Below are 144,179 nucleotides of genomic sequence, written 5' to 3'. Positions count from 1 at the left end.
CTTTGGTTTTACCATTCTCCACCTAGCCTTTTCTTTTCCCTTGGGAGTCGTGCTCCTGAGGGTCATCATTATTTTACCCCCCCCCCCCCGGGCCAGTGCTCCTCTGAGTGTTGGTCCAACCTGTCAGCTGCCGGTGGCCACCAGGGGAAACTCTGGGCTGGCCTACCCGTACCTTGGACAATCTGAGTGTGCCCTGAGAAAGAGATATGTGCAGCTCCTATCGGGATTTGTCGGCACATTCGGGCGGTGTTGCTGGTTTAGTTTTACCTTGTCAAAATGTCTTGTAGCCGGGATTCCGAGTCTGATCGGGTCTTCCCGCTAGAAGGAATATCCTTCGTTGACCGTGAGAGCTTGTGATGGGCTAAGTTGGGACACCCCTGCAGGGATTTGAACTTTCGAAAGCCGTGCCCGCGGTTATGGGCAGATGGGAATTTGCTAACGTCCGGTTGTAGAAAACCTGAAGTTGACCTTATTTAAAATACATCAACCGCGTGTGTAACCGTGATGGTCTCTTCTCGGCGGAGTCCGGCAAGTGAACATGGTGTTGGAGTTATGCTTGACGTAGGTTGTTATAGGATCACTTCTTGATCATAGTTCTTCGTTCGTGCTTTGCCTTCTCTTCTCACGCTCTTTTGCAAACAGGTTAGCCACCATATATGCTAGTCGCTTGCTGCAACTCCACCTCATACCTTTACCTTATCCATAAGCTTAAATAGTTTTGATCGCGAGGGTGCGAGATTGCTGAGTCCCTGTGACTCACAGATACTTCCAAATCCAGCTTGCAGGTGCCGATGAGTCCGTGCAGATGACGCAACCAAGCTCAGGAGGAGCTCGATGAAGATCTTGTCCTTTATCTTGTTTCGTTTCTAGTTGATCAGTAGTGGAGCCCAGTTGGGGTCGATCGGGGGACCTTGTCGCATTTGGGGTTACTCTTTATTTTGGTTCCGTAGTCGGACCTTGATTATATTTGGATGTTGTAATGCTTTATTCATGTAATTGTGTGAAGTGGCGATTGTAAGCCAACTATGTATCTTTTTCCCTTATGTATTACATGGGTTGTGAGAAGATTACCTCACTTGCGACATTGCTTTCTATGCGGTTATGCCTCTAAGTCATGCTTCGACACGTGGGAGATATAGCCGCATCGAGGGCGTTACAGAGTGCAACGTGTTTCTTTGAGCCAAGACAAACTTCTGGTGTTGCTGCTACTACTGTTGATGCTTCTATAGCTCCTGCTACTACTGTAGAGGTGGAGGACTATTACGAGGATGAGGTTGATCAAAATCAGAACTACCACTGGTATAGAGAGCTCCTACACAAACCGTTTTTAACCCCTTTCTGCGACGACATTTTAAGCAGTCGCCTAGGGAGTGTGGGTGACAAGGGGGTCCTTCCCACACCACCCAGAAAACATCAGGGATAGGCCCTCCGGTCACACATGCTACGCAAAATGAACTCGTGTGTGACCGGTCTAGCCATCACATATAATTATACATGCCCAATATTTTCCGTTCGTAGGTACATCCCACACAATGATTCCCAGAGAAACTTTTCCCTTCGTCTGCACAACCCACACACTCAATCCATGATAAACATTTTCATTCGTCTGCATATCCCACACAGTGAATCCCAGAGAAACATTTTCATTTGTCTGCACATCCCACACAGTGAATCCCAAACGAACCTTTCCGTTCATATATACATCCCACACAGTTTTATGTATAGCCTCGTGTGTGATAGGTGTAACGATCACACACGCTCTGCCTCCGTTAACCGTTTGCTTTATTCAACCATACCACACAAAATTTGATGAAGAAGATTGTATGGCTTTGGGCTATCCATCACCAACGCTTTTACTACTAGAACCGTTTGGAAAGTTCCATGACAGATTTAGCAGGTTTATTAGTTTACTATTAATAATTCTAGTATTACACAAATTCACATTTCATATCAAACAACTATTTGCCAATTTCATAGCAGTCACATAAATATATTTTAACATCATAGTACGATAGCGACCTGAAAACAACACACTACATCATATAACTAATTCACCTTCATGACAATAACATTAGAACAATATATCCATTTCCCTAATCGACTGGTGCATGATCAGCCAGGTTCATCTTCTCCACCTCTTCTTTCAGTTCAGTAAGAGCCTGTTTTGCACTCACCAACAGGGAAAGTGCCTCCTCCTTTGCCAAGACCATCTTAGCAAAGTCTAATTTATAAAATATGCTCTCATTCTCCATCTTCTTCTTTTTCCCGCATCTTCAAATATTCTTCAGCGTTGATAACACTTTCTCCAAGCCTATCTCTGTTCTCTTCCTCATACACGCTCCAAAGCTTTGCTAGCACATCTTCAAAGACTGTGGCCACTCTTGATCAACCCACTCCAGGTAAGAACACTTCCATTCATCCTACAATATCTAAAACTAAATCAGTACAAATTGTAGGGAAAATGGGTTTCTAGCAACATGGAAAATCACCAAGTACATATTTTGAAAAACTGAAGAAACATGTTAATTATGACATATCTTCTGAAAAACATCAATGCGCAAATGAATTAATTGCTATTGAGACAACAACCAAATTCAAAAAAATCAGAAGCAATAATTAACTTCAACAATGCTACAAGTTCTTAGTCATGTACTATAAATAAAAACATGAACATTTTGTGAGGAAGCTAAATGTAACTGTAGCAGCATAGCAACAATGTTTGGATGACATCAAATTGATACTAACAGGTGTGTACAAGCACAAACTTAGTAACATAGATCTGATAGCACTAAGGCCGTGCACTCTGTATGCCAGAACCGGTGTCAAGAAAACTATTGCTACGTTTCACACCACTGCCCTACATTGGCGAGCTGATGTAGAGGAAAAAAATGAGGGAACCAGACTCCGGAGCACCTAGTTGCTCCGATGCCCTGTTCCTTCGTGCCATAAAGTTTTTAGTATTTTACTGCTTGGCTGGTCGGATTTATGGAACAAAGTTGGCTGCACAAACTGCTGAAGTGGTGCCAAATAATTTTCTAATGTCACTGCTGATGAGATGGCAACATTTTTATATACTAGTTTGAAACGGTGACACTATCTTAATCACATACAGAATAACATAGAAGAGTGACAGTGTCTGAATTACATCTAACAAATGATTTGAAACAACGAAAGTGGGGCTAACCTTCTCTTCACATGCCAGAGACTTCCTCCCACTGTCCACATATTCGAACGAAACTAACTTCATGCATGGAGATTGATGGTGACAATCACCAGGCAGATCTTCAACCACCCCGCCCCATTCGTTGCAACTGATGGTCCTAGGGAGCTACAAGATGAAAAAATGACTCAAATCAACGGCCGAGTTAAAATCCTTCATTCCAAATGATAACCCAAGAGAGAGAAGACATGCATACTCGGGTGGTGAAAGAGTCGGAGGAGGAGGAACCACTTGAGAGGTCATTGAAGGAGACTATGGTGACCGCGGTGGTCGGATGCGAGACAACGATAGCGAGGAAGCAAGCGAGGAAGTGGCTATAGCTTGGTAAGGAAGGAAGGAGGAAATAGGGGAATTGTGACTTGTGGCCGGTGGGAGGGGGTAGATACTTCGGTGTTAGGCCCAAAATTTCTATGGGTTGACGGAAACTTTGCACGTGATGCCACCGGACACCATTCACTTTGAATGAATGTGTGCATCGCAAACGGTTCTTCTGCTTTACGCGCATGCGATGAGTTTGATCATTCAAATATTGGTAGAAATTTCCCTGGGTATTGTCCTCATCCACGTTATTGGATAATCAACATCACTTGCTAATTTGGGCACACAAAAGAGCATACAGCACACAGACCAAAGTTAGTGAATCGAGCAATTTTAGTAATTAAACAGAGCCAGTTGACCTATACATTGCTCTAACAAAAGACCGGCATTATAAACAAAGTTTAAGTACGCATAATTTTAACAAAGCCACCACCAAGTCGCCCTATGGCTTGGCGGTGTAAGATGAGATGTCAATGACTTGTCCTGGCGACATGCCCCCATTGGTGGACTCTACGCCCCCCCCGGCTGAAGTCAAACGCAACATCGTCTTCATCCTCGGCCTCGGCGCCGCTATCATGGTTATAGTGGTACTCGTAGTAGTGGCTGCGCCAGAGCTCGCGCTGGAACTCGAACACTGATTCCTCGATGGACAGGCTCTTCTGAACCTCGTCCTAAGCCATGCGCAACTCCTCCTCCCAGTGCTCCTCGATGTTCGGCACCTCCTGCATCTCCAACTCCTACTCGGTGAGGTCATGAGGAAGCAGGTGCTCCATGGCCTCCGCCACCTTTTCGGACGCGGGTTGCATGCTGGATTCGGAGGTGGCCTGGAATATCTTGGCGTGTGAGTCCTCGATCTTGGCATGGATGGCCTCGACACGGGCCAAGGCGACATTGGCGGGGCAGACGCTAGCTCGAACGCTCTTGGCGTTTGCAGCCGCCATCGCAGCAGTTGCTATAGCCATCTCGGCTGTTGCAGCTGCCTTGTCGACTATCGCAGATGCCCTCTCGGCGGATGTGGCCACGCTTAATGCGGATGCGGCCGCGCTCTCGGCGCATGCAGTGGCGCTCGGGTAGGACGCGGCCACCATATGGGCCCTCATGAAGCGTTTCCACGGCGTCATTCATAGCAAGAAGGGGTTGCGGGAATGGAGATCTAGAATTAGGGGGTGACCGTCACTAGAGAAGACAAAGCTGCCGAAGCTTATGGAGGAAGAGTTAAGTAGACAAACGAATTTTCATCACAAATGGTCCCTACAACAAATAGTGTGTCATGTTGTTGATATTTTGTATTAGCTATGAAAGGCGAATTTGGGTAGAGTGGCAACGGATGGTGTTTTAAAAATACGAGAAAATTTGGAGTACCAATACAACTGTTATGCCAAAATTTGGAAACTTTCAGGGGTCATTTGACCTTTTTAGGACATTTAAGTGATTTTCTATCCATTTAATTGCCGTAATTCAAATTTGAACTACATGTACATGCAACAGCTAACCATAATGGTTTGAAAAGTCATATTTGAATACTTGTGTGCGAGTTAATTCCATGTGCAGTAAATTGGACGGAATTTTTAAACATATTGGTTTCATGACATGGACACAAAGCTTCGAGTGCCATGGGATTGAAATTCCAAAAAATTGAAAAATTATCAGAAACACATGAATCCTTGCTTGACTTAATGGCATGGCACCAAGATGGTGTGGTAGAAAAATTGGCCTGTTTCACGAAGTTTGGACACACACCCCTCACAAACTAGAGCAACTCACTAGAAGGCTCGTGGTTCCGAGAGGGCAGACTGCATGTTTGATGATGAATCGGCCATAGCTTCCTCTTATAGCCTTCCAAATATTTCTATAGTTAATGTGCACTAATACAAATGTCATGTCAAAATGTGGAAAATTCTAGGGGTCATTTGAACTTTTTAAGGTATTTATGTGATTTTCTAGCCATTTAATGACCATAATTCTAATTTTAACTACATGTACATGCAACAGGTAACCACAATGGCTTGAAAAATCATATTTGTGTACTTGTGTGCGAGTTAATTCCATGTGCAGTAAATTGGAAGGAATTTTCAAACATATTGGTGTCACGGCTTGGACACAAGCACGAAGTGCCATGGCATTTAAATTCCCAAAAAATAAAAAATGATCAGAAATACATGAAACCTTGCCTGACATAATGGCATGCCACCAGGATGTCGTGGTTAAAAAATTGGCCTATTTTTCATGAAACTTTGGACACACGCCCATCACAAACCGAAGCTACTCACTAGAAGGCTCATGGTTCTGAAAGGACACAATTCATCTTTGACGATGAACCAGCAATAGCTTCCTCTTATGGCCTTCAAAATTTTCCTATAGTTAACGTCCCTAATACAACTGTCATGTCAAAATTTGGAAATTTTCAGGGGTCATTTGACCTTTTTAAGATATTTAAGTGATTTTCTAGCATTTAATGACCTTAATTCAAATTTGAATTACATTTACATGCAATAGCTAACCATAACGGTTTGGAAAAAAAATCATATTTGTGTACTTGTGTGTGATTTAATTCCATGTGCAGTAATTTGGAAGAATCTCAAACATATTGGTGTCACGGCTTGGACACAAAAGCATCGAGTGCATGATGTGGCATTTAAATTCCAAAAAATACAAAAATGATCAGAAACATGTGAAACCTTGCTTGAAGTAATGGCATGGCACCAAGATGGTGTGGTAAAAAAACTTACTTTTGACAAAAGTTTGGACACACACCCCTCACAAACAAGAACTAACCACTAGAAGGCTCGTGCTTTTTAGAGGGGCACAATTTATGCTTGATGACGAACCGGCGATTGCTTCCTCTTATGGCTTTCCAAATTTTTCTATAGTTAACATGAACTAATACAACTATCATGGCAAAATTTGGAAAAATCCATTGGTCATTTGACCTTTTTAAGTCATTGAAGTGATTTTCAAGCCATTTAATGATTGTAATTCAAATTCGAACTACATGTACATGCAATAGCTAACCATAAAGGTTTTGAGAAATCATATTTGTGGACTAGTGTGCAAGTTAATTCCATGTCCAGTAAATTGGAAGGAATTTTCAAACATATTGGTGTGATGGCTTGGACACAAAGCATGGAGTGCCATGGCATTTAAATTCCAAAAAATTAAAAAATGATTAGAAATACATGAAACCTTGCTTGATGTAATGGCATGCCACCAAGATGTCATGGTAAAAAAATTGTCCTGGTGGACAAAAGTTTGGACACACACCCCTCACAAACTAGAGTAACTCACTAGAAGGCTCGTGGTTCCGAGAGGGAACAATGCATACTTGAGGATGAAACGACGAAAGCTTCCTCTTATGGCCTTAAAAAAAAATTCTACAGTTAATGTGCACTAATAAAACTGTTATGCCAAAATTTGGAAAAATTCAGAGGTCATTCGACCTTTTTAAGTCATTTAATTTATTTTCTAGCCATTTAATGACTGTAATTAAAATTTGAACTACATGTACATGCAACAGCTAACCATAACGGTTTGAAAAATCATATTTGTATACTTGTTGTGTGTGAGGTAATTCCATGTGCAGTAAATTGGAAGGGATTTTTAAACATATTGGTGTCACGTCTTGGACACATGCATGGACTGCCAAGGTAGCACAAAATAATCATTCGTCCCTTATATGAGGAAAGAAAATGTAAATATCTGGCAAGACAACCGGGCCCCACATGATTGGCACTCTATTTCGCGCCTTGAGGTTTGGTAGGTGAGTGGCACTGGTTATTAATCAGACGTGGTTCTGTATTGGAAATAGCCAGCTATGAAATTCACACATGGCTTTTTCTCCGTGAATCGTGTGCAATTCAAACTATAGTACCCATAAATTCTGGCAACCGGCGTGTCTAATATTCCCGTCAATCTAGATTCCAGTCACTAATAAATACTACCTTGCTCAATTCGGCCCATATGCATTCTAATCTACATCCTTCCCTCGCTCGCCCTCTCTCTCACACACAAAAATATCTGCCATGGTGTCGCCGATCTACCCGCGCGCCGACGAGGAGGTGCCGCCCCCTGAGGATGTTCAATCGAAGAGCATGGACGAGGAGGACACCTACATGCCGCCTGATGAGGTTGCACCAGACCCCCCAACTTGGGAGTAGTTTTGTGGCCAGTACAATCTTTGTCTGTGGAAATCGCTGCCACCGGCTGAGAAAGCCAGTCAAGTGGCGTTCAAGAAGGAGATGGCGGAGGAGGAAGCTAGGTGCCAGGAGGCCTGTGAAGCCCGTGAGGCCACCTGGAAAAAGGAGGCGGTGGAGCTTTGGGGGCATGGACGTCGTCGTGCGGAGGAGGTGTACAAAGATGGGTACTTTGCGAGCATGGTCAAAGGCGCTAGGCGACTCATCGCTGCGTGGAGGTGGGCTAATAAGCTCCAGCGTGCCACCGATGAGGAGCTCCGATGGGTGCCCAACGAAATGGGAAGATTGTTCGCGCTCATCCGCCAGCAAGAGGCTGATCGGTACATCAAGCGTTGTGAGGCGGAGGAGGCGGAGTATTGCCTCCACGCACACCAGGGAGCTACTGGTGAGGGGCTGCCTAAATACTTCCCCCAGGAGGGATTATTAGTTTTAGTATTGTTCGTTTTCAATTTTATGCATTTCTACACCGTAGTTAAGTATCATCACATACAAGTGATGATATTATATATATTGTGTGATGAACTAATGAACAATTAATATATATTATGGATTTCATTTTTCTATCTGTTTTCGTATACTAATTTGTATCTAGCTGTTACCATCCACATATCCAGAATGGAAACCATATACACATATTGAAACAGAACTTATAAGAACGGAAAACAAAGTACACACATCGAAACAGATCAATAAACAGAGCAATATTATGATTATTTTGAATACATATCGATCCACATCGAAATGAGTCGACAAAATAAAACGCGTCCATGACCAACTGCCCTTGCCAACGGTAGCACTTGGCTCTGCATGAACTTGTGCAGGCGTTCGTCCAAGCGGTCGACATGCTTGTGGTACATTTGGAGCGCGATCTCGAGCTCCAAGTTGGCTATTTCATCAGAGATCACTAGCTCGATGATGCAATGACCATGTTCCTCTACTGCGCCCAGGTGGAGACCTAGGCCAGCAAGGCGGTCGAGCCTAGCGACCAGCGTGTTGGCATCTAGCAGGTCGCGGACAAGTGAAAGTGCAACTAATCCGCGGGTGGTTTTGGCAATTCATAACAACATATAGCTCATTGAACTAATATCCATTCAAGTTTAATATTTCAGAAACTTCAATGAATGGCATGGCATGGACTAGAGATGTGGACCCCTCAAAATGCTAAGTACACATATTGGCAAAATCTCAAGACTCTCCATTTATATTTTAGTGAACCAAGATCACATTGACTCAATAAGAAAGACAATACTATTAAAAGGGGATGAGGTGTTGCTTAATGATCTACTTGCTCAAAATTCTTAGTGATATTGTTCCGAAGCCCTCAACCACTTTCTCAGTTCCAAATATATCCAAAACCCAAAGTCAAACTTAGCCCCACCGAAATCTTCTATCCGACGCCACCGAGTTCATTTGACCTAGCCACTGCCAGAAACCCTAACATCTCGGTCACACCGATATGGATCTCGGTCTCACCTAGATGGGCTTGCAAACTCTTAGTTGCCTATTGCAATTATTTTGGTCTCACAGAAATGTGCAATCGGCACCACTGAGTTTGCTTGACATTCTCTTTGTTGCTTCATTGCTTCACTTCGGTCTAACCGAGTTGATGCAATCGGTGCCACCGAGTTGATGTTTGCCTTAACCATAGTACATTGGTCCCACCGAGTTCTTCTAGTCGGTTCCACCGATATTCCTAACATTTATATTTTGAACTGAATCGGTCTCACTTAGTTCTTCTATTAGGTCTGACCGAGTTGTGTCAATTGTGTGTAATGGTTGGATTTTTTGTGGAGGCTATATATACCCCTCCACCCCCTTCTCCATAAGTGAGAGAGCCATCAGAACAGGCCTACACTCCCAGCCTACATTTTTTGAGAGAGAACCACCTACTCATGTGTTGAGATAAAGATATTCCAATCCAACCACAAGAATCTTGATTTCTAGCCTTCACCAAGTTGCTTTCCACTCAAATCATCTTTCCACCAAATCCAAATCTGTGTGAGAGAGTTGAGTGTTGGGGAGACTTTCAGTTGAAGCACAAGAGCAAGGAATTCATCAGCAACACAACATCACCTTTTGGAGAGTGGTGTCTCCTAGATTGGTTAGGTGTTGTTTGGGATCCTCAGACAAGATTGTAGAGTTGAACCAAGAAGTTTGTAAGGTAAGGATATCACCTACTTCATGAAGATCTACCAAAGTGAGGCAAGTCCTTCGTGGGTGATGGCCATGGTGGGATAGACAACGTTGCTTCTTTGTGGACCCTTTGTGGGTGGAGCCCTCTTTGGACTCGTGCAACCCTTACCCTTCATGGGTTGAAGTCTCTGTCAACGTGGACGTACGATAGTACCACCTATCGGAACCACGCAAAAAATCTCTATGTCATCATTATGTTTGCACTCTCCAAACCCTCCCCTTTACCTTTAGATGAAATGTTTTGCTTTCCGCTGCTACACTCTTAGAGTTTCATGTGTAGGTTGATTGCTTGACTAGTACTAGTTGCTAAAATCTGGCAACAACTAAAATTGGGAAAATGTTAGATTTTTATTTGGTTAAGTAGTCTAATTACCCCCCTCTAGGCCTACTTTTGATCCTACAAGTGGTATCAGAGCTTTTGTGTCCATTGCCTTGATTTTCCTAGGTTTGATGATCATAGCCTTGGTTTCACAACCTAGGAGAGTATGGCATCTAGCAAGGGACATTACCACTATAGAGGTCCTTACTTTGATGGTACTAATTTTCCTAGTTGGAAGCATAAGATGAAAATGGATATTCTTGGTCATAACCCCGCCGATTGGGCTATTGTGCGTATTGTCTTACAAGGTGATTTCTTAGAGGATGGAAAAGAACCGGATCATGAAACGTCTGCGGAAGAAATGAAGATGTTGCAATAGAATGCTCAATCTTGCGATATTTTCCTCAACGGATTGTGCCCTGAAGAATTCAATGTAACGCCGACAATGTGGCTATATCTCCGAGTGTCGAGGCACGACTTAGAGGCATAACCGCATGGTGGTGTTGTCGCAAGAGGGGTAATCTTCACACAATCCCATGTACTGAATAAGAAAGGGATGGAGAGTTGGCTTACAATTGCCACTTCACACAAATAACAAGTTAAACATACATCATCTAGAGTACAATCAAGGTCCGGCTATGGAACCAAAATAAAAAGAAGACAACCCCAAATGCTAGATCCCCGATCGTCCCAACTGGGCTCCAGTACTGATCATCAAGAAACGAAACATAGTAATGACCAAGGTCCTCGTCGAACTCCCACTTGAGTTTGGTAGCATCACCTGCACTGGTATCATCGGCACCTGCAACTATTTGGTAGTATCCGTGACTTACGAGGATTCAGCAATCTCACACTCGCGAGATCAAGACTATGGTGCTAACATACACAAGTAAGAGTAAGATGAGAAGCTACGCAACGTTCGCGAAGCTAGAAGTGATCAAGAAGTGATCCTAAAACTACTTATGCTCAAACATAACCCAACCGTGTTCACTTCCCGGACTCCACCGAAAAGAGACCATCACGGACTACTCACGCAGTTGATTCATTTTAATTAAGTCAAGTGTCAAGTTATCTACAACCGGATATTAACAAATTCCCATCTACCACATAACCGCGGGCGCGACTCTCGAATGTTTATACCCTGCATGGGTATTCCTTCTCCCGGAAAGACCCGATCAGTCTCGAAATCCCGGTTACAAGACATTTTAATAATGGTAAAACCAGACCAGCAAAGCCGCCCGATGTGCCGACAAATCCCGATAGGAGTCGCACATATCTCGTTCTCAGGGCACACCGGATGGGCCACACGTCGGGTTGGCATAGACCCTGGTTGCCCAGGGGGCGCTGGACATCGCCCAGGTTGGACCAACACTCAAAGGAGCACTGGCCTGGGGGTTTAAAATAAAGATGACCCTTGAGTCTGTAGAACCCAAGGGAAAAAGGCTTAGGTGGCAAATGTTAAAACCCAGGTTGGGCCTTGCTGGAGGAGTTTTATTCAAGGAGAACAGTCAAGGGGGTCCCATAACCCCAACCACGTAAGGAACGCAAAATCAAGGAATATAACACCGGTATGACGGAAACTAGGTCTGCAAGAGTGGAACAAAACACCAGGCATAGGGCCGAGCCTTCCATCCTTTACCAAGTATATAGATGCATTAAATTAAATAAGAGATATTATGATATCCCAACATAACCATGTTCCAACATGGAACAAACTTAAACTTCACCTGCAACTAACAACGCTATATGAGGGGCTGAGAAAAAATGGTAACATAGCCAAACAACGATGTGCTAGGAAGGTGGGTTAGACGCTTGACATGGCAATATGGGAGGCATGATATAACAAGTGGTAGGTAGCGCGACATAGCGATAGAACGACCAACTACCAAGCAAAGATAGACATTATATCGAGGGTATGGTCATCTTGCCTGCAATGTTCTCAGAGTTGACGAAAGCTTGATCCTCATTAGCGTACTCAACAGGTTCCTCGTTCACGTACTCATCTCCCGGCTCTACCCAAAGCAAGAACACAAGCAATGGAATAACAGTCAATCACGGAGCAATGTACAAGCAACATGATGCAAAACATGGCACAATATGCAAGATATGATATGCAATGCTTATGCGTGCTCCAGAAGGGAAAGAATGATTAAAGCATCAACTTGGCCAACCGAGTACGCCGCTGCAAATATGAGGTGATTTCGGTCAAAATTGATATAAGGATTACCGAAAACAGATGCACGGTTTGCAAATGGCAAGCAACACAAGAATGACGCAAATCTGCGATTAACAACATGATAGCACTTAGAATGCAACAAGAAACTAAGCTACTGCACTCCAACATAGAAACAAAGCACATGACAGTAAATTACAAGAGATGCTTGACAAAAGATGAACACTGAGCTATGGCTAAATCACACAAGAACAGGTTCAAACAAGCATGGAAAAAGTGCGAAAGATATCAGCTTCACAGACTTAGTGAAAATACTAACATATCAAAAATAACTTCAAGAAGCAATGTTTAGAGCTAGCTAACAACCTGATACATGAACTTAACATAGCAAACAATGGCATGGCATGCTTCTACTAAAAGCATAGAACAAACTCTCTTACTAAACATGAGACAAAAAGGCATTGAAGATATGATGGCACCCATGTAAAGATAGCATGTTTTATAAACAGATTCAGACTTGGTGGAATTTCAGGACATGGCAGGAACAGATTCGTGATAGCAACTTTGCATGCTTGTGGCACTCATCATGGTACACTCAATTACATGGAATAAATACTAGCATGGAGTAGGCATGAAAATGAACCTAACCATGTGCCAAACAACCTCATACAATGCGGCAAATAAATCACACAAAAATGACAAAACATGATCATGATGCAAAATGACATCTTCATGAACTTGTTCAGATGCAAAAACTAATTCCACCACTAGATTGGTGGGATTTTTCCACCCCAAAAACATATATAATATGTTGGGGTTGCTGTAGAAAAATCATCACAAGTGCAATAAGTCAAACATTGCCTAAAATGGAAAAAGACAGAAATGGGAAAAACCTAAAATGGAAATGTCCTGATCTGGACTTGCCAGATAAGGAAAGGCTCGATTTGGGGAAGGCCCAAAATGGAAAACTGCCCGATTTGGCTAGAGACAGAGGTGGTGTGGCTAACATATGGGTCCGCAGGTCCACGTGTCAAGTGAGTGTGTGTGAGTGTGCTTGAGAGGCTGGCAGGTGGGTCTGCGACACGTGAGACTGACAGGTGGAACCATGCGTGCGGCTGAAACAGAGCCAAAACAGGGGCGAGCGATGGCGGTGGCAGAACGTGGCGGAGGCCTCGCCGGAGTTGCTCCGGTGGCCTAGCAGAGTGGCGGAAAAGTGCAACGGGATCGCCAGGGGATCTCGCACACACGCAAGGCAAGCGCAGCGCCGAACGACGACAGAAACGACGCCGGTGATGAGGTGACTGGGACGACGATGGCGATTGCGAACACAGTGAAGGAAAGGCCTAAATGGGCTGCGGAGTGCGTGGATCAGACACACACGGCGCTAGGAACCTAGTGGACATGGCCAAAACGGCGAAAGGTGCTCGGAGCACTCGCCGGAGAGGGGTCCGACGACGGCGCAAGCGGGCGCGAGCAGCTAGTGACGAGGGAGCGTGCAAAAGAGGGGAAGAAGGGCACGGGGCGACGCGGGTGCTCATCACGAACAGGCGCGTGTGTTCGGAAAGAGGCGATGAGGTCGAGGATGCCGGAATCTTGCCGGAGAAGATGCGGAGGCCGATGGGGAAGAAGAGGAAGAAGGTGGCAAAGTCTTGGCATCCCTCGGGCCGTAGGGGAAGTAGTCGACGGAGTCGATGACGGCGGACTTGACGGACACGGTCGTCGGGGTGGAGGTCAACGGGGAGCGCGCCGGCGACGAGGCCGCGCTCTGAGATGCGTACGGGGACAATGGAGAACGGTGGATCTGGAGGGTTTGGTGGCCTGGCGGCGGTAGGGAGAGGGAGAGGGAACCCTAGAGGGTAGGTAGGGCAAGGAGGGAGGAGGCCCAGGGCAACGGGGAAAGCTCGCACGCTCTCGTGCTCGCGGTCCCCATGGCGTCGGCAAGAGGAGAGGGAAAAGGTGGGTGCGGAGAACAGTGAGGCGCTAACTAGCGGGGCCAGTCGGGCCACGTGGCGAGGGGCTAGCGGCGGTGCAAGCACGCGTAGGTGAGAAAAGACAGGAAGGAGAAGGCCGAGCGAGCTGGTGCGCGCACTGATGGGCTGCACTAGCTGGGCCGGCCTAGAGACCGAGGCCTAGGTGGGTGCTGCTGCTGGGATGCTCTGCTGCCGCTGCTGCATCCTTTTTCTATTTTCTTCGGACAGAAAAAAGCAAAAAGCACAGGGGAAGTGGGAAGGATTTTGAGAAATATGACAATATTCTCAACATCTTGATTTGGTGAAGTATTTAAAGGTAGAAAATATTTAAAGGTAAAATTGATTTCAGAATTTTCAAAGGTAGAAAATATTCCAAGTTTGAATTAGGTACAAACTTGAAGCATTTTTTATCCCAACCAAACAAACTCCAATTTAGGTGAAACTTGGCAGAGAGGTGAGTGGCATGATGCTTGAATTGTGAGGAAGAGATGAATAGTAAAGTAGGAGTGAAAAATGGCACTTGCTAAATAGAAGAAAGAGAAGGAAGGGAGGGGTGATGCAAGGGGTGATCATGCATGGAACCCACAATGCACATGATGAGCATGCTGAAATGCAACATTACAAGAAGCACAAATGCAACACTTGAAATGATCACAATGCACACATGGATGATAAAAGAAATACATAAAAGGAAATGGCATAGCAATGCAACAAGTAACAACACAAAGGCAACCAAAAGAAGCCAACATGATAGACCCAACGAATTGGATGAAGATGGAAATTGATACATTGACGAAAGGAAGGTTTTACATTTGGGATGTTACATTCAACAAAATCACCCTCCTTGAGAATGCAAAGGAAATCTGGGATACTTTGGTTGATATGCACGAAGGTACTGAGTCCGTTAAGGCATCCAAATTGGATGTGCTTCAAAGTCAACTTGACAAGTTCAAGATGTAGGATGGTGAAGGAATTGCTGAGATGTAGTCTAGGCTTGCTCTCATCACAAATGAGATTGCTGGCTTAGAAAGCGAAGAGATGACTGACAAATTCATCATCAAGAAGATCCTAAGAGCCTTGGATGAAAAATATGATACCGTGTGCACCTTAATCCAAATGATGCCCAATTACAAAGATCTCAAGCCCACGGAAGTCATTAGTAGTATTGTTTCTCATGAGATGTCACTCAAGGATAAGGAAGATCTCCCCAACTAGTCAAGTGGTGCCTACAAAGCTTCAAATGATGATCCTACAACATCAAGTGAGAAACAAGTCTTCAATGAAGAATTGAGCTTAATGGTGAAGAACTTCAGTAAATTGTACAAGAGTGGAAGCAAAGAGAGAAGCTCCAAGTCAAGGTCCTACAATGACAAAAGATCTTCTAGTCATGATCGTAATTGCTAAAATTGTGGAAGACCCGGACACTACTCCAATGAGTGTACCGCTCCCTACAAGAAAAGATAAGATGCACCTAATAAGAGAAGTAAAAGAGATGAATCACCACCAGGAGAGAGAAGGAGAAGAGATGATCATTGTGAATGAAGACCCTCTCGCAGAAGCAAAGATTCGGAAAGGAAGGACAAGTCATCAAAGAGCTACATAATACGAAAACATCAAGCTCAAGTTTTTGAATGGGTATCTGGTCTCGACTTCGACAACTACCCCGAGAGAGGCTATCAATCCGACTCCGAATATAGTCAACATGAAGGTGTTGCCGACTTGCACTTGTGTTATCAAACTCCTATGACATATTTGACTCACCAAATGAAGGAATTGGAAGATGCTTCATGGCTAAAGGCTCTAAGGTATCATACCCCAAGTATGTTGATTTCAATATTGATAAAGATGATTTGCTAGGTGATGATGATTTACTTGTTGACAACACTAGTGATGAAAACTATGATGAAATTGCTAATATTCATGCTAATCAAGATGAAACGAATGACAATGATAAGAAGCAAATTGAGCGTCCAACTAAAGAACTCAACACTCTTAAGTTAGCTCATAAAACAACTCTAGAGGATCATAGAGATCTCTTAAAGACTCATGAGAAGGTACACTTCGAGAAGCTAAATTTAGAGCAAGAGCATGAGTTCCTAAAAGCTATCAATTATGATCTTCGAAAGAAGAGTTCTTCTAATCATGCCAAAAGTCTCCTCTTGTCTACTTATATGCCAGAAGTAAAATCTAGCAATAAGAAAAAGAAAGATTCTTCCTCTATTAGTAACAATAATCATGTTAAATCAAATATTGGTGCTTATAGTAGTTCTCTTGATTCCACTTCTGATTCTCTTAGCCAAGTTACACTTGAGCAATAAAATGGCTTATTGAAGGGAATTATAGAGAAAGGTGTTTACAAGAGCCTTGCCGGAAGTAAGCAATTAGAGGAAATTGTACGTAATCAAGGAAGGCACTAGAAGAATCAAGGTGGTGGTTTTGAACGAAAGTGCAATGCCGACGGAGTTTAGTGGGAAGAAGATCAATGTCCCAACACGAAGTTTTTTCCTCAACAAGAGAAGTATGACCCAACTGCTTTCAATGGAACGCAAGCTCAAGATGATCTTCCACCACAAGACCACAAGCTAAAAGGCAAGGACAAGCTTCAAGAAGAGATTGATTCATTTGAAGAAGCTCCTAAGGCCATGGTCAAGTGGGTTCCCAAGACTACATCAAGCTCTACTTCATCAAGTATGACTACAACTCCAAGGATTCCCATCAAATTGATGTGGATCCCAAAGAAGAAGAACTAGAGAGTTCTTGAGGGTGACTCCAGCCGCCAACATACTTCAGTCATATTCATTTTGGCAAGGACAAGTGCAGTCAACTTTCACATCTTGCACTAGTTCATGGAGTCACAAACCCTCTTGTTGGTAAGACAAGGGACAAGGTAACCTAATGCTTTCGTGGACATGATCATAAGTGTGTTTCACTCTATCTCTATGGATATCCTTGTCGGTTCCTTGTGGGACTAATCCATGTAGGTATTGAAAGTGCAAAACACTCCAATGAATTGCTCCAAATGATCTACATCAACATTGAGCATCCACATCTTCAACATCTACATGAAGTCATCATCGACAAAACTCAAGGTTAGTTCATCCCTCTTAGGGGGGATATCACATCTAGGGGGGCTTTGCTATAAATATTGAGCTAAAGCAACTCCAATGATTTTAACACAACAATGCTTTATGTAAAAGTGGTAACCCCACTTGTGCTTAAACGATGAGTATGACCTACAATCAAATGTTCTCATTTGACTCCTCAGTCAATATTCTCATATATAGATGACCTAGCCATCGCCAATTGCTTGATAGATGATAGAGTGTATGTGCATGATTTGCCACATGTTTTATTTGCTATCTTATTGTCTGAGCATGTTGGTTGCATATTATTCTCCATTCGAGGACATCCATTTGTTGTTTTGATTGTTTGGTTTTTCTTTTGCCAAATGGATGGACAAGAATGCCTAAGTACTTCCTCTAGCTATCTATGCTTTTTCTCGTCTCAAACTCTATTCATGCTACATCACAAAGTTTGAACAAGTCACTCTCGGACCCTCCAGGTGAGGAGCACTCGGAGCCACCGATCCGTCAAGGGCTTAACTACCAAAACCTATTAATGATTTTCGGTCAGACCGAACTATCCAACTTGGTCTGATTGAGATCAGTAAGTTGATCTAGGTTTTCATCTTGCCACCACCGATTAGAATGATTCGGTCACACCGAGTTGCAGCAACTGCTAGCAATTTTGCATATCGTTGCCACCGAGACGTTCCACTCGGCGCCAACGACAGCGCCTGGGTACATATACCTCATGTACCCGTACGGTTTAAAATTACTTGAAACCGCACGAGCTTGCGCCCCAGCACAGCCGCCCCCTTGGTCTTTGGATCATCGCCGTCTTTGCCAGTGACCCTCCACCGCTGGTTTCCACCATCGTCAATTGGAATCTTCAATGCCACTGCCGCCGTAGCAATCCGTCACCAAGTTAGGGTACGGATTTGACCCCTTGTGCTTTCCGTTGTTCCATTCTTGCACGAAGTATAATGCCTTTCTTCTTCCCATGTATGAGATCAATCTATCTATCAAACAAATTCCTTAGAATAGATTCAATGCAAAAACTTAGGGTTAAGTTTTCGCCGAACCCATCTCGGACCGACCAATCTGAGGATTTTGGTCACACCGATTGGCCCTTGCCATTGCACAAGTACAACTCGGTATGACTGAAGTGTACTGATCGGGGAGACTGAAATCACTTTGTCTGTGAGACCCTAGCATCTCGGAGTCACTGAACTACATTTCGGTCTAACAAAAACTACATGTTTAGACTATGTTAGTGCTTCGATGTCACTGAGTTCGTCAAATCGGTAGCTCCGAAATGCTTTCTACAGAATACTAACTTTAAGTTTTTATCTCATTTTTTTGCAAAATAAGTTGTACTTTGTGATGCTTATCTACTCTACCCACACCCAATTATTCACAGGGTCAATTGCAGCTATATCAGAGGCTGGTGATAGTCAGAACAAGTCTGAAGAGCGGCTCAATCTTGGTGAGGGCTCTAGTCCCTCTGGTAGCTATGATGAGGGGTGTAGGAGCACTCCCAGCAATTTGCCTAAGGCAGCTATCGAGCAAAGGAGGAAAAGAACATCTAAATCTGAAGGTGAAAATTTTGTGCTTGGAGAGGAAGTAACCTCCAAGAAGAAAGTGCTCAAGAAAGAGTATGTTGCTGCCACAAAGCCAGGCCTTTCCAAGAAGGCACCTGCAAAGAGGAATCCAATGTCGAAGGTTAGAGCCTCAACTCAAGACACCATGGAGTTTACACTTGAGCCTGTCCGCGTTTTGGGAATGGTGGTACACAGACTTGACTGCCTGTGGCCCATGGTGTGGCTCCATCGACGGCCTCGTACGACCCAGCTTCAACATCAACTACTCATGACCCTCGTGAGAGGCAAAGCCTCACGAGGCGGACGACACCAAGACCTCCATGTGGGGCGGCCTCCCCAGGCTGGCTCCCGAGGAGCGGAGATTTCTATGCAAGGTTCACCTCGCGAGGTTCAGATGACGTGAGCCATGACAACCAAGGCTAGGCGGGCGCCAGCAGGCGTAGTGTACTAGTTTCCTATTTGAAGATAAGGAGGCAAGCGAAGGCGCAGAGTCCCGAGGAATCAAGCAAAGGTTTCCATTCCGGAGGAAAAACTCCAAGACCGCCAGGATGGCACGACCGAGGTCATGTAGCGACCAGACCTCAAACAGTCTGATCTCTGTGCTCCGGTGTCATCCCTGGATCAGTAATGCTGACACCACACAGTACTCGGAGGATTTATAACAGAGTAGCAATCACACACTTATTACATCGAGTGTCTCAAAAGAGAACTTATTACAATAAGTATGGCTTAAGGCCATCTAATAACGATAAAAGCGGAAGGCTTGGAAGATAAGTGAGTCCATCAACTCCAACGGCATCACTGAGTATATAACCACAACCTAAAAACTCCTTAATCGTCGTCTGAAAAGTCTGCAACATTAACGTTACAGCCCGAAAACGGGTCAGCACATGGAATATGCTGGCAAGGTAACACATAGAGTGTAATTGAATGAAACAGCTATACTATATGCATATTTGGCTGGTGGAAAGCTCTATGGTTACAGTTTTGCGTAAAGCCAATTTTTCCCTACTTCAAAGGAATAAAATTTAATTACTATCATGGTAGTTGTTAAACATTGAGAATGGTTGATAGCATTCTCAATCCCAATTAAGTATCATCATTAAACATAACCCAACAAAATTAATTTAGAGTAACATGTTGAGATTCACATGATAATCCAAGTACAAGATACTCAAGATGTCCATAACCGGGGAAACGGCTAACCATGATTAGTTTATTACACTCTGCAGAGGTTTGCGCACTTTTCCCCACAAGACTCGATCGCCTCCGTTTGGTTTCTCGCACTACACTGTGTTTGAGAAATGGATGACTGAGACATAGTCTTTCAGAAGCGCTAGCACCTTACGACCGGGTAGATCGTACCACCTACATCCCCTACATCTGCTAGTCTACCACTGTAAGAGTTCGCACGACTTAGTCAACTATGCTAGAGCCCATAATAGCTTGTGGCTGCACACGGATGTTTCTAGTATGAATAGTCTCATGATCCCTTTGAGCCTGGGTGGTGGTCCAAAAGAAAACAGGTAAGTCCTGGAATACCCAGGTGCCTCAATCCACCCAGATGTGTGTTTAAGTTGGCACCTTAGATAAACCATTAATTAACAATCTCACATCTGTCATGGATATCACTCACCCAATCCACGTCTACTAGCATAGCATGGCATAAATAGCAAACGTAGAAGTAACTCCCAAAGGTTTGATAATAACAGGTAATAGGTACTACCTCATCTACTTCCCATCCCATAATTTAATTAGATCCTAATCATGCAATGTGTGAGGATTGATCTAATGCAATAAAACTGGGTAGTAGAAAAGGTATGATCAAAGTGTTACTTGTCTTGCTGATGATCCGCGAAACCTAACGATTCGAAGTAACAGGTGGCGCACTCCGGGTATTCTATCGCAGACAAACAAACAAGCATACAATAAGTACTCATCTAATGCATAGGTAAAACTCAAATAAGAGATCTAACCAGAAGGTTCAACTTAAGAACTCCGGTTGGCAAAAAGAATCAAACCGAACGAAGCAACGAAAATCAAACTGCGAAAAAAACCAACTTCGTTCTAGTAATCTGGATCTAGGGCAAATTTTACAGTAGTAAAAACTTGTTTAAGTTGGTAAAACGGATAAAGGGTTTCGAGACGAATCCCTAAGCGCTTGAATCGCCTGATTTCGATAAACGAGCGAAAAGTTAAAACTAAAATGAAAATCGGATCAGGAATCGCGATCAGAAAAATCACGGATTTAATCCAAGAAAAAGAAAAACGATGAACACCGATTTTTTTTCTCGCTTTTTTTCGGCACGGAAAACGAGGCGCGACAAACCTCGGGCGGCGAGATCGGCGGCGGCGGCGGCTCCGGCGGTGCACGCGGATCAAGGCGAGGCTGATGGGCTGGGGCGGCTCGGGGCGGCGCTATTTAAAGGCTGCCCCCGAGCGGTGTCCCGCTCGGGTATGGCCCGAAGTCGGTTCGTTTTTTTAATTATTCCACTCGGAAGAAAAATAAAAAGAAATACTAAACAGACTCCAAAAATTCCGATATGAATTTTCACGGGCTTCTAAAATCAAGCCGCACAAGGTGAACATTTATTTGGGCCCTAAATGAAATTTTGAAAAACGCACATTTTTTCCTAAATTCAAATAAAACACCGAAAAACTCCGAAATAAAATATTATTTGATTTTTTTATTAAATCCTCAATATTTCTTTATTTTGGGAAAGTCATTTTATTCCCTCTCTCATATTTTTGTAGTAGAAATAATTGATGATAAAATAAATAAAATCAAATGATCCTATTCTCAAAATTTGAGAAACTCAAATATGAAAATAACGAAATCCCCAACTCTCTCCGTGGGTCATTGAGTTGCGTAGAATTTCTAGGATCAACCAAAATGCAAAATAAAATATGATATGCATGATGATCTAATGTATAACATTCCAAATTGAAAATTTGGGATGTTACAAACCTACCCCCCTTAAGATGAATCTCGCCCTCAAGATTCGGGTTGGCTAGAAAATAGGTGAGGGTGGTCCTTGAGCAAATCTTCCTCTCGCTCCCAGGTGGCTTCATCCTCCGTGTGGTGGCTCCACTGAACTTTGCAAAATTTGATAACCTTGCTGCGAGTAACTCGGTTGGCAAACTCGAGAATCTTGACTGGTTTCTCCTCGTAGGTCAAATCGTTATCCAACTGAATAGTTTCCAAAGGCACTGTATCTCTCAACGGTATGTCAGCCATCTCCACGTGACATTTCTTTAACTGAGAAACGTGGAACACATCATGTACTCCTGACAATCCTTCGGGCAATTCCAACTTGTAGGCCACTTCTCCCGTATGCTCCAAAACTCGATATGGTCCTACAAATCGTGGTGCTAACTTCCCTTTAACTCCAAAACGCTTTGTTCCCCGAAGTGGAGATACTCGAAGATAAGCTCTGTCTCTGACTTCGTAAACTGTCTCCTTGCATTTAGAATCTGCATAACTTTTCTGTCTGGACTAGGCTACCTTGAGCCTATCGCGAATCAGCTTCACCTTATGTTCAGACTCCTTAATCAAGTCAGGTCCAAACAACTAGCGGTCTCCAACTTCGTCCCATGACAACGGTGTCCTGCACCTCCTTTCGTACAAAGCTTCGAAAGGGGCCATCTTTAAACTGGTTTGATAACTGTTGTTGTAAGAGAACTCTGCATATGGCAAATTATCGTCCCAACTAGATCCGTAATCTAGCGCACAAGCTCTCAGCATATCCTCCAAAATCTGATTGACTCTCTCGGTCTGTCCATCTGTCTGTGGATGAAAAGTTGTACTAAATTCTAGCATGGTTCCCAAGGTTTCATGCAACTGCTTCCAGAACTTTGAGGTAAACTGGGTTCCTCTATCTGATACGATACTCCTTGGAACTCCATGCAAACATACGATCCTGGTCATGTATATCTTTGCCAACTTAGCACTGGTGTAAGTGGTCTTTACTGGGATGAAATGAGCTACTTTCGTCAATCGATCAACTACAACCCAAATCAAGTCATAGCCTGAATGAGTCCTGGGCAATCCCGTGATAAAATCCATGCCTAACTTATCCCACTTCCATTCGGGTATCGACAATGGTTGTAACAATCCTGCTGGCTTCTGAAGCTCTGCCTTTACTCTCTGACATACATCACAAACTGCTACATACTCCGCAATATCCTTCTTCATTCCGGTCCACCAGAAAATATCCTTCAAATCCAGATACATCTTGGTATTTCTTGGGTGAATTGAATACGGTGAGTCGTGTGCCTCTTGCAAAATCAACTTCCTGATCTCCGGGTCATTGGGCACATAAACGCGGTCTTCAAACCATAAGGTGTCGTGCTCATCCTCACGAAATCCTTTAGCTTTTCCTTTGCTCAGTTTCTCCTTTATAGCGGCAATCTCTTTGTCAGCTTTCTGAGCTTCCCTGATTTTATCCATCAAGGTTGACTGAATCTCCATTGCTGCTACATAACCTCTCGAAACTATTTCCAAACATAGTTCACGAAGATTTTCGGCTAACTCCCTTGGTATTCCTCCCGTCATTAATGTATTGACATGGCTCTTGCGGCTTAATGCGTCAGCTACTACATTAGCCTTTCTGGGGTGATAATGCAATTTCATATCATAATCCTTGATAAGCTCCAACCATCTCCTTTGTCTGAGATTTAACTCCTTCTGTGTGAAAATGTACTTCAAACTCTTATGATCCATGTACACCTCACAATGATTTCCAATGAGGAAATGTCTCCATGTCTTCAAAGCATGCACTACGGCTGCTAACTCCAAATCATGCTTGGCATAATTCAACTCATGAGGCTTCAGTTGTCTTGAGACATATGAAACAACTCTCCCTTCCTGCATAAGCACTGCTCCAAGTCCTCGACGTGAAGCGTCACAATACACCTCATAATCTTTGGTCTGGTCTGGCAAAATCAACACTGGTGAGGTAACCAAACGTTTCTTCAACTCCTGGAAACTAGCCTCACACTCCTCTGTCCATATGAACTTGGTATCTTTCTTCAACAACTCAGTCATAGGCTTCGCAATCTTTGAGAAATTCTCAATAAATCTCCGGTAGTATCCTGCGAGTCCAAGAAAACTCCGGATCTCTCCAACTGTTGTTGGGACTTCCCACTTGGTCACGGTTTCAACTTTAGCGGGATCTACTGCTATACCTTCTCCAGATATAACATGTCCGAGGAATCCTACTTCCTTCAACCAAAACTCACATTTGCTGAACTTGGCATATAATTGATGTTCTCTGAGCTTTCCAAGTACCAAACGCAAATGCTCCTTATGCTCCTCTTCATTCTTCGAATAAACCAGGATATCATCAATGAACACTACGACGAACTTATCCAAAAACTCCATAAACACTTTGTTCATCATGTTCATAAAATAGGCAGGTGCGTTAGTCAGACCAAATGACATAACGGTATACTCATACAGCCCATACCTGGTGGTAAAAGCTGTCTTCGGAATATCCTGTTCTCGAATCTTCAACTGGTGGTATCCTGATCGCAGATCGATCTTGGAAAATACCTTAGCTCCTTGCAATCGATCAAACAGATCATTGATCATTGGTAGTGGGTACTTGTTCTTGATCGTTACTTCATTCAATCCTCGATAATCAACAACCATCCTTAACGATCCATCCTTCTTCTCCACTAGAAGTACTGGCGATCCCCAAGGCGAAGAACTTGGGCGAATATATCCCTTATCCAGTAACTCCTTAATCTGCTTCTTAATTTCCACCAAATCCTTTGCTGGCATCCTATATGGTCTCTTTGATATTGGACCTGTGCCTGGCAATAGCTCAATCAAAAACTCAATATCTCTATCCGGTGGCATGCCTGGCAACTCCTTCTGGAAATACATCAGGGAAATCCCTTACCACTGGTACTTCCTCCTGCACAACTCCTGTTAGGCAATTTACTTGAGTCCTCTTTGGCACATGCCGGGATACATACTTGATCCTTCTCCCTTCTGGGGTGGTAAGCAAAATTGACTTACTAGCACATTCAATATTCCCTTCATACTTTGATAACCAATCCATGCCTAATATCACATCCAATCCTTGAGATTCCAATACTATTAGGTCTGAGGGAAAAACATAGTTACCAATCCTTAATGGTAACCGATCACACCATAGACTAGCCACATACTCTGCTCCGGGCGAGGTTACTAACATGGGTGACCTAAGGGCTTGGGTTGGTAGGTTATACTTATCCACAAATCCCCTTGAGATGTATGAATGCGATGCACCAGTATCAAAAAGAACGAGTGCAGTAAATGACTTAACCAAAAACTTACCTATTACTGCATCGGGCTGAGCTTCAACCTCCTCCATGCTAACGTGGTTCACCTGTCCCCTGTTGAAAGGGTTCGGCTTCTTCCCAGAACTTCCATTGCTATTTCCATTTTGTAATTCAGGACATTCATTGGCATAATATCCTGTCTTTGAACACTTAAAGCAAGTGACTTGGCTTAGGTCCTTCTTGGCTGGGGTTGAGGGGTTGGTGCGGTTCTGGCCGTTGCTTCCTCCATTGCCATTTCCATTCTTGGTGCCATTGTGATTGTGCGTGCTACCTCCTCCATGGGTATGCTGAAAATGTCCTCCTGGTCTAGGGGTAAAACGTGGCTTATGCTGAGCTCCTGAATTGTACTTTCCTTGTCCATACTTCCTCTTGCGATTCTCAATTTGCTGCTGCTTCCCTTCAATCATAAGAGCATGATCTACCAACTCCTGGTAGTTGTTGAAGGTGGCTATCATCAACTGCATGCTCAACTCATCATTCAGTCCTTCGAGAAACTTCTCCTGCTTAGCTGCATCCGTAGCAATGTCATCTGGGGTATAACATGCTAGCTTACTAAATTCCTCCACATACTGGCCAACTGTCCTTCCTCCTTGGCGCAAGTTGCGAAACTCACGCTTCTTCATGGCCATAGCTCCTGCTGAAACATGTGCAATACGAAAAGCCTGCTGAAACTGGTGCCATGTGACAGTGTCAACTCAGAAAGTGGCTGTGAAATTCTCCCACCATGATGTTGCTGGTCCTTCTAGCTGATGTGCGGCAAACTTCACCTTCTTCGCATCCGTACATCCTGCTGTGGTCGACTCCCTAGCCGTCTTGTGGAGCCAATCATCTGCTACTATCGGCTCGGTGCTACTGGAAAACACCGGCGGATTCAGCCTAAGAAAATGGGCTAAGTGGTCAACAGGTGGTGGGGGTGGTGGGTTGTTTTTGTTGTTCCCCTGATTCTGATTCTGGACTAGTAACTGCATCAATGTGTTCTGCTGCTGGATCAACTGGGTGAGCTCCGGTGGAAAGGCAAATCTGGGGTCACGTCTCGGAGGCATCTAAGGGTTTAGAAAAGATGAGATATAAGAATAGAGGGGGTCTAAAGAGAAAACACTACCCATATGCACATGAGGCAAAAGCAAACAATTCACTTCAATCAATCAAACAAGGGCATACAATCGATCTATCTATCGCAAAAGTGCTCGGACTACTATATTTACATGGTGGACTACTACTACTGATGAGGTGGTCTACTAGAAATATTCTTCGGTTGCAGACTCCATGATATCAGCTCCAGCTTCATCAACATAGTCATCATCGCTACTATCTGCTTCCGAGTCGGTGCCGTCGATGATGATGTAGTCTTCCAGGCTAATTTCCTGGGGTTCTTTGTCTTCATCTACTAGCGTAGGGCCTCCCATAAATATTCCAATCTTCTTGATCAGGTCGTCATTCTTCTCCACCAATACTTCAATTTCTTCTTCATAATCTTCACATGTAGCCTTGAGTTCTTCCTCTAGTTCCTTGATTCTAGTCTTTGCCTTCTTCAGATCTATCATGTCGGCGCACATCTGGTTCTCCTGTCATCGAATGTGCTGATTTAGCTCCTGGATAAAAGCAGCGATTGATCTATCCTTCTTGGTGCTGATCATCTCCCAGTGTTCATCTCGGCGCCCACAAATCTGGTAGATAGTATCCTTGAGATCCTTGCGGTAGACTTCTCCAATGTGTCCCATGGCGATGTGAGCTGCCATGCTCTTTCCTAGACTCCAAGTTGGTGCATCAAAAGAAAACTCTATGGGCTCAGTGACTGGCATGAACGTCCTTCCTGGAACTTGAACTTGAATCATCCAGTGCTCTTCTTCAAGTAAAGTGGCGTTGTAGGTTCCTGTGAAGCTTGGTACTCCTATATTCAGGTATCTAGTGACTTCCTTCAAGTGGCGTCCAAAGGGTGTATCTTCATCCGGTTGTGTGAACTTGTTCCTTGCATCCGCCATCCTAAAGAGTAGAAAAGATGAGAGGTCAGAAGAGAAGATAGTGAATAGTGATCTAGGTCTTTAGCTTACTGGTCGTGTCCTACAGTCAGCGTGTGCTCTAATACCATCTCTGTAGCGACCAGACCTCAAACAGTCTGATCTCTGTGCTCCAGTGTCATCCCTGGATCAGTAATGCTGACACCACACAGTACTCGGAGGATTTATAACAGAGTAGCAATCACACACTTATTACATCGAGTGTCTCAAAAGAGAACTTATTACAATAAGTATGGCTTAAGGCCATCTAATAACGATAACAGCGGAAGTCTTGGAAGATAAATGAGTCCATCAACTCCAATGGCATCATTGAGTATATAACCACGACCTAAAAACTCCTTAATCATCGTCTGAAAAGTCTGCAACATTAACGTTGCAGCCCGAAATGGGTCAGCACATGGAATATGCTGGCAAGGTAACACATAGAGAGTAATGGAATGAAACAGCTATACTATATGCATATTTGGCTGGTGGAAAGCTCTATGGTTACAGTTTTGCGTAAAGCCAATTTTTCCCTACTTCAAAGGAATAAAATTTAATTACTATCATGGTAGTTGTTAAACATTGAGAATGGTTGACAGCATTCTCAATCCCAATTAAGCATCATCATTAACATAACCCAACAAAATTAATTTAGAGTAACATGTTGAGATTCACATGATAATCCAAGTACTAGATACTCAAGATGTCCATAACCGGGGACACGGCTAACCATGATTAGTTTATTACACTCTGCAGAGGTTTGCGCACTTTTCCCCACAAGACTCGATCGCCTCCGTTTGGTTTCTCGCACTACAGGGTGTTTGAGAAGACGGATGACCGAGACATAGTCTTTCAGAAGCGCTAGCACCTTACGATCGGGTAGACCGTACCACCTACATCCCCTACATCTGCTAGTCTACCACTGTAAGAGTTCGCACAACTTAGTCAACTATGCTAGAGCCCATAATAGCTTGTGGCTGCACACGGAAGTTTCTAGTATGAATAGTCTCATGATCCCTTTGAGCCTGGGTGGCGGTCCAAAAGAAAACAGGCAAGTCCTGGAATACCCAGGTGCCTCAATCCACCCAGATGTGTGTTTAAGTTGCCACCTTAGATAAACCATTAATTAACAATCTCACATCTGTCATGGATATCACTCACCCAATCCACGTCTACTAGCATAGCATGGCATAATAAGCAAACGTAGAAGTAACTCCCAAAGGTTTGATAATAACAGGTAATAGGTACTACCTCATATACTTCCCATCCCACAATTTAATTAGAACCTAATCATGCAATGTGTGAGGATTGATCTAATGAAATAAAACTGGGTAGTAGAAAAGGTATGATCAAAGTGTTAGTTGCCTTGCTGATGATCCGCGAAACCTAACGATTCGAAGTAACAGGCGGCACACTCCGGGTATTATCTCGCAGACAAACAAACAAGCATACAATAAGTACTCATCTAATGCACAGGTAAAACTCAAATAAGAGATCTAACCAGAAGGTTCAACTTAAGAACTCCGGTTGGCAAAAAGAATCAAATCGAACAAAGCAACGAAAATCAAACTGCGAAAAAAACAACTTCGTTCTAGTAATCTGGATCTAGGGAAAATTTTACAGTAGCAAAAACTTGTTTAAGTTGGTAAAACGGATAAAGGGTTTCGAGACGAATGCCTAGGCGCTTGAATCGCCTGATTCCGATAAACGAGCGAAAAGTTAAACTAAAACGAAAATCGGATCAGGAATCGCGATCAGAAAAATCGCGGATTTAATCCGAGAAAAATAAAAATGACAAACGCCGAATTTTTTCTGTCTCTTTTTTTCGGCACGGAAAACGAGGCTCGACAAACCTCAGGCGGCGGGATAGTCAGCGAGCGCTCCGGTGGCGCACGGATCGAGGCGGGCCTGATGGGCTGGGGCGGCTCGGGGCGGCGCTATTTAAAGGCTGCCCCCGAGCGGCGTCCCACTCGGGTACGGCCCGAAGTCGGTTCGTTTTTTTAATTATTCCTCTCGGAAGAAAAATAAAAAGAAATACTAAACAGACTCCAAAAATTTCGAACTAAATTTTCGCGGGCTTCTAATATCAAGCCGCACAAGGTGAACATTTATTTGGGCCCTAAATGAAATTTTGAAAAACGCACATTTTTCCTAAATTCAAATAAAACACTGAAAAACTCCGAAATAAAATCTTATTTGATTTTTTTATTAAATCCTCAATATTTCTTTATTTTGGGAAAGTCATTTTATTCCCTCTCTCATATTTTTGTAGTAGAAATAATTGATGATAAAATAAATAAAATCAAATGATCCTATTCTCAAAATTTGAGAAAACTCAAATATGAAAATAACGAAATCCCCAACTCTCTCTGTGGGTCATTGAGTTGCGTAGAATTTCTAGGATCAACCAAAATGTAAAATAAAATATGATATGCATGATGATCTAATGTATAACATTCCAAATTGAAAATTTGGGATGTTACAGGTCATCGCCGTGTAAATAGTTTTATTTATTTTCTTTTCTTTGGGGGTCGATAGGAGAAGACCATAATTAAATTGTTGAAGTGGCTCTTATATGCATTATTGTTTACTTGACAAAAGAGCCCATATTGCCTTGTCTTCTCTTGTTTATTGAATGCTTGTAGATTCCATCTTAGTCCAATGCACGTGCACTATTATTATTATTCACATCATTCAGTCGTGCAAGTGAAAGGCAATTATGATGTTATATGATGGACTGGCTGAGATGAGAAAAGCTGGTATGAACTCAACCTCTTTTGTTTTTGTAAATATGATAAGTTCATCGTTCCTGATTCAGCCTATTATGAATAAACATGTTTGCAATGACAACTAGAGATCATAGTTTATTATGCCATGCTTGATTAGCTATGAGTTATAATGGTTTACCTTGCGTGCCAACATGCTATTGAGATAGTTATGATGTGGTATGATAGGGTGGTATCCTCCTCTGAATGATTTAAGTGACTTGACTTGGCGCATGTTCACGCATGTAGTTGAAACAAAATCAACATAGCCTTCATGATATTTATGTTCATGGTGGATTATATACTACTCATGCTTGCATTCGATGTTGATTAATTTTAATGCATGTTCATGACTGTTGTCGCTCTCTAGCTGGTCGCTCCCCAGTCTTTTGCTAGCCTTCACCTGTACTAAGCGGGAATACTGCTTGTGCATCCAAACTCCTTAAACCCCAAAGTTATTCCACATGAGTCCACTATACCTACCTATATACAGTATCTACCCGCCATTCCAAGTAAATTTGTATGTGCCAAACTCTAAACTTTCAAATAAATATTCTGTTTTGTATGCTCGAATAGCTCATGTATCAACTAGGGCTGTCTGTATCTTCCATGTTAGGTGGGTTATTCTCAAGAGGAGTGGACTCCGCTCCTCACTCACGAGATAAATGGCTGGTCACCGGGATGCCCAGTCCCATGCTTTATGCAAACTAAATAAAAATAATTGCAAACAAAACTCCCCTGGGAATCTTGTTAGTTAGCGGCACTCGTTGTTTCGAGCAAGCCATGTATTGATGCTTGTTGGTGGAAGGGGGAGTATAAACTTTACCATTCTGTTTGGGAACCGCCTATAATGTGTGTAGCATGGAAGATATCGCCATCTCTTGGTTGTTATGTTGACAATGAAAGTGTTGTCATCCGAGATTTATTATTATGGCTCGCTAGTTGATTATGCTATTGATATGAGTAAACTTGAGACCTATGTGTTATTACGAATGTGGTTAGTTATAATCTTTGCTTAAAACTTGAATGCTGGCTTTACATATTTGCAACAACAAGAGCAAATAGAGTTTGCAAAAGTTTTTCTTTATCACTTTCAGTTTATCAACTGAATTGCTTGAGGACAAGCAAAGGTTTAAGTTTGGGGGAGTTGATACGTCTCCGTCGTATCTACTTTTCCAAACACTTTTCCCTTGTTTTGGACTCTAACTTGCATGATTTGAATGGAACTAACCCAGACTGACGCTGTTTTCAGCAGAATTACCACGGTGTTATTTATATGCAAAAACAAATATTCTCAGAATGACATGAAACTTCATGGAGCCACTTTTCAGAATATAAGAAAAATACCTGCAAAAGATGAAGGCCAGGGGGCCCACCACCTCTCCACGAGGGTGGGGTGCGCGCCCCCCTACCTCGTGGGCCCCTGTTGCCTCTCCAACTCCAACTCCAACTCCGTATATTGAGTTTCGGGGAGAAAAAAATCAGAGAGAAGAAATCATCGCGTTTTACGATACGGAGCCGCCGCCAAGCCCTAAAACCTCTCGGGAGGGCTGATCTGGAGTCCGTTCGGGGATCCAGAGAGGGGAATCCGTCGCCATCGTCATCATCAACCATCCTCCATTACCAATTTCATGATGCTCACCGCCGTGCGTGAGTAATTCCATCGTAGGCTTCCTGGACGGTGATGGGTTGGATGGGATCTATCATGTAATCGAATAATTTTGTTAGGGTTTGATCCCTAGTGTCCACTATGTTCTGAGATTGATGTTGCTATGACATTGCTATGCTTAATGCTTATCACTAGGTGTAACACCTCGGATGTGATTTACCTAATATGTACTCCAACTCTTGCCGTTTCCGGCGCTAAGTTATTTTATTTCCTCGAGTTTGGGTTTTTATCTCCGTGTGTTGTTGTCGTTTTCATGCATTCCATTTCATGTCATCATGTGCATTGCATTTGCATACGTGTTCGTCTCATGCATCCGAGCATTTTCCCCGTTGTCCGTTTTGCATTCCGGCGCTCCTATCTCCTCCGGTGGTCCTTTCTACCTTCTTTTCGTGTGTGGGGGTTAAACATTTCCAGATTGGACCGAGACTTGCCATGCGGCCTTGGTTTACTATTGGTAGACCGCCTATCGAGTTTCATACCATTTGGACTTCGTTTGATGCTCCAACGGTTAACCGAGGGACCGAGAAGGCCCCGTGTGTGTTGCAGCCCAACACCTCACCAAACTGGCCCAAAAACCCACAAAAACCCTCTCCATCATCTAGAGCGTTCGATCACGATTGCATGGGCGAAAACCGCACCTCATTTGGACCCTCCTAGCTCCCTCTATGCCTATATAAAGAACCCCCATTCGAAATCACGGACGAAACCCTAGATAAACTCCACCCGCCGCCGCCGGATGAAATCCGGACGGCTGGACGTGTCCACCCTGCTCCCGCTCGGCCAATCTCTGCGTGACACGTGTCCCTGGGCCGGTCCCTAGTTCGCCGCTGACCTCGCAGGCCCGCGAGGCCCATGCGGGGCCCTCCCGGCCCGGCCTCCGCCGCCTCCTTCCATCGGGTCGCCGCCCCCGCGCCCGGCGCCGTTCGCCGCGCCCGGCCGCCGCGGCGCCATTGCCGGCCGCCTCCCGAAGCTTCTCCTCCACCGTGCCGACGCCCGCGCCGGCCGGAGCTCCTCGTCGCCTCACCTCGCCGCGGAGCGCCGCCCCGCGCCCGATCTGGCCTCCGGCGAGCCTCCCCGCGGCCCCGGGCTCCTCCTCCGACGAGCATGCCGGCCGGATCCACCGTCCCCGACGAACAGCTACAGTACTCCGGCGAATCTCGATCTGCGCGCCGGCCAGATCCAGATCCAGACACGGTTGACTTTCCCCCGAAACCCAAGATATTTTGCGTTTTCATCATGCTATAACTCCGCATCCGTAGCTCCGTTTTGGGCGCGTAGCATATGAAATGTTCGCCTCAGAGAGTACATCATTTCATCTCATTGCACCATTTTCATTTGAGCTCATCTTGATGGCCGAAATGCTGTTGGAAGAGAGCTATTTGAGTTAATTGTCAGATTTGCTGCACCAAATAGCTATTTGTCATATTTGCCATGATTAATGTGTGCATGTTATGCTCCTGAGCTCTACATGTGTTTTGTTATATGCTTTGCCATATTTACAGAGGTGCTTACCATGTATTTTTGTGACATGTGTGGTGACTAGCACAAGCTTGCAAAGTAGTGCATTCGTTAATGCTGATTTCAGGGACTTAGAATTTCACAAAGTCCTTGATCTGTTTTTATGAATATGCCATATGTTCATGTTGTTTCCTAGTGATCCGTGCCTCTTTTGAGGATGATCAGTAAGGATGATTTGTTAACAATGTGGTGCTCTATCCATCCATGTCTTTGTTTGCATTTATGGAGCACCCAATCTTGAGTCAATCGAGCTCTACTTTTGCTATTTCGTAATTCCTGGCAGATTGTCTACTTGTTAGCGATTTTGCGGAGGATGCTGTTGTTGATCTGTACATGATATGTTGCTGTTCTTTCCATGTCTAGCTTATATAATATGTATTCTTGATGGGTGTATGCTTAGTTTTTCATGCCTTGCTCTTTAGTGAGTGCATCGAGCTCGTAAACGTGCCTACTCATTAACAGATTTTGCATGCTCCAGTTTTTCTCTAAGTCTGTGATCTGATTATGTTTTTGCCATGTTCACATGCTTGCAATTGTATTCTCTGATCCCTTTTGGCTCAAGGTCACTAAGGGACGTTTGTTAAGCTCTTTGAGTAGCTCCATGCCATGCTTTGCTTTGCCATGTTAAGTTCCTGTAGCATATAGTTTTCATGATTCAAAGTGTGCTACCTGATCTGAAATTCCAGGCTTGTGTTAATTTCACCAAGTCTGAAACCTGTTTACCAATTGCACTTTTGCCATGCTTGTTTGAACCTGTTAATGGATGAATTGGCCGTAGCTCAGTGTTCATATTTTGTCAAGCATCATGAGTGGATCCATGCCATGTATTTTGTTGCCATGTTTGAGCGCTTTAGCATAATTATCTTGATGCATTTAGATGGCTAATTGCTGTTTATCGCAGACCGGTGCCATATTTGTTTCGCTTGCCATTTCCAAACCGTGCATCCGATTCCGGTGATCTTTATATCGATTTCAACCGAAATCTCCTCACCTTTCCAGTGGCACACTTGGATTTCCAACTTGACGCAAGGTTCAATCATTCCTTGTCAAATCTTGCATATGCATTACATATCGCATCCCGCATAGCATACCATGTTTGCATCATGTTGTTCGAGCATTTGCACGTGGTTGATTGTGTTCCTTTTGCTTATTTGCCTTGTTTGGGTAGAGCCGGGAGATGAGTTCGCTAATGAGGAGCCCGTTGAGTTTGCTTACGAGGATCAAGTCAACTCTGACAACTTTGCAGGCAAGATGATCATACCCTGGAAATCACTTCTATCTTTGCTTGCTAGATGCTCGCTCTTGTGCTATGCCTATGCTACGATACCTACCACTTGCTTATCATGCCTCCCAAATTGCCATGTCAAACCTCTAACCCACCATGTCCTAGCAAACCGTTGATTGGCTATGTTACCGCTTTGCTCAGCCCCTCTTATAGCGTTGCTAGTTGCAGGTGAAGGTTGGAGATCGTTCCTTGTTGGAACATTGTTTATTGTTGGGATATCACTATATTATATTGTTATCTTAATGCATCTATATACTTGGTAAAGGGTGGAAGGCTCGGCCTTTTGCCTAGTGTTTTGTTCCACTCTTGCCGCCCTAGTTTCCGTCATATCGGTGTTATGTTCCTGGATTTTGCGTTCCTTACGCGGTTGGGTGATAATGGGAACCCCTTGACAGTTTGCCTTGAATAAAACTCTTCCAGCAATGCCCAACTTTGGTTTTACCATTTGCCACCTAGCCTTTTTCCCTTGGGTTTCACGGACTCAAGGGTCATCTTTATTTTAACCCCCCCGGGCTAGTGTTTCTGTAAGTGTTGGTCCAACCGAGCGATGTCCGAGGCTACCAGGGGCAACTCTGGGCTGGCCTACCCGACGTCTGGCTCATCTGAGTGTGCCCTGAGAACGAGATATGTGCAGCTCCTATCGGGATTTGTCGGCACATTCGGGCGGTGTTGCTAGACTTGTTTTATCTTTGTCGAAGTTGTCTTGTAGAACTGGGATGCCGAGTCTGATCGGAATGTCTCGGGAGAAGGTTTATCCTTCATTGACCGTGAGAGCTTGCGATGGGCTAAGTTGGGACTCCCCTGCAGGGATGTGAACTTTCGAAAGCCGTGCCCGCGGTTATGGGCAGATGGGAATTTGTTAATGTCTGGTTGTAGATAACTTGAACCTTAACTTAACTAAAATGAATCAACTGCGTGTGTTACCGTGATGGTCTCTTCTCGGCGGAGTCCGGGAGGTGAACACCGTGTTGGAGTAATGTTTGTCATAGGTTGTTCTTTAGTTCTTCGTTCGTGCTTTCCCTTCTCTTCTCGCTCTCTTTTGTGAACAGGTTAGCCACCAAATATGCTAGTCGCTTGCTGCAGCTCCACATATTACCTTGCCTTACCTATAAGCTTAAATAGTCTTGATCGCGAGGGTGCGAGATTGCTGAGTCCCCGTGTCTCACAGATTACTTCCAAACCAGATGCAGGGCCCGATGACTCCATTCCAGATGATGCTCTTGAACTCAAGTGGGAGTTCGACGAAGACTCACGCCGTTACTATGCGTCTTTCCCTGATTATCAGTAGTGGTGCCCAGTTGGGGCGATCGGGACCATGTCGCATGTTGGGGTTGATCTTTTATTTTGGTACCATAGTCGGACCATGAGTGATTGGATGATTGTAATGCTATTTATGTACCTTGTGTGACGTGGTGAGTGTAAGCCAACTATGTACCTTTCCCCTTATTATCTATTTACATGGGTTGTCGTGAAGATTACCTTACTTGCGACATTGCTTTCAATGCGGTTATGCCTCTAAGTCGTGCTCTGACACCTAGGAGATATAGCCGCATCGAGGGCGTTACACTAGGGCCCGAGTGCCATGATTTCAGATCTGAACCTATTATGTTTTCATCAATATATGAGCGTTCTTGATCCTATCTTGCAAGTCGATAGTCACCTATTATGTGTTATGATCCGTTAACCCCGAGGTGACAATAATTGGGATACTTACCGGTGATGACCGTAGTTTGAGGAGTTCATGTATTCACTATGTGTTAATGCTTTGTTCCGGTTCTCTATTAAAAGGAGGCCTTAATATCCCTTAGTTTCCGTAAGGACCCCGCTGCCACGGGAGGGTAGGACAAAAGATGTCATGCAAGTTCTTTTCCATAAGCACGTATGACTATATTCGGAATACATGCCTACATTATATCAATGAACTGGAGCTAGTTCTGTGTCACCCTAGGTTATGATTGTTACATGATGAACTGCATCCGGCATAATTCTCCATCACCGATCCATTGCCTACGAGCTTTTCATATATGGTTCTTTGCTTATTTACTTTTTCGTTGCTATTGCTATCATCACTATAAAATACCAAAAACATTACTTTTACTACTGTTACCTTTTTGCTATCGTTACCACTACTATCATATTACTTTTCTACTAAATACTTTGCTGCAGATATTAAGTTTCCAGGTGTGGTTGAATTGACAACTCAGCTGCTAATACTTGAGAATATTCTTTGGCTCCCCTTGTGTCGAATCAATAAATTTGGGTTGAATACTCTACCCTCGAAAACTGTTGCGATCCCCTATACTTGTGGGTTATCACCCTTCCACCCCTCCCCCCTAGCGGAGAGCCCGCGGTAGCCGATGGCGCCGCCAGCGTCCCCCACGGGAGTCTCCTGAGTGCTACCCTCAGGCCTCACGAGGGCTCCCACCCACGTCTAAGTGGATGCACCATGCTCCGCGCTGGCCGTCCACACTGTCCCCCAATGACTATGCTCACGCCAAGCGAAAGCACATAGCTCCGCGCGGGTGAGAAGACAAGAAGACTAGCTAGGTGCCGGACGAGTCCATTTGCTTTCACTCCTGTTTTGTAACTCGATTCATCGCCTTTTTAGACTGAGATTTGAAGTTCCTTGTGTTTATTAAAACGAGCGGAATTTTATCTTGATTTGCGTCAGTTTCTTGCTTTATGGTCGCATGTTTTATTGTGGGGCTCACACCTGCTACCCCCACTTGCAAGCGCCTCGCGAGGAGGGGCTGGGCGTGGTATCTACACGCCAAGCACGTTCGGGTCAGCATGGGTGACGACAAGGTCCCCTCGGGGTCAAGGATGCAATCGCCGCAGGATCACCACGTGCATACCTTGCCATAGTCCGGCATTCGTTCCTCGTGAGGCTCTCTTGGATGGGCCAACAGGCTTCTCAGGAGACTCGGGAGACCTAGAACTTCACGGGCTCCAATGGGCTCACCTCAGGAGGAAGGTTCGACTAGGACGTCAGGGCTCGCTCAAGACCTACGGAACGAAGATAAGTTGCAACAATTACCCTGCTTGGGAGCCCATGGGCCCGCGACGGTGCATCCCAAACTCTGTCCTTAAAAGGCATATCACCATTTCATACATTCCATTTCATGCATTATGAAGGGCCACCCTTCAAAAAATGCATTCACACCTCGTAGGGCCGCGCTCGAAGTTTTTCTTTCATACAGGTTAAGGCAAAAGGAAATGCAGGTGTAGCCGGAGGCGCTGCCTTCTGCGTCGTTCTCACCATCTTCATCCATGCCACCCAAGTTGTTGCTAGCATCGTGTTCATCAGCATCATCCGCATCATCTTCTCCGACCACGATCGCGACCGTGTTGTCCTCAGGAGCGATCTCTACAACCAGCGCGTCCACATTGTCGTCCACCCAGGTCGCTGATGCCTACTACGCAACCTTTTTCCTGAAGACGTTGTTGGGCCTCCAAGTGTAGAGGTTTCTAGGATAGTAGCAAATTTCCCTCAAGTGGATGACCTAAGGTTTATCAATCCGTGGGAGGCGTAGGATGAAGATGGTCTCTCTCAAACAACCATGCAACCAAATAACCAAGAGTCTCTTGTATCCTCAACATACCAAATACAATGGTAAATTGTATAGGTACACTAGTTCGGCGAAGAGATGGTGATACAAGTGCAATATGGATGGTATATATAGGTTTTGTAATATGAAAATATAAAAACAGCAAGGTAGCAAGTGATAAAAGTGAGCGAAAACAGTATTGCAATGCTTAGAAACAAGGCCTAGAGCTCATACTTTCACTAGTGCAAGTTCTCTCAACAATGATAACATAATTAGATCATATAACAATCCCTCAATATGCAACAAAGAGTCACTCCAAAGTCACTAATAGCGAAGAACAAACGAAGAGATTATTGTAGGGTACGAAATCACCTCAAAGTTATTGTTTCTGATTGATCTATTGGGCTATTCCTATAAGTGTCACAAACAACCCTAGAGTTCATACTAAAATAACACCTTAAGATACACATCAAACAAAACCCATAGAGAGATCAACTTGCGGGTTGTGAAAGTTGATCACCAAACCATACATCAAGCACATGCAAGACCACGAGTTCATGCCAAATCAAGAACACGAGAGAGAGAGAGATCAAACACATAGCTACTGGTACATACCCTCAGCCCCGAGGGTGAACTACTCCCTCCTCATCATGGGGAGTGCCGGGATGATGAAGATAGCCACTGGTGATGATTTCTGCCTCCGGCAAGGTGCCGAAATAGGGTCCTAATTGGTTTTTCGTGGCTATAGAGGCATGCAGCAGAGGAACTCCTGATCTAGGTTCTGTTTTGGAGGTTTGGGGATATATAAGAGGTGTTGGCATCGATAAGAAGTTAGGGGAGTCCATGAGGGGCCCACAAGGTCGGGTAGCGTGCCCTAGGGGGGTGGGGGAGCCCTCCACCCTTGTAGTGGCCTCGATACTCTTCTGGTGCATCTTCGGTACTCCATGGGCTTCTTTTGGTCCAAAAACAATCTTCGTAAAGTTTCAGGTCAATTATACTCTGTTTGATATTCCTTTCCTGCAAAACTCAAAAACATGGAAAAACAGAAACTGGCACTAGGCTCTAGGTTAATAGGTTAGTCCCAAAAATCATATAAAATAGCATATAAATGCATATAAAACATCCAAGATAGATAATATAATAGCATGGAACAATCAAAAATTATAGATACGTTGGAGACATATCAGTCGCCAGGTTGTCCTGGATGACCCCATGCACGAGGGCTATAGCGGCGTCGATCAAAATGGGGATCGAGGTTCAGGAGGTGATTGAAGACGTGTGAGAACGCGCGCCCGAGAAGGCCCCAGCGTCTCTCCTCAAGGAGCTCGCGAGCTCTCATGGCCCGGTCCTCCAGGCGGGTCACGACATAGATGAAGAAGCGGAGGTGGCTGGCGTAGTAACCCTTGAGCGGGTGGGGGGCGCACTCCTCGCAGATGGTGCTCAAGGCTCGGTTGGCCCTCACCCTGAGGGTGTGAAGCATCGAAGCATGCTCTCGCTAGAGCGTCTGGCGCGAGAGCAAGCCGGCGCGTGCGGAGGCCAGGTCAGCCTGGGCAGAGGCCTGAGCTGCCTTGGCGGCCCTCTCGGGCTGCTCTACCTCATCCAGCTTTGTTCTGAGGGCGGCGGTCCTGCCCTTAACCTTGGCTTCCAGGAGCTCCAGCTCCAGGCGGTGCTCGTCGGCGAGACCCACGCGAGCCTTCGCCACCCTCTGATCAAACTCCTCAGGGATCTTGGCTTCCCATCGGACGACGGCTTCCTCAGCCATGGCTACTTGGCGCTCCCTTACCTCGAGCCGCTCGAGCTCCAGACTGCGCTCAAGGGCCTCCAGTGCCAGCGTCTCCTCGCGTTTCTGGATCTCCTTATCTTCGGAAGGTGCCCCGCTCAGTAATGTGGCCAAGACGGCCCTACATGCTTCAATCTATTGCTCAAGGGCAGTGTTTGAGGCTTGGAGTTCCCACTCATGCTCCTCGGCAACCTCATGGCGACGGTCGGCCGCTCATGCCTCCTCCAGGGCCCGGGCACAAGCCTTTGGAGAGGTCACAAGGGATACGCCGGCGCTTGCGCTGGCGCGCTCATGTTGAAGACGCCCAAGGTTGATGGCGACCTTCAACTGGTGCCATTCGTGCGCTAGGCGAAGGTCCTCCGTCTCAAGGCGGGCGTCTATGTCAGCAAGCTCTTCTCCAAGCCGGCTCAACACACCCTTCGCCTCCCGAAAAAGCTCATGGAGGATGGTGACGCACCCGCCCGCGAGCTCCAGCGCGCGGCCAAGCCCATCCTTCGCGCCGGGGCTGACGGAGGGGCTTGGAGTGGCTCGCCTGCCCTCGGCGGGGGGCTGGAGGCCGGCGCCTTCCCTGCCGCCTTTCGGGCCTTGGCGGAGGTGCTGGGTGGCGCAGTCTTGCTGCTTGAAGATGAAGACGATGCTGGGATCACCCATCTACCGGCGACGACCAATGGAGGAGCCCTCGGCATGCCTTCTGCACCCCAGGCCGGACCATGAAGGACGGATGCTGGAAATGCAGGCTCATGGCCCCCCATTGGCACGTCCACCTTTTGGACCGCCCCGGGCGCCTCGCGCGAGGGTCTGTTGCGAGGGGCCCGGAATCAAGAGCGAGCCAAGTACCTGTGGGGGTTGCTTCTCAGGAGATTTCGCCGCCGCAAATGAAGGGATCCTGAGGAGTCAATGTTAGGGAAGAACTCGACATGCAAGAAAACACCAAGATAAGGTACTTACTCATCTATGGCTATGTATTTCCTCTGCTTCAGCGGCCGGTAGGCGTCAGTACTGCAGCTCGGAGATCCTTTCCACTTGCGGAGTGCCTCAAGGTTCAGGAAAAGCTGGCCAAGGCATGGGGCATGGCCATCAGCACCTGGACCGCTCTTGGGGCTCTTGGGGCGGTGGCCTAGGGAGCGTCGGACTATGCCAGCTCTCCGGTTGCCACCTCAGGATTGCTTGCCCAAGCATCAAGGACTATCACCTCAGGAGTATCGGATGACACTAGGCCTTCAGCAACCACCTCGGGGGCGGTTGCCTCGAGAGTACCTGTTGGCGCCAGCTCCCCAGCAGTCATCTCAGCGGAACCCGGCAGACGACACCGAGAACTCCACGTGGGGCGGCCTCCCCAGGTGGGCTCCCGAGGAGTAGATATTTCTATGCAAGGTTCACCTTGCAAGGTTTAGATGACGTGAGCCATGACGACAAAGGCCAGGCGGGCGCCAGCGGGCTTAGTGTACTGGTTTCCTCTTTGGTGCAAGGAGGCAAGCATAGGCGCGGAGTCCCGAGGAATCAAGAAAATGTTTCCATTCTGGTGCAACAAGACCAAGACCGCCAGGATGGCTGGACAGAGGCCATCGCCGAGCCCACCATGGCATCATAACTAGAGGCTTTTGCAGGTGTAGACCACTTTTGTTAGGATAGCATGTAATAGTTGTGTCCCTTCGAATTTGGCCGTTGTGGGATCCCTTCCCACCTACATTTGGGAAGAGGACCAAGGCCCCTATAAAGAGAGCACCACCACCACCGTAGTAGGGGAAGGCTCATTCAGATCACCCTCACACCCATAAGCTCATCGAGCACAAGAATACTCCTCCTCCTGAGGTTGTGCTCCCACTGTACTAGTTCATCCTTAGCCCCCCGAGGCCAATCCACCACAAAGCAGGAGTAGGGTTTTACACCACAAGGTGGCCCGAACCTGGGTAAATAGCTGTGTCTCTTGTCCATTTGGTTCGTCGAGCTAGGCCGTGAGATTAGCGAGCAGGCAGACTGGGAAGGACGAGTTATTCGCACACACCCTAGAGTTAGAACCTCTCAAGGGTCTGCGGAACCCGAAATCCGACAAAGCCCAGAGAGGAAGAATAAGCTGTTGCTGGAAAGAAGAGGGAAGAAAGAGTCAGGAAGACCGTTGCCAGAGTGACTGGCAGACCATCCATGATGGATGAGGAAGAAGATGAGGAGGAGGAGGAAGAGCCTGTTGCACCTACTACAAATACTCAAAAAGTGATGGGGGTTGCTATTAGGACTAGGGCTACTCCTTCTAAGCCCAAGTCTTCGCCCAAGTGTACGCCCAAGCCTTCAGCTCCATCTCAAGCACCCAAGACAAATGTTCCGAAGAGATCAACAAGGAACATCTCGGTTGCATAAAAGTACAAGGCCCTAGTGCCTGAAGTTCAAGAAGAATAAGATCCACTAGTGCTCAGGAAACTCAAGCCAAAGATTCATGATCACAATGACAATCATCCTGTGGCAGAGAACATGAAGTTGAGAAAGGATGCAGGTCTAAGACTATGGAGGAAGACTGATCCATATGCCACTAGGAGAAGGACTACTGTGGACTATCGCTTTCATACCAAAGGAAAACATGACTTCTGTGAGACTTTCCTATTGGACAAGAAGCCCATTGTTTGTGACATGAAAATGGGTGGACTGGAAATACATTGACTCCAATGAAGATTACTTTCCTCATGTGCATGAGAGTTTCAGGATGAATGGTGTTGACAAGTTTGTTGGTGAGAAACTGTTAAAGTGGAACAATGAGATGATCATGTAGTTCTACTCCACTGCCCACTTCTACCCTGATGGTAAGATAGTGTGGATGATAGAAGGAACCAGATATCAGTCAACAATCTCTGAATGGGCCAAGTTGATCAATGCCACCAAGGAAGAATAGGATGATCTTTATGTATACAGCAAGCCTAGGAAGGATCACAACTCCATGGCTAACATCTACAAGCCAATCCCTAATGCAGCATTGGACACTCACAAGTTTGGTTCTATGTACGATCTACTTGCTGGCTTGACCACCATGAACACCATCTTGAGGCACACTGTATTGCCCAAGTCTGTAGATCACAGCATGATTCATGGTCACTCCATCAACCTGCTTCACTTATTTGATGTCCTATAGAAATTCAAGGTCATGACCTTGATTGTAGAAACAGTGAAGAGAATAGCAGCAGACCAGAAGAGGTCCTGTTGATATGCCCCTCACATTCAGACTTTGATCAACTCCAAGATGGGAACTGGGACATATCTACTGGACCAGGAGCATCTTCCCCTGAGGTCAGACTTTGAGGACAATTCGGTTGTCATGGATGCTTCACATCCTACATGTGCAGAAGCCGAGGAGAAGATAGACAAAGCAAAGGCTGCAAAAGCAGCAGAGGCGGCAAGTGCCCCAGGTGCTTCAGTTACGAATCTCAAGACCAAGTAAGACCAACTCAGTTATCTGCTTGAGGCCACTGTAAGAATTGAGAAGAGCTTGGCCACCTTGTCTCAAAATTAGGAAACTCTTGAGAGGATTGTGGAGACTAAGTTCGATGACCTAGATGTGAAGGTCACTGATATTCAGACAGTTGAGGAGAAGCTTCAAGAGGATGCTGAGGATAGGAATGATAGACCCACAACAGACCCATTTCAGAGAGTTACCAGAGACTCCAGGACTACCACTTCATCACCTGTAGCCACTACAATAGTTTTCCCTCCAGTGTCAACTCCTCCTGCTCCACAAACTTCTTTAGAGGCATTTGCTGATGGACTCCTCTCCATGTTGTCTACGCACACCGGAGCAACAAGCCAGAAGACCCATTCAGGAGCTCCCTAAGATCGTGCTTAGAGTGCCGTATAGCAGTATACATTTTCAAGCTTTTCGATAATTTGTTGCCAAAGGGGGATAAAGTGTATAGATCATAGGCTGAGAGAGAGAGAGAGTGCCTCTTCCCTTTCATTGGTTTCATTTGCTACTCTTTGTGTTATGCTTGTGAGATACTTATGTGATCATGTGTTTGATCATATTATGCTTAATGTGTGCTTGCATGATTATATTTATGAATGTTTGTGTATGATCAATCACTTGTATCTTTTGTGATGAGTGCATGTTATTTAGCTCTTATCATTTGAGCGCTCCACCAAGATGTATGTCACATGGAAGAGTGACTCATGATCCTAATCAATTGTGCACTTGCATTCAAAAGAAAAAAATTTAAATAATGCACAGATTTAGAGGGAACTCTTGCTTATCACATATTTCTCAAAGCAAGGATGTATTTCATTCATATTATCATTTATCGAAGATTTGATCTGTATGTTGTCATCAATTACCAAAGAGGGGGATTGAAAGTGCAACTAATCCCCGGGTGGTTTTGACAATTCATAACAACATATAGCTCATTGAACTAATATCCATTCAAGTTTAATATTTCAGAAAGTTCAATGAATGGCATGGCATGGACTAGAGATGTGGACCCCTCAAAAAGCTAGGGACACATATTGACAAAAGCTCAAGACTCCTCATTTATATTTTAGTGATCCAAAATCACATTGAGTCCATAGGAAAGCCAATACTACTAAAAGGGGATGAGGTGTTGCTTAATGGTCTACTTGCGCAAAATGCTTAGTGATACTGCTCCGAAGCCCTCAACCACTTCCTCATTTCCAAATATGTCCAAAACCCAAAGTCAAACTCGGCCGCACCGAAATCTTCTATCCTGAGCCACCGAGTTCATTTGACCTAGCAACTGCAAGAAACCATAACACCTCGGTCACACTAATATGGATCTCGGTCTCACCGAGATGACCTTGCAAACTCTCTGTTGCCTATTGCAATTATTTCGGCCCCACCAAGTTTGCTTGACATTCTCTTTGTTGCCTTATTCTTCTCTTTGGTCTAACCTAGTTGATGCAATCGGTGCCACCGAGTTGATGTTTTCCCTAACCCTAGCACATCGGTCCCGCCGAGTAGTTCCAGTCGGTTCCACCGATATTCCTAACGTTCATATTTTGAACTGAATCGGTCTCACCGAGTTCTTGTATTTGGTCTAACCGAGTTAGGTCAAATGTGTGTAATGGTTGGATTTTGTGTGGAGGCTATATATGCCCCTCCACCCCCTTCTCCATAAGTGAGAGAGCTATTAGAACGTGCCTACACTTCTAGCCTACATTTTCTGAGAGAGAACCACCTCCTCATGTGTTAGTGCAACAAACCCTAGGTCTGTTGCCCATAACGTGCACATGCCTAAGAGCGAGGTTGCAACATCCAAGACAAGACCAAGTCAAAAAGATAGCTCTCTAAGAAACCAGAGAGCGGATCAAGAAGACCAAGTCAAGCCAAAGAAAGCAAGACACCACTAAGGGAAAGCCTCCCTTGCCGGGTAGGCGAGCCTGGCGAGGTTGAGGTTGCTCTAGAGACAAGTCTCAAGACTGCCCGGCAAGCTTGCCGGGGATGCCCAGGGTGGACTACCCTGCCAGGGATCCACCGCTCCATCTCATAGTGACGCAAGTCATCGACTGGTGCGGTGTCGAGCTCCCAAGTGACCAAATGACTATTTTTTGACACATGGCATCCACTTCCGAAGGAGATCACCTCCAAATGACACCCGTCCAGACACGTGTCAAGCAGACAGATAAGAAGGTGGCCGAACAACCCGACAAGGCTTGGCGGGCATGCCATGAAGTGATACTAAGCAGCGCATTTAATGCACACTACCCTGTCCGCAAAGTTAGGTATGATAGCATTGGTTGCTATCTAGTCAGTACACAATGATTGATTTGCCATTTGTGGTGACCCCTTGATCTATAAAATGAGGGCCATGGCAACCATAGAAAAGATTCAGACCTCTGTAAACTCATGCGCGCGTAGCTGCTCTCGCCCCGAGGCAACCCCGCCGGGCTAGAGCGATGCGTCTCCACCATAGTCCCACATCAATCCACCAAAGCAGGAATAGAGTTTTACGCCTCGCGGTGGCCCGAACCTAGGTAAAACTGCCCGCATGATCTCTGTTATGCTGTGCGACATTCTCCGCTCTTTGTGCAATGCGTTCATCCCCCCTGCCGAACCACAATGGGTTGATGGCCCCATAGGTGGCCATGATTTCCCACAACATCATGAGTTGAGATCAAGATATTCCAATCCAACCACAAGAATCTTGATTTCTAGCCTTCCCCAAGTTCCTTTCCACTCAAATCATCTTTCCACCAAATCCAAATCTGTGAGAGAGAGTTGAGTGTTGGGGAGACTATCATTTGAAGCACAAGAGGAAGGAGTACAACATCAATACAACATTTATTACCTTTTGGAGAGTGGTGTCTCCTAGATTGGCTAGGTGCCACTTGGGAGCCTCCGACAAGATTGTGGAGTTGAACCAAGATGTTTGTAAGGGAAATTAGATCGCCTACTTCGTGAAGATCTACCCAAGTCAGGCAAATCCTTCGTGGGCGATGGCCATGGTGGGATAGAAAAATTGCTTATTCGTGGATCCTTCATGGGTGGAGCCCTTCGTGGACTCGCGCAACTGTTAGCATTCGTGGGTTGATGTCCCCATCAACGTAGATGTACAATAGCACCACCTATCAGAACCACGCCAAAAATCTCTGTGTCATAATTGTGTTTGCACTCTCCAAACCCTTCCCTTTACCTTCATATGCAAATTTTTTACTTTCCGCTGCTACACTCTTAGAATTGCATGTGTAGGTTAATTGCTTGACTTGTGCTAGTTGCTAAAATCTACCAACAACTGAAATTGGGAAAATGTAGGATTTTTATTTGGTCAAGTTGACTAATCGCCCCCCCTCTAGACCTACTTTCGATCCTACAACAAGGAGAACAGTGTGACCCATGCAAACGGAGCGACGGGCATCCGGTGCAAGTACAACATCACGGGCGCCCGGTGCAAGTACAACGCAGCCGGCCTCTCGTGCAATTACGATGCAGACGGGTTCTTCCCACTCTTGGCAAGGAAGTGGGGTACTGAAGGGACGTGTACCCTGCTTTGATGTCATGTCAACAGCAAGCAAGCGCCGATCGATCCGCTCTTGCTATGCGGCGCGCTGGCCTCTTGCTCTACGGCGCTCCAATGGTCTCGCTGTGCACCGAGCCTCGGCCTATTGGCACGGATGCGCGTCTAACTTGCTCTGCAGCACACCATCCATCATGTTGTGCAGCGAGCTGCAGCCTCTCGACACTGACATGACTGTCTTGATCCGCAGCGCTACAATGTCGTGCACCAAGGATCTGCTCATCCCTGGCGATGATGCGCAGCACAACGTCGTCCAACGCATTGCCGGGGAGCGTCTCAACCTCGACGGGCTATGGCTCCTTCTGGTTTTACTCATCGAGGAGGTTGATGGCAGAGGCAGCGCTTTGGTGGGTTGGCATGCTTGGAAAAGGGTGCATTGATGACCCACAAGTATAGGGGATCTATCGTAGTCCTTTCGATAAGTAAGAGTGTCGAACCCAACGAGGAGCAGAAGGAAATGATAAGCAGTTTTCAGCAAGGTATTCTCTGCAGGTACTGAAATAAGTGGTAATAGATAGTTTTGTGATAAGGTAAATTGTAACGAGCAACAAGTAACAAAAGTAAATAAGGTGCAGCAAGGTGGCCCAATCCTTTTTGTAGCAAAGGACAAGCCGGACAAATTCTTATATAAGGAAAAGAGCTCCCGAGGACACATGGGAATATCGTCAAGCTAGTTTTCATCACGCTCATATGATTCGCGTTCGGTACTTTGATAATTTGATATGTGGGTGGACCGGTGCTTGGGTGCTGTTCTTACTTGAACAAGCATCCCACTTATGATTAACCTCTATTGCAAGCATCCGCAACTACAACAAAAGTATTAAGGTAAACCTAACCATAGCATGAAACATATGGATCCAAATCAGTCCCTTACGAAGCAACGCATAAACTAGGGTTTAAGCTTCTGTCACTCTATCAACCCATCATCTACTTATTACTTCCCAATGCCTTCCTCTAGGCCCAAATAATGGTGAAGTGTTATGTAGTCGATGTTCACATAACACCACTAGAGGTTAGACAACATACATCTCATCAAAATATTGAACGAATACCAAATTCACATGACTACTAATAGCAAGACTTCTCCCGTGTCCTCAGGAACAAACGTAACTACTCACAAAGCATATTCATGTTCATAATCAGAGGGGTAATAGTATGCATAAAGGATCTGAACATATGATCTTCCACCAAGTAAACCAACTAGCATCAACTACAAGGAGTAAACAACACTACTAGCAACCTACTAGCACCGATCCCGGACATAGAGACAAGAATTGGATACAAGAGATGAACTAGGGTTTGGAGATGAGATGGTGCTGGTGAAGATGTTGATGGAGATTGCCCTCTCCCGATGAGAGGAGCGTTGGTGATGACGATGGTGATGATTTCCCCCTCCCGGAGGGAAGTGTCCCCGGCAGAACAGCTCTGCTGGAGCCCTAGATTGGTTCCGCCAAGGTTCCGCCTCGTGGTGGCGGAGTCTCATCCCGAAAGGTTGCTTATGATTTTTTTTCTCATCGAAAGACTTCATATAGGAGAAGATGGGCGTCGGAGAGCCACCAAGGGGCCCACGAGGAAGGGAGGCGCGCCCAGGGGGGAGGGGCGCGCCCCCACCCTCGTGAGCAGGGTGTGGGCCCCCTGGCCTTCATCTTTGGTGATGATTTTTCTTTATTTATTTTAAGATTTTCTGTGGAGTTTCAGGACTTTTGGAGTTGCGCAGAATAGGTCTCCAATATTTGCTCCTTTTCCAGCCAGAATTCCAGCTGCCGGCATTCCCCCTCTTCATGGTAAACCTTGTAAAATAAGAGAGAATAGCCATAAGTATTGTGACATAACGTGAAATAACAGCCCATAATGTAATAAATATTAACATAAAAGCATGACGCAAAATGGACGTATCAACTCCCCCATCCTTAGACCTCGCTTGTCCTCAAGCGAAAAGCCGATAACAATAAATATGTCCTCATGTTTAGAGGTAGAGGCATCGATAAAAATAAAATACGGACATGAATGCATCATGATTGTTTCATAACAGCAACATATAGAGATTTGTCATATGATTACTTATGTTCAAGTGATGATCTTTTCACAATGCAAAAGTATGAATCAGAAACCTTATTAGGCGCTAACAAATTATAACCTCAGTCATTGAAGCAATTGCAATTTATCATAACATCGGAAGGAGTCTATGTCAGAGCTTAAAAGCAAGTCCACATACTCAACTATCACTTAGTCCTTCATAATTGCTAACACTCACGCAATACTTGTGGTTATGAAGTTTCAATCAGACACAGAGAAAGATTGGGGCTTATAATGCTGCCTCCAAACTTATTCACCTTTGGGTGATGTCAACAATAATAGTTCATGCTAACATACATCCAATTGGATATATATATCAGGATCACCCCACCATGAAGTGCTTGCCAAAGGATAAAATGAAAAAGGGAAAGGTGAATATTACCTTGACTCTTGCATAAGATAGAGGATAATAATAAAAGACAGGCCCTTCACAGAGGGAAGCAAAGGTTGCCATGCGCTTTTATGGTTGGATGCACAAAATCTCAATGCAAAAGAACGTAACTTTATATTGCCCCTTGTATGTGAACCTTTATTATGCAGTCCGTTGCTTTTATTGCGTCCACAACAAGTTCGTACAAAGCTTATTTCTCTGCACTAATAAGTCATGCATATTTAAAGAGCAATTTTTATTGCTTGCACCGATGACAACTTACTTGAAGGATCTTACTCAATCCATAGGTAGATATGGTGGACTCTCATGGCTAAACTGGTTTAAGGGTATTTGGAAGCACAAGTAGTATCTCTACTTGGTGCTGAGAATTTGGCTAGCATGAGGGGAAAAGGCAAGCTCAACATGTTTGAATGATCCATGACAATATACTTTAACTAAGATGCGAGAAAACATAACCCATTATGTTGTCTTCCTTGTCCAACATCAACTCTTTAGCATGTCATACTTAATGAGTGCTCCCAATAATGAAAGATGTCAATGATAGTATATCTATATGTGAAACCTCTCTCTCCTTATTACTTCCTATTAATTGCCACGATGACTAAAGCTATATTTGCCAACTCCTAACAACTTTTTAATCATCATACTCTTTCTATGTGAAGTCATTACTCTCAATAAGATCAATATGAACTCTTTGTTTCTTTTTATTCTTTCTTTTATTCACTCAAGATCATGGCAAAATAATCAAGCCCTTGACTCAACACTAATCTTTATTATATATAGCTCACGGACTAGATTGCATAGAGGGATCATAAAGCAAACTTCAAAACTAGATCATGACGTGACTTTATTCTACTAAATCAAGATACTACTAATAGGATCGAACTAAGAAAAACGGTAAAGATAGGAGTTGTGATGGTGATACGATACCGGGGCACCTCCCCCAAGCTTGGCAGTTGCTAAGGGGAGTGCCCATACCCATGTGATGAGGTCTCCTTCTTTGTTGTTGGAGGTGGAGGTGTTGTTGATGACGCAAGCTTGTCGTCCCCTTCCATGGCATAGGCTCACCCTCATAGAAGGATGATCGAGTCTCGGGAATTCTCAAATCTGCAACGGAAACAGCTCGAAACAAAAACAGGGGATATTTGCGTGATACGGGGGTCAAAACCTTCGGGAGAATATATAATTAATTTTTACCGACCAAAATACGCATCGTGCAGGAAAATGGAGTCCGGAGGGCACAAGAGGTGCTCACGAGGTAGGGGGCGTGCCCAGGGGGGTAGGGCGCGCCCTCCACCCTCGTGGAAAGCTCGTGTCCTCCCTGGACTGCTACCTATTTTTCTATTTTTCTAAATATTCCAAAACGGAGAAATATTGCCTTAAAAATTGTTTTGGAGTCGGTTTACTTACCGTACCACATACCTATTCCTTTTCGGAGTCTGGAACGTTCTAGAAAGTGTCCCTTATGTATTCCTCCGGGTTACGGTTTCAATAACATTGGTTTCAACATTTATAGGATTACCTGAGATATAGTGCTTGATTCTTTGACCGTCACCACCTTCGGATTTGTGCCTTTGAAATTGTTGATTTTTATGGCACCGGAACGATAGACCTCCTCGATAACGTAGGGACCTTCCCATTTAGAGAGAAGTTTTCCTGCAAAAAATCTTAAACGAGAGTTGTATAGCAATACATAATCGCCTACATTAAACTCACTCTTTTGTATCCTTTTGTCATGCCATCTTTTAACTTTTTCTTTAAACAAATTGGCATTTTCATAGGCTTGGGTTCTCCATTCATCAAGTGAGCTAATATCAAATAACCTCTTCTCACTGGCAAGTTTGAAATCATAGTTAAGCTCTTTAATAGCCCAATATGCCTTATGTTCTAGTTCGAGAGGTAAGTGACATGCTTTTCCATAAACCATTTTATATGGAGACATACCCATAGGATTCTTATATGCAGTTCTATATGCCCATAATGCATCATCAAGTTTCTTGCACCAATTCTTTCTAGACATATTAACAGTCTTTTGCAAAATTAATTTGAGCTCTCTATTACTCAATTCTACTTGACCACTAGACTATGGGTGATAAGGAGATGCAATTCTATGATTAACGTCATATTTGGCAAGCATTTTACGGAAAGCACCATGAATAAAGTGTGAACCACCATCAGTCATTAAATATCTAGGGACTCCAAACCTCGGAAAAATAACTTCCTTAAGCATTTTAATAGAAGTGTTATGATCAGCACTACTAGTTGGAATAGCTTCTACCCACTTAGTAACGTAATCAACAGCAACTAAAATATGAGTGTATCCATTGGAGGCAGGAAAAGGTCCCATATAATCAAAGCCCCAAACATCAAATGGTTCAATAACAAGTGAATAATTCATAGGCATTTCTTGACGTCTATTAATATTACCAATTCTTTGACATTCATCACAAGATAAAACAAACTTACGGGAATCCTTGAAGAGAGTAGGCCAATAAAAACCAGATTGCAATACCTTATGTGCAGTTCTATCTCCAGCGTGGTGTCCTCCATAAGCTTCGGAGTGACACTTGCGTATGATCTGTTCCTATTCATGCTCAGGTACACAACGTCTAATAACACCATCTACTCCTTCTTTATAAAGAGGTGGGTCATCCCAAAAGTAATGTCACAAATCATAAAAGAACTTTTTCTTTTGTTGGTATGTGAAGCTAGGTGGTATAAATTTAGCAACAATATAATTAGCATAATCAGCATACCATGGAGTGCTACGAGAAGTGCTTATGACATTTAATTGTTCATCAGGAAAGCTATCATCAATAGGTAGTGGGTCATCAAGAACATTCTCTAACCTAGATAAGTTGTCTGCAACTGGGTTCTCAGCTCCTATTCTATCAACAATATGCAAATCAAATTCTTGCAGCAAGAGAACCCATCTAATAAGTCTAGGTTTAGCATCTTTCTTTTCCATAAGATATTTAATAGCAGCATGATCAGTGTGAATAGTTACTTTAGAATCAACAATATAGGGTCTGAATTTATCACAAGCAAACACAACTGCTAAAAGTTCCTTTCCGGTAGTAGCATAATTTCTTTGAGCATTGTCTAGAGTCTTACTAGCATAATGGATAACATTTAATTTCTTATCAACTCTTTTCCCTAGAACAGTACCTACAACATAATCACTAGCATCACACATAATTTCAAAGGGTAAATTCCAATCAGGTGGCTGAACAATAGGTGCAGAGACTAATGCTTTCTTAATTATTTCAAATGCTTCTACACAATCATCATCAAAGACAAATGGTACATCTTTTTGTAATAAATTAGTCAGAGGCCTAGAAATTTTTGAGAAGTCCTTAATGAACCTCCTATAAAATCCGGCGTGACCAAGGGAACTTCTTATACCTTTGATGTCCTTGGGACATGGCATCTTTTCAATAGCGTCAACCTTGGCTTTATCAACTTCAATACCTCTTTCAGAAACTTTGTGCCCCAAGACAATACCTTCATTAACCATAAAGTGGCACTTTTCCCAATTCAAGACAAGATTAGTTTCTTCACATATCTGCAAAACTCGATCAAGATTGCTCAAGCAATCATCAAAAGAGGAACCATAGACGGAAAAGTCGTCCATGAAAACCTCACAAATCTTTTCACAAAAATCAGAGAATATAGCCATCATGCATCTTTGAAAGGTAGCAGGTGCATTACATAAACCAAAAGGCATACGTCTATAAGCAAAAGTACCAAAAGGGCATGTAAAAGTAGTCTTTGATTGATCTTTAGCCGACACGGGTATTTGAGAGAAACCAGAATAACCATCTAGGAAGCAATAATGTGTATGTTTGTTGGGGAACGTTGCAGAAAATTAAAAATTTTCCTATGGTTTCACCAAGATCCATCTATGAGTTCATCTAAGCAATGAGTCAAGGGAGAGAGTTAGCATCTACATACCACTTGTAGATCGCGTGCGGAAGCTTGCAAGGTGATGATGTAGTCGTACTCGACGTGATTCGAATCACCGATGACCAAGTGCTGAACGGACAGCACGTCCGCGTTCAACACACGTACGGGATGGGAGACGTCTCCTCCTTCTTGATCCAGCAAGGGGGAAGGAGAGGTTGAGGAAGACAGCTCCACCGGCAGCACGACAGCGTGGTGATGGTGGAGAGGCAGTACTCCGACAGGGCTTCGCCAAGCACACAACGGAGGAGGAGAGGTGTTGGGGAGGGGAGGGCTGCGCCTTGGAGGGTGGTGCGGCTGCCCTCCCCTCACCCCTCTATTTATAGGGGGAAGGGAGAAGGGGGCCGGCCCCCTAGAACCCATCTAGGGGGGGGGGGGTGCGGCGGCCTAGGGGAGAGGGGAGAGGGTGGCTTTCCCCCCAAGCCAAGGGGGGCGCCCCCTCTAGGGTTCCCCCTCAACCCTAGGCGCATGGGCCCAAGGGAGGGGGTGCGGCCAGCCCACCAGGGGCTGGCTCCCTGCCCCACGCAGCCCATGTGGCCCCCCGGGAGGGGTGGCCCCTCCCGGTGGACCCCCGGAACCCTTCCGGTGGCCCCGGTACAATACCGGTATGACCCCGAAACTTCCCGGTGTCCGTTTGACAACTTCCCATATATAAATCTTTACCTCCAGACCCTTCCGGATCTCCTCGTGACGTCCAGGATCCCATCCAGGACTCTGAACAACATTCAGTAGTCACATACTAGTCTTCCTAATAACCCTAGCGTCACCGAACCTTAAGTGTGTAGACCCTACGGGTTCGGGAGACATGCAGACATGACCGAGACGCTCTCAGTCAATAACCAACAGAGGGATCTAGATACCCATGATGGCTCCCACATGCTCCTCGATGTTGTCATCGGATGAACCACGATGTCGAGGATTCGATCAAACCCTGTATGCAATTCCCTTTGTCAATCGGTACGTTACTTGCCCGAGACTCGATCGTCGGTATCCCAATACCTTGTTCAGTCTCATTACCGGCAAGTCACTTTACTCGTACCGTAATGCATGATCCCGTGTCCAACACCTTGGTCACATTGAGCTCATTATGATGATGCATTACCGAGTGGGCCCAGAGATACCTCTCCGTCATACGGAGTGACAAATCCCAGTCTCGATCCGTGTCAACCCAACAGATACTTTCGGAGATACCTGTAATGCACCTTTATAGTCACCCAGTTACGTTGTGATGTTTGATACACCCAAGGCACTCTTACGGTATCCGGGAGTTACACGATCTCATGGTCGAAGGAAGAGATACTTGACACTCGCAAAGCTCTAGCAAAACGAACTACACGATCTTTTATGCTATGCTTAGGATTGGGTCTTGTCCATCACATCATTCTCCTATTGATGTGATCCCGTTATCAACGACATCCAATGTCCATAGTCAGGAAACCATGACTATCTGTTGATCACAACGAGCTAGTCAACTAGAGGCTCACCAGGGACATATTGTGGTCTAAGTATTCACACGTGTATTACGATTTCCGTATAATACAGTTATAGCATGAATAAAAGACATTTATCATGAACATTGAAATATAATAATACTTTTATTATTGCCTCTAGGGCATATTTCCAACAGTCTCCCACTTGCACTAGAGTCACCAATCTAGTTACATTGTGATGAATCGAACACCCATAGAGTTCTGGTGTTGATCATGTTTTGCACGCGAGAGAGGTTTAGTCAGCGGATCTGCGACATTCAGATCCGTGTGCACTTTGCAAATCTCTATGTCTCCATCTTGAACATTTTCACGGATGGAGTTGAAACGACGCTTGATGTGCCTAGTCTTCTTGTGAAACCTGGGCTCCTTGGCGAGGGCAATAGCTCCAGTGTTGTCACAGAAGAGTTTGATCGGCCCCGACGCATTGGGTATGACTCCTAAGTCGGTGATGAACTCCTTCACCCAAATCGCTTCATGCGCTGCCTTCGAGGCTGCCATGTACTCCGCTTCACATGTAGATCCCGCCACGACGCTCTGCTTGCAGCTGCACCAGCTTACTGCTCCACCATTCAACATATACACGTATCCGGTTTGTGACTTAGAGTCATCCAGATCTGAGTCGAAGCTAGCGTCGACGTAACCCTTTACGACGAGCTCTTCGTCTCTTCCATAAACGAGAAACATGTCCTTCGTCCTTTTCAGGTACTTCAGGATATTCTTGACCGATGTCCAGTGTTCCTTGCCGGGATTACTTTGGTATCTTGCTACCAAACTTACGGCAAGGTTTACATCGGGTCTGGTACTCAGCATGGCATACATAATAGATCCTATGGCTGAAGTATAGGGGATGACACTCATCTCTTCTTTATCTTTTGCCGTGGTCGGTGACTGAGCCGAGCTCAATCTCACACGTTGTAACATAGGCAAGAACCCCTTCTTGGACTGATCCATTTTGAACCTCTTCAAAATCTTATCAAGGTATGTGCTTTGTGAAAGACCTATGAGGCGTCTCGATCTATCTCTATAGATCTTGATGCCTAATATATAAGCAGCTTCTCCAAGGTCCTTCATTGAAAAACACTTATTCAAGTAGGCCTTAATGCTGTCCAGAAATTCTATATTATTTCCCATCAAGAGTATGTCATCTACATATAATATGAGAAATGCTACAGAGCTCCCACTCACTTTCTTGTAAACGCAGGCTTCTCCATAAGTCTGCATAAACCCAAACGCTTTGATCATCTCATCAAAGCGAATATTCCAACTCCGAGATGCTTGCACCAGCCCATAAATGGATCGCTGGAGCTTGCACACTTTGTTAGCGTTCTTAGGATCGACAAAACCTTCCGGCTGCATCATATACAGTTCTTCCTTAAGATGCCCGTTAAGGAATGCCGTTTTGACGTCCATTTGCCATATCTCATAATCATAGTATGCGGCAATTGCTAACATGATTCGGACGGACTTCAGCTTCGCTACGGGAGAGAAAGTCTCGTCGTAGTCAATCCCTTGAACTTGTCGATAACCCTTAGCGACAAGTCGAGCCTTATAGATCGTAACATTACCATCCGCGTCCGTCTTCTTCTTAAAGATCCATTTAATTTCTATCGCTCGCCGATCATCGGGCAAGTCTGTCAAAGTCCATACTTTGTTTTCATACATGGATTCTATCTCGGATTTCATGGCTTCAAGCCATTTGTTGGAATCCGGGCCCGCCATCGCTTCTTCATAGTTCGAAGGTTCATTGTTGTCTAACAACATGATTTCCAGGACAGGGTTGCCGTACCACTCTGGTGCGGAACGTGTCCTTGTGGACCTACGAAGTTCAGCAGTAACTTGATCCGAAGTACCTTGATCATCATCATTGTTTTCCTCTTCAGTTGATGTGGGCATCACAGGAACGGTTTCCTGCGATGCGCCACTTTCCCGCTCAAGAGGTAGTACTTCATCGAGTTCTACTTTCCTCCCACTTACTTCTTTCGAGAGAAACTCTTTTTCCAGAAAGCATCCGTTCTTGGCAACAAAGATCTTGCATTCGGATCTTAAGTAGAAGGTATACCCGACAGTTTCCTTAGGGTATCCAGTGATTACGCATTTTTCCGACTTGGGTTCGAGCTTTTCAGGTTGAAGTTTCTTGACATAAGCATCGCATCCCCAAACTTTTAGAAACGACAGCTTAGGTTTCTTTCCAAACCATAATTCAAACGGTGTCGTCTCAACGGATTTAGACGGTGCCCTATTTAAAGTGAATGTAGCTGTCTCTAGAGCGTATCCCCAAAATGATAGCGGTAAATCGGTAAGAGACATCATAGACCGCACCATATCCAATAGGGTGCGATTACGACGTTCGGACACACCGTTTCGCTGAGGTGTTCCAGGCGGCGTGAGCTGTGAAACGATTCCACATTTCCTTAAGTGTGTACCAAATTTGTGACTTAAGTATTCTCCTCCACGATCTGATCGTAAGAATTTTATCTTTCGGTCACGTTGATTCTCTACCTCATTCTGAAATTCCTTGAACTTTTCAAAGGTCTCAGACTTGTGTTTCATTAAGTAGACATACCCATATCTACTCAAGTCATGTGTGAGAGTGAGAACATAACGATATCCTCCGCGAGCCTCAACGCTCATTGGACCGCACACATCGGTATGTATGATTTCCAACAAGTTGGTTGCTCGCTCCATTGTTCCGGAGAACGGAGTCTTGGTCATTTTGCCCAGAAGGCATGGTTCGCACGTGTCAAACGATTCATAATCAAGAGACTCTAAAAGTCCATCGGCATGGAGCTTCTTCATGCGCTTGACACCAATGTGACCAAGGCGGCAGTGCCACAAGTATGTGGGACTATCGTTATCAACTTTAAATCTTTTGGCATCGACACTATGAACATGTGTAATATTACGCTCGAGATTCATTAAGAATAAACCATTGACCATCGGAGCATGACCATAAAACATATCTCTCATATAAATCGAACAACCATTATTCTCAGACTTAAATGAGTAGCCATCTCGTATTAAATGAGATCCAAATACAATGTTCATGCTCAAACTTGGCACTAAATAACAATTATTAAGGTTCAAAACTAATCCCGTAGGTAAATGTAGAGGCAGCGTGCCGACGGCGATCACATCGACTCTGGAACCGTTCCCGACGCGCATCGTCACCTCGTCCTTCGCCAGTCTCCGTTTATTCCGCAGCTCCTGCTGTGAGTTACAAATATGAGCAACGGCACCGGTATCAAATACCCAGGAGTTACTACGAGTACTGGTAAGGTACACATCAATCACATGTATATCAAATATACCTTTGGTGTTGCCGGCCTTCTTATCCGCTAAGTATTTGGGGCAGTTCCGCTTCCAGTGACCCTTCCCCTTGCAATAAAAGCACTCAGTCTCAGGCTTGGGTCCATTCTTTGACTTCTTCCCGGTAACTGGCTTACCAGGTGCGGCAACATCTTTGCCGTCCTTCTTGAAGTTCTTCTTACCCTTGCCCTTCTTGAACTTAGTGGTCTTATTGACCATCAACACTTGATGTTCTTTCTTGATTTCAGCCTCTGCTGACTTCAGCATCGAGAACACTTCAGGAATGGTCTTTTCCATCCCCTGCATGTTGTAGTTCATCACAAAGCTCTTGTAGCTTGGTGGGAGCGACTGGAGGATTCTGTCAATGACCGCCTCATCTGGGAGGTTAATGTTCAGCTGGGTCATACGGTTGTGCAACCCAGACATCTTCAGGATGTGCTCACTGACAGAACTGTTTTCCTCCATCTTACAACTGTAGAACTTGTCGGAGACATCATATCTCTCGACCCGGGCATGAGCTTGAAAAACTAGTTTCAGCTCTTCGAACATCTCATATGCTCCGTGGTGCTCAAAACGCTTTTGGAGCGCCGGTTCTAAGCTGTAAAGCATGCCGCACTGAACGAGGGAGTAATCATCAGCACGAGACTGCCAAGCATTCATAATGTCTTGGTTCTCTGGGACGGGAGCGTCACCTAGCGGTCCTTCTAGGACATATTGTTTCCTGGCAGCTATGAGGATGATCCTCAGGTTCCGGACCCAGTCCGTATAGTTGCTGCCATCATCTTTCAGCTTGGTTTTCTCTAGGAACGCGTTGAAGTTCATGTTGACATTAGCGTTGGCCATTGATCTACAAGACATATTTGCAAAGGTTTTAGACTAAGTTCATGATAATAAAGTTCTAATCAAATTATGAACTCCCACTTAGATTAGACATCCCTCTAGTCATCTAAGTGTTACACGATCCGAGTCAACTAGCCCGTGTCCGATCATCACGTGAGATGGACTAGTCATCGTCGGTGAACATTCTCATGTTGATCGTATCTTCCATACGACTCGTGTTCGACCTTTCGGTCTCCGTGTTCCGAGGCCATGTCTGCACATGCTAGGCTCGTCAAGTTAACCCTAAGTGTTTTCGCTGTGTAAAACTGTCTTACACCCGTTGTATGTGAACGTAAGAATCCATCACACCCGATCATCACGTGGTGCTTAGAAGCGACGAACTGTAGCAACGGTGCACAGTTAGGGGAGAACACTTCTTGAAATTTTTGTAAGGGATCATCTTATTTACTACCGTCGTCCTAAGTAAACAAGATGCATAAACATAATAAACATCACATGCAATTATATAGTTGTGACATGATATGGCCAATATCATATAGCTCCATTGATCTTCATCTTCGGGGCTCCATGAACATCTTGTCACCGGCTTGACACCATGATCTCCATCATCATGATCTCCATCATCGTGTCTTCATGAAGTTGTCACGCCAACGACTACTTCTACTTCTATGACTAACGTTTAGCAATAAAGTAAAGTAGTTTACATGGCGTTATTCAATGACACGCAGGTCATACAAAAATAAAGACAACTCCTATGGCTCCTGCCGGTTGTCATACTCATCGACATGCAAGTCGTGAATCCTATTACAAAGAACATGATCTCATACATCACAATTTATCATTCATCACAACTTCTGGCCATATCACATCACATGATCAATCGCTGCAAAAACAAGTTAGACGTCCTCTAATTGTTGTTGCATCTTTTACGTGGCTGCAATTGGGTTCTAGCAAGAACGTTTTCTTACCTACGAATCACCACAACGTGATTTTTTCAACTTCTATTTACCCTTCATAAGGGCCCTGTTCATCGATTCCGCTCCAACTAAAGTGGGAGAGACAGACACCCGCCAGCCACCTTATGCAACTAGTGCATGTCAGTCGGTGGAACCGGTCTCACGTAAGCGTACGTGTAAGGTTGGTCCGGGCCGCTTCATCCCACAATACCGTTGAGCAAGAAAAGACTAGTAGAGGCAAGTAAGATGACAAAATCCACGCCCACAACAAAATTGTGTTCTACTCGTGCAAAGAGAACTATGCATAGACCTAGCTCATGATGCCACTGTTGGGGAACGTTGCAGAAAATTAAAATTTTTCCTACGGTTTCACCAAGATCCATCTATGAGTTCATCTAAGCAACGAGTCAAGGGAGAGAGTTAGCATCTACATACCACTTGTAGATCGCGTGCGGAAGCTTGCAAGGTGATGATGTAGTCGTACTCGACGTGATTCGAATCACCGATGACCAAGTGCTGAACGGACAGCACCTCCGCGTTCAACACACGTACGGGATGGGAGACGTCTCCTCCTTCTTGATCCAGCAAGGGGGAAGGAGAGGTTGAGGAAGACAGCTCCACCGGCAGCACGACGGTGTGGTGATGGTGGAGAGGCAGTACTCCGACAGGGCTTCGCCAAGCACACAACGGAGGAGGAGAGGTGTTGGGGAGGGGAGGGCTGCGCCTTGGAGGGTGGTGCGGCTGCCCTCCCCTCACCCCTCTATTTATAGGGGGAAGGGAGAAGGGGGCCGGCCACCTAGAACCCATCTAGGGGGGGGGTGCGGTGGCCTAGGGGAGAGGGGAGAGGGTGGCTTGCCCCCCAAGCCAAGGGGGGCGCCCCCTCTAGGGTTCCCCCTCAACCCTAGGCGCATGGGCCCAAGGGAGGGGGTGCGGCCAGCCCACCAGGGGCTGGCTCCCTGCCCCACGCAGCCCATGTGGCCCCCCGGGAGGGGTGGCCCCTCCCGGTGGACCCCCGGAACCCTTCCGGTGGCCCCGGTACAATACCTGTATGACCCCGAAACTTCCCGGTGTCCGTTTGACAACTTCCCATATATAAATCTTTACCTCCGGACCCTTCCGGATCTCCTCGTGACGTCCAGGATCCCATCCGGGACTCCGAACAACATTCGGTAGTCACATACTAGTCTTCCTAATAACCCTAGCATCACCGAACCTTAAGTGTGTAGACCCTACGGGTTCGGGAGACATGCAGACATGACCGAGACGCTCTCAGTCAATAACCAACAGCGGGATCTGGATACCCATGATGGCTCCCACATGCTCCTCGATGTTGTCATCGGATGAACCACGATGTCGAGGATTCGATCAAACCCTGTATGCAATTCCCTTTGTCAATCGGTACGTTACTTGCCCGAGACTCGATCGTCGGTATCCCAATACCTTGTTCAGTCTCGTTACCGGCAAGTCACTTTACTCGTACCGTAATGCATGATCCCGTGTCCAACACCTTCGTCACATTGAGCTCATTATGATGATGCATTACTGAGTGGGCCCAGAGATACCTCTCCGTCATACGGAGTGACAAATCCCAGTCTCGATCCGTGTCAACCCAACAGATACTTTCGGAGATACCTGTAATGCACCTTTATAGTCACCCAGTTACGTTGTGACGTTTGATACACCCAAGGCACTCTTACGGTATCCGGGAGTTACACGATCTCATGGTTGAAGGAAGAGATACTTGACACTGGCAAAGCTCTAGCAAAACGAACTACACGATCTTTTATGCTATGCTTAGGATTGGGTCTTGTCCATCACATCATTCTCCTAATGATGTGATCCCGTTATCAACGACATCCAATGTCCATAGTCAGGAAACCACGACTATCTGTTGATCACAACGAGCTAGTCAACTAGAGGCTCACCAGGGACATATTGTGGTCTAAGTATTCACACGTGTATTATGATTTCCAGATAATACAGTTATAGCATGAATAAAAGACATTTATCATGAACATTGAAATATAATAATACTTTTATTATTGCCTCTAGGGCATATTTCCAACAATGTTTGCATAATCTTTCTAGCATTTGATCAATAAAAGGTAAGGGGTAATGATCTCTCTTAGTGGCTTTATTTAATTTGCGGAAATCAATTACCATCATATAACCTTAAATAATTCTTTGAGGAATCAATTCATCTTTATCATTAGGGACAACAGTAATACATCCCTTCTTAGGGACACAATGGATAGGACTTATCCACTGACTATCAGCAATGGGATAAATTATACCTGCCTCTAGAAGCTTGAGTATTTCCTTCCTTACCACTTCTTTCATTTTAGGATTCAAACGTCGTTGAGGATCACATACTGGTTTAGCATCCGCTTCCAAATTTATTTTATGCTGACATAGAGTGGGACTAATGCCCTTAAGATCATCAAGAGTATATCCAGTAGCGGCACGGTGCTTCTTCAGAGTTTTCAATAATCTTTCTTCTTCATGCTCTGAAAGGTTAGCACTAATAATAACATGATATATTTTCTTTTCATCAAGATAAGCATACCTAAGATTATCAGGCAACGGTTTAAGCTCAAAAACGGGATCACCCTTGGGTGGAGGAGGATCCCCTAGGATTTCAACAGGCAAATTGTGTTTCAGAATAGGTTCCTGTTTAAAGAATATTTCATCTATTTCCTTTCTTTCATTCATAAACATATCATTTTCATGGTCTAGCAAATAGTGTTCTAAAGGATCACTAGGAGGTACATCAATAGAAGCAAGACCAATAATTTCATCCTTACTAGGCAATTCTTCCTCACGATGTTGTTTACTGAATTTAGAGAAATTAAACTCATGAACCATATCATCCAAGCCAACAGTAACAACATTCTTTTTGCAGTCTATCGTAGCATTAACAGTATTCAAGAAGGGTCTACCAAAAATAATGGGACAAAAGCTATCTTGTGGAGCAAGAAAGTTAGCGGGATATTTGGTTTTCCCACACAAGACTTCAACATCTCTAACAATTCCCATTGCAGATATAGTATCTCTATTGGCAAGTTTAATTGTAACATCAATATCTTCTAACTCAGCAGGTGTGATATCATGCATAATTTCTTTATATAAGTCAATGGGTATAACACTAGCACTAGCACCCATATCACATAAGCCATGATAACAATGATCTCCTATTTTAACAGAAATAACAGGCATGCCTGCCACAGGTCTATGTTTATCTCTATCACAGGGTTTAGCAATTCTAGCAGTTTCACCAGAGAATTCAATGACATGCCCATCAATATTATCAGACAAGAGATCTTTAACAATAGAAATATTAGGTTCTACTTTGACTTGCTCAGGAGGTGTATAAGTTCTAGTATTGCTTTTACGAACAACAGTTGAAGCTTTAGCATGATCCTTTACTCTAGCAGGGAAAGGTGGTTTCTCAACATAAGAGGTGGGAACAATAGGATCATTATAAGTGATGGTCTTTTCTTCAACTTTAATAGGTGCAGCTACTTTTACTTCTATGGGAGGATGATATTTAAACCACTTCTCCTTGGGGAGATCAACATAAGTAGCAAAAGATTCACAGAAAGAAGCTACTATCTCAGAGTCAAGTCCATATTTAGTGCTAAACTTATGGAAAATATCGGTATCCATAAAAGATTTAACACAATCAAACTTAGGTGTCATACCTGACTCCTTACCTTCGTCGAGGTCCCAATCTTCAGAGTTGCGTTTAATTCTATCCAATAAATTCCATCTGAATTCAATAGTCTTCATCATAAAAGAGCCAGCACAAGAAGTATCGAGCATGGTGCAATTGTTATCAGAAAGCCGAGCATAAAAATTCTGGAGAATTGTCAATTTTGAGAGCTCATGATTGGGGCATGAATATAACATTGATTTAAGCCTCCCCCAAGCTTGAGCGATGCTTTCTCCTTCGTGAGGCCAAAAATTATATATATAATTGCGATCACGATGAACAAGATGCATAGGGTAATGCTTTTGATGAAATTCCAATTTCATTCTTTTATAGTTCCATGATCTCGTATCATCACATAGCCTATACCATGTCGATGCGTCTCCCTCCAAAGATAAAGGGAAAGCCTTCTTCTTAACAACATCATCGGGTATACCTGCAAGCTTAAATAATCCACAAATATCAGCCAAATAGCGTAGATGCTCGTCGGGATGCTTTGTCCCATCTCCTGTAAAAGTATTAGCCAGCAGTTTTTCCATAATACCCGAAGGAAATGCAAAAGGAGTTTCATTTTCAATAGGTTCAGTAGGTTGAGGAGCAACTCTTTGCTCTACTGGATGGGGTGAAGATACCCCAAACAAGCCCCTCAGAGATTCAGTTTCCATAGTAACAAGTGACAGAAAATTTCAGCACACTATATAAATTTTTCCTTACCAAATTCCACCTACCAAAGGCGCTACACTCCCCGGCAACTGCGCCAGAAAAGAGTCTTGATGACCCACAAGTATAGGGGATCTATCGTAGTCCTTTCGATAAGTAAGAGTGTCGAACCCAACAAGGAGCAGAAGGAAATGATAAGCGGTTTTCAACAAGGTATTCTCTGCAAGTACTGAAATAAGTGGTAACAGATAGTTTTGTGATAAGGTAAATTGTAACAAGCAACAAGTAACAAAAGTAAATAAGGTGCAGCAAGGTGGCCCAATCCTTTTTGTAGCAAAGGACAAGCTGGACAAATTCTTATATAAGGAAAAGAGCTCCTGAGGACACATGGGAATATCATCAAGCTAGTTTTCATCACGCTCATATGATTCACGTTCGATACTTTGATAATTTGATATGTGGGTGGACCAGTGCTTGGGTGCTGTTCTTACTTGAACAAGCATCCCACTTATGATTAACCTCTGTTCCAAGCATCCGCAACTACAACAAAAGTATTAAGGTAAACCTAACCATAGCATGAAACATATGGATCCAAATCAGCCCCTTACGAAGCAACGCATAAACAAGGGTTTAAGCTTCTGTCACTCTAGCAACCCATTATCTACTTATTACTTCCCAATGCCTTCCTCTAGGCCCAAATAATGGTGAAGTGTTATGTAGTCGACGTTCACATAACACCACTAGAGGTTAGACAACATACATCTCATCAAAATATCGAACGAATACCAAATTCACATGACTACTAATAGCAAGACTTCTCCCGTGTCCTCAGGAACAAATGTAACTACTCACAAAGCATATTCATGTTCATAATCAGAGGAGTAATAGTATGCATAAAGTATCTGAACATATGATCTTCCACCAAGTAAACCAACTAGCATCAACTACAAGGAGTAAACAACACTACTAGCAACCTACTAGCACCAATCCCGGACATAGAGACAAGAATTGGATACAAGAGATGAACTAGGGTTTGGAGATGAGATGGTGCTGGTGAAGATGTTGATGGAGATTGCCCTCTCCCGATGAGAGGAGCATTGCTGATGACGATGGTGATGATTTCCCCCTCCCGGAGGGAAGTGTCCCCGGTAGAACAGCTCTGCTGGAGCCCTAGATTGGTTCCGCCAAGGTTCCGCCTCGTGGCGGCGAAGTCTTGTCCCGAAAGGTTGCTTATGATTTTTTTCTCATCGAAAGACTTCATATAGGAGAAGATGGGCGTCGGAGAGCCACCAGGGGGCCTACGAGGTAGGGGGGCGCGCCCAAGGGGGAGGGGCGCCCCCCCCACCCTCGTGAGAAGGGTGTAGGCCCCCTGGCCTTCATCTTTGGCGACGATTTTTCTTTATTTATTTTAAGATATTCCATGGAGTTCCAGGACTTTTGGAGTTGCGCAGAATAGGTCTCCAATATTTGCTCCTTTTCCAGCCAGAATTCCAGCTGTCGGCATTCCCCCTCTTCATGGTAAACCTTGTAAAATAAGAGAGAATAGCCATAAGTATTGTGACATAATGTGAAATAACAGCCCATAATGTAATAAATATTAACATAAAAGCATGACGCAAAATGGACGTATCATGCATCGCATGCCGCCTAGGTTTACGTGTAATATAACTGGGTGGCAGCGGGAAACTGGTGAGGAAATGGCGGGAAACAGTGGCGTGTTCATAAAATGCCATCAGTTAATGGAAACATAGCATAGAAGGAACGAATGGCGGGAAACTTTTGTGCGCAATAGAGCACACTATTCACAATAGAGAATATTGTTCTATTTATCCTAGTAGACCGGTGGCGGCAAGCATCACAAGAAGAAGTAGAGGATGATCAGATGATCGTTTATCCTAGTTAATTATGCATGTAATAGTTTACTTTGGTGTGTACCAGGACGTGTTTGCCCACAACACACATGGCTTATTACCAGCAATCGTCTGTGTTATTATCGGTCTTCGCGAACATTTCTAATTACATACCTGTTTGCCACGTACCACACACATCTTGTTAAGTTGAACTGGTTTTGTTCTCTCGGCGCAACGCAAAGAGTTTGTTTGAGTGAACTGTTTGCCGTATAACCCGCACACCATTGATCTGGCTGACCCTTTATGTTGTGTTGCCTAATCACAAATAGTTCATCCGCGTGAACTGTATGTCGTATATCCCACACACCTTCATCTGGTTGCCCATTTCTTTTGTTTTGGATCATCGCAAATAGTTCTTCTAGATTAACCGTATGTCATGTATCGCACACGCAAATCTAATCTGAATCATGTTTGATGTCTCTGCCATCGCAAATGTTTTGTATCTTTTTTGACGGTTTAATTACATCATCATTTGTGATTAATGCATCACACACAGTTTCGTCGAAGGGGCTCTTATTGGACGTGTTTGGACCATCAGTAGTGTACGTGCAACTGCTACCTCTTGAGCACTGTGTTGGATTTCCTTGAAGAGGAAAGGATGATGCAGCAAAGTAGCGTAAGTATTTCCCTCAGTTTTTGAGAACCAAGGTATCAATCCAGTAGGAGGCTACGCGTGAGTCCCTTGTACCTGCACAAAACAAATAACTCCTCGCAACCAACGTGATAAGGGGTTGTCAATCCCTTCACGGTCACTTACGAGAGTGATATCTGATAGATATGATAGGATAACTTTTTTGGTATTTTGTGATAAAGATGTAAAGTAAAATAAAAGCAAAGTAAAAAGCAAAGGAAATAACTAAGTATTGGAAGATCAATATGATGAAGATAGACCCAGCGGCCATAGGTTTCATTAGTGGCTTCTCTCAAGAGCATAAGTATTTTATGGTGGGTGAACGAATTACTGTTGAGCAATTGACAGAATTGAGCATAGTCATGAGAATATCTAGGTATGATCATGTATATAGGCATCACGTCCGAGGCAAGTAGACCGACACCTGCCTGCATCTACTACTATTACTCCATTCATCAACCGCTATCCAGCATGCATCTAGAGTATTAAGTTCATGAAAATAGAGTAACGCCTTAAGCAAGATGACATGATGTAGAGGGATAAATTCATGCAATATGATAAAAAACACATCTTGTTATCCTCAATGGCAACAATACAATACGTGCCTTGTTGCCACTACTATCACTGGGAAAGGACACCGCAAGATTGAACCCAAAGCTAAGCACTTCTCCCATTGCAAGAAAGATCAATCTAGTAGGCCAAACCAAACTGACAATTCGAAGAGACTTGCAAAGATAACCAATCATACATAAAAGAATTCAGAGAAGTTTCAAATATTGTTCACAGATAATCTTGATCATAAACCCACAATTCATCAGTCTCAACAACCAAATCGCAAAAAGAAGATTACATCGAATAGATCTCCACAAGAGAGGGGGAGAACATTGTATTGAGATCCAAAAAGAGAGAAGAAGCCATCTAGCTAATAACTATGGACTCGAAGGTTTGAGGTAAACTACTCACACTTCATCGGAGAGGCTATGGTGTTGATGTAGAAGCCCTCAGTGATGGATGCCCCCTCCGGCGGAGCTCCGGAATAGGCCCCAAGATGGGATCTCGTGGATACAGTAAGTTACGGCGGTGGATTTAGGGTTTTGGCTCTGTATCTGATCGTTTGGGGGTATGTAGGTATATATAGGAGGAAGGAGTACGTCGGTGGAGCAACAGGGGGCCCACGAGGGTGGAGGGCACACCTGGGGGGGTAGGCGCGCCCCCCTACCTCGTGGTCTCCTCCTTTATTTCTTGACGTAGGGTCCAAGTCTCCTGGATCATGTTCGGTGAGAAAATCACGTTACAAAAGGTTTCATTCCGTTTGGACTCCGTTTGATATTCCTTTTCTTCGAAACCCTAAAATAGGCAAAAAAAAACAGCAATTCTGGGCTGGGCCTCCGGTTAATAGGTCAGTCCCAAAAAATAATATAAAAGTGGATAATAATGCCCAATAATGTCCAAAATAGTAGATAATATAGCATGGAGCAATCAAAAATTATAGATACGTTGCAGACGTATCAAGCATCCCCAAGCTTAATTCCTGGTCGTCCTCGAGTAGGTAAATGATAAAAAAGATAATTTTTTATGTGAAGTGCTACTTGGCATAATTTTAATGTAATTCTTCTTAATTGTGGTATGAATATTCAGATCCGAAAGATTCAAGATAAAAGTTTAAAAATGACATAAAAATAATAATACTTCAAGCATACTAACAAAGCAATCATATCTTCTCAAAATAACATGGCCAAAGAAAGTTATCCCTACAAGATCATATACTATGGCTATGCTCTATCTTCACCACACAAAGTATTTAAATCATGCACAACCCCGATGACAAGCCAAGCATTTGTTTCATACTTTTGAAATTCTCAAACTTTTTCAATCTTAACACAATACATGAGCGTGAGTCATGGATATAGCACTATATGTGGAATAGAATGGTGGTTGTGGAGAAGACAAAAAGGGAGAAGATAGTCTCACATCAACTAGGCGTATCAACGGGCTATGGAGATGCCCATCAATAGATATCAATGTGAGTGAGTAGGGATTGCCATGCAATGGATGCACTAGAGCTATAAGTATATGAAAGCTCAACAAAAGAAACTAAGTGGGTGTGCATCTAACTTTCTTGCTCATGACGACCTAGGTCATTTTGAGGAAGCCCATCATTGGAATATACAAGCCAAATTCTATAATGAAAAATTCCGACTAGTATATGAAAGTGATGAAATGAGAGACTCTCTATCATGAATATCATGGTGCTACTTGGAAGCACAAGTGTGGTAAAGGATAGTAACATGGTGCTCTAATAATGATGATCATCACACTTTTATTTTCTTACAACTCAACAATTACAACTCGATACTTAGAACAAAATATGACTCTATATAAATGCCTCCGGCGGGGTACCAGGATATGCAATGAATCAAGAGTGACATGTATGAAAGAATTATCAATGGTGGCTTTGCCACAAATACGATGTCAACTACATGATCATGCTAAGCAATATGACAATGATGGAGTGTGTCATAATAAAAGGAACGGTGGAAAGTTGCATGGAAATATATCTCGGAATGGCTATGGAAATGCCATAATAGGTAGGTATGGTGGCTGTTTTGAGGAAGGTATGGTGGGTGTATGATACCGGCGAAAGGTGCACGGCATTTAGAGAGGCTAGCAATGGTGGAAGGAATATAAGTGTGTATAATCCATGGACTCAACATTAGTCATAAAGAACTCATATACTTATTGAAAAAATCTACAAGTTATCAAAGCAAAGTATTAAGCGCATGCTCCTAGGGGGATAGATTGGTAGGAAAAGACCATCGCTCGTCCCCGACCGCCACTCATAAGGACGACAATCAAAATATAAATCGTGCTCTGACTTCATCACATAACGGTTCACCATACATGCATGCTACGGGAATCACAAACTTTAACACAAGTATTTCTCAAATTCACAACTACTCAACTAGCACAACTTTAATATCACCATCTTTATATCTCAAAACAATTATCAAGCATCAAACTTCTCATAGCATTCAACACACTCATAAGAAAGTTTTAACTATTCTTGAATACCAAGCATATTAGGATTATTTAAGAAAATTACCATGCTATTTAAGACTCTCAAAATAATCCAAGTGAAGCATGAGAGATCAATAGTTTCTATAAAACAATTCCACCACCATGCTCTAAAAAATATAAGTGAAGTAGTAGAGCAATCCTATATAACTCATATGATATAAGCGAAGCACATAGAGTATTCTAACAAATTCCAAATCAAGTATGGATCTCTCAAAAGGTGTGTACAGCAAGGATAATTGTGGCAAACTAAAAAGAAAAGACTCGAATAATACAAGACGCTCCAGGCAAAACACATATCATGTGGTGAATAAAAATATAGCTCCAAGTAAAGTTACCGATAGAAGTAGACGAAAGAGGGGATGCCTTCCGGGGCATCCCCAAGCTTTGGATTTTAGGTGTCCTTAGATTATCTTGGGGGTGCCATGGGCATCCCAAAGATTAGGCTCTTGCCACTCCTTGTTCCATAATCCATCAAATCTTTACCCAAAACTTGAAAACTTCATAACACAAAACTTAAAGTAGAAAATCTCGTGAGCTCCGTTAGCGAAAGAAAACAAAAGACCACTTCAAGGTAGTGTAATGGACTCATTTTTATTTATATTTCTGTTAAACCTACTGTATTCCAACTTCTCTATGGTTTATAAACTATTTTACTAGCCATAGATTCATCAAAATAAGCAAACAACACACGAAAAACAGAATCTGTCAAAAACAGAACAGTCTGTAGTAATATGTAGCTAGCACAAGATCTGGAACCCCAAAAATTCTAAAATAAATTTCTGCACGTGAGGAATTTATTTATTAATCATATTCAAAAAGAATTAACTAAATATCACTTTTCAAATAAAAATGGCATCAGTTCTCATGAGCGCTAAAGTTTCTGTTTTTTACAACAAGATTAACAAGACTTTCCCCAAGTCTTCCCATCGGTTCTACTTGGCACAAACACTAATTAAACACAAAAAACACAACCAAAACAGAGGCTAGGTAAATTATTTATTACTAAACAGGAGAAAAAAGCAAGGAATAAAAATAAAATTGGGTTGCCTCCCAACAAGCGCTATCGTTTAACGCCCCTAGCTAGGCATAAAAAGCAAGGATAGATCTAGGTATTGCCATCTTTGGTTGGTAATTCTTCAATGAGGCATCTACCATCCTTAGTTATTTCTTTATTTTTATTGATTATCAAACTTTTAGGCACAAGATCGAGAAATTCATTTGTAACAAATGGTTCCTTAATGATAGCAAAAAGATTAGGATGAATACTTATTGATTTGAGATCCGCAGTTTCTTTGCTAGAGGATTCACCTTTATTTTTAGGAACATACATGAGCTTGGAAATTTTAGTTGGAGGACTTGGGTATTCTTTACGGAAGAAAAAGCGGTTCCCAAGTTGGTAATGATACCCTCAAGTTTATCAATTCTAGTGGAATCATGATTTATTCTTTCATTAACTATAGGTTCCTTCTCTTTAATATTTTTCAAAGTTACTCCTACTTTATGTCCATATTGGGTAATTTGGTTGTGGATCTTTTTATCGAAATTTTCAATCAACTCAATGGTAGCAACTTTATTTTCAATAATTTCAAGCTTTTGCATTACATGCTCCAAAGTTAACATAGTTCCATGAACCGAGAGAGTTGGTGAGCCAAATAAATCTATCATAGCATTATAAGAATCAAAAGTGTGGATACCCAAGAAATTCCCTCCGGTAATGGTATCAAGGACATATCTGTACCAAGGAGCAACACCAACATAAAAATTGTGAAGAAGAACGTAAGTAGATTGCTTCTTGGTAGATCTATTTTGAGCATTGCAAATTCTATACCAGGCGTCTTTTAGATTTTCTCCCTCCCTTTGCTTAAAATTTAGAACTTCATTCTCGGGAGACAACAGAGGAGATAGAGGACTCGCCATAACGACAAGCAAACGGAAAAGAAAGGGAGGATAGAGAGAGAGGGCGAATAAAATGGCAAGGGTGAAGTGGGGGAGAGGAAAACAAGAGGCAAATGGCAACTAATGTAATGCAGGAGATAAGGGTTGTGATGGGTACTTGGTATGTTTGACTTTTACGTAGACTCCCCGGCAACGGCGCCAGAAATCTTCTTGCTACCTCTTGAGCATTGCGTTGGATTTCCTTAAAGAGGAAAGGATGATGCAACAAAGTAGCGTAAGTACTTCCCTCAGTTTTTGAGAACCAAGGTATCAATCCAGTAGGAGGCTACACGCGAGTCCCTTGTACCAGCACAAAACAAATAACTCCTCGCAACCAACGCGATAAGGGGTTGGAAATCCCTTCACGGTCACTTACGAGAGTGAGATCTGATAGATATGATAGGATAATATTTTTGGTATTTTTCTGATAAAGATGCAAAGTAAAATAAAAGCAAAGGAAAAAAGCAAAGGAAATAACTAAGTATTGGAAGATGAATATGATGAAGATAGACCCGGGGGCCATAGGTTTCACTAGTGGCTTCTCTCAAGAGCATAAGTATTTTACGGTGGGTGAATGAATTATTGTTGAGCAATTGACAGAATTGAGCATAGTTATGAGAATATCTAGGTGTGATCATGTATATAGGCATCACGTCCGAGACAAGTAGACCGACTCCTGCCTGCATCTACTACTATTTCTCCACTCATCGACCGCTATCCAGCATGCATCTAGAGTATTAAGTTCATGGAAACAGAGTAACGCCTTAAGCAAGATGACATGATGTAGAGGGATAAATTCATGCAATATGATAAAAAACCATCTTGTTATCCTCGATGGCAACAATACAATATGTGCCTTGCTGCCCCTACTGTCACTGGGAAAGGACACCGCAAGATTGAACCCAAAGCTAAGCACTTCTCCCATTGGAAGAAAGATCAATCCAGTAGGCCAAACCAAACCCATAATTCAAAGAGACTTGCAAAGATAACCAATCATACATAAAATAATTCAGAGAAGTTTCAAATATTGTTCATAGATAATCTTGATCATAAACCCACAATTCATCGGTCTCAACAAACACACCGCAAAAAGAAGATTACATCGAATAGATCTCCACAAGAGAGGGGGAGAACATTGTATTGAGATCCAAAAAGAGAGAAGAAGCCATCTAGCTAATAACTATGGACCCGAAGGTCAGAGGTAAAATAGTCACACTTCATCGGAGAGGCTATGGTGTTGATGTAGAAGCACTCCGTGATGAATGTCCCCTTCAGTGGAGCACCAGAACAGGCCCCAAGATGGGATCTCGTGGATACAGAAAGTTACGGCGGTGGAATTTGGGTTTTGGCTCCGTATCTGATCGTTTTGGGGTACGTAGGTATATATAGGAGGAAAGAGTACGTCGGTGGAGCAACAGGGGGCCCACGAGGGTGGAGGGCGCTCCTGGGGGGTAGGCGTGACCCCTACCTCGTGGCCTCCTCTATTTCTTGACGTAGGGTCTAAGTCTCTTGGATCATGTTCGGTGAGAAAATAACGTTCCCGAAGGTTTCATTCCGTTTGGACTCTGTTTGATATTCCTTTTCTTCGAAACCCTAAAATAGGCAAAAAAAACAGGAATTCTGGGCCGGGCCTCCTGTTAATAGGTTAGTCCCAAAAAATAATATAAAAGTGGATAATAAAGCCCAATAATGTCCAAAACAATAGATAATATAGCATGGAGCAATCAAAAATTATAGATACGTTGGAGACGTATCAGCAACCACCAGCACCACCACCACCAGGTCGTCCTCATGCATATAATCTCAACGGTAGGGCTGCACCACCACCTCAGGTACGATATTATAACCATATTCCTAAAGTGAAATTGAATATTCCATCATTTGAGGGTAGATACATTCCTGATGTCTATCTTACTTGGGAGTTAGAAACTGATCAACATTTCACATACTTGCAATATCCTGAGGACACACGTGCTGCTGCTGTTTGTGAATTCACTAGTTTTGCTTCTTTTTCATGCTTTGAACATTGTAGATTATATCAAGATAATATCCCTACTACTTGGGTTGCTTCAAAAATTGCTATGCGTACTCGTTGGGTTCCACCATATTATCAACATGACTTACTCCAAAAATAGCAGCGTTTAAAACAAGGAATTTTTTGTAGAGGAATATTATCAGGAATTACAAACTAGCATCATTAGACGTGGTATTGTTGAGGCTAATGAAGCTATTCTTGCATGATTTATGGCTGGATTAAATAGAGAGATTCAGACCATTCTAGAGTATAAGGTGTATAATAATATCACTCATTTATTCCATCTTTCTTTAAAAGCTGAATGTGAAGTGCATGATAAACATGCATTAGCGTGAACTAATTTTTCTGCAGGTCAATCTTTCATCCTGGACACTACGTGCATCCTCTACATGCACACGTGCTACTCCAGCACTGCCGACTTCGGCCGCTAATTCCAACAAAGATACAAGAAAAACAGACACCAACACCACCATTTGCCAGGAGCACACCTTTTGGTCCTGCATAGAGCTCTTCCTCATCCATGGCATTAGCGAGGCAAACACATGAGGTTATATGCCGTCGTTGCCAGGGTGGAGGTCACTATGCAAATAAATGTCCATCTCCGCGTGTGATGATTATTACTGAGGATGGTGGGTATGAGTCCACTAGTGACTGGTGAGGATACTTTGGCTCTTATTGCAAGTGAAGAACACAGTGGAGATCATTCTGAACATGAGATACAATACATGGTTGCTGAACATACTGAAATGTATGAGAGTTTAGTTGCTCAACATGTTTTTAGTGTGCAGGTAATGCAAGCTGAGCAAAATCAGAGGCACAATTTGTTCCACACAAAGGGAGTTGTGAAGGAACATTCTGTTAGCATCATTTTTTATGGAGGGAGTTGCAATAACTTGGCTAGCATGGAGAAGGTGAATAAGATGTGTCTCACCACCAGACCACATCCTCATCCTTACTACACACAATGGTTCAACAACAACGACAAGGTTAAGGTAACACGTGCTGCGTGTGTATTTTAATATCGCTGCATATGATGATTATGTTGATTGAGATGTGGTACACATGCAAGCATGCTCCTTATGACTTGGTAGAATTACAAAAAAAACTTCCGTGATGATACATGTTTGTCACAGTAGGTCACGTTTTTTGTCATGCATGAACATCCATGACGATTTTATGACAGAATCAAGATAATCATACCTGTGTTGTCATAGAAGTGTTCCATGACAATACCAAAATTGTCATCACGGAAGTGTCCACTTCCATGACGATAAATGGTACATCATGGAAGTGCTTTCGTCAAGGGTAAACGACACGTGGCATCCACCATAACGGGTCGCCGTTAAGCTATCGGGTTCCGGTTTGGATCCGATAACCCGTTAACAGCCCGGACCAATCGAGATTTTCCATATGTAAAATCATCATTGGCTAGAGGAAACACGTCTTGGCTCCTCGATGGGCCAAATCTCGTCCGTTCAATGGAGGAGACATGCCTATGATACATCGACATGTGGCAGGGACCAACAGAGGCCCATATAGGTTAAAAAGGCTAGCCCAGTCAAAGGTCCAGAGTATTTACTCAGGTACTAGCGGGCCAGCCCAATAACGGCGTGTTTAAACATGGACCATTTACGGTCTAAAGCCAGTTCTGGCCCGTTAATTGTTCGCCGAATATTTGGACCCAATTACAGCCCGGTGACATTTCGTCCTGTTAAAGGCCCGATGTAGACATGCGCCCATTTCAACCCGATGTGTCTTTCGGCCTGGGAATGGCCCGTGCTGCACATGGGCCATATGTGGTCCAATGCGACATCCGGCCTTCTAACGGCCCGTGATAAAGGTGGCAATAGTTTAGCCCAACGTGACTTTGGGCCTATTAAAGGCCTGTCATATATTTGGCCCGTTGATGCCTCTACTAAGCTCTCAGCCTCTTAAAGGCCCATGATATCAGTGGGCAAACTAAGGCCCGAGATATGTTTCGGCCTGGTAATGGCCCGTCCTATAATTGGGCCAAAAAAGGCCCAGTCTACATTTTAGCCTGCTGAAGGCTCGTCGACGACTAGTGAAAATTGAGTCCCAACATGCATTTCTTCCTGCTAAAGGCCCATGGTTTCTTCTGGGCCGTAACAGGCTAGCAGAATATGCAGCCTGTTAATTTCCCAAAGCTACATGGGCCAACTTAGCACAGGGTTGCTACCTCATGAGCATGCGTTGGTTTTCCCTTGAAGAGGAAAGGGTGATGCAGCAAAGTAGCGTAAGTATTTCCCTCAGTTTTTGAGAACCAAGGTATCAATCCAGTAGGAGACTACACGCAAGTCGCCTAGTACCTACGCAAACAATCAAGAACCATGCAACCAACGCTACAAAGGGGTTGTCAATCCCTTCACGGTCACTTGCAGAAGTGAGATCTGATAAAGATAATAAGATAAATATTTTTGGTATTTTTGTTTTATAGGTTGAAAAGTAGAGATTGCAAAATGAATAGTAAACTAGAATTATAAATCGAAAATTTATATGATGTAATGTAGACCCGGGAGCCATAGGTTTCACTAGTGGCTTCTCTCAAGATAGCATATATTATGGTGGGTGAACAAATTACTGCCGAGCAATTGATAGAAAAGTGCATAGTTATGAGAGTATCTACGCATGATCATGCACATAGGCATCACATCCATTTGAAGTAAACCAAAACGATTCTGCATCTACTACTATTACTCAACACATCGACCGCTATCCAACATGCATCTAGAGTATTAAGTTCATAAGAACAGAGTAACGCATTAGGCAAGATGACATGATGTAGAGGGATAAACTCAAGCAATATGATATAAACCCCATCTTTTTATCCTCGATGGCAACAATACAATACATGTCGGTTCCCTTTCTGTCACTGGGAATGAGCACCGCAAGATTGAACCCAAAGCTAAGCACTTATCCCATTGCAAGAAAGATCAATCTAGTAGGCCAAACCAAACTAATAATTAGAAGAGACTTGCAAAGATATCAAATTATGCATATAAGAATTCAGAGAAGAATCAAATATTTTTCATAGATAATCTTGATCATAAACCCACAATTCATCGGATCTCGACAAACACACCACAAAAAGTATTACATCGAGAACATTGAGAAGAACTTTGTATTCAGAACCAAAGAGAGAGAAGAAGCCATCTAGCTAATAACAATGGATCCGAAGGTTTGTGGTAAACTACTCACACATCATCGGAGAGGCTATGGTGTTGATATAGAAGCCCTCCGTGATCGAATCCCCCTCCGGCAGATTGCCCGGAAAGGCCCCAAGATGGGATCTCACGGGTACAGAAGGTTGCGGCGGTGGAAAAGTGGTTTCGTGGCTCCCTTGGATGTTTTCAGGGTATAAGAGTATATATAGGTGAAAGAAGTAGGTCAGAGGAGCTATGAGGTGCCCACGAGGGTGGGGGGCACGCCTACCCCCCTGGGCGCGGCTCCCTATGTCGTGGCTGCCTCATTTCTTTCTTGACCTCCACTCCAAGTCTCTTGGAATTCGTTTGTTCCAAAAAAATACTCTCGGAGGTTTTGTTCCCTTTGGAGTCCGTTTGATACTCCTTTTCTGCGAAACACTAAAATAGGCAAAAAAACCAGAACTCGCATTGGGCCTCTAGTTAATACGTTTGTTCCGAAAATAATATAAAAGTGCATATTAAAGCCCATTAAACATCCAAAATAGATAATATAATAGCATGGAACAATCAAAAATTATAGATACGTTGGAGACGTATCAAGGATCCACTAAAGGCCAAACTAAACTTTGGGCTGAATATAGGCCCGTATAAGTTGTGAGCCTGGTGCAAAGTGTAAAGGCCCCAATGGCCTTTCAGTCCCAAGAAAGTTGCAAGACGGCCCAATTGTGGCCCGCTAAAAAGCAGGCCCGTTCGAGGTGAATGTTTCGGCCATGTCCACTACATTAGATTTTCTCCGTTTTCTCATATAGCGAATGATGGCAGTAACTAGTAGGAATTAAGAACAAACCTATATACAATAAAGAAATTACGACATAGTAACTTAGAATAAACCTACACTATACAATAAAGGATTTATGGTATATTACATCCACTAGGCATCGAAGTTCGGCACCAGTGACCATAAAGCGCAACGAAGAAGCAGATTACAAAAACAGGGCACCATTGCAGCATAACAAAAACATACTGAACCAAGACCACTTCCAAGACAGTTCAAGAAATGTTAGCCTTGCGCAGGAACTGATGCGCAAGCTGCTGAGCAAGGCTGTGAGACTGGCCTATCATGTCGGTCATAGGTTCCAGGTGTAGCTATTTAGCAATGCGGTTCTCATTGGTGTTCTCCGTAATATTTCTTAGGGATAGGAATTCAAGTCAAAGTTGAGTTGCAGAACGCCTTTTTGCTAGAACTTGGGACTAAAGAAGTCGAACTGATTTAGACAGTGAATTCTATGAGCTTGGTTGATTGCCAGTCTCAAGTAACTAGAACACTGCATCAACACAAGACTTTGGGGTTGTCTCACTATCTTCAAGATGTTTTGCCTTCTTTGCTGCAACATATGTTGGGTTTATCTCACAGCATTCAACGGACTTGTGCATACCATCAGTCATATCACAGTCAAACAAGGGGAGAGATGACATGTTTTGCACGTGTATAAACAAAGATCATAATTGCGCGTCAATTCGATGCAATTTCAAATTAGAAAATATGGGGTAAGTTCAAAATATGAATAGCATAATTTGGTGTTATTCATAATGCGGGGAGCTTCACCACACTACTGGATTACCATGTCAACAAAACAAGCATAGATGAAGGGCAACGATATGCATTGTATCTATTTTGGTTAATGTGCATGCCATGTTGTTCATATAATCAGCCACATCAGTGAGATAAAACAGGAGATGGCAAGGTGCAAACGTGGGCTGCTTCACCACACACTGTATTATAGATCCTCAAAATCAAGCATACATATAGGGAGTATTGATTAATGTGCATGGTATGAATAAGGAAATTGGTTTTACAAGTAAAACTTGGAACTTACGGTTGTTGCGAACATGCATTTTGATAGAAACAACAAACTAAACAGCAGTTAACGATAGGGACTATGAGAAAATTAAATAGTTGTTGTGTCGGTGGCGAACAACACCTATGGGATCACTAGGATCCCTTCTACAATCAGCGGGCGCGGGGTCGTGAGAAGAGCAGGTTTAGGAGCAAGCACACGGATCAGTTATCCAGGTTCAGGCCGCGAGGATGCGTAAAACCCTAGTCCTTCTTTGGTGGATGTATTGAGTGTTCTTGACCTTTTTGAACTAGCTACGGTGGCTATGCCGTTCCAAAAAGCCAAATCCCTCTCCTAGTCGCCTTGGGCCTACTTTTATAGAAAAAAGGGGTTGCCACAGTGGCACACATGAGGTGGAAAAGGCCTACAGTGCGCGAGCTTATCGCACGGCATTACGGGCCAAAATGCATTAAATGCGCTACGTAGGTGTCCATTAGCTTTATCGGGGACGGGAACGAGGCCCGTCCCGTCCGTCGCCGCTCTGCCTTGCTTCGACATGCTCCCATGCCAGCGATACATGCAGCGCCATGAAGGCAGGCAAGCAGCTGAGGGCGTGGTGGTAGGGCCTTCATGAAGATCTGCATGCCGCCATGCAGGTGCTTGCTGATTTTGCATGGAAACTGTATGTTGCCACGCAGGTACCTGCCCAGCTGGTTGGGCTGGCAGCTGCATGCGAACAGCGGCGGAGTCTTGGATGGTGCGGGCCTGGCAGTGGCCCTGCTGGCGTCCTCGACAAGGGCCTTGCTGGGGGCCCGGCAAGGGTCTTGCGGTGGTGTCTTAGTCGTCCCCGGCAAGATGCTTGCCGGGGGTCTTGTGGATTTCCTTGGCGAGGACCCCGCCGAGGGTTGTCGTATCTTGATCCTCATCTGATCTCATATATCTATGGTCTTGACAAAGATCTGCATGCCACCACGAAGGTGCCTCCCGAGCCCTGGTCCCAACGTAGTTGTTGACGGCGTTCAGAACCTTTGGGCTCAAGGGTGGCTTGCTCTACTGGCATTGGGCAAGTTGCCCCGGCAAGACTCTTGCCGGGGTTGCTGAGGCTGCCCTGGCAAGGGTCCCATCGGGGGAGTCCACCTTGCCCCCTTTGCTCTTTGTGTTTCTGGTCTTGGCGTTCCCTCTAATTGCCTTGCGCCTTTGGCTTCTCTCCAACTTCCCTCCCCTGCTCTGCTTAGTGTGGCCGTGGGCGCGGCTCCGACTATCCATGCACGAGTAAAGGGGTAAAAAGGAGCGACCCAACTTTTGTACACCGACAGGAGACACACATAAGCGGTACACTTTTTTGGGCCAGTCCCAAAACGGCGGGCGGGCAGTTGGGGCGGGATTTTACCACAGTAATTTTTTATCCACCACGCTTCCCCACGACCTGCGCGCGACGTGGAGGGTCATGTGTGACATGGGGGTCATGTGTGGGGCGGTTTCCGCATGCATGCATCACATCGTAGAGAGGTGGCTCACACCTTCCCCATAAAAAGAGGGAGGCGTGGAGGCACGTCTCGTTTATTGGGTGGACTCGGGTCGCAGTCTTCAAGGAGCCCACGCCCCATGATCACGGGGCGGGGAACGGTCGCCTCACTCGTCCTTTTGATCCTGCTCGCTCGCCACGCGTCCTCCAAGAAAGTGGCAGGTGGTGGAGGCGGGAAACCGGGCCATCGATGATTGGGGCAGCGGGTCGGTCCTGATTCCCTGCGCCTCCGATGGCTGGATTGGCTGAGTGGGGCGACCGAGCCTCGACCCCGCCCCTTTATAAGGAGGGGGAGGGGTGTCATCCCACAATCCTTCAGTATCCAGCCTCCTCCACCTTCGCTCCTTTCTTCCACCTGCAATGGCAAGAGGAGGTGCTAGGCCTTGGACGATGGCGGCGAGGGTTGCTGCTCGTCAGCGCGTCCCTCCTCCCCACGAGCCCGCGGGGTGGAGCCGTCCATGAGAGGAAGGGGGAGGGGACGTGGCTGAAGTCGCCACGGCGGTCGGGGGAGAGGGGGACGAGGCGGCATGATGGCCGTGCCTCCTCCAGCGGTGCCTCCCGCGACGTAGGGTCATGTCGGGGACCAGCCCCGCGAGTTCTTCATCAGGCTGCGCCGGCCACCACATCATCATCTCCGCCTCCCCACCCCCTTCGCTCAGGAGATGGAGCTCGATCCGCCCCAGACCCTCAGATTGCACATGATGGGCTGTGGGACCGGCGGCACGCGGGTCGACGTCGACTTCACCGCTCCTCCTGTTATGTATCTCGGTCGCGAAAGGAAGACATTTGCTCCCATCCATTGCCTGACGGCGGGGCCCGTCCTCTACTTCAAGTTAATGGAGGGCAGCCTGCTCTCCGTCAAGGTTTTCGGAGTTCTTGGAACTCGCCTAAAGTGCTGTGTGGAGAGCTCCTCTGACGATGAAGATTCCTCCTCAAGCGGGAGTGACAAGGAGGACAGCGAGAGCGACGACGAGGGAGTCGAGCGGCAGGATGCTGACTCCAACTTCGACTGGCCACGCCACCCCTCCCTCGGCCACGCGGCCTGGTGAGGGCCATCCTCGGCAAGCTCCCCATCAGGGTGCTCCCCGTCGTCTACTCGGGCGGCTGGCGTAGGAAGGCCGGAGAAGGCGGGTGGCTGCCGTCAAACCGGAGTACGCGGGCACCGACGCCTTCGTCGCGTATTGCCGGCCTGCTGCCTCGTCTTCCAGCTCCTTTCCTGGCACCAAGATGTTCTCTTGGTTCCTTCTGCTCCTCGTACCTTGCCTAGGCGCTCCTTTTGCCCTTACGCTGCCTTGTTCCACCTTCTGTGGAGAGGGACAAGAAAGGGATTACGGGCACCTTATCTCTTTTTAGTTTGTAAGCCTGCGAGCACTTGTTAATTCTAAGACTTGTAATCCCCTTGCTCATGTTTTTAATTCCGTATGAACTGCACCTGTATGGGATGTTTTTAATGAAAAAGGGTGCTTGTCGGGTTCTTTGTGCGTAAGTGAGGCCCATGCCAAGGATGAATCATTGTTATTTTTAAGATAAACATTGTCGCCCGGCAACAGGCCTTGCCGTCTCCCCACTTCGGTCGACCATTCTCGCGCTCTTGGCGGAGGCAGGGGCGAAGTAGAGTTAGGCCCCTCGTTCATCTCCTCGCCACCGCGACTACTACCAAATTTCGACCCAGGAGGTAGCTCTTGGGCACAGGAAAGGGGGAGCACAGTGTTTTTAAAAACATAAATGAGGTTTCACATGTCCCAGTTCTATGCGGAAACGCATAATAGGGGGATGATAGACTTATCTGAATCCGCAGCCCCCGGCAACCTTGGCTTGCCATGGTTGTGTAACACCCACGATGCGGCTATATCTCCCACGTGTCGGAGCACGACTTAGAGGCATAACCGCATTGAAGGCATGTCGCAAGAGGGGTAATCTTTACACATCCCATGTACTGAATAAGAAAGAGGTACAAAGTTGGCTTACAATCATCACTTCACACAATACATAAATATAGCATTACATCATCCAGATACAATCAAGGTCCGGCTACGGAACCAAAATAAAGACAACCCCAAATGCATAAGATCCCCGATCGCCCCAACTGGGCTCCACTACTGATCGTCTGGAAAGGAAACATAGTAACGTCCTGAGTCCTCATCGAACTCCCACTTGAGTTCGGTCGCATCTCCTGTAATGACATCATCGGCACCTACATCTGGTTTGGAAGTAATCTGTGAGTCACGGGGACTCAGCAATCTCACACCCTCGCAATCAAGACTATTTAAGCTTATGGGTAGGAAAAGGTATGTGAGAGGGAGCTGCAGCAAGCACTAGCATATATGGTGGCTAACTTACGCAAAAGAGAGTGAGAAGAGAAGGAAAAGCATAGTCGAGAAGCTACAAAGATCAAGACGTGATCCTAGAACTACTTACATTCAAGCATAACACGAGACTGTGTTCTCCTCCCGGACTCCGCCGAAAAGAGACCATCACGGCTACACATGCTGTTGATGTATTTTAGTTAAGTCAAGTGTCAAGTTTTCTACAACCAGCATTAACAAATTCCCATCTGCCCATAACCGCGGGCATGGCTTTCAAAAGTTCAAAACCCTGCAGGGGTGTCCCAACTTAGCCCATCACAAGCTCTCACGGTCAACGAAAGATATTCCTTCTCCCAGGATGACCCGATCAGACTCGGAAACCCGGTTACAAGACATCTCGACAATGGTAAAACTAGACCAGCAATGCCATCCGATGTGCCGACAAATCCAGATAGGAGTCGCACGTATCTCGTTCTCAGGGCAACACCGGATTAGACTAGCTACGAGTAAGACCAGCCCTCAAGTTTTCCCGAGGTGGCCTCGCAGGCAGCTCAGTTTGGACCAACACTCAGAGGAGCACTGGCCCGGGGGGGTTAAAATAAAGATGACCCTTGAGTCCGCGAAACCCAAGGGAAAAATTCTTATGTGGCAAATGGTAAAACCAAGGTTGGGCCTTACTGGAGGAGTTTTATTCAAGGCGAACTGTCAAGGGGTTCCCATTATAACCCAACCGCGTAAGGAACGCAAAATCAAGGAACATAACACCGGTATGACAGAAACTAGGGCGGCAAGAGTGGAACAAAACACTAGGCATAAGGACGAGCCTTCCACCCTTTACCAAGTATATAGATGCATTAATTAAATAAGAGATATTGTGATATCCCAACAATAAACATGTTCCAACAAGGAATAAACGCCAATCTTCACCTGCAACTAGCAACGCTATAAGAGGGGCTGAGCAAAGCGGTAACATAGCCAAACAAGGGTTTGCTAGGACAAGGTGGGTTAGGGTTGACATGGCAATATGGGAGGCATGATAAAGCATGTGGTAGGTATCGCGGCATAGGCATAGCAATAGAGTGAGCAACTAGCAAGCAAAGATAGAAGTGATTTCGAGGGTATGGTCATCTTGCCTGCAAAGTTCTCCGAGTTGACATAAGCTTGATCCTCGTAAGCATACTCAATGGGTTCCTTGATCACGTACTCGTCTCCCGGATCTACCCAAGGCAAGAACACAAGCAAGGGAAAATACAATCAACCATGGTGCAATGCGCAAGCAACATGATGCAAACAAGGCATGATATGCGGGATGTGATATGCAATGCATATGCATCATCCGGAAGGAAGAGATTGAACCAGGCCTCAACTTGGCAAACCAAGTGCACCTCTGGAAAGATGAGTTGATTTCAGTTGAAATCGATATAAAGATCACCGGAATCGGATGCACGGTTTGCAAATGGCAAGCAAAACAATAATGTCACAATTCTGCGATTAACAGCACAATGCCATATAGAATGCAACAAGAAACTAAGCTACTGCACTCCAACATAGCAACAAAGCATATGGCAGTGATGTACTCAAGATGCTTGACAAAACATGAACACTGAGCTATGGCTAAATCACATAATAGCAAGTTCAAACAAGCATGGGAAAAGTGCAAAAGATATCAGGCTCACAGACTTAGTGAAAATAACATGTCAGGATTTAACATGAAGAAGCAATGTTTAGAGCACGATAACAACAATCTACAGGAACATATCATGGCAAAGCAAGGCATGACATGAAACTACTCAAAGCATATAACAAAAGTCCCTTACTGACCAAAAGCCAGAAAGGATAAGAAGATATGATGGCACCCATGTAAACATAGCAAGTTTCGTTAACAGATTCAGACTTAGTAGAAAACTGGACAAGGGAAAAACAGAGTAACATAGGCATGTTTGCGAGCTCGATGCACTCACCACAAGGCATTGCATGACAAACTAAGAATACACCCAGCAAGAAGACATGTTCAAGAAGCTAACCATGGCAAGAACAATCTCATAGCATGCATGGATCAACTACAACAACCTCGGCAAAATTGATTAACACATAAACAATCTGCCAGGAACATTTTATAGCAAAAGTAGAGCAAGATTGAGTCATGCTAGGGTACTCCATAAATACAAACAAAGACATGGATGGATAGAACATAACAATATCTCAAAATCCTCCTTACTGGACATGCTCAAAAGAGGCATGGATCACTCTGTAGCAACATGAATACATGGCATAGAAATAACCTCGGGGAAATGACTTAGAAGAATTCTAAGTCCCTGAAAACAGCAACATCACGAGAGCTACTTTGCATGCTTGTGCTAGTCACCACATTGATCACCAAAATACATGGCATACACCCCTGTAAAGATGGCATGTCATAGCCCAAAACACATGTAGGGCTCAAGTTCATAGGAGGCACACAATAATCATGGCAAAAATGACAAATGTCCATAATCTGTTAAGAAACAGAAACAAACATTCCATAGCACTCTTGCAACAGCATTTTATGCATCAAGATGGACTCAAACAAGCATGGTGCAATGGAATGAAATGAAGAGCACATCCTAACGAACATTTCGATATATCACACGTGCAAAACGGAGCTACGGATGATGAGATATGGCATGATGAACAGAGCAACATAATGCAAAAGTTTCGGGACTTAGAGAAATTCAACCTTGGGGAAAAAGTTAACGGGGCATGGGAACCGAGGCTCACCAGCGCGGGGCTCGCCGGAGATGGCGGGGAAGGAGGCGGGGCTCGCCGGAGATGGCGGATCCGGACCGGATCTCGCCGGATTCGGCAGGATCCCGGCGCGGGGAGGCGGAGGAGTTCGCCGGCAGGCGCGGGGCGAGGCCGGGTGCTCGGGGCGGAGGGCGGTGGCGGCCGGTGGCGATGAGGACGGGTGGCACGCGGGGCGGGGTCCGGTGGGCGATCGGTCGAGGCGCTGGCGGTAGGGCGGCGCGGGCTCGCCGGGGCGCGGAGCGGCGGGCGCGGGCGGCGGGGTAGCTTGCCGCGGGGGCCGCGGCTGGGCCCGGTGGGCTTTGGCGATGTGGGAGCGGAGGCGCCATGTGGCTGCCCCTGGTAGGCCGCGGGCAGCGGCGCGATTCGTCCCGCGTCGCCCGGACGTGTCCGGCGGCGCGGAGGGGGAATTTTTAGGGTTAGGGTTTGGAGTTGCCTCAGATTTGGACGGGGAAGACTAATTTATAGGTAGAGGGAGCTAGGAGACTCCAAATGGAGTGCGGTTTTCAGCCACGCGATCATGACCGAACGACCGAGAGGATGGAGGGGGTTTGGATTGGTTATTGGGCCACTTTGGAGGGGTGTTGGGCTGCAACACACGTGAGGCCTTTACGGTTCCTCGGTTAACCGTTGGAGTATCAAACGAACTCCAAATGGCACGAAACTTGACAGGCAGTCTACCGGTGGTATACCCAGGCCGCTTGGCAAATCTCGGTCCAATCCGAGAATGTTTAACACCCGCACACGAAAAGAGGCAAAAGGGGACGCCAGAGGACATAGGAGTGCCGGAATGCAAAATGGACAACAGGGAAATTGCTCGGATGCATGAGACGAACACGTATTGAAATTAGATGCACATGATGACATGATATGAGATGCATGATATGGACTAAATGCAAAACGAAGGCAAAACCCAACCACGAGAGAAATCATAACTTAGTGCCGAAAATGGCAAGACTTGGAATACAGGTATGGTAAATTACATCCAGGGCGTTACAACACTCCACCACTACGAAAGGATCTCGTCCCGAGATCTAGGACTGGAAAAACTCCGGGTATTCGGAACGGAGGTGTTCCTCGCATTCCCAGGTGGCTTCACGGTCGGAATGATGTGACCACTTCACTTTCAGGAATTTGATAGACTTGTTGCGAGTCTTGCGATTAGTTTCTTCAAGAATAGCAACGGGATGCTCATTATAAGACATGTCTTCTTGGAGATCATTCTCTTCAAAGTTGATGGTGCGGTCAGGAGTCTTGAAACACTTGCGGAGCTGAGACACGTGAAACACGTCGTGCACATTTGCAAAGTTGGATGGAAGCTCAACTTGATAGGCGAGATCGCCTCTTTTGCCAATGATCTTGAAAGGACCCACGTATCTAGGGGCAAGCTTCCCTTTGATACCGAAGTGACAAGTACCTTTCATTGGAGAGACGGAGGTAGACATGGTCTCCGATCTCGAAAGCCAAGTCACGATGCTTGCTATCATAGTAACTCTTCTGGCGCGATTGCACGGCTTTGAGATTTTCACGAATGACTTTGCACATTTCTTCAGCCTCTGTGATCAAGTCATTGCCAAGAAGTTGGCGTTCACCAGTCTCTGACCAATTAAGAGGAGTACGGCACTTTCTACCATAGAGAATATTGAATGGGTCCATGCCCGAACTCGCTTGTAAGCTGTTGTTGTAGGAGAACTCAGCATATGGAAGGCAATCTTCCCACTTCATACCGAAAGAAATGATGCATGCCCTGAGCATATCTTCAAGAATTTGATTTACTCACTCGACTTGGCCACTAGTTTGAGGATGAAAGGTTGTGCTAAACCGAATGCTGGTGCCCATAGCCTTCTGGAAGGAATCCCAGAACTTAGAAGTGAAGATGCTTCCATGATCTGAAGATATCAACTGCGGAATGCCGTGCAAGGAGACAAACCTGGAGGTATATAGCTCTGCCAACTGAACTGATGTGATAGATTCTTTGATAGGAAGAAAATGAGCCACTTTAGTGAGTTTGTCGATGACAACAAAGATAGCATCATTGCCACGCTTGGACTTGGGAAATCCAGTCATGAAGTCCATATCAATATGGTCAAACTTCCATTCTGGAATGGCAAGAGGTTGGAGGAGACCAACTGGCTGTTGGTGTTTTGCTTTCACTCTTCTGCAGACATCACATTCATTCACGAACTGATCAATCTCGCGTTTCATTCGAGTCCACCAATACGACTGCTTGAGGTCATGGTACATCTTTGTACTTCTAGGGTGAATAGATAGGAGTAAATTGTGAGCCTCGTTCATAATGACTTTACGAAGGTCACCCTTAGGAACAATAATTCGATTCTCGAAGAAAAGAGTATCTTTGTCATCAAGGTGATAGCACTTGTACTTGGGTTGGCTCTTGGCGATCCCAATCTTCACCTTCTTCACCATGGCATCAAGAAGTTGAGCCTCACGAATCTAATCTTCCAAAGTAGGAGAGACTTGGAGGTTCGCAAGGAATCCATGAGGAACAACTTGGAGATTAAGTTTGCGGAAAGCTTCACAAAGATCCGGTTGGAAGGGCTTAAGAATCAAACTGTTGCAGTAAGCCTTGCTGCTCAAAGCGTCAGCAATTACATTGGCCTTTCCTGGGGTATACTCAATACTCGGATTATACTCTTGAATCATTTTGACCCAATGATCTGCCTGAGGTTGAGGTTGGGCTGAGTGAAGATGTACTTGAGACTCTTCTGATTAGTGAAGATGTCCACTTTTCTTCCCAACAAGAGATGTCTCCATGTTAAAAGAGCATGGACAACTGCCGCCAACTCGATGTCATGAGTCGGGTAGTTCTTTTCGTTGGGCTTCAACTGGCGAGAGGTATAAGCCACAACTTTCTTCTCTTGCATGAACACAACATCGAGACCTTGAAGGGAAGCATCACAGAAAACCTCAAATGGTTTGGATTCATCAGGAGGAGTCAGAACAGGAGCTGTGACTAACTTCTCTTTGAGGGTGTTGAAAGAGATGTCACATTCAGGCATCCAGACCTACTTCACATGCTTCTGGAGGAGGTTGGAAAGAGGCTTCACGATCTTAGAGAAATTCTGAACGAATCTTCGACAATAGCTTGCGAGCCCAAGAAAGCTGCGGAGCTGCTTCACATTCTGAGGTGGTTCCCAATTCACAATTGCAGACACCTTCTCAGGATTAACAGCTATGCCCTTGCCTGAGATGATATGCCCAAGGTAGAGAACCTCATCGAGCCAAAACTCGCACTTTGAAAACTTCGCATAGAACTGATGTTCTCCGAGTTTGTCCAGCACTAATCTCAAATACTTGGCATGATCCTCCTTGTTCTTGGAAAAGACCAAAATGTCATCGAGATAGACCAAGACGAAGTCATTTGTGTAAGGGTTGAAGATGAAGTTCATCATGCGAGAGAATGTTGGAGGAGCGTTGACAAGGCCGAAAGACATGACAGTGTATTCATATGAACCATAGCTTGTCCTAAATGTTGTCTTGGGGATATCTTGTTCACGAATGCGAATCTGATGATAGCCCATAAGGAGCTCATTGATGTTGTGAAGTGGGTACTTGTTCTTTATGGTCTTCTTGTTCAATGGACGATAGTCGACACAAAGTCGGTCCGTGCCATCCTTCTTCTTGACAAAAAGAACACCACAACCCCATGGAGAAGAACTTGGTCGGATCAAACCCATACGGTCTTGTTCATCCAGTTGTTTCTTCAGATCCTTCAACTCTTTCGGTCCAAGCTTGTAAGGATGTTTACAAACAGGTTCCGTGCCAGGCTCAAGATCGACGATGAATTCAACTGGCCGGTGAGGAGGCATTCCTGGAAGCTCTTCTGGAAAGACGTCTTGATATTCACAAACAACTGGAATCTGAGAGATGGCATTCAACTCGCCCTTCTCATTGAGATAAAACAGTTGAATGGTATCATCACGAGTGGCAAAGATGATCACATCGTCAGATGAGTGTGTCAATTGAATATTCCTGGCAGCACAATCAAGCTGAGCCTTGTGCTTAGAAAGCTAGTCCATTCCGAGAATTAAATCAATATCCGAGTTACCAAGAACAATTGGAGAAGCCAGAAATTTGTAGTCGCCCATCATGATAGAAACATCCGGAACCATCATGCTAGAACTCAAATGCTTAGCCGGAGAAAGAACTTGCAATGCTTTAGGTAATGCCTTAGTGTCAAAGTTGTGCTTCGATGCAAATGGCAATGACATGAAAGAATGTGATGCACCAGAGTTAAAAAGAAATTTTGCAGGAATATCGTTAATAGGAAGGTTACACATGATCACTTCTGACGAATCCTCTGTCTGAGCTGCGTTTATCATGTTAACCTTGACATGCTTGGGATTATGCTTGACCACCGCATTGCTAGCGGATCTCACTGGAAGCTCTTCTGTTTGAAGCATTTGTTTGCATAGTGACCCTTCTGCTGACACTTGTTGCAAGTAACCTCTAAGAGCGGCCGGTGATACAGAGCACTTGACTTTGGAGCATGAGACGAAGTTTTGTTCTGAAAGCCTGGGTTTGGTGGGTGGGAAGATCCATTGCCACCTACGATCTTCTGCTGATAAGGCTGACAGAACGGAGGAGGAGGAGGCAACCAGTACTTTTGCTACTTAGCTGCCACTTGAGTTGAAGAAGAAGAAGGAGTTGCATCCCTGACTCTCTTCTTGGAAGAATCGCACTTGATCTAAGCAGCTTCTTGGTTTAGTACCATGTTGTAGAATTCATCATACTTTTTCGGCTCAAAAAGCACAAGAGATAGTTGCAGATCTTCTCTGAGGCCACCTCTGAACTGATAAATCATGCTCTTCTCGTCAGGGACATCTTGCTTGGCGAAGCGAGCGAGCCTCTGGAAAATGGAGTTGTATTGGTAAGCAGACAAGCTGCCTTGCTTCAGATTGCGGACCTCCTCACGCTTACTCTCAACAACACTCTGAGGAATGTGGTGAGCTTTGAAGTCTTGGTGGAAATCATCCCAGGTAATCACACGACCTCCTCTGGAATCTTTGTATTGTTGATACCACTCAGCAGCTTGGTATTTGAGTTGGAACGAAGCAAACTTGACAAAGTCCTTAGGCCTGACATTGCTACACTCAAAATGTTTGCAGATATCCACGAGCCAATCGTCAGCGTCTGTGGCCTCGACACAGTTACTGAAAGACTTTGGCTGGTTTGTGAGGAACTGGTTGAGGGTAGCAAACTGAGTTTGATTGTTACCATTGCCTTGATTTCCTTGGTTGCGCTCTTGCGAGAGTTGCATAATCATCTATGTGTTGGCGTTGGTAGCGGCCATCACAGCTTGCCATGCCTCCGGAGGAGGAGGTGGTGGCGGAGGTTCCGGATTCTAACGCGTTCGAGGAGCCATCCTGAAGAGGGTGACATCCGTTAGCATCTTGAAAGACATATAGTCAAGCTAAATCAATGGATCGAAATTGCAACATATAGTCTTAACATTTGAACAAGAATGAACGAATGAATTCCAAAGTAAATGATCACACTTCCATAAATTGAGAAGCCACTTAGATAGGGGTAGATGAATAAAACAACAAGGTATGGACATGAACAAATACTTGGTAAGGATTACCCAATCACAAACCAAATATTTGCGGAAGAAATACTAGAGCTACATGAATTCCCACCAATGAAACTCCCGAAACATTTCGGTTATGCAATCAGGTGTTGGGGATATAGGGGAAGCATAATATCTCACCCAAAACTAGCAAATCCTACATCCAGCTATATCCATCCTTCAACACATAACCAAGAAACCTTCGGAAATCATCTACCTCAACCATCGAAAAGCATCCGTTATACGAGTTATGGCAATACTCCCGAACTCCCACCCCAGTACTGGGTGGCGTCAAGGTTATCTCACCAACAACGGCATAAAAGAGATTTTCGATGTCGGCGAACTCAGGTATTCCAGAACTGCAATGATAAAATTGTGATGACAACACCTCGGAGCTCAACTCCCCGGGACACTGCCACAACCCCTAAATGTCAGGAGGCACCAAGAACAATGTTCTCGTCACAAAACCATCGGAACGATTCCAAGATACCCGAGTCATCCTAAATTTTTTTTAGTGAAATTTGAGAATAGAAGAGTCAAAACTCTACGTCAGGATGCCTCACCAGAGCGACGAAGGGACTGAGGAGTAAAAAGAATCCTACTCTCTGATATATATATATATATAATCCTAAAAGACTCAAAACATTTTTCTAGACTCGACAACACCAGCGATTCGATCAAGCAGGGGGCTCCTAAGTCCGGGAAGCCTCTGATTAGCAACTTGTGACACCCACGATGCGGCTATATCTCCCACGTGTCGGAGCACGACTTAGAGGCATAACCGCATTGAAGGCATGTCACAAGAGGGGTAATCTTTACACATCCCATGTACTGGATAAGAAAGAGGTACAGAGTTGGCTTACGATCGCCACTTCACATAATACATAAATATAGCATTACATCATCCAGATACAATCAAGGTCCGGCTATGGAACCAAAATAAAGTCAACCCCAAATGCATAAGATCCCCTATCACCCCAACTGGGCTCCACTATGATCGTCTGGAAAGGAAACATAGTAACGTCCTGAGTCCTCATCGAACTCCCACTTGAGTTCAGTCGCATCTCCTGGAAAGAGATCATCGGCACCTACATCTGGTTTGGAAGTAATATGTGAGTCACGGGGACTCAGCAATCTCACACCCTCGCGATCAAGACTTTTTAAGCTTATGGGTAGGAAAAGGTATGTGAGGGGGAGCTGCAGAAAGCACTAGCATATATAGTGGCTAACTTACGCAAAAGAGAGCGAGAAGAGAAGGCAAAGCATAGTCGAGAAGCTACAAAGATCAAGACATGATCCTAGAACTACTTAGGTTCAAGCATAACACAAGACCGTGTTCTCCTCCCGGACTCCGCCGAAAAGAGACCATCATGGCTACATACGTTGTTAATGTATTTTAATTAAGTCAAGTGTCAAGTTTTCTACAACCGGACATTAACAAATTCCCATCTGCCCATAACTGCGGGCATGGCTTTCAAAAGTTCAAAACCCTGCAGGGGTGTCCCAACTTAGACCATCACAAGCTCTCACGGTCAATGAAGGATATTCCTTCTCCGAGGACGACCCAATCAGACTCGGAATCCCGGTTACAAGACATCTCGACAATGGTAAAACAAGACCAGCAAAGCCACCCGATGTGCTGACAAATCCCGATAGGAGTCGCACGTATCTCGTTCTCAGGGCAACACCGGATGAGACTAGCTACGAGTAAAACCAATCCTCAAGTTTCCCCGAGGTGGCCCCGCAGGCAGCTCAGTTCGGACCAACACTCAGAGGAGCACTGGCCCAGGGGGGTTTAAAATAAAGATGACCCTTGAGTCCGCGGAACACAAGGGAAAAGGCTTAGGTGGCAAATGGTAAAACCAAGGCTGGGCCTTGCTGGAGGAGTTTTATTCAAGGCGAACTGTCAAGGGGTTCCCATTATAACCCAACCGCATAAGGAACGCAAAATCAAGGAACATAACACCGGTATGACAGAAACTAGGGCAGCAAAAGTGGAACAAAACACCAGGCATAAGGCCGAGCCTTCCACCCTTTACCAAGTATATAGATGCATTAATTAAATAAGAGATATTGTGATATCCCAACAATAAACATGTTCCAACAAGGAACAAACTCCAATCTTCACCTGCAACTAGCAACACTATAAGAGGGGCTGAGCAAAGCGGTAACATAGCCAAACAAGGGTTTGCTAGGACAAGGTGGGTTAGAGGTTGACATGGCAATATGGGAGGCATGATAAAGCATGTGGGAGGTATCGCGGCATAGGCATAGCAATAGAGCGAGCAACTAGCAAGCAATGATTGAAGTGATTTCGAGGGTATGGTCATCTTGCCTGCAAAGTTCTCCGAGTTGATGTAAGCTTGATCCTCATAAGCGTACTCAACGGGTTCCTCGATCACGTACTCGTCTCCCGGCTCTACCCAAGGAAAGAACACAAGCAAGGGAAAACACAATCAACCACGGTGCAATGCGCAAGCAACATGATGCAAAACAAGACATGATATGTGGAATGTGATATGCAATGCATATGCATGCTCCAGAAGGAAGAGATTGAACCAGGACTCAACTTGGAAAACCAAGTGTGCCGCTGGAAAGATGAGTTGATTTCGGTTGAAATCGATATAAAGATCACCAGAATCGGATGCACGGTTTGCAAATGGCAAGCAAAACAATAATGGCACAATTCTACGATTAACAGCACGATGCCATCTAGAATGCAACAAGAAACTAAGCTACTGCACTCTAACATAGCAACAAAGCACATGGCAGTTAACTACTCAAGATTCTTGACAAAAGATGAACACTGAGCTACAGCTAAATCACACAATAGCAGGTTCAAGCAAGTATAGAAAAAGTGCAAAAGATATCAGGCTCACAGACTTAGTGAAAATAACATGTCAGGATTTAACATCAGGAAGCAATGTTTAGAGCAAGATAACAACAACCTACAGGAACATATCATGGCAAAGCAAGGCATGGCATGAAACTAATCAAATCATGTAACAAAATTCCCTTACTTACCATAAGCGAAAAAGGATCAGAAGATATGATGGCACCCATGTAAACATAGCAAGTTTCGTTAACAGATTCAGACTTGGCAGAAAACTGGACATGGCATCAACAGAATTATGAAGGCATGTTTGCGAGCTCGAAGGACTCACCACAAGGCATTGCATGACAAACTAAGCATACACCCAGCAAGAAGACATGGTCAAGAAGCTAACCATGGCAAGAACAATCTCATAGCACGCATGGATCAACTACAACAACCTCGGCAAAATTGATTAACACATAAACAATCTGCCAGGAACATTTTATAGCAAAAGTAGAGCAAGATTGAGTCATGCTAGGGTACTCCCTAAATGCAAACAAAGACATGGATGGATAGAACATAACAAGATCTTAAAATCCTCCTTACTGGACATGCTCAAAAGAGGCACGGATCAATCCGTAGCAACATGAATACATGGCATAAAAATAACCTCAGGGAAATGACTTAGAAGAATTCTAAGTCCCTGAAATCAGCAACATCACGAGAGCTACTTTGCATGCTTGTGCTAGTCACCACATTGATCACGAAAATACATGGCATACACCCCTGTAAAGATGGCATGGCATAGCCCGAAACACATGTAGGGCTCAAGTTCATAGGAGGCACACAATAATCATGGCAAAAATGACAAATGTCCATAATCTGTTAAGAACCAGAAACTAACATTCTATAGCACTCTTGCAACAGCATTTTAGGCATCAAGATGGACTCAAATAAGCATGGTACAAATTGAATGAAATGAAGAGCACATCCTAATGAACATTTCGATATATCACACGCGCAAAACGGAGCTACGTATGATGAGATATGGCATCATGAACAGAGCAACATAATGTAAAAGTTTCGGGAAATTTAACCTCGGGGAAAAAGTCAACGGGGCATGGGAACCGAGGCTCGCCGGCGCGGGCTCGCCGGAGATGGCGGGGAAGGAGGCGGGGCTCGCCGGAGATGGCGGACCCGGACCGGATCTCGCCGGATCCGGCCGGATCCCGGCGCGGGGAGGCGGAGTAGGTTGCCGGAGGGCGCCGGGCGAGGCCGGGTCCTCGGGGCGGAGGGCGGCGGCGGCCAGTGGCGATGAGGACGGGCGGCGCGCGGGGCGGGCTCCGGCGGGCGCGGGCGGCGGGTTAGCGGGCCGCGGGGGCCGTGGCTGGGCCCGCAGGCTTCGGCGATGTGGGTGCGGAGGCGCCACGTGGCGGCCCCTGGTAGGCCGCGGGCGGCGGCGCGATTCGCCGGCGTCGCCCGGACGTGTCCGGCGGCGCAGAGGGGAAATATTTGGGTTAGGGTTGGAGTTGCCTCCGATTTGGACGGGGAAGACTAATTTATAGGTAGAGGGAGCTAGGAGACTCCAAATGGAGTGCGGTTTTGGCCACGCGATCGTGATCGAACGACCGAGAGGATGGAAGGGGTTTGGATGGGTTATTGGGCCACTTTGGAGGGGTGTTGGGCTGCAACACACACGAGGCCTTTACGGTTCCTCGGTTAACCGTTGGAGTATCAAACAAACTCCAAATGGAACGAAACTTGACAGGCAGTCTACTGGTGGTATAGCCAGGACGCATGGCAAATCTCGGTCCAATCCGAGAACATTTAACACACGCACACGAAAAGAGGCAAAAGGGGACGCCGGAGGATGTAGGAGTGCCGGAATGCAAAACGGACAACGGGGAAATTGCTCGGATGCATGAGACGAACACGTATGCAAATGCGATGCACATGATGACATGATATGAGATGCTTGACATGGACAAAATGCAAAACGAAGACAAAACCCAACCACAAGGGAAATCATAACTTAGTGCCAAAAATGGCAAGAGTTGGAATACAGATATGGTAAATTACATCTGGGGCGTTACAGGTTGGATCCTTGTATATTCAGCCCCCGGCAGTCTTGGCCTGCTGGGGCTGGAGCGCCGGTTCGTTCTCTTTTTCCCAAGCGGCTCAGCAGAAGTGTCCGCGTGCCCTGTGAACCAAAGAGAACAGAAAGACACACACTCGACCTCCAGGCTAGGGGTTAGTCGTCGCTAAGCACTATCAACCCTAACCGAGGGAGAGACTTAACCTAGCATGCAGCTATAACTTAGGGCGCCAGCGCTTTGTTTATTTATGCTCAGGGTTTGCGCCTGGCTTTGTATAGAGGGTTACATGCCTTGCCGGCAAGGCTTGTACAAAAGGTGGTTTGCCGGGAGGCCGGGCAACCTCGCCTTATGGCTAAAACTTGTGAAGATGTTTGACGTTCCAGGAATTGCTCACTAGGACAGCATCTTCGGTCTCCAGGCGGACTGCGTTGGGCCTGGTGACTCGTATTACCCAATAAGGGCGCTTCCACTTTGGCATCAACTTGTTGGAATTCTTGGCCGACTGAACACGCCAAAGAACAAGGTCACCTTCCTCAAAGCTTCGGGCATGAACCTTGCGGCTATGGTAGCGGCGCAAGGCTTGCTGGTAGCATGCTGCTCTCACAGCTGCCGAAGACGATCTTCCTCAAGGAGCATTGCATCATCTTGCCGCAACTACTCTTGCTCAAGCTTGTCATAAGAGATCACTTGAGGTGACCCGTATATGAGTTCCATGGGGAGAAGTGCTTCTGCCCCATATACTAGGGCAAAGGGTGTCTGGCCGGTGGCTCGATTTGGCGTCGTGCTGATCGACCAAAGAACCGCTGGCAACTCATCAATCCAGCACTTTGTGCGCTTGTGCATCCTATCAAAAGTCTTCATTCTCGGGCCTCACAACACTTTAGCATTTGCCCTCTCCGCCTGGTCGTTACTCCGGGGGTGTGCCACGGAAGAAAAACAGACCTTGCTGTCGAGGCCTTGGATGTATTGCATGAAGGTGTGGCTTGTGAACTGCGTGCCGTTGTCGGTGATGACTCTGTTTGGTACACCAAAACGGCAGACTAGCCCCTTGAAGAAATTGACGGCTGACTGTGTTTTAACCTTCCATACTGCCTCCACCTCCGGACACTTTGTGAACTTGTCGATTACAACTATAACACCCCGGATGTAACCTGCCATATTTGTACTCCAACTCTTGCCATTTTTGGCGTTAAGTTATGAGATTCGTGGTTGGGTTCTTGCCTTTGTTTTGCATTTGGTCCATGTCATGCATTTCATATCATGTCATCATGTGCATCTCATTTGCATACGTGTTCGTCTCATGCATCCGAGCATTTTCCCCATCGTCCCTTTTGCAATCCGACACTCGTACGTCCTCCGGCGCCCCCTTTTGCCTCTTTTCGTGTGCGGGTGTTAAACATTCTCGGAATGGACCAAGATTTGCCAAGCGGCCTTGGTACACCACCGGTAGACTGCATGTCAAGTTTCGTGTCATTTGGAGTCCGTTTGATACTCCAACGGTTAACCGGGGAACCGTAAAGGCCTCGTGTGTGTTGCATCCGAACACCCCTCCAAAGTGGCCCAATAACCCTTCCAAACCTATCCCATGTCCTCCGTCGTCGGATCACAATCGTGTGGCCGAAAACTACACCTCATTGGACACTCCCACGTCCTTCTCGGTATAAATACGTGCACCCCTCCTCCAAATCCGGGTCCAAAAAACATAGCCCCGCTCCCTCTCCGCCGGCGGACACGTCCGGTCCGGTCGGACAGATCGCGCCGCCACCACCGCATCCAGTCAACGCCTGCCACGTGGCGCGCCGCCGCCCGCCGAGGCCTGCAACCGGCCCCGCTAGCCCGCTCCTCCGCCGCCTGCGCCGCCCGACCGCCGCCCGTAGCACCCGACGCCGAGCATCCCCGCTGCCGCATCGAGCTCCCCGTTGCTGCACCAGTCAGCCCGCTCCCTCGTCTGAATCGCCGACCCTGCCACCGGAGCGTCGCTCGCAGCCGGTCGCCGCCTCGTCGCCCGCGCTGCCCGCGCCTCCCCGTCGCCGCTTACCTCGTCCCGGAGCTCCGGTGAGCTTTCCCGCGAACTCCAGCGACCCCGACCACCGCGACCTCCTTCTCCGGTGACCTCCCCGATGAACCTCGAAGTCCATGCCATCTCAGATCCAGATTTGGAAACCCTAGGGTTGACCCCGTTTTCCCACTAAGTCATTTTTCTGCTATATTTTCAAGCCCTGTTCAACATGCCATAACTCCTCATCTGTAGATCCGTTTTGCATGCATGATATATCAAAATGTTCATCATGATGTGCTATTCATTTTGTTCCATTGTGACATGCTTGTTTGAGTTCATCTAGATGCCCAAATCGTTGATGCAAGAGTGCTATAAAATGTGAGGTGCTGATTCTTAGCATAGTATGAGCATTTGTCATTTTTGCTACATTTGTTGTGTGCTGCATATGGGCATGAGCTCTACATGCTATGCCATGCCATCTTTACAGGGGTGCATGCCATGTATTTTTGTGATCAATGTGGTGACTAGCACAAGCATGCAAAGTAGCTCTCGTGATATTGCTGATTTCAGTGACTTAGAATTTCACTAAGGCATTTCCCTGCTGTTATTTTTATGTCATGTATTCGTGATGCTACAGAGTGATCGATGCTTGTTTTGAGTATCTTCAGTAAGGATGATTTGGACATATGGTTATGCTCTATCCATCTATGCCCCTGTTTGCAATTATCGAGTGCCCTAGCACGACTTAATCTTGCTATACTTCTGCTATAAAATGTTCCTGCCAGATTGTTTACATGTTAATCAGTTTTTCCATGGTTGTTGTAGTTGATCCAAGCATGATATAAACTTGTTCTTGCCATGGTTAGCCTTAAGATCATGTCTTCTTGCTGGTAGTATGCTTAGTTTGTCATGCAATGCCTTGTGGTGAGTGAATCGAGCTCGCAAAGATGCCTTCATAATTTTGTTTATGCCATGCCCAGTTTTCTGCTAAGTCCGAATCTGTTAACGAAACTTGCTATGTTTACATGGGTGCCATCATATCTTCTGATCCTTTTGGCTTATGGTCACTAAGTGACTTTTTTTCTATGCTTTGGGTAGATTCATGACATGCCTTATATTGCTATGATATGTTCCTGTAGTTGGTTGTTTGCTTGCTCTAAACATTGCTTCCTGATGTTAATTCCTAGCATATTAGTATTTTCACCAAGTCTGTGAAGCTGATATCTTTTGCATTTTTTACATGCTTGTTTGAACCCGCTCTCTTGTGATTTAGCCGTAGCTCAGTGTTCATCTTTTGTCAAGAATCTTGAGTAGATCACTGACATGTGCTTTGTTGTTATGTTGGAGTGCAGTAGCATAGTTTCTTCTTGCATTCTAGATGGCATCGTGCTGTTTATTGCAGAATTGTGCCATCCTTGTTTTGCTTGCCATTTGCAAACCGTGCATCCGATTCCGGTGATCTTTATATCGATTTCAATCGAAATCTACTCATATTTCCAGCGGCGCACTTGGTTTGCCAAGTTGATGCCTGGTTCAATCTTTCCTTTCCGAAGCACGCATATGCATTACATATCTCACCCCGCATATCATGCCATGTTTTGCATCATGTTGCTTGCGCATTGCACCATGATTCATTGTTGGTCCTTTGCTTGTGTTCTTGCTTTGGGTAGAGCCGGGAGACGAATTCGTGATCGAGGAACCCATTGAGTACGCTTACGAGGATCAAGCTTTCATCAACTCGGAGAACTTTGCAGGCAAGATGAACATACCCTCGAAATAACTTCTATCTTTGCTTGCTAGTTGTTCACTCTATTGCTATGCCGCGATACCTACCACTTGCTATATCATTCCTCCCATATTGCCATGTCAAGCCTCTAACCACCTTTTCCTAGAAAACTGTTGTTTGGCTATGTTACCGCTTTGCTCAACCCCTCTTATAGCGTTGTTAGTTGCAGGTGAAGATGGAGTGTGTTCCTTGTTGGAACATGGTTATTGTTGGGATATCATTATTATATCTTGTTTACTTTAATGCATCTATATACTTGGTAAAGGGTTGAAGGATCGGCCTTATGCCTGGTGTTTTGTTCCACTATTACCGCCCTAGTTTCCGTCATACCGGTGTTATGTTCCTTGATTTTGTGTTCCTTACGCGGTTGGGTGTTATGGGAACCCCTTGACAGTTCGCCTTGAATAAAACTCCTTCAGCAAGGCCCAACCTTGGTTTTACCATTTACCACCTAAGCCTTTTTCCCTTGGGTTTCGCAGACTCAAGGGTCATCTTTATTTTAAACCCCCGAGCCAGTGCTTCTCTAAGTGTTGGTCCAACCTGAGCGATGTCCGGCGCCCCCTGGGCAACCAGGGTCTATACCAACCCGACGTCTGGCTCATCCAGTGTGCCCTGAGAACGAGATATGTGCAGCTCCTATCGGGATTTGTCGGCACAGCGGGTGGTCTTGATGGTCTTGTTTTACCATTATCGAAATGTCCTGTAACCGGGATTCCGAGTCCGACCGGGTCTTCCTGGGAGAAGGAATATCCTTCGTTGATCGTGAGAGCTTGTGATGGGCTAAGTTGGGACAACCCTGTAGGGTTTTGAACTTTCGAAAGCCGTGCCCGCGATTATGTGCAGATGGGAATTTGTTAATGTCCGGTTGTAGAGAACTTGACACTTAACTTAATTAAAATGAATCAACCACGTGTGTAGCCGTGATGGTCTCTTTTCGGGGGAGTATGGGAAGAGAACACGGTCTCGTGTTATGCTTGAACGTAAGTAGCTTCAGGATCACTTCTTGAGCACTATTAGCTTCTCGACTGTGCTTTTCTTCTCTTCTCGCTCTCATTTGCGTATGTTAGCCACCATATATGCAAGTGCTTGCTGCAGCACCACCTCACTACCATCCCTACCTTAAGCTTAAATAGTCTTGATCGTGAGGGTGTGAGATTGTTGAGTCCCCGTGACTCATAGTTACTTCCAAACAGATGCAGGTGCCGATGATGCTAGTGCAGGGGATGCTACCGAACTCAAGTGGGAGTTCGACGAGGATTCGAGACGTTACTATGTGTCTTTTCCGGATGATCAGTAGAGGAGCGCAGTTGGCCCGATCGGGGATCTAGCATTTGGGGTTGTCTTTCTTTATTTTGGTTCTGTAGTTGGACCTTTATTGTATTCTGGATGATGTATGCTATATTTATGTATTGTGTGAAGAGTCTATTGTAAGCCAACTCTTTATCCCTTTCTTATTCAGTACATGGGATGTGTAAAGATTACCCCTCTTGCGACATGCCTACTATGTGGTTATGCCTCTAAGTTGTGCTCCGACACGTGGGAGATATAGACGCATTGTGTGTGTTACAGCAACATACAAGTACTCAAAGCCCCCGACGGTGCGAGGGAAAAGGCGCAGTATGTCGAGCCCCAGACTGAAAACGGCCAGGAGAGAGGGATTGTTTGAAGGGCTTGAGATGGTTGATGAAGCTTCTTCGAATGGAACTGGCATGCTTCACACCTAGTTACTAGTGCCATCGCATCCTGGAGGGCGGTAGGCCAGAAGAAGCCTTGCCGGAATGCCTTGCCGACAAGGGCCCTCGACCCTATGTGGGAGCCACATATGCCTCCATGTATCTTTGCCAACAGCTCCAGTCCTTCCTCTCGGGGGATGCACTTCAATTTCACACCATTCGGTCTTTTTCTGTACTGGATGTCATCGACAAACTGGTATAAGGCAGACCGACGGGCTACTTTTTCCGCTTCTTCCTGCTCCTCTGGAAGTTCCCCTGTCTGGAGGAAACGGACAGTATGGTGTGCCCATGCCAGAGCCTGGGGCTCGACCACAAGGACCAAATGTATCTCTTCCGCCACGGGGGCAGCCGTATCTACGGCCAGGTCTTGGTGCCCTGCCGGAGCCAGCTACCCCTTGGCAGGTTCGGAATCCACGACAACACCCCTGCCGGCGGCCCCTGGGGGCTCGGCGGCAAGGACCAAAGGCATATCTTCCGCCACGGGGGCAGCCGTCTTTACGGCCAGGGCTTGGCGCCCTACCAGAGCCAGCTGCCCCTTGGCAGGCTCGGAATCCATGGCAACACCCTTGCCGGCGGCCCCTGGGGGCTCAGTGGGAAAGTACTTTCCGTGGCCCGATTTCCTCTGCTTGTTCTGCTCTGTTGATGGTTCGACGGATGGTTGGGTTAACCGAAGCAAAAAGGTACCTGGTTCCATAGGTAGCTTAAATGCAGCACGCTTTGACATGTAGTCAGTAATGCCGTTCTCTGCTCGGGGAACCTGCTCCGCTTGTATACTGTCGAAGCGCTCCTCCAGCTTCCTCCCCTCATCTACGTTGGCCTCCATCAATGGACTCTGGTAATCTTTGTTGACCTGTCTGACGACAAGCTGCGAATCACCCCTGAAGATGAGCTTCTTCACCCCGAGGTCTGCCGCGATCCTGAGACCGGCAAGCAGCCCCTCGTACTCAGCAGTGTTGTTTGTGGACATCTCTTTGGGAAAGTGCATCTGGATCACATACTTGAGGTGCTCTTCGGTGGGTGCGACAAGCAGCATACCGTCACCAGCGCCTTGCAGTGAGAAAGCCCGGTCAAAGTACATGATCCAGTCGCTACTTGCTTCCTTGCGAGGGAGAGCGGTCTCCTGGATTTCTTCGTCGGGCGTTGAGGTCCATTCTGCAATGAACTCCGCCAAGAATCTGCTCTGGATTGTCAAAGTACTTTCAAACTTCAACCCAAAGCTTGACAACTCCAAGTCCCACTCCACAATCCTTCTGGTTGCATCTGGGTTGTGCAGTATCCGTTGCAATGGGAGGCGGGTGACGACAGTGATCTCGTGGGCTTGGAAGTAATGATGCAGCTTCCTCAAGGCCATAAGGAGGGCGAAGAGCAATTTCTGGACACCGGAGTACCTTGAAATGGCCCCCTGCAAGAGGGAGCTGACAAAGTAAACCGGGTGCTGCATCATCTTCTTCTTATGCACCACTTCACTTGGCTGCGCGCGCCCTACCCCGATGGCGTCGGACTCTGCCAAGGGCCTTGCCTTGCCGACACCAAGCCCTGCCAGGGGAATCTCTGAGTTGCCATCCGTCGGTCCTGCCGTTGCCACTGCCTCTTCGTCGACCTTCCTCTGCGCCATTAGAGTGGCGCTGATCACTTGATTCGTCGCCGCCAGATACAGCAGCAACGGCTCTTGTGGTTTAGGCGCAACCAGTATTGGCATACAGGAAAGGTATTTCTCTAGATCCTGCAATGCCGCCTCGGCCTCTGGGGTCCACTCTATTGGGCCTGCCTTCTTCAAGATTTTGAAAAAGGGAAGGGCACACTCAGCGGACATGGAGATGAATCTGCCCATGGCGGCAACGCAGCCAGTGAGCCTGCTGTAACACCCCGGATGCAACTTTCCATATTTGTAACTTTGACTCTTGCATTTTCCAGAGATGTGTTGTGAGATTTCCCCGTGGTTGGGTTTTGTATTCATTTTGCTTTTGTTCTTGTCATGCATCTCATATCATGTCATCATGTGCATGGCATTTGCATACGTTTTCGTCTCATGCATCCGAGCATTTTCCCCGTTGTCCGTTTCGCGATCCGACACTCCTATGTCCTCCGGCATCCCCTTTTGTATCTTTTCGTGAGCGGGTGTTAAACTTTCTCGGAATGGACTAATATTTTCCAAGCGGCCATCGTTCACCACCGGTAGACCGCCTGTCAAGTTTCGTGCCATTTGGAGTCTGTTAGATACTCCAACGGTTAACAGGGGAACCGTATAAGCCTCGTGTGTGTTGTAGCCGAACACCCCTCCAAGATGGCCCATTCACCCATCCAAACACCCTCCATCCTCTCAGTTGTTCGATCACGATCGCGTGCCCGAAAACCGCACCTCATTTGGACTCTCCTAGCTCCCTCTACCTATATATTTGCACCTCCCCTCGAAAAATCGCAGTCTAACCCTAGATCCACTACTCCCCAGACCACCGGACGCGTCCGCGCCGCGCCAGACATGTCCACCGGCGCCGCCACGTCGCCCGAACCAATCCGGAGCCGACATATCATTGCCGCCGCCTCTCTCCACCACTCAGGCGCTGCCACCTGTCCTCACCGCCGCCTCTCACCGCGCGGCCCGGGGAAGCCCATCGCTAGCCCGCCCGGGCCCAGATCTCGACGCCGCCCAAGCCCGCGGGAGCCCGGATCCGCGCCGCCCGTGGCTCCACGCACCGACATGCCGGACCTCGCCGGAGGCCGCGCACCTCGCTGGCCGGAGTTCGCCGCCGGCCACCGACCCCACCGTGCCGCCTGCGCCGGCCGCGACCCACGCGCCGCCCAGCCCCGACCCGCGTGCCCCGCTCAGCCGCCGCGCACCTGCGCCGCCTCCTCCTCTCTGCTCCGCCCGCCGCTGCCGGAGCGCACCAGGGCCGCCCCGCCACTGTCCTTCCTCGCCGCTGCCACTGTGGGAGCTTGGCGCCGCTCTTGCGTCTCTGCACCGCCGTTCAACGGATCCGCCTCCTCCAACCTCCTCCACGCGGCCCCCGCCGGCGACGACCTCGCCGGAGACGACGCCGCCACCGCCCGGGTCCTCCTCTTCCTCGAACCGGCCCGATCCGCTCTACCTCCATGACCCGATCCGGCCTGTTGACTTTTTCGCTGGGTAAAAATCTCACCAAGTCCCCAGATTCCTATCGCATGGTGCCATGTTCATCGTGCCGTAACTTTGCGCTTCCTACTCCGTTTTGCACGCATGATATATCAAAATGTTCATATAGATGTGCTCTTCATTTTGTTCCATTCTGACCTGCTTGGTTCAGTCCATCTTGATGCCCAAATAGTTGATGCAAGAGTGCTATAAAATGTTAGGTGCTGATTCTTAACAGTTGATGAGCATTTGTCCTTTTTTCCATGTTTATTGTGTGCTGCATATGGACTTGAGCTCTACATGTGTTTTGGGCTATGCCATGCCATCTTTACTCTTTACAGGGGTGTATGCCATGTATTTTTGTGATCAATGTGGTGACTAGCACAAGCCTGCAAAGTAGCTCTTGTGATATTGCTGATTTCAGGGACTTAGAATTTCACAGTCATTTCCCTGCTATTATTTTTATGCCATGTATTCATGGTGCTTCAGAGAAATCCATGCTTCTTTTGAGTATGTTCAGTAAGGATGATTTTGACATATGGTTGTGCTCTATCCATACATGCTCATGTTTCAATTTATGGAGTGCCCTAGCATGACTCAATCTTGCTCTACTTTTGCTATAAGATGTTCCTGGCAGATTGTTTACGTGGTAATCAATTTTGCCAAGGTTGTTGTAGTTGATCCATGCATGCTATGAGTTTGTTCTTGCTTTTGTTAGCCTCATGATCATGTCTTCTTGGTGGTAGTATGCTTAGCTTGTCATGAAATGCCTTGTGTTGAGTGAATCGAGCTCGCAAACATGCCTTCATAATTCTGTTGATGCCATGTCCAGTTTTCTGCCAAGTCTGAATCTATTAATGAAACTTGCTATGTTTACATGGGTGCCATCATATCTTCTGGTCCTTTTTGGCTTATGGTTAGTAAGGGACTTTTGTTATATGCTTTGAGTAGATTCATGCCATGCCTTTGTTTGCTATGTTCTGCTCCTATAGCATGTTGTTATCTTGCTCTAAACATTGCTTCCCAATGTTAATTCCTGGCATGTTGATATTTTCACCAAGTCTGTGATGCTGATATCTTTTGCACTTTTTCCATGCTTGTTTGAACCTGCTCTTGTGTAATTTAGCCGTAGCTCAGTGTTCATCTTTTGTCAAGCATCTTGAGTAGATCACTTCCATGTGCTTTCTTGCTAAGTTGGAGTTCAGTAGCTTAGTTTCTTGTTGCATTCTAGATGGCATTGTGCTGTTAATCGCAGAATTGTGTCATTCTTGTTTTGCTTGCCATTTGCAAACCGTACATCTGTTTCCGGTGATCTTTATATCGATTTCGACCGAAATCAACTCAAGTTTCCAGCGGCACACTTGGTTTGCCAAGTTGAGGACCGGTTCAATCTTTTCCTTCCAGAGCACGCATATGCATTGCATATCACATCCCGCATATCATGCCTTGTTTCGCATCATGTTGCTTGCGCACTGCATCGTGGTTGATTGTGGTTTCCTTTGCTTGTGTTTTTTCCTTGGGTATAGCCGGGAGACGAGTTCGTGATCAAGGAACCCATTGAGTACGCTTACAAGGATCAACCTTTCGTCTACTCGGAGAAATTTGCAGGCAAGATGACCATACCCTCGAAATCACTTCTATCTTTGCTTGCTAGTTGCTCGCTCTATTGCAATGTTGAGATACTTACCACTTTCTATATCATGCCTCCCATATTGCCATGTCAAGCCTCAAACCCACCTTTCCTAGCAAACAGTTGTTTGGCTATGTTACCGCTTTGCTTAGCCCCTCTTATAGCGTTGCTAGTTGCAGGTGAAGATGGAGTTTGTTCCTTGTTGGAACATGATTATTGTTGGGATATCATTATTATATCTTGTTTACTTTAATGCATCTATATACTTGGTAAAGGGTGGAAGGCTCAGCCTTATGCCTGGTGTTTTGTTCCACTCTTGCCGCCCTAGTTTCCGTCATACCGGTGTTATGTTCCTTGATTTTGTGTTCCTTACGCGGTTGGGTTATAATGGGAACCCCTTGACAGTTCGCTTCGAATAAAACTCCTCCAGCAAGGCCCAACCTTGGTTTTAACATTTGCCACCTAAGCCTTTTTCCCTTGGGTTCTGCAGACTCAAGGGTCATCTTTATTTTAAACCCCCGGGCCAGTGCTCCTCTGAGTGTTGGTCCAACCTGTCAGCAGCCGGTGACCACCAGGGGCAACTCTGGGTTGGTCTACCGGAATCTTGGACAATCTGGTGTGCCCTGAGAACGAGATATGTGCAGCTCCTATCGGGATTTGTCGGCACATTCGGGCGGCTTTGCTGGTCTTGTTTTACCATTGTCGAAATGTCTTGTAACCGAGATTCCGAGTTCGATCGGGTCTTCGTGGGAGAAGGAATACCGTTCGTTGACCGTGAGAGCTTGTGATGGGCTAAGTTGGGACACCCCTGCAGGGTTTTGAACTTTCAAAAGTCGTGCCCGCGGTTATGGGCAGATGGGAATTTGTTAATGACCGGTTGTAGAGAACTTGACACTTAACTTGATTTAAAATGAATCAACCGCGTGTGTAGCCATGATGGTCTTTTTTCGGCGGAGTCCGGGAAGAGAATACGGGCTCGTGTTATGCTTGAACGTAAGTAGTTATAGGATCACTTCTTGATCTTATAGCTTCTCGACCGTGCTTTGCTTCTCTTCTCGCTCTCATTTGCGTAAGTTAGCCACCATATATGCTAGTGCTTGTTGCAGCTCCACCTCACTACCTTTTCCGACCCATAAGCTTAAATAGTATTGATTGTGAGGGTGTGAGATTGCTGAGTCCCCGTGACTCACAGATACTTCCAAATAGTTGCAGGTGCGGATGACACCAGTGCAGGTGATGCAACCCAGCTCATATGGGAGCTCAATGAAGATCTTGTTCGTTGTGTTGCTCCGTTTCTAGTTGATCAGTAGTGGAGCCCAGTTGGGGCGATCGGGGATCTATGCAATTGTGGTTGTCTTTCTTTATTTGGTTCTGTAGTCAGACGTTGATTGTATTCTGGATGCTGTAATGCTATATTTATGTATTTTGTGAAGTGGAGATTGTAAGCCAACTCTTTATCCCTTTCTTATTCAATACATGGGATGTGTAAAGATTACCCCTCTTGCGACATGCCTACTATGCGGTTATGCCTCAAAGTCGTGCTCCAACACGTGGGAGATATAGCCGCATCGTGGGTGTTACACCTGCGCACATCCTTGATCCGCTTGGGTGCCTCAATCTTCTCAATAGCCTTGATCTTGTCTGGGTTCGCCTCGATCCCACACTGCGACACAAAGAACCCGAGAAGTTTTACTAACGGGACGCCAAAGACACACTTCTCAGAGTTCAACTTGAGGTTAATCTTGCGTAGGTTGGCAAACGTCTCTTCTAAGTCTTGTACAAGGGTCGCCTTGTCCTTGGTTTTAACCACTATGTCATCCATATAAGCTTCCATATTTCTATGTAGCTGGGGCTCAAAACCAATCTGGACCGCCCTTGCGAATGTCGAGCCAGCACTCTTCAACCCAAAAGGCATCCGTAAAAAGCAAGACGTACCACATGGGGTGATAAATGTTGTCTTCTCTTCATCTTCTCTTATTATGAAGATCTGGTGGTAGCTCGAGTAGGCGTCGAGGAATGACAACAGATCACACCCGGCCATGGAGTCAACAATCTGGTCGATGCGCGGCAATGGGAAGGGGTCCTTAGGACAAGCCTTATTGACATCTGTGTAGTTAATACAGAGCCTTCATTTCCCATTTTGCCTTGCGCACCACCACCGGATTGTCCAACCACGTCGTATGGAGCACTCCTCTCACCAAACCTGCCGCTTCCAATTTCCTGATCTTCTTTGTGATGAACTCCTGTTTGTTCCAAAGCTTTCTTCCTGACCTTCTGCTTGATGGGTCGCACATGGGGACAGACAGCAAGGTGGTGCTCAATCACTTCCCTGGGAACGCAAACACATCGACATTTGATAATCCCCAAGTGCAAGGAATCATCGTAGCAATTTCCAAAGGTGGAAGTGATAAGTATGGAGTGTCAAACCCACAAGGAGCTAAAGGTAAGATCAATATTCTCTCAAGCCCTATCCGCCACTGATACGACTCTACGTACACCGAACGTTTGCTTCCAACTAGCAACAAGAAATAAAACTATGATGTGGGTATGAAGAGGATAACTTTGTATGATATCGAAGAGCTAAAATATAGAAGTAGGTGATGTTATCATGAAGTTAGAATATATTACTAAATATTATAAATAGCGAGTGTGGAATAATGGTGGATCGGTGTGCGGAATTGTCCTAGGCAATCGTTAACAGACCGATAATCACTATTGCTGTTTCATATGAGGGAGAAGCATAAGCTAACATACTTTCTCTACTTGGATCATATGCACTTATAATTGGAACTCTAGCAAGCATCTGCAACTACTAAAGATCACAAAGGTAAAACCCAACCATAGCATGAAAGCATCAAGTCCTCTTTATCCCATACGCAACAACCCCCTTACTCGGGTTTGTTATTCAGTCACTCACGCAACCCACTATAAGCGAATCATAAATGTATTGCAACACCCTACAGCGGGAACCCGTCACGCTTGCGCAACACGGAGGGCACCATAGGACAGCCCCAAAGTAAAACATACAACTCATACCAATCTAGATCATAAATCAACCCAAAGACAAAGGATAACTACTCAAAACATCATAGGATGGCAACACGTCATCGGATCATAATATGTGTCGTAAAGCACCATGTTCAAGTAGGGATTACAGCGGGGTGCGCGAGAGTGGACCGCGTAAAAGAGATGAGGGTGATGATGATGATGGTGATGTTGATGAAGACGATCACCGCGGCGATGATTCCCCTCCCGATGGCACTCCGGTGCCACCGAGAGAGAGGAGGAGAGGTTCTCCCCCTTGTGCTTCCTCCTCCATGGCCTCCCCCTAGATGGGGGGAGGTTCTCCCTCTGGTCCTTGGCCTTCATGGTGATGATGGCCCCACTGAGATCCTCCTCCATGCCCTCCGGTGATGATGGCCCCCTCTGGCAGGGTGCCAGAGAGGGCCTAGATTGGTTTTCGGTGGCTATGGAGGCTTCTGGCGGCGAAACTCCCGATCTAGGTTAATTTTCCGAGGTTTCTGTATTTATAGGAATTTTTGGCATCGGTCTCACGTCAAGGAGGTGCCCGAGGCATCCACGAGGCAGGGGCCCACGCCCAGGGGGGTGGGTGTGCCCCCCACCCTCGTGGACAGCCCGGGACTCTTCTGGCCCAACTCTTTTACTCCGGGGTCTTCTTTTGGTCCATAAAAAATCGCCAAAAATTGGCACGTCAATTGGACTCCGTTTGATATTCCTTTTCTGTAAAACTGAAAAACAAGAAAAAAAACAGAAACTGGCACTGGGCTCTAGGTTAATAGGTTAGTCCCAAAAACCATATAAAATAGCATATAAATGCATATAAAACATCCAAGGTTGATAATATAATAGCATGAATACTTCATAAATTACACATATGTTGGAGACGTATCAGCATCCCCGAGCTTAATTCCTACTCATCCTCGAGTAGGTAAATGATAAAAGAAATAATTTATGAAGTGTGAATGCTAGCAAGTGCATAAGTTTCATCAATGATAGTTCCAATCACTTTTTCTAGCATCATTATTTATCATAATAGTAGCTCATTTTCATAAAAAAAATTCATGATCAAGTAACAAGATATTCGTATGTTAAAGTATAGATCATAAACTCTCTTGAAACTAACAAACTATATTCTTAGTCATCAAACAATTGCAATTCGTCTTACTTTCAGGAAGGGTCTATGTCAGAGCTTTGATTTAGCAAACTCCACATACTCTACTATAATTTAGTCTTTCACAATTGCTGACACTCACGTGATATTTATGGGTTCAAAGTTTTAATCGGACACAGAGAAAGAAAGGGGCATATAGTTTTACCTCCCAACATTTTACCTGAAGGGTAATGTTAACAATAATAGTTCATGAAAACTTACATCCAATTGGATATAATATATATCAGGATCTTTCCAACACAATGTGCTTGCCAAAGGATAAAAATGTAAAAAGGAAAGGTGAAGATCACCATGACTCTTGCATAATGGTAGAAGATAAAAGTAAAAGATAGGCCCTTCGTAGAGGGAAGCAGAGGTTTTCATGCGCTTTTATGGTTGGATGCACAAAATCTTAATGCAAAAGAACATCACTTTATATTGCCACTTGTGATATGGACCTTTATTATGTAGTCCGTCACTTGTATTTCTTCCACATCACACAATCGTATAAAGCTTATTTTCTCCACATTAATAGATCATACATATTCAGAAGGCAATTTTTATTGCATGCACCGATGACAATTTACTTGAAGGATCTTACTCAATCCATAGGTAGGTATGCTGGACTCTCATAGCAAAACTAGTTTAAGGAATGTTTGGAAGCACAAGTAGTATCTCTACTTGATGCAAAGAATTTGGCTAGCATGAGGGGGAAAAGCAAGCTCAACATGTTGGATGATTCAAGACAATATACTTTATTTCGGATATAAGAAAACATAACCCATTACATTGTCTTCCTTGTCCGACATCAACCTTTTAGCATGTCATATTTTAATGAGTGTTCAAAAGTACAAAAGATGTCCAAGGTAGTATATTTATATGTGAAATATCTCTTCCTTCAATATTCTTTCATGAATTGTTCAAGTGACCAATTCTACATTTGCTAACTTTCAATAAGTTTACTGCCTATACTTATTCTATGTGAAGTCATTACTCCCCATGGTATAAGCATATGAAACATATATAAATTAAGATTTATGATGTCCAATTATTCAACCATTTACTCATAGGATATACGTGAAGCACGTGTGTAAATGACAAACTACTCCAAAAGATAATAATGAAGGACACTGGGTAGTCAAATAATTAACAAGCCATGGGAGGATTCTTTTTTATTTAATATTTCAGATCTAATGATTTTATTCAAACGGCACATAAAATTGAAAATACGCTCCAAGCAAAACACATATCATGTGACGAATAAAAATATAGCTTCGAGTAAGTGTGACGCCCCGAGACCGATGTGCCAGTTATCCTCCAGTTTTTCGTTGTTGTTGCTTTGTCATTTGCTTATGTGTCGCTTCTTGTCATGTCATCATGTGCATTGCATCACCATGTTTTCAAAACTTGCATCTGTCCGGGTTTTCCGCAGTTCCGTCCATTGTCCGTTCTGAGCCCAACCACACTTGCACGAGCCCGCGGCATGTCCAAAATAATATTTTATAAGTGGCTAGAAAATGTTCTCGGAATGGGATGAGAGTTGGCGTGTGGTGTTGTTTTGTTGTCGGTAGGCCGCCTGCCAAGTTTCATCGCGTTCGGAGTTCATTTGATAGACCAACGGATAACTATAGCGACATTATAGTCGGTCTTTTCGTCGGACGCTTTCGGTCTCCGGAAGCCACTACCGGGCCTCTCTCTCTCTCCTCTCATCTCAGCCCAACCTATTTTCACAACCCACCTGCAGCCCACCTAAACCCCTCCTCCGTTCCGGGCCGTCAGATCGCAATCGGAGGCTCCGCGACGCTCCTAAAACCCCCGTAAACCCAAACCCTAGCCATCCCTGCCTATATATGGACAACCCCTTCCAAATTTGGTAGCCTACCCCTTCCCCTACGTCCCTGCCGCCTCCCTCCTCAAATTCCGTGCCCCAAACCATCAGCCACCGCCTCCACCTTGTTTTCTGGTGCCGCCCAGCCGCACCCTGCCACTTGGCAAGCCGTGAGTGGCTGCGCCGCCGCCAGCCGCCCACTGTCGCCTCTCCCGTGCCGCTACGAGTCCCTCCTGGCGTCCCGCGCCGCCGTGGCCCGCCCAGGCTCGGGGCAAGCCCGCGGAGCCCATCGGGGCCCGTCCCTGACCCCGCGTGCCGCAACCTTCGATCCAGATCGGGGGAGCCCCGATCTCCTCTCCTTGTCGCCCCGCCGTCCGCCGCCGGCGACCAAGGCCGCCAGAGCACGCCCGCCGACGACCTCCTCTGCCACCCAGGTCTTGTCGTCCCTGCCGTTCGTCTCCTCCTCTCTTCCTTCTCCTCACCACGTCTTCCTCTCACCCCCAGTCAAACCGTTATCCAGCAGGTAACCGCCACCGCCGCCATGGGAGTTCGCCGGCACTGGAGCTCCCTCGGCGCCACCCTCGACCACCGCTGCTGGATCCGCCCGGAAGCGAAAGCCGCTGCCTCTGGATCCGTCGTCCTCCGCCGCCTCGCATCTGTTCCTGACCTCGTCTCTGGCTGTCCCACGCCCCTGGACCTCGCCGGAGTTGCGCTAGGCTGCCGTCGTCATCCTGCTTTGGGGACGAGCCCGAACTGCTCGACCCACTCCTTCGTTGACCGCGGACTCCTCCCCATGGGCCAATACCCAGCGCAGGGCCCGGCCTGTGCCAAGTCGGCCTACTGCACCCGCTCCGTCCGCACCAGGCCAGATCTGCCAACCGGCCCAAGGCCCGCTGTGAGCAGATCCCCCAGCCCCTCCTCTCTGTTCAGCCCAGCAGCGCACCAGATTCAGCCCATTGATGTTTTTTTCAGGATCTGTGAATTTGTCTATTTATCCCAGAGTTTGAAATTTTACAGAAAACCCCCCTAGTTTCATGCATTTAATAACTTCACAACCGTGCATCAGATCTAAATAAATTATATATGAAACTTGCTTAGAATTTTGTCTAGATTCATAATATCCAACTTTCATCTATGTTTGAAATGTTTAAAATGTTGTTTGATTAAATTTGTCCCTATGCCATGTTAAAATGATTTAAGTCATAACTATTTAACCGTAGCTCGGTTTGTAACAAACTTTATATGCTTTTGGGGTAGAAAAATGTCTAGTTTAACATGGTGTACTTGTTTTGCATGTTTAACAACTCTAAAATATGGTTTAGGGCATAACAGCACCAAATCTAAAATATGCACATGAGGAGTTTCCGGACTTGTGGTTTGTTGTTCCGGCCTCATTTAAACTTGCCTAGTTAGGTAGTTTAATTATGCTTCACCCTCTTGCCATGCTAAGAACATTTAATATTGTTGGGTACATAAACGAGAGAGAACTAAATAAGTCACGTGGTGTTCCGTCAATATGCAACTCGTTGCATATTTGAGCTCCACTTAATTTGTAGGATTGTTTGTCCACTTTGCCATGCCATGCTTCATTAAACCGGACATGCATCATACTCGATTGTGCATCATGCCATGTTGATGTGTTGGTTGTTTACTATGTTGTTTGCTTCTTTCCGGTGTTGCTTCTTCAGGTTGGTTCTGATAATGTTGTGTTGTGAGGATTCGTTCGACTACGTCCGTTTGTCTTCTCATGGACTCATTCTTCTTCCTTGCGGGATTTCAGGCAAGATGACCATACCCTCGAAATCACTTCTATCTTTGCTTGCTAGATGCTCGCTCTTTTGCTATGCCTATGCTGTGATACCTACCACTTGCTTATCATGCCTCCCGTGTTGTTAAGCCAAGCCTCTAACCCACCTTGTCCTAGCAAACCGTTGTTTGGCTATGTTACCGCTTTGCTCGGCCCCTCTTATAGCATTGTTAGATGCAGGTGAAGATTGAAGTTTGTTCCTTGTTGGAACATGGAGATGTTGTTCCTTGTTGGAACATGTTTACTTGTTGGGATATCACAATATATCTTATTTAATTAATGCATCTATATACTTTGTAAAGTGTGGAAGGCTCGGCCTTATGCCTGGTGTTTTGTTCCTCTCTTGCCGCCCTAGTTTCCGTCATATCGATGTTATGTTCCCGGATTATGCGTTCCTTACGCGGTTTGGCTATTATGGGAACCCCTTGACAGTTCTCCTTGAGTAAAACTCCTCCAGCAATGCCCAACATTGGTTTTACCATTTTCCACCTAGCCTTTTCTTTCCCTTGGGTTCTGAAGACTCAAGGGTCATCTTATTTTATCCCCCCAGGCCAGTGCTTCTCTGAGTGTTGGTCCACCTGTCAGCTGCCGGTGGCCACCAGGGGCAACTCTGGGCTGGCCTACCCGTACCTAGGACAATCTAAGTGTGCCCTGAGAAAGAGATATGTGCAGCTCCTATCGGGATTTGTCGGCACATTTGGGCGGTGTTGCTGGTTTAGTTTTACCTTGTCGAAATGTCTTGTAACCGGGATTCCGAGTCTGATCGGGTCTTCCCGCTAGAAGGAATATCCTTCGTTGACCGTGAGAGCTTGAGATGGGCTAAGTTGGGACACCCCTGCAGGGATTTGAACTTTCGAAAGCCGTGCCCGCGGTTATGGGCAGATGGGAATTTGTTAACGTCCAATTGTAGAAAACCTGAAGTTAACCTTAATTAAAATGCATCAACCGCGTGTGTAACCGTGATGGTCTCTTTCCGGCGGAGTCCGAGAAGTGAACACGGTGTTGGAGTTATGTTTGACGTAGGTTGTTCTAGGATCACTTCTTGATCATAGTTTCCCGATCGTGCTTTGCCTTCTCTTCTTGATCTCCTTTTGCGAATATGTTAGCCACCATATATGCTAGTCGCTTGCTGCAGCTCCACCTCATACCTTTACCTTACCCATAATCTTAAATAGTCTTGATCGCGAGGGTGCGAGATTGCTGAGTCCCCGTGGCTCACAGATACTTCCAAAACCAGTTTGCAGGTGCCGATGAGACCGTGCAGATGGCGCAACCAAGCTCAGGAGGAGCTCGATGAAGATCTTGTCCTTTGTGTTGTTTCGTTCTAGTTGATCAGTAGTGGAGCCCAGTTGGGGTCGATCGGGGACCTTTGTCGCATTTGGGGTTCTTCTTTTATTTTGGTTCCGTAGTCGGACCTTGATCGTATTTGGATGTTGTAATACTTTATTCATGTAATTGTGTGAAGTGGCGATTGTAAGCCAACTATGTATCTCTTTCCCTTATGTATTACATGGGTTGTGTGAAGATTACCTCACTTGCGACATTGCTTTCAATGCGGTTATGCCTCTAAGTCGTGCTTCGACACGTGGGAGATATAGCCGCATCGAGGGCGTTACAGTAAGCTATACCGATAGTTTTGAAGACGAAAGAGGGGATGTCTTCCGGGGCATCCCCAAGCTTAGGCGCTTGAGTCTTCCTTGAATATTACCTTGGAGTGCCTTGTGGATCTCCAAGCTTAGGTTCTTTCCACTCCTTATTCTCCTCATATCTATATCTCACCCAAAGCTTGAAAACTTCAATCACACAAAACTTAACGGAACTTCGTGAGATAGGTTAGTATGATAAAGAGTAAACCATTCACCTTGGTACTGTCAAAGACAAAGATCATAGTTATTATCACACAATTCCTACTGTACCATATCATTTCTACAATTTATATTGAGAAATATAAGTCATAGAAACTAGAAAACAAGCAAACTATGCAATGAAAACAGAATCTGTCAGAAACAGAACAGTCTGTAATGATCTGAACACTAACCATACCTCTTATACTCAAACAATTATGAAATAAATTGGTGGACGTGAGGAATTTGTCTATTAATCTTCTTCAAAAATAATCAACCTAATCGCACTCTTCAATAAAAAATGGCAGCCAATCTCGTGAGCACAAAGTTTCTGTTTTTTACAGCAAGATCACATTAACTTCCACCCAAGTCTTCCCAAAGGTCTTACTTGGCACTTTATTGAAACAAAAGCTATAAAACATTATTACTACAGTATATTAATAATGAGAACACACAAAAACATTAAGGGTAAATATTGGGTTGTCTCCCAACAAGCACTTTTCTTTAATGCCTTTTAGCTAGGCATGATGATTTCAATGATGCTCACATAAAAGATAAGAACTGAAACATAAAGAGAGCATCATGAAGAATATTACTATAAAATTTAAACCTAACCCACTTCCTATGCCTAGGGATTTTGTGAGCACACAATTTATGGGAACAAGAATCAACTAGCATAGGAAGGAAAAACAAGTATAACTTCAAAAATTTAAGCACATCGAGAGAAAAACTTGATATTATTGCACTCCTACAAGCATGTATTCCTCCCTCATAATAATTTTCAGTAGAATAATGAATGATTTCAAAAATATAACCATCACATAAAGCATTCTTTTCATGATCTACAAGCATAGAAATTTTTCTACTCTCCACATAAGCAAAATTCTTCTCATTCGGAATAGCGGGATCACTAGTTCCTAGAGTTGACACTCTTCCAAACCCGCTTTAGATGATAGTATTATTCATACTCCAAAATATATAAGTGAAGTTCATGGAGCTTTCTACAATTAATATAAACTAACCAATGTCCAAGCTCAAAATGTCTAAGTGAAGCACACGAAGCATTCTATAAAACCATACTCAAAAATTTAAGTGAAGCACAAAGAGCAATTCTATAAGATCATACTTAAAAGATATAAGTGAAGCACATGAAGAATTCTATAAATAAATGAAGGTCTATCTCATACTAGCATGGTTCATAAAGGAAGAACAAAAAAAGGACACAAATCATGTGAACAAAACAAAAACCGAGCTATACCGATAATTGTTGAAGAAGAAAGATGGGATGCCAACCGGGGCATCCCCAAACTTAGATGCTTGAATATCCTTAGAATATTTAATTAGGGTGCCCTGGTAATCCCCAAGCTTGAGCTCTTTCCTCTCTTTATTCTTCTCATATTGATAGCTCCTCGATCTTCGAACACTTCATCCACACAAAACTTTAACAAAAACTTTGTGAGATCTGTTAGTATAATAAAGCAAATCACTACCTTTAGGTACTGTTGTGAACTCATTCTAAATTCATATTGGTCTAATATCTACTGTATTCCAACTTATCCATGGTTCATACCCTCCGATACTACTCATAGATTCATCAAAATAAGCAAACAACACATAGAAACAGAATCTGTCCAAAACAGCATAGTCTGTAGTCATCTTGAAGTTTATTAAACTTATGTGACTCCAATAATTATGAAATAAATTTGACAATTTGGTAAATTTATACATAAGTAATTTGCAAAAAGTTTCAGACCCATTTGACTTTCCAGTAAAAAATGTAAAATCACGCGCTACAGCCAAAGTTTCTGTTTTTGTTCTGCACATAGTAAACAAGCAATCTAATCATCCTAAAACCAAAGCTTGGTATATTATTTTTATAATACAATGGATATATACAAGGGGATAATTATTTACAGAGAAACTTCCATGAAAAATTCTACATTGTTTCCGTGATCATGAACACAAGTGCTCAAGGTCGACCCTCACTTCTTCAATGCATAACTTTCCAATCACTTCTCTTTTTGAAAAACTTTTTAGGCATGAGAGGCAAATAATAATTATTTTTTTGTATTTTCATTCTTTAAAAAAAATTGTATGTTTCACCCACAATTAAACAGAAACAAAAGAAGCAAAAAAAATCTACTTAGTGAAGAAAGCAAACAAGCACACACGAGAATATCAACCCCACGCTATTGCTCCCCGGCAACGGCGCGAGAAAAGAGCTTGCTAATCCCCAAGTGCAAGGAATCATCGTAGCAATTTCCAAAGGTGGAAGTGATAAGTATGGAGTGTCGAACAAACAAGGAGCTAAACGTAAGATCAATATTCTCTCAAGCCCTATCTGCCACTGATACGACTCTACGTACACTGAACGTTTGCTTCCAACTAGCAACAAGAAATAAAACTATGTTGTGGGTATGAAGAGGATAACTTTGTATGATATCGGAGAGCTAAAATGTAAAAGTAGGTGTTGTTATCATGAAGTTAGAATATATTACTAAATATTATAAATAGCGAGTGTGGAATAATGGTGGATCGGTGTGCGGAATTGTCCTAGGTAATCGTTAACAAGACCGGTAATCACTATTGCAGTTTCATATGAGGGAGAGGCATAAGATAACATACTTTCTTTACTTGGATCATATGCACTTATGATTGGAACTCTAGCAAGCATTCACAATTACTAAATATCATTAAGGTAAAACCCAACCATAGCATAAAGCATCAAGTCCTCTTTATCCCATACGCAACAACCCCCTTACTCGGGTTTGTGCTCAGTCACTCACGCAACCCACTATATAAGAGAATCATAAACGTATTGCAACACCCTACAACGGGAACCCCTCACGCTTGCATGACATGGAGGGCACCATAGGACAGCCCCAAAGTAAAACATACAACTCATATCAATCTAGATCATAAATCAACCCAAAGACAAAGGATAACTACTCAAAACATCATAGGATGCCAACGCATCATTGGATCATAAATATGTGGCATAAAGCACCATGTTCAAGTAGGGATTACAGCAGGGTGCGGGAGAGTGGACCGTGTAAAAGAAATGAGGGTGATGATGATGATGGTGATATTGATGAAGACGATCACCGCGACGATGATTCCCCTCCCGATGGCACTCCGATGCCACCGAGAGACAGGGGGAGAGGTTCTCCCCCTTGTGCTTCCTCCTCCATGGCCTCCCCCCCTAGATGGGGGGAGGTTCTCCCTCTGGTCCTTGGCCTTCATGGTGATGATGGCCCCTCTAGGATCCTCCTCCATGCCCTCCGGTGATGATGGCCCCCTCCGACAGGGTGCCAGAGAGGGCCTAGATTGGTTTTCGATGGCTACGGAGGCTTCCGGTGGCGGAACTCCCGATCTAGGTTAATTTTTCGAGGTTCATGTATTTATACGAATTTTTGGCGTCGGTCTCACGTCAAGGAGGTGCCCGAGGCGTCCACAAGGCAGGGGCCCATGCCTAGTGGCTGGGCGTGCCCCCCACCCTCGTGGACAGCCCGAGACTCTTCTTGCCCAACTCTTTTACTCCGGGGTCTTCTTTTGGTCCATAAAAAATCGTCAAAAATTGGCACGTCAATTGGACTCTGTTTGATATTCCTTTTCTGTAGAACTCAAAAACAAGAAAAGAACAGAAACTGGCACTGGGCTCTAGGTTAATAGGTTAGTCCCAAAAACTATATAAAATAGCATATAAATGCATCTAAAACATCCAAGGTTGATAATATAATAGCATGAATACTTCATAAATTACAGATATATTGGAGACGTATCAACATTCGCCCGCAGGAAAGTGACGAGTGCGCTTTCGTATTTGCTGTCGAGGGTGGAGCTTATGGTGAAAGCTCCTCCCGTGCCATCCTCCTTTACGGACACCCTCTTGGTCTTTGGTGGTGCAGCTCTGGATTTCTTGCTCTTGCCGGTAGAGCTCTTGGGCACGTCCTCGACGGTAGCACAGCACTCCGAAGAGGTGCGCTTGCCGGAGTAGGTGCGAGAGGTCTTGCCGGTCTTCTTCTTCCCTCCCGGGGCTTCAACGGCAGGAGCAAGTGCCTTGGTAGTTGCTGCTGCAACTGCTTCTCGATAGAGTTGGTCAGCGCAGATCAGCACGTCCTTCTTGTCGGGGGGGTGATGATGGTTATCGGCCCAGGCATCTTCAGCGTGTTGTAGGTGTAGTGTGCCGCCGCCATGAACTTGGCTAGTGTCGGGCGGTCGAGGATCCCGTTGTAGGGGAAGGGGATCTCGGCCACATCAAAGACGATCCTTTTCGTCCTGTAGTTCAACTCACCTCCAAATGTCAAGGGCAATGTGACCTTCCCCTTCGGTTGGCTCCTTCCTGGACTAACCCCTTGAAACGTACCCGTTTCCTCAAGGTCTCCATCAGGAATTTGCAACCTTTTGATCGCGATGGGTGAGATCAAGTTCATGTCGGCCCCGCCGTCAACCAGCATCTTGTTCACCTTGAGGTTGTCTATCGTTGGCGAGACCAACAACGGCAAACACCGAACCATAGTTGTGCGGTCAGGGTGGTCCTCGGCGTCAAAGATGAGGGGCGTGCTAGAGCACTTCAGTGGCTTCTGAGTGTCGAACAATGGCTCTACTACTGTAATCTCAAGCGCCCACTGCTTGAGCTGGCGGTGAGAAGTGTGCAACTAGGCGCCACCATCGATGCACATGGCCTCCATAGCCTTATGAAACTCTTGCTCGCCGGACTCGTCGTCCTCATCATGATCATCGTCTTCCTGCTTCTTGTCGGAGCCCCAAGCGGGCCCCTCTCGCTGGTTATCCTTGCCGCGGCAGCATCCTTGCCCGCCACGCTTCTTGTCGGATCCTTCGGCACCATCCTGACCCTTCTCCTTGTCCCGCCTCTCATACTCGGCCTTTCGCTTTTCGGCAAGCAGGTCGACCTATCAGCAGTTCTGGAGGTCGTGGCCCTTGGTGCGGTGGATCTTGCAATACTGCTTGTCGGAGCCTCCTAGCTTGTCGGTGGCCGCCAAGGCCCGGTAGGCGGCGCACCCGGCAATCTCCTTGCCGGTGTCGTCTGCCTTGGACTTCTTGGCGGCGCCGGTGTCGTCGGATCCCTCGACAGCAAGCACGGCCTTGCCCTTACGTTTCCTGTTGCGACGCTGGCCCTTCTTTATCGGGGCGGCGGTGTCTTCATCAGTAGAGTCGGTTTCCACGTTGGCGTCCTCATCGGGGTACTTCCTTCCCTCTTCAGCCCGGGCGCACCTATCGGCCAGAACATAAAGTTCGGCCACATCCTTAACCTTGTTCAACGCCAGCTCTTTGCGCATGTTGCAGTTGCACACGTTCTGATGGAACGTGCTAATCACAGCAGCGGGATGAACATCGGGGATGTTGTACTGCACCCGGCTAAATCTCTGGATGTACTTGCGTAGGGTTTCCTCTTCCTTCTGGGGAATGATATGCAAATCACTGGCCTGTCTATGAGCTTGGTGGCCTCCGGTGAAGGCACCAACGAACTCATGGCACAGATATGACCAAGAAGAAATGGAATCCGCCGACAAGTGCATTAACCAAGAAATGACATTGGGCTTCAGTGCCAACGGGAACTAATTGGCAAGCACCTTGTCGTCATGAGCTCCGGCAGCTTGCATCGCGATGGTGTAGATGCTGAGGAACTCTGACGGATGGATCTTGCCGTTGTACTTCTCACCGACGTTGGGCTTGAACATGCGGTGGGATGGCCACTGGAACCGCCGGAGCTCGCGGGTTAAGGCTGGGCAACCCACCTCGTAAGGTAGGGCGCCGGAGCACAACGGTGCTGGGGGGTCCATAGCGGGTCCCGCCCGATTATCCGGTGCTGGGTGGCCCATAGCGGTTCGAGCGTCTTCATGGGATCGTTCCAGAAGAACTTGGCGTTGATCGCGGTGGGTCTAGGGGTCGGACGACGCTATGGAAATGTTATCACCAGCGTCGTCACGACGGACCTGCACCGGCGGTAGCTGGAGCGAGGGAGGAGAGTGCACTGTGGCTGCAGCTCCCCCGGTCGTTCCACCGCTGGCGTGTGGTGGCTCGACAGAGCGCCGGCTCGAGGGCACTACCGCCGTGGCTCGTCTTTGTGGGCGACGACGACGAGGCTCCGGATGGTGGCTCTCCGTTCGTCGTGCTTCTCCGTAGCAGGAGGGAAGTCGAGGAGCAGCTAGGCGCATGCCAAAGCTTCTGCTGGCATGGGTGGTGGCGAAAGCTGTGTGGACCGTGGCGCGCTTCGACTTCTAACCACGTTAGAAGGAGCTCTATCATGGCCCAGCGGCTGCATGCCATTTTCGCCAACACCTCGGCGGGCATGCTGGCCTCCTTCATCCCACAGACGATGCACATGGCTCTTCCCACGGCGGTGCCCAGGGTCACCGGCGTGGTGGCGCTGCTCGTCGCGCACACCATGGGAAGAGCACGTTGTGGGTGCCGGGGTGGGCGTCTTGGAGGTCATCGCGCCGCCCGTGGGTGGCACGGCGGTGACCCCAGAGGGCCCCGCTCCACCTGTGGGGAACCCAGCTCCGTCTCTGGATTTTGTGGCGTGCGGCGCGCCGTCTGGCGCATGAACGACGCTGCTCGCCAGGCTCTGACTACCAGAGCGATGTTGGTGCTCGCGGGCCGCGCCTTGGGTCCTGTCCTCAATGGCCCGCTAATTGCCCTCACATGTACGGGCCGTCTGTCCCACGACGAACCGACCACCGTGGCCTCCTTCTTCTTCGGAGCCATGGCGACAAAGAACCGCTAGGCTAACTGCTAGACCAGATTCTCACAACTGCGCCCTCTACCTGGCGCGCCAAAGATGTCAGTGGCGAACGACACCTATGGGATCACTGGGATCCATTCAACAGTCAGCGGGCGCGGAGTCGTGAGAAGAGCAGGTTTAGGAGCAAGCGCACGGATAATTTACCCAAGTTCAGGCCACGAGCATGCGTAAAACTATTCTCCTGCTTTGGTACATGTATTGAGTGTTCTTGAGCTTTTTGAACTAGCTATGGTGGCTGTGCCGTTCCAAAAATGAGAATCCCTCTCCTGGTCAGCTCGGGCCTCCTTTTATAGAAAAAAGGGGTTGCCACAGTGGCACACAGGAGGTGGAAAGGCCTACAGTGCGTGAGCTCATCGCACGACATTACGGGACAAATTGCATCAAATGCGCTACTTAGGTGTCCATTAGCTTTGTCGGGGACGAGAATGAGGCATGTCCCGTCCGTCGCCGCTCGGCCTCACTTCGACACACGCCCAAGCCAGCGATACATGCAGCGCCATGTAGGCAGGCAAGCAGCTGAGGTGGCGCGGTGGTAGGGCCTTCATGAAGATTTGCATGCCGCCACGCAGGTGCTTGCTGATTTGGCCTGGAAGCTGCATGTTGCCATGCAGGTGCCTGCCCAGCTGGTTGGGCTGGCAGCTGCATGCGAACGGCGACGGATTCTTGGCTGGTGCGGGCCTGGCAGTGGCCCTGCTGGCGTCCTCGGCAAGGACCTTGCCGGGGGCTTGGCAAGGGTCTTGCCGTGGTGTCGTAGTCGTCCCGGGCAAGACGCTTGCCGGGGGTCTTGTGGATTTCCTTGGTGAGGGCCCCGCCGAGGGTAGTCGTGTCCTGATCCTCATCTGATCTCATATATCTATGGTCTTGACAAAGATCTGCATGCCACCACGGAGGTGCCTCCGGAGCCCTGGTCCCAACGTAGTTGTTGACGGCGGTCTGAATGCTTGGGCTCAAGGGTGGCTCGCTCTGCTGGCGTTGGGCAAGTTTCCCCGACAAGGCTCTTGCCAGGGCTGTTGAGGCTGCCTTGGCAAGGGTCCCGCTGGTGGAGTCCGCCTTGCCTCCTTTGCTCTTTGTGTTTCTGGTCTTGGCGTTGCCTCTGATCGCCTTGCGCCTTTGGCTTCTCTCCGGCTTCCCTCCCCTGCCCTGCTTAGTGTGGCCGTGGGCGCGGCTCCGACTGTCCATGCACAAGTAAAGGGGTAAAAAGGAGTGCCCCTACTTTTGTACACCGACAAGTTGAGGATAAAGGCTTTAGAAGGACTGACTTACATTAACAGTTGACACCGGCTTTATAATGCCCTCCTCCATGTCAAGGGAATGGTAACTCAAGAATTTTAGCACATAATCTTCTTCATAAGCATTGCATGTACTATACATTTTGTAGAGAGTAATTACAGATATGTTAATACTACAAGGGATAGAGGATAATGAAGATAATATGCAGATTGATGCTACATAATCAACTACCAATCCATGGAAGTACAAGCGTTACAGGACAAAATGTAATGACAAGTGCAATGGGCAACACTTCTGCACTGGCATTGTCTGTGTATTCAACTTGTTGGTAAGATTAAATATAGATCTAATTTTTTTCGTAAATGGTGGGCGAGGGAGATACGATGTAGAATGCTACACAATGAACCAATCCCTCTTCCCATAATATAAGAGTGTTTTGAACATTGTTGTACTGTACAAAACGTTCTTATATTATGGGACGAAGGGAGTAGTTGTTAATGTAAGTACAGTGATAGACGAGGTTCATTCCTTACAAGAGGTCTACATAGCTAAACCTCTTAAAATGCATTTGGTTGATTCTAAATTTATGTGAGAGTCCATACGGATCTTATAATGTCCACCAAATGGACGATAACGAGGCTAACATGTGCAATGATGCTACATAATCAACTAGCTATGAAAGTAAGTATGGTCATACAGGGGAAGAGGTACTCACAAGAGCAATGCAGTGTGTAGTATAGTTGCGAGATTCTGTGGTCCCTTGAGAATGAATGTTCTTCTGCAAACTGTTTTCGTACAAGTCACATGTTAACGCCGATGTAAAAATGTAGTTCAAATTGTGATCTAATATCATAGACAGTACCTTACGCTGCAGATGAGACAAATATGTAACAAGGCTATTACAGTCACTGTCTGATAAATGTAGCACCGGAGACTTTATAGAAATTTCGTTTAGAGGCTTGCCATTGAAGTGTGCTTGCCTCAGGTAGGAACAATACTTCATCAACGAGTGCTTGAAAAGTGCAACCAACCCTTGCTAGTATTGACAGTCTAGTTTGGTCCTCGCCTATTTAAAAGAATGAAATCTTGTGTCTTCTGTCAGCAGAAACATATGCAGTAATTACCACGAATAATATTAGTACATTACTTACGCATAAGTTGTGGAGGAAGATTGGAAATTGTTCTTTCTCGGTTGTATAATATTTCCATGAAGGAAATATGCACAAAACGTTCTTGACAACAATATAAGCGGCATCTTGTAAACTGGGAAGAAGTGGAACAGGAGTCCTATTTGCTGCAACTGGGGATCTCTCTCATCCAAAAAGGTATTTTGCAACTTGATTTCCTATACTCTTTGCTCGAACGGGGGTTTTGAGTCGTAGAGCTGGTGCTACGTCAACTGGCATCATCATACTATTTACGCCAGTTGGGGTCTCCTGAGTTGGGGCATCAGAGATGGCCAGTTTAGTACGGATAGAGTCTGCTAGAGTTGTGGCCATGTTTTTTGGGTCTGGTGATATTGCAATTACACCTAATGGGCTATATGATTTATCAGGTGTCACTACCTTTTCCAAATACTTTGTTCGTGCTCCTCCGTGATCAGCAATCACCCTCGTCCCTTTGAATGTCTGATACATAAAAACAACATTTGAATGGATAAATATGGTATGATGACAAATGGAATATGTACTAAAATGGATAGGCAGGGCGTATTCACATACACATTGTGTAAACTAAGCTAATGGCAGTGCAATAAAGTAGAAACAATGCAAAGCATCAGTTGCAAGATATGTGCGACCAATATAACCTTGGAAAGTTAGAGCAAGCACCTTGATGGGTGAATAAGATAGGCACCTACCTTTGACTCCTCCACTAGGGAACTACATTGACATAGGTCTGCCTCGAGCTCAGAATCATTGTTAGGATCATATTTTGAGCATGAATTTGTAGGTGGAGAGCATTTGCATTGCATTGCATCCAGAATTGCTTCCAGTCCCTTAATGCCAAGTTTGATAGCCATGTCATTGTTCTTCTTTATTCTTTTGATGCGCGCAAGCTCATAATCATTATGATTTTGTTCAGTATCTGAGATTCATGAAAACATAAAAAGTAGTCAGATTATCTATGGAATGCATTGCGGATTCAACTCGAAGAGTGTCTCCCTATAAACCCCTGCATATTCAAAGTTCACCCGCAACCATGCTGACCAGACCACACACAGAAATACAAACCTCTTATGTCTCCATAACATGAAGACACACATGTCAAAACTGAAGTAGGAACATTAGAATCATACCAAATTCGTATTTGAACAAATAAACTAAGGAATTATGAGTGGCATAATGTTTAGCTTCAAGGGTGGAGTGCTGGTAATGCGACACAAAGCAAGTAGGAAGATTGTATTCCATGTAAAAGATCGTAGTCTATGTAAAAGGTGGAAATGACACTTTCTTTCTATACAATGTGGTGTTCGTTGCCCACACATGATGGAAGAGATCACATAGAGAAATAGTATTCACACATGTCTACGATTCCAGTATTTTGAAACATGGTGGTCCACCCTAAAAGAATATTGACAACAAATATGACAAGGCAAGCATAGAGGTAGTAAATCAATCATTACTTGTGAGCTTACTAGGACAAGTATGTAGAATTGTAATTGCAGTAAGAGACCGTCCAAACTCTAAATCAAGAAGTTGGTCTATCACTTATTGTTTGCAACTAATCGACATGAATAATTGGATATCATATCGAAGGAGTAAGAAAGACAAGTAAAATTGTCAACAAACCTGGCCTACAGAAGTAATCTTTGTCAATGTCACTATGACCAACAATCCAAAAAGACTAGTGTCTCTTCCTAGGGCCGGAATTTTGAAACAACTTTACAGGTACTAAAGATTACTCAAATACATCTGAACCATTAAGTGTAGGTAGCACTCAGTACACAACAAACCCTAATCACACTGCTGCCTAATGAGTAATGAATCAATTAGAAAATGGGTGATGAAGAGTGGCTGCTGAGTGTTGAGGACGTATCTCAGGATAAATCGGGTTGGCTTAGTGGCTGTTGCATACCTGAGCCCTCAACGGACTGGGAAGGTAGGCACGGTGGCACGCCCGGGTAGCGGTGACGCTGTTGGGATAGCGGCTCCTGACTTCCTGTTAGTCTGGCTTCTCCTCCTACAGTCATGTTGTCCGGGGACGACAACTCGCTGGTGTCAGTGGAAACAAACCCTGGCTCTGTTTCCCAGACTATGCATAGGCACGGGAATAGGATTGAGGAACCAACCCAAGTCAGAGTGCAAGAGACCAAGAGCTTCGAAGGACAAATATGCAAACCAAGAGGACCAAGAACAAGCCAAAGAAGCAAAATGCCACCGGGAGAAAAGCCCCCCTTGCTGGGCAAGTGAGCTCAGTAGGGGCGGGGCCGCCCCCGGACGAAGACACCCAAGACGTCCCGGCAGGGCTTGCCGAGACTCACGAGGGCAAAACCACCTCACCCAGCTACTCCACCATAACATGCGTTGTCAATCAATGTGGTGTCAAGCCGCAAAGTGACTAAGTGGCAGCCATTCGCCACATGGTAGCCTTTCTCTACAGAAGATGCCCTAGAACGACACCCGTCCTGCGACGTGTCAAGTGAGCAGGTGCGACGCTGGCCAAATAGCCCAACAAGGCTTGCCGGGCATCCAATGACGTGACGTTAAGCGGTGCATTTAATGCACCCTATCAGCCTGCAGAGTTAGGTATGATAGCATTGTTTGCTATCTTATCAATGCATAATGACTACTTTGCCATTGTGGTAGCCCCTTAATCTATAAAATGAGGACCACAACAACCGTAGAAAGGGTTTGAAGGTTGCATAACAAAAACGCCCATACGCGCGTAGCCACTGCCGCCCTTGCCGGTCAAGTGTACTACACTCCGCCAACACTCTTCCACTATATATCCACCAAAGCAGGAGTAGGGTTTTACACCTCACGGCGGCCCGAACATCTTTGGCGCACCGGGTAGGGGGGTCGCTTGTGCGAACCTGAAGGCGTGTGCAGCGCGTCGTCTTCATCACCATCTTCACCTTCGACGGCGCCATCGACCATGGCACCCAAGAAGAAATCTGGTACTTCGTCTCATCCATCCACCTTGAAGGCTCCGCCGCTCGCAGCCTCTGATGCTGCGAGGGAGGCGGAGGCATACGAGGACGTGGACGCTGCTGGGGGCCTGGTCGGAGCATGCGACACTCTCACCATTTCGCCCCGCGACCGACATAGGAGTAGGAGGCATCGGAGGAGAATAACATCAGCAGAGCTCCGACGACCATGCTCCAAAAGGTACGGGTGAGGGGGTTACTCCGTCCGAGGCCCCTCCTCTCGCCGACGGGCACAGCCGCAGCAACGGCGCTCGTTCCGAGGCAAATCATCGCCCTCCGGCCGCCCCCACCACGGGATTGACCGCAGCGCGTGCACCTCCCCCGAGACGGGTCGACCAAGTTGCCGCGCTTGATGGAGCCGCTGGCCGTCGAGCTCCTCGTCGCACCACCCTGCCTTCCAGGTGGCCACTCCGCAACAGCAAGGGCGTGGTGCAGCCGCTGGAACAGTTAGGAGCCGAGCGATGTTGTGATCTACTTCATCAACACACATGCCAAGCACAGCCACTAAACCCATGGCGCGGGCTCAGCTACTGCTGAAGTTTCCGCCAGCGGCCGAGAAGATGGACGAATGGTGCGCCACCATCCAAAGTCTGCTCGGTTTCACAAAGGCTAGGGCTCACATCAAGCTGGCGCGACACGACCTCCCCAAGCGACGACAACGACTCGTGCTGCTGGCCATACAGGAGGGGCCACACCCACGGTGCAGTCCCCGCCAGGGCAGCCAGCGCGAGCATGATGTCTACTACACAACCTTCTTCTTGTAGATGTTGTTGGGCCTCCAAGTGCAGAGGTTTGTAGGACAGTAGCAAATTTCCCTCAAGTGGATGACCTAAGGTTTATCAATCCGTGGGAGGCGTAGGATGAAGATGGTCTCTCTGAAGCAACCCTGCCACCAAATAACAAAGAGTCTCTTGTGTCCCCAACACACCGAATACAATGGTAAATTGTATAGGTGCACTAGTTCGGCGAAGAGATGGTGATACAAGTGGTATATGGATAGTAGATAAAGGTTTTTGTAATCTGAAAATATAAAAACAACAACGTAACTAATGATAAAAGTGAGCACAAATGGTATTGCAATGCGTTGAAACAAGGCCTAGGGTTCATACTTTCACTAGTGCAAGTTCCATCAACAATAATAACATAATTTGATCATATAACTATCCCTCAACATGCAAGAAAGAGTCACTACAAAGTCACTAATAGCGGAGAACAAACGAAGAGATTATGGTAGGGTATGAAACCACCTCAAAGCTATCCTTTCTGATTGATCTATTCAAGAGAACATAGTAAAATAACATAAAGCTATTCTTTCTGTTCATTCTATCATAGAGTTCGTACTAGAATAACACCTTAAGACACAAATCAACCAAAACCCTAATGTCACCTAGCTACTCCAATGTCACCTCAAGTATCCGTGGGTGTGATTATACGATATGCATCACACAATATCAGATTCATCTATTCAACCAACACAAAGTACTTCAAAGAGTGCCCCAAAGATTCTACCGGAGAGTCAAGACGACAATGTGTGCCAACCCCTATGCATAGGTTCATGGGCGGAACCCCCAAGTTGATCACCAAAACATACATCAAGTGGATCAATAGAATACCCATTGTCACCATGGGTATCCCACGCAAGACATACATCAAGTGTTCTCAAATCCATAAAGACTCAATCCGATAAGATAGTTTCAAATGGAAAACTCAATCCATTACAAGAGAGTAGAGGGGGAGAAACATCATAAGATCCAACTATAATAGCAAAGCTCGCGATAGATCAAGATGGTATCACCTTAAGAACACAAGAAAGAGAGATCAAACACATAGCTACTGGTACATACCCTCAGCCCCGAGGGAGAACTACTCCCTCCTCGTCATGGAGAGCGCCGGGATGATGAAGATGGCCACCGGTTAGGGTTTCCCCCTCCAGCAGGGTGCCGGAACGGGTCTAGATTGATTTTCGGTGGCTAGGGAGGCTTATGGCGGCAAAACTCCCGATCTATTCTGCTCCCCGAAGTTTTTAGGGTATATGGGTATATATAGGAGGAAGAAGTATGTCGGTGGACCTCCGGGCTACCCACGAGGCAGGGGGGCATGCCCAGGGGGAGTGGGCGCGCCCCCAGCCTCGTGGGCAGCCCAGGACTCTCCTGGTCCATCTTCGATACTCCGTGGGCTTCTTCTGGTCCAAAAATAAGTTCCGTGAAGTTTCAGGTCAATTGGACTCCGTTTGATTTTCCTTTTCTGTGATACTTTAAAACAAGGAAAAAACAGAAACTGGCACTAGGCTCTAGGTTAATAGGTTAGTCCCAAAAATCATATAAAATAGCATATAAATGCACATAAAACATCCAAGGTTGATAATATAATAGCATGGAACAATCAAATATTATAGATACGTTGGAGATGTATTAGCATCCCGAAGCTTAATTCCTGCTCGTCCTCGAGTAGGTAAATGATAAAAACAGAACTTTTAACGTGGAATGCTACCTAACATATTTATCCATGTAGTTCTCTTTATTGTGGCAAGAATATTCAGATCCATAAGATTCAAGACAAATGTTTAATATTGACATAAAAATAATAATACTTCAATCATACTAACAAAGTAATCATGTCTTCTCAAAATAACATGGCCAAAGAAAGCTATCCCTACAAAATCATATAGTCTGGCTATGCTCCATCTTCACCACACAACGTACTTAAATCATGCACAACCTCGATGACAAGCCAAGCTATTGCTTCATACATTTGATGTTCTCAAACTTCTTCAATCTTCACGCAATATATGAGCGTGAGCCATGGATATAGAACTATATGTGGAATAGAAGGGTGGTTATGGAGAAGACAAAAAGGGAGAAGATAGTATCACATCAACTAGGCGTATCAACGGGCTATGCAGATGCCCATCAATAGATATCAATGTGAGTGAGTAGGGATTTCCATGCAACGGATGCACTAGAGCTATAAGTGTATGAAAGCTCAACAAAAGAAACTAGTGGGTGTGCATCCAACTTGCTTGCTCACGAAGACCTAGGGCATTTTGAGGAAGCCCATGATTGGAATATACAAGCCAAGTTCTATAATGAAAGATTCCCACTAGTATATGAAAGTAACAACATAAGAGACTCTCTATCATGAAGATCATGGTGCTACTTTGAAGCACATGTGTGGTAAAAGAATAGTAGCATTGCCCCTTCTATATTTTTCTCTCATTTTTTATTTGGGCCCTTTCTCTTTTTTATGGCCTCCTTTTTTTATTTGGGCTTCTTTGGCCTCTTTTATTTATTTATTTTTTTCATCCGGAGTCTCATCCCGACTTATGGGGGAATCATAGTCTCCATCATCCTTTCCTCACTTTGGACAATGCTCTAATAATGATGATCATCACACTTTTATTTACTCACAACTCAAGAATTACAACTCGATACTTAGAACAAAATATGACTCTATATGAATGCCTCCAGCAGTGTACCGGGCCGTGCAATGACTCACGAATGACATGTATGAAAGAATAATGAACGGTGGCTTTTCCACAAATACGATGTCAACTACATGATCATGCGAAGCAACATGACAATGATGAAGCGTGTCATAACAAATGGAATGGTGGAAAGATGCATGGCAATATATCTCGGAATGGCTATGTAAATGCCATGATAGGTAGGTATGGTGGCTGTTTTGAGGAAGGTATATGGTGGGTTTATGGTACCGGCGAAAGTTGCGCGGTACCAGAGAGGCTAGCAATGGTGGAAGGGTGAGAGTGCGTATAATCCATGGACTCAACATTAGTCATAAAGAAATCACATACTTATTGCAAAAATCTATTAGTTATCGAAACAAAGTACTACGCGCATGCTCCTAGGGGGATAGATTGGTAGGAAAAGACCATCGCTCGTCCCCGACCGCCACTCATAAGGAAGACAATCAATAAATAAATCATGCTCCGACTTCATCACGTAACGGTTCACCATACGTCCATGCTACAGGAATCACAAACTTTAACACAAGTATCTCTCAAATTCACAACTACTCAACTAGCATACTCTAATATTACGACCTTCATATCTCAAAACAATCATCAAGTATCAAACTTCTCATAGTATTCAATGCACTTTATATGAAAGTTTTTATTATATCCCTCTTGGATGCCCATCATATTAGGACTAAATTCATAACCAAAGAAAATTACCATGCTGTTTAGGACTCACAAAATAATATAAGTGACGCATGAGAGTTCATCTATTTCTATAAAATAAAAGCACCACCGTGGTCTAAAATGATATAAGTGAAGTACTAGAGCAAATGACAAACTACTCCAAAAGATATAAGTAAGCTCAATGAGTAGTCGAATAATTATGCAACTATGTGAAGACTCTCTAACATTTAAGAATTTCAGATCTTGGTATTTTATTCAAACAGCAAGCAAAACAAAAGAAAATAAAATGACGCTCCAAGCAAAACACATATCATGTAGTGAATAAAAATATAGCTCCAAGTAAAGTTACGGATGAACGAAGACGAAAGAGGGGATGCCTTCCGGGGCATCCCTAAGCTTAGTCTTATGATTGTCCTTGAATATTACCTTGGGGTTCCTTGCGAATCCCCAAGCTTAGGCTCTTTCCACTCCTTATTCCATAGTCCATCGAATCTTCACCCAAAACATGAAAACTTCACAACACAAAACTTAACAGAAAACTCGTAAGCTCCGTTAGCGAAAGAAAACAAAACACCACTTCAAGGTACTGTAATGAACTCATTCTTTATTTATATTGGTGTTAAAGCTACTGTATTCCAACTTATCTATGGTTTATAAACTATTTTACTGGCCATAAATTCATCAAAATAAGCAAACAACACACGAAAAACAGAATCGGTCAAAAACAGAACAGTCTGTAGTAATCTGTAGGTAACGCAAACTTCTGGAACACCAAAAATTCTAAAATAAATTGCTGGAAGTGAGGAATTTATCTTTTAATCATCTTCGAAAAGAATTAACTAAATATCACTCTCCAATAAAAAATGGCAGCAATTATCGTGAGCGCTAAAGTTTCTGTTTTTTACAGCAAGATCAACAAGACTTTTCCCAAGTCTTCCCAAAGGTTCTACTTGGCACAAACACTAATTAAACATAAAAACTCAATCATAACAGAGGGTATATAAATTATTTATTACTAAACAGGAACAAAAATAAAATTGGGTTGCCTCCCAACAAGCGCTAACGTTTAACGCCCCTAGCTAGGCATGATGATTTCAATGATGCTCACATAAAGGATAAGAATTGAAACATAAAGAGAGCATCATGAAGAATATGACTAGCACATTTAAGTCTAACCCACTTCCTATGCATAGGGATTTTGTGAGCAACCAACTTGTGGGAAAAATAATCAACTAGCATAGGAAGGTAAATAAAGCATAACTTCAAAACTTTAAGCACATAGAGAGGAAACTTGATATTATTGCAATTCCTACAAGCATATATTCCTACATCCTAATAATTTTCAGTAGCATCATGAATGAATTAAACAATATAACCAGCACCTAAAGCATTCTTTTCATGATCTACAAGCATAGAAATTTTATTACTCTCCACATAAGCAAAATTCTTCTCAATCGGAATAGTGGGAGTATCATAAGAGACTCGAATACTATAAATTATTTCCACATTAAAAGAGTAATGTTCAGAAAAAGGGTAATAATAATCATGACATGTTTTATAAATACAATCATCACTACTTTTTATAGCATATGTATCATCACAATAATTATAATAAGTAGCAACTTTGTTCTCATCATAATCGATTGAAACCTCTTCCAAGATAGTGGAATCATCACTAAATAAAGTCATGACCTCTCCAAATTCACTTTCATAATTATCATAATAAGATTCAACATCCTCCAAAATAGTGGGTTCATTACTTCCTAAAGTTGACACTCTTCCAAACCCACTTTCATCAATATAATCATCGTAAGTAGGAGGCATGCTACCATCATAATAAATTTGCTCATCAAAACTTGGGAGGCTAAAAATATCATCTTCATTAAACGTAGCATCCCCAAGCTTGGGACAAACATTAATTTCAGCAAATATATTCTCAAAACATCATCTTCTTCAAACATAGCATCCCCAAGCTTGGGCCTGTTCATATCATAAGCATAATCACTCTCATCATCAATAGTGTGGATAGCACCAATAGTATAGCAATTATCATATTCTTCCAAGCAAGTGCCAAAAAGATTTTCAAGATCATAAGAAGTATCATTATCTTCCCAATCATAATCATCACAACAAGAAATAGGCATAACGAGATCATCATCAAGTGCATCATCTTCCACAATTATATTTTCATGAGGCACAACAGTAATAGGAGCATCATTATTTGGGAGAGATATATTTTTACCTCTCTTCGTTTTTCTTTTCTTCTTCTTCACCACATCATGCGTGGGTTCAATCCTCTTTCTGGAGCTCCTTATTAATGAGATTGGTTGAATAAAAGGCTCCACCTCGTTACCTGATTCATCATAAGAAATAAAAGGAGGATATTGGGAAGTATCTTCCCTTTCGTTAGTATTCTCTTCATCTTCTATTTGTTTTATTTTCTTTATATAATTGGCAATATAAGGATTTTCAAAGCAATTCACCGCATAATACATATAAATTTCTTCTAGATCAACATCGAGGAATTTCTAGAGGTTATATTCTGGAATAATTTTAGTTTGACGTTTCATTTCTTCATAACCCAAAAGCAAACTAAGTTCATTATAACGTGCAAGGGAAATCAAGTCATCACAATTTTTGACACGATTCGATCATGAAACAATTTGCATTTGATATTTAAATGACCATGTTCATTGCAAAGTTCACAAGTATGGCTAAGAAATTATAAATTTTCAGCACTAACATTTAGCCTTTCTTGCAACCATTTAGTTTCTAAATGCTTATGCATCTTCCGATATCTATCTTCCCTATTTGGTGTGTACTTGCAAACCCAGTGCACTCCACAAAAATAGACATGTTTATAGGAGACAGTTTCATCATAACTAGTGCAATCATCATTAGTACTATGGATATTAAAGGAGTTCATACTAACAACATTGCAATAATGCTCATCATCCAAATATTTAGTGCCAAACATTTTAATGCATTCTTCTTCTAACACTTTGGCACAATTTTCCTTTCCATCATACTCACAAAAGGTATTAAAAAGATGAAGTGTATGAGGCAAACTCAATTCCATATTTTTTTTGTAGTTTTATTTTATAAACTAAATAGTGCTAAAACAAGAAACAAAATGATTTGATTGCAAGATCTAAAGATATACCTTCAAGCGCTAAACTCCCCGGAAATGGCGCCAGAAAAGAGCTTGATGTCTACTACACAACCTTCTTCTTGTAGACGTTGTTGGGCCTCCAAGTGCAGAGGCTTGTAGGACAGTAGCAAATTTCCCTCAAGTGGATGACCTAAGGTTTATCAATCCGTGGGAGGCGTAGGATGAAGATGGTCTCCCTCAAGCAACCCTGCAACCAAATAACAAAGAGTCTCTTGTGTCCCCAACACACCCAATACGATGGTAAATTGTATAGGTGCACTAGTTCGGCGAAGAGATAGTGATACAAGTGGTATATAGATAGTAGATAAAGGTTTTTGTAATCTAAAAATATAAAAACAACAAGGTAACTAATGATCAAAGTGAGCACAAATGGTATTGCAATGCGTTGAAACAAGGCCTAGGGTTCATACTTTCACTAGTGCAAGTTCCCTCAAAAATAATAACATAATTGGATCATTTAACTATCCCTCAACATGCAACAAAGAGTCACTCCAAAGTCACTAATAGCGGAGAACAAACAAAGACATTATGGTAGGGTACGAAACCACCTCAAATCTATCCTTTCTTATCGATCTATTCAAGAGTCCGTAGTAAAATAACATGAAGCTATTCTTTCCGTTGGATCTATCATAGAATTTGTACTACAATAACACCTCAAGACACAAATCAACCAAAACCCTAATGTCACCTAGCTACTCCAATGTCACCTCAAGTATCCGTGGGTATGATTATACGATATACATCACACAATCTCAGATTCATCTATTCAACCAACACAAAGTACTTAAAAGAGTGCCCTAAAGATTCTACCGGAGAGTCAAGATGAAAACATGTGCCAACCCCTATGCATAGGTTCATGGGAAAAACCCGCAAGTTGATCACCAAAACATACATCAAGTGGTTCAATAGAATACCCCATTGTCACCACGGGTATCCCACGCAACACATACATCAAGTGTTCTCAAATCCTTAAAGACTCAATCCGATAAGATAACTTCAAAGGGAAAACTCAATCCATTACAAGAGAGTAGAGGGGGAGAAACATCATAAGATCCAACTATAATAGCAACGCTCGCGGTACATCAAGATCGTATCACCTCAAGAACACGAGAAAGAGAGATCAAACACATAGCTACTAATACATACCCACAGCCCCGAGGGAGAACTACTCCCTCCTCGTCATGGAGAGCGCCGGGAAGATGCAGATAGCCACCGGTGAGGGTTTCCCCTCCGCAGGGTGCCGGAACGGGTCTAGATTAATTTTCGGTGGCTACTGAGGCTTCTGGCGGCGGAACTCCCATTCTATTCTGCTCCCTGATGTTTTTTGGGTATATGGGTATATATAGGAGGAAGAAGTACGTCGGTGGACCTCCGGGTTGTCCACAAGGCAGGGGGCGTGCCCAGGGGGGTCCCCTGGTCCATCTCCAATACTCCATGGGCTTCTTCTGTTCCAAAAATAAGTTCCGTGAAGTTTCAGGTCAATTGGACTCCGTTTGATTTTCCTTTTCTCTGATACTCTAAAACAAGGAAAAAACAGAAACTGGCACTGGGCTCTAGGTTAATAGGTTAGGCCCAAAAATCATATAAAATAGCATATAAAACATCCAAGGTTGATAATATAATAGCATGGATAAATCAAAAATTATAGATACATTGGAGACATATCAGAGCACGGCAGAATCAAGAACTTGACGACGTCTCGATGGCCTCTTCTGACCCTCGAGCATGTCCAGGCCGACGACGACCCCCGGAGGATAGGCGAACATGAGACGCGCATGTCACCATCGAGCGACACCGTGACGACCATTGTGGGACAGATGGGCGCGATGGCCCCGACCTCGACGAGCCTACGCTCGGTATTGGCGGGTGATAACCCACAAGTATTGGGGATCGCAACAGTTTTTGAGGGTAGAGTATTCAACCCAAATTTATTGATTCGACACAAGGGGAGCCAAAGAATATTCTCAAGTATTAGCAGCCGAGTTGTCAATTCAACCACACCTGGAAACTTAATATCTGCAGCAAAGTATTTAGTAGCAAAGTAATATGATAATAATGGTAATGGTAGCAAAAGTAATATATTTGGGTTTTATAGTGATTGTAACAATAGCAACGGAAAAGTAAATAGGCGAAGAACAATATAGGAAAAGCTCGTAGGCATTGGATCGGTGATGGAGAATTATGTCGGATGCGATCGATCATGCAACAGTTATAACATAGGGTGACATAGAACTAGCTTCAGTTCATCAATGTAATGTAGGCATGTATTCCGAATATAGTCATACATGCTTATCGAAAAGAACTCGCATGACATATTTTGTCGTACCGTCCCGTGGCAGAGGGGTCCTATTGGAAACTAAGGGATATTAAGGCCTCCTTTCAATAGAGTACTGGGCCAAAGCATTAACACATAGTGAATACATGAACTCCTCAAACTACGGTCATCACCGGTAATGGTCCCGATTATTGTCACTTCGGGGTTAACGGATCATAACACATAATAGGTGACTATAGACTTGCAAGATAGGATCAAGAACTCACATATATTCATGAAAATATAATAGGTTCAGATCTGAAATCACGGCACTCGGCCCCTAGTGACAAGCATTAAGCATAGCAAAGTCGTAGCAACATCAATCTCAGAACATAGTGGATACTAGGGATGAAACCCTAAAAAAACTAACTCGGTTACATGATAAATCTCATCCAGCCCATCACCGTCCAGCAAGCCTACGATCGAATTACTCACGCACGGCGGTGAGCATCATGAAATTGGTGATGGAGGAAGGTTGATGATGACGATGGCGATGAATTCCCCTCTCCGGAGCCTCGAATGGACTCCATATCAACCCTCCCGAGAGAGTTTAGGGCTTGGCGGCGGCTCCGTATCGTAAAACACGATGAATCCTTCTCTCTGAACATGAATATATGGAGTTGGAGTTGAGGTCGGTGGAGCGTCAGGGGGCCCACGAGGCAGGGGGGCGCACCAAGGGGGGTAGGCGCGCCGCCACCCTCGTGGACAGGGTGTGGGCCCCTGATGTGGATTCTTCTTCCAGTATTTTTTATATATTCCAAAAATAATCTCCATTGATTTTCAGGGCATTCTGAGAACTTTTATTTCTGCACAAAAATAACACCATGGCAATTCTACTGAAAACAGCGTAAGTCCGGGTTAGTTCCATTCAAATCATGGAAGTTAGAATCCAAAACACGGGCAAAACTGTTTGGAAAAGTAGATATGACAAAGACGTATCAGCGGGTGCCTAACTTTCGAGGTTGGGTGCCCTGCCTTTACCCGTGAGCTGTGGCAAGTCCATTGGCCGTTCCTTCACACGTTCAAGTCAGAGGTACCCAAGAAGTACAATGGGAGGCTAAACCCAGCCGAGTTTCTGAGCATCTACACCATCGCTGTTCAGGCCACCGTGGGAAGAGATGAGAAGGTGTTTGCCAACTACTTCCCTTTGGCCCTCAAGTCCAATGTGAGGTCTTGGCTGATGCACCTGCCGGACAATTCCATTTCGTCATGGGCCGACCAGTGCCATGAGTTCATTGGCACTTTCACCGGTGGCCATCAAGTGCCAGGCCAATCCAGCGACTTGCAGCTTCTCCAATAGAAGGTAGGAGAGACTCTCCGTAAGTACTTATAGAGATTCAAGAAGGTCCATAGGAACATCCCAAATATCCATTCGGCAGCTGTGATAGTTGCCTTCTAGTCCAATGTGCACAACCGCTGGATCCGTTCCAAGATGAACGTGCGGTTGCCCAATATTGTGAAGGAGCTTTACGCCTTGGTGGATAAGCGTGCTCGAATGGAGGAGGGGAGGAAGCTTCCCGGTGAAGAACATTGAACCAACATCATATCATAGCATGATGATGAATCTACCAGTCAAAAGAAGAGCAAGAAGCACAACAAGAAGCGGAAGGATAAGGCAGTGATGACTGTTGAAGGACTAGGTGCACTTAGTACCGGCAAGAAGGCTAAGGCTGACGTCCCCGGCAAGGAAGCTGTCGTGTGCGCTGACTGCCGAGAGGCTGCGGCTGCCGAGAAGTCTGGGAAAGGTGATGGGCCGTATTGCAAGATTCATCATACCAAAGGCCACGACCTTCAAGAGTGGTATCAGGTTGAGCAGCTCGTGAAGAGACAGAGAGCGGAGTATGAGAAGCGTGGCAAGGAAAAGGGTCAGAATGTTGCTGGCGGTAAGGGCCGAGGCGGTGAAGTAAATCTCCCCAGCAAACCCCTCAGGAGCAAAGGAAATCCCTCTAGAGGTCGAGAGAAGGAAGCCTATGATGATGAGAGTGATAGAGGGGATGAGGAGGAAACCATTGAGCAGGAGTTTCAGAAGGCCACTGACGCCCTATGCATCGACGGGGGTGCATCTTTGCGCACCTCTCACCGCGAGCTCAAGCGATGGGCATGAGAAGTCATTGTTGTGGAACCAGCTCTAGGGGCCCGAAAACTACTCAAATGGTCACACACACCCATCATCTTTGACGAAGAGGATCATCCTGACCATACCACTACGGTAGGATGTTTGCCATTGTTGGTCTCCCCAACAATTCGGAACCTCAAGGTCACAAAAATATTGGTGGATGGCGGGGCTGGGTTGAATCTGATCTCCCCGGCAGTTATCAGCAAACTTCAAATATCAGAGGAAGAGTTAAAGGTTACCGACACATTTCAAGGAGTTAATCTTGGCAGGAGCCATCCTAAGGGAAAGATCACGCTGCGAGCAATGTTTGGGGGAGAGCTGAACTACCAAACTGAGAAGTTTGCGTTTGATTTGGTAGACCTCCCCCTGTCGTACAATGGGATCCTTGGATGCCCAGCCCTAGCTAAATTCATGGTGGCATCCCACTATGCATACAAGACCTTGAAGATGCCTGGGCCTATGGGAGTCATAACCATCCCATCAAATGAGAAGGATGCTATTATTTGCATGGACAAGATGTACTGGGATGGAGTCGCGGCAGTGACAGCAGTAGTTCCCGCCAAGGAGGACATAGGAAAGAAGAAGGGTAGCAGGGACACTGGCATGGAGTCTGGGAAGCGTGTCTCTTCGAAGTGCACTGCGTCTATTAATGACTTGCTGGAGAGTTCCAACAACAAGAAATCCAAGATCACCTCACCCCAAGTAAAGAAGGTCCCGACAGGGCTGGCTGGCGTTGTTGGTACTTTCACTATAAGCGCCACCCTCAATGACAAATAGGAAAGCGCACTCGTTGCCTTCCTGTGGGCGATTATCGATGTTTTTGCTTCGAAACCATTTGATATCCCCAGTGTTCCCAGGGAGGTAATCGAGCACCACCTTGTTGTCTACCCACACGCCCGACCCGTCAAGTAGATAGTCCAGAAGCGGGCCTTGGAGTGGCAGTAGTTTATTGTGGAAGAGATCAAGAAACTTGAAGCAGCTGGTTTGGTCAGAGGAGTGCTACACCCCACATGGTTGGAAAATCTAGTGGTAGTCCAGAAGGCTAACGGGAAGTGGAGGCTCTACATAGATTTCACAGATCACAACAAAGCTTTCCCAAAGGACCTGTTCCCCTTGTCGCGTATCGATCAGATTGTGGACTCCACTTCAGGCTATGATTTTCTATCCATTCTGGATGCATATTTTGGGTATTCACCAAATCTTGATGTCCAAGGAAGACAAAGAGAAGACATCGTTCATCACTCCATGTGGTACGTACTATTTTCTCTGCATGCCGTTCGGATTAAAGAGTGTCAGGTCCACTTTTGTAACGACAGTCCAGATTGGTTTCGAGCCACAGTCGCACAGAAACATCGAAGCTTATATGGATGATATTATGGTCAAGACCAAGGATAGAGCCACCCTTATTCAGGATTTGAAGTAGACATTTGCTAATCTGCGCAAGATCAACTTGAAGCTCAACCCGGAGAAGTGTGTGTTTGGCGTTCCCTCCGGCAAGCTGCTTGGGTTCTTTGTGTCCTATCACGAAGCCAGCCCCAATAAGATTAAAGCTATCGAGCAGATCCAAACACCAAGGACAGTCAAGGATGTGAGGCGTCTGACAAGGCGTGTTACCATGCTAAGCAAGTTCATTTCCAAGTTTGCCGAGCGCACCTTGCCATTCTTGAAAATTTAGAAGAAGGGAGGGCCCATGAAGTGGACCCTAGAGGCATATGCGGCTTTGCAAGAGTTGAAGGCCTACTTGTCCTCTGTGCCCACCTTGGTTGCTCCCAAGCCACAAGAGTCGTTTCTTCTATACTTAGCAGCAACCAACCAAGTGGTTAGCGCAGCCTTGGTAGCACAGCGGGAAGTAGATGCAGCTGAAAGTGAGCAAGTACTGGCAGAGTCAGATAAGAATCATGACATAAGTGAGCATGACAGCGTGGGCAACCCCAAGGACACGACAAGGAAGAAAGTGGTGCAGCGCCTAGTGTACTTCGTCAGCTCCTTATTACTGGGGGATAGATCGAGGTACTCTGGCGTGCAAAAGTTGATCTTTGGTCTCATTATGGCCTCAAGGAAACTGTGCCACTACTCCAAGCCCATGAGATCACGGTTGTCACTCATTTCTCGTTGCAAAGGATACTCCGAAACCCTAAGGCTACCGGCAGAATAGTGGAGTGGGATTTGGTGTTATCCAGTTTTGGTTTGAAATTTGAGAGCACATCGACAATCCAGAGCAGGGCATTGGCAGAGTTTATTCCAGGATGGACGCCAACCCCTGATGAGGAAGTGCCAGAGACAGTTATGCACAGCAAGGAATCGCCCCAAGAATGGATTATGTATATCAATTGTGCTTTTTCCCTGCAAGGTGCAGCGGCTGGCATCCTTCTTGTCAACCCATCTGGAGAGCACTTGAAGTACGTCGTCCAAATGCATTTTGCCAGGGAAGAGGCAACCAACAATACAACACAGTACGAAGGGCTCCTTGCCGGGCTCAGGATGGCCGTTGAATTGGGAATTAAGAAGCTGGTCATTCGACGAGATTCACAGCTTGTGGTGTGACAAGTCAACAAGACCAAATCTCATGGATAGAGACATACATCGAGGAAGTAAGGAGATTGGAGGAATGCTTTGACGGATTGCAAACGGAGCATGTACCACGTGTGGAAAACAGCATAGCTAATCATCTGTCAAAGTCTGCTATGCAGAATCTTCAAGTGGAACTAGGGACTTTTGTTCTCCATCTTACTCAGCCCTCCATATTCCCGACAAGAATGGCCCGGAAAAGGAGGAAATTGGACTCCGGTAAGTCTCTCCCGGTAGAGCCGCTCGCTCCTGGCAGAGACCCTGCCGGCAACAACTCCTTACCACCTTCCTGACTACACCCTCCAGCCGGCCCCATGGACCCCGCGAGTGAGGAATGTGCCCCCGCAGTTAAGGAGGTGCCACTAGTCCTCGTTGCCGAGCCCCAGGCTCCAACTTGGGCAAGGCACATAGTCCACTACCTCCAAATCGGGGAGCTTCCCGGCGAGCAAGATGAAGCTAAAAGAGTAGCCCGAAGGGCCAGTATGTATCAGATTATCGATGACACTCTGTACAGAAGGAGGCCCAACGTGTGAAATTGAAGTGTGTCTGTCGTGAAGAAGGAAAGGAACTGCTGGCTGAAATACACAAAGGCATGTGCGACTCCCACATTGGATCAAGGGTACTGGTTGGGAAAGCATTCCGGCAAGGATTCTATTGGCCGATAGCCCTCCAAGATGCGATCGAGCTAGTCACCAAGTGTGAAGCCTGCCAGTTCCATTCCAAGAACATCCACCTGCCTGCCCAAGCTCTTCGGACAATCACTTTATCATGTCCATTTTCGGTCTGGGGCTCGATATCCTCGGACCTTTCCCCCGAGCAATTGGGGGCTTTGAATTCTTGTTCGTCGCTATCAACAAGTTTACAAAGTGGCCGGAAGTGACTGTCGTGAGAAAGGTGACTGCTCAGTCAGCTATCAAGTTCTTGAAAGAATTGGTGTGTTGTTTTGGAGTCCGGCAAGGATTATTACCAACAACGGCACCCAATTCATGAGCCGTGCCTCCATGCAATATGTTCACGCCATCGAATGCAAGATCTCATTTTCCTCTGTTGCACATCCCAGGAGCAATGGGAAAGATAAGAGGGAAAACACTAAAGTGCTGCAAGGACTCAAGGCAAGAACCTTTGATACGCTGCGGAAACACGGCAGGCGGTGGATCGATGAGCTGTCGGTAGTTCTCTGGCCCCTCAGAACGACACCAAATCGAGCTACCAGGCAGACTCCCTTCTCCCTGGTCTATGGGGCAGAAGAAGTTATCCCCACGTAACTCATTTATGGGTCACCTCGAGTGCTTGCGTACGATGAAGTAGTGAAAGATCAGCACCGGTGTGACGACGATGTGCTACTCGAGGAGAACCGTCTCTAGGCTGCTATGCATGCTGCACGCTATCAGCAGGCCCTACGTCGCTATCATAGCCGCAGGGTTCATTCCCGGTGTTTTGAGGAAGGCGACCTTGTCCTTAGGCGCGTTCTGTCAGCCAAGGGTACAAAAAATTTGACGCCGAAGTTGGAAGGCCCTTAACGGGCAGTATGAGTTAGCAGACCTGATGCAGTCCGTCTAGAGACCGGAGATGGAATTCAATTGCAAAACTCATGGAATATTGAGCATCTCTGCAAGTTCTACCCGTAAGGCGCGGCTATCGGGCCCTACCCGGCAGCCACCCTTTTGTACAGGCCTTGCATCAGTTGCATGTAACCCCTTGTACAAAGCTTGGTCTTGACCCTAAGCAGCAGAGAAATAAACGAAGCGCTGGGGGCCGCCCAC

This window comes from Triticum aestivum, chromosome 4A, assembly GCF_018294505.1.
Source record: "Triticum aestivum cultivar Chinese Spring chromosome 4A, IWGSC CS RefSeq v2.1, whole genome shotgun sequence".
In the NCBI taxonomy this organism is placed as follows: domain Eukaryota; kingdom Viridiplantae; phylum Streptophyta; class Magnoliopsida; order Poales; family Poaceae; genus Triticum; species Triticum aestivum.
The sequence above is the reverse complement of the archived record's forward strand: the minus strand, read 5'-3'. Positions refer to the sequence as shown.